At 35.6% G+C, this 141684-nt stretch overlaps 4 protein-coding genes across 4 annotated transcripts in view; 2 read left to right on the top strand and 2 right to left on the bottom strand.

Moving 5' to 3' along the window:
• LOC140156308 (methyltransferase-like protein 27) overlaps positions 1 to 7839 on the bottom strand; it is a 22752-nt gene extending 14913 nt beyond the window's left edge. Inside the window, exons 1-3 of the mRNA XM_072179288.1 lie at positions 7644 to 7839; positions 6682 to 6810; positions 5736 to 5871 (exon numbers count right to left, since the gene is read on the bottom strand). Of these exons, the coding sequence (XP_072035389.1) occupies positions 5736 to 5871; positions 6682 to 6810; positions 7644 to 7736 (358 nt within the window). The 5' untranslated portion in view covers positions 7737 to 7839. The remainder of the gene's footprint in view (positions 1 to 5735; positions 5872 to 6681; positions 6811 to 7643) is intronic.
• A 25304-nt stretch (positions 7840 to 33143) lies between these two features.
• Positions 33144 to 40512, bottom strand: LOC140156873 (uncharacterized). The gene is made up of 2 exons (XM_072179884.1): positions 40282 to 40512; positions 33144 to 36611 (listed from the first exon to the last, which is right to left on the bottom strand). Exon 2 carries the CDS (start codon positions 36604 to 36606, stop codon positions 34852 to 34854), a length of 1755 nt encoding a protein of 584 aa, XP_072035985.1. The 5' UTR covers positions 36607 to 36611; positions 40282 to 40512; the 3' UTR covers positions 33144 to 34851.
• Positions 40513 to 43099: 2587 nt separating this feature from the next.
• LOC140156881 (arf-GAP with coiled-coil, ANK repeat and PH domain-containing protein 2-like) lies at positions 43100 to 108787 on the top strand. Its single transcript, XM_072179897.1, is given in 27 exon segments — positions 43100 to 43349; positions 49892 to 49949; positions 50393 to 50451; positions 52501 to 52561; positions 61392 to 61445; positions 67232 to 67290; positions 70573 to 70625; positions 70628 to 70755; positions 73100 to 73144; positions 73675 to 73770; positions 84826 to 84897; positions 88440 to 88540; positions 89398 to 89550; positions 91095 to 91212; positions 93294 to 93352; positions 94837 to 94898; positions 95801 to 95934; positions 96438 to 96532; positions 97012 to 97259; positions 98437 to 98529; positions 98855 to 98958; positions 99927 to 100043; positions 101163 to 101272; positions 101640 to 101700; positions 102100 to 102149; positions 103225 to 103280; positions 104202 to 108787. Coding segments are annotated over 27 exon segments (2409 nt in total). The 5' UTR covers positions 43100 to 43296; the 3' UTR covers positions 104312 to 108787.
• Positions 108788 to 133625: 24838 nt separating this feature from the next.
• LOC140156307 (corticotropin-releasing factor receptor 1-like) lies at positions 133626 to 135127 on the top strand. Its single transcript, XM_072179287.1, has one exon. The coding sequence runs from the start codon at positions 133781 to 133783 to the stop codon at positions 134810 to 134812; it is 1032 nt and encodes a 343-aa protein (XP_072035388.1). The 5' UTR covers positions 133626 to 133780; the 3' UTR covers positions 134813 to 135127.
• Positions 135128 to 141684: the final 6557 nt, after the last annotated feature.

The raw sequence follows: 141684 nt of genomic DNA, 5'->3' as shown, positions 1-141684 counted from the left end.
CTGCTAGTATCATCAACTTCCTCCCCTCACGCCTTGCTCACGATAGTCATGATAGTGTTTACAATCAAAACAAATTCTGGCAACTTTTCATTTTGTCAACCTGCGTGGCAAATGGGGTTGGGTGCGGCAATTACCAAAAATTGATAAGGGGCACAGTATATACAATCACACCCACGTTGACGTAACACCTGTATGTGGGTTTCTGTCCAAATTAACCTCATTTGGTCATTTTTTCATATTTCACCATTTTAGCTTCAATATAGCAAAATGTTCGCGCGCTTCGTGCGCATTTGTACAATAAGCTTATATTATGTCGTCAAAACGTGCGGGATTCGCTATACTTCAAGACATTTTTCCAACCCCGTAGTCGGGGGATATTTGAGGTGAACGTGGAATTGCAGTATAGACTTATCCAATTTCACGCATTCCTACACCTCGATGGCAGCCATAGCTGGGTCCCCTTAGGTCCAATCCCACCTAAAATGTGAAATGATGTGGCCTTTGGCGAGGGATATTAAACTGCATTCCATCACCCGTGTTACACGTAGACAAAAGAATGATGAAAGTTTACAACACAATACAATTCAACATCGATTTTTAAGCGGATTTAATCCACCCATTTGGGCAGTAATAACACCAGTTTGGTGTAGTCGGGACCCAGTAATGGCCGAGTAAATCCTGACCATGACTTGGCTTGTTGGATTCGTCTATAGTTACAATTTTTTGTTGTTTCTGATTCTCTGACGTGACATGTCCTGACATAAAATTGCCAATTTGCCAAAATTGAGAAATTGGTAATTGCTTTCTATTAAGGGTATGATTTTTCGGAGTTTAAGTATACCACATCTACTCCAAGTAGATAATCAAACATCAAATAACATTAAAATGCTTAGGACACTCATTTTAGAGATAAAATTTGGCCAAAAGGACCAGAAATGTAGTAATAGTTCCTTACTAGTTTGTTAGTAATTTGTTTCTGACTCACTGGCGTAGCCTGGTGAACATGATGAAGTTTTGAGCTTTGGATATATTGAGAAATTATCACCTATTACCAAAAACTACTCAAATTGAATTTAAATTGAGAAAATAATAATACAATCATATTGCCTTCAATGTTTTTCTCGTTTCGGTGTCACAATTTACTCTTTGAAGACCAGTCGATAAATGACATTAACATGTTTACAAAATCCTCTTTTGGGGACACCAAAATGTCCAACAATAACCCAAAAGACATAATAGTTAAAAATGTATTTAAAACAGTCATGTAAGATGGTTGTATTTGTTACTTTTTTTCCGGCCTACGCTACTTAAAATATATATCATTCCCAGTAACTAGTAGCCATCAACATTAAACGGCTTATGAGAATAATTTTAGGGCCACAAATTTGTAAAGAAAATCCAAAATGTGTAATCGTTAATTTTGATTTTTAAAAAGGTTATAATCGCTAGTATCGTTGCAATTCCTTTGTTGGTCCTGATCCTCTGACACTGTCTTAGAATGAAATTCTGTACCCTGACTCGCTTGTAATTATTGAGTAATTTCAAAGCCTACCAAACACTGTGAAATGGACGTAACATTTTTAAAATGGAAAAGCAGAAGGCTATGTATTTATTACATAGTTCTTTACAGTTGCAATGTAGTCACCGAGTCGAAATATCTCTAAAATAAGCAAATTTAACCCATATCTCGGCAAATAGATATATTGACAAATCCAACGAGCCATGTGAAGGTCAGAATTCAATCGGCCATTACTGGGTCCCGTCTGCACAAAAACTTGTGTTCTTACTGCCCAATGAGGCGGTATTAAATCCGCTTAAAAATCGATGCTGAATTTTATTACGTGTAACACGGGTGATGGAATGCAGCTTAATATCCCCGCCAAGGCCACATCATTTCACATTTTAGGTGGAATAGACCTAAGGGGGACCCAGCTATGGCTGCCATTGAGGTGTAGGAATGCGTGAAATTGGATTCGTCTCAGTGAGACATTGAGACATAGGTAAAATGTTTTGAAAACGTTCTAAACATATGCTATAAACGCGTTTTGGTTTTGGTCAAAACTTTTTAATAGCATCTAGATGTCTGGTTATGGTCTTAAAAACGATTTTTAAGATGGCTATAAAAATATTCAAGAAAAGCGAAAAAAATTGAAAATAGGCCTATACTCCAATTCCAGGTTCCTGACCAAATCTAATGTTCCCAATCCCCACTATATGGTTTGACATAGTTTAACAATATTTAAGCAGTAAAGCCATTTAGACCATGGTGAATAAACTAAACAATTTTAAAGAAAATAGTGGTGTGAAAAAACAGCCTAACGCCTTGAACCAAGGCTAAAAGTAGGTTACCTGTGGTTTCTTTTCAGGATCTAGATCTTTTGTGCACAAATATGGATTCTTCCGTGATATGACAATGCGTGGTTTGGAAACAAAATAGTGGGGATTATGTTGTCAGTAATAAACAACTCAACAGAAGAAAGTTCTTACTGTTTGAGTGGTCATAAAATTAAATAATTTTTAACTCAATGAATTAAACCAAATTATTGTCTACACTCACCAAAAATAAGTATTAAAATATCGTATGATATGATCAACTTGTAAATCTCGAAGGCGGTATTAAACGACTTCAAGAAAACGCTTTCCAAGTTAATCATGAAAACTTAATAAAAAAAGGCCTTTAAAAAACTCGTGAGCTTGAGACTTCACTCCTTGCCCCAGCAAGGGGCTTTGACGATGGATTCCACCAAAGGATCTAAGGTGGATCCTTGGACCCCACCCGTTTGAGCTAATAACATTGATAACTTGCCAGTAAAAATAGTCCTAAACGCCTTACAAGTGAGAAAAGCGTTTGACTGCAGTATTTTCCCCTCTAAAATTAATATGTTAGACCTTCGGCCAAGTTCCTTTTTTATTCAAATTTTATTCAGACCTATTTTGCACTTTTGTTTGCAGATTAAGTATTGCTATATAATGAGTGTCAAGTGTCCAATCAGGTAAAGTCAAAATGACTAAAATGAATGATTTTTTAAAAATCCAAAGCTGGAGAGGGACCAGCCCTCCACCCCTCCCCGCAAGCTCGTCACAGCTGGTTGATCATCGAGACTTTACATTTGCCAACGTGCAGTGACTTTTTTCTCCTAAAATAGCCCCTGTGTATTAGGCATATATTTTTGTAACCTTGGGTCTTGCATTTTCTGGGTTCAGTCCATGCTAGATCTGAGGTTCCTGGAGGTATAAGAATATACAAATAGCGGGACCAGATTTCTATAAAAACATATATCTATATAATTTATTGGGAATAGTTTTCGCAGGGAGTTTTGGTGAAATTACCCCCTATAAGACCAAGTGCACAAATACGACAATCATTGTACCAGAAATGATTTCTGAAAGTCAAAAGGTCACATTTTCTTTTTATTGTTTATCAAAAATTATTTTAAAAAAGATGCGTGGGCATGGAATCAGAAAATTGAATTGTTTTCCGTTGGAGACTAGAAGAGGTGGATGAGGTGGATTTGATATCCCTAGCGGTACTAAAAGAGGATATAGTGAATTTGATACCCTTCCAAGAGTCCCGGAATAAGGAGCGATTACCGAATAGGGTGCAACTCTACTAGTCTTATTACAAGACTGCCATACCCTAACCCTAAACTCCGTAAACGAGGACTGGACTCAAGTCTAGCAAGTTGCACCCTATTTGGTAATATTGTACTATTTGATTAACTTGGTGGCTGCCATGCATTTTGTGTATTACAACAAGTTGCAATAAACAAAGTGTTACGAACCACTGATCGAAATGATCACAACACAAAGCCTTTGGCATATCAAAATTCGGAACAGGTGTTTGAGTCAAGGCTTAGAGCGCTAACCAATGGTTACTAACGTGCACTACGACAGCGAATAGTGTATTTACTAAGCAAATAACCACTTTCCTTGCTCCACAGTGTATCGGAAACTAAGCCTTTGTTATGCTAAATAGCTTTCCCAATTTTACGTGCTGAAGGCCAAACTCTTCATACCTCAGTAAACATCAAAAGAGGAGCTAGCTGTTTTTCGTGTATGGGAATTTCTTGTATGTCTAGCGCACTTGCGTATAATATTTGTGTATTTGCCAAATGCCAAATATGGGCATTTATGACCAATATTTATGAATATTGCATGGTACCTATAGGAAAAATAGTCGGATGGTGTTTAAATTTGGTTAGAACAGACCTTATCGTCGATAGTATCGAGTGAGTTTGATATTTTTATGAATGGTTGAAATGCTTGGTTGAAATTACATCAGGTACCTGTGTCGGTTTTTTTAATTTTTTTGCATGTACTGTGAAGATAACATATTCAAATCAATATTTATTGTGATATATTGGCCTAAATACATTTGTTTAGCAAGATACGTTGAGTGTGTGATTATTTTATAGTCAATTCACCACACACGGGTGGATGGGAGATGTCCTCTAACTTACTTATGAATTTCAAGAGGTCATAGGTCAAAAACATAGGTCAGAGAAAATGTTGTGATCCAAACATCTATCTCAATATATTTTTCATGACACATAAATTATTTTTCAAAAAATTCCAATATAACAGTTACATTTTGTAGTCAAAACAGGACGAAATTATATATTCATCCATAAATCAAATGTATTAAACGAAGTGATTTTTGTTTATAATATACTGCGCCAAGAAAGTATCCTTACACTTGGAAAAATAATCATAATTTCAAAACTGAACCATATTATGGTAAATGTGTAAATCTAATCCTGCACATTATGACACCACATTGAATCCAATGTGATCTCCAGAAGTAAAGTTACAAGCAATTGAATAGACGGAGGTCCTGTTTTAAAAGTGACAAATTGGCCTATACCAGGCGCAACAAAGAGACTACACAGTTTCTTCAATGAAAGTTTATTTAAAGCAGTATTTATTTCAGTTTTCATAACTTGCATTTTATTTGTCAGCTCTTTTGTTTCAGTTTTCTTTTGTTCCTTTTGTTTTAAATTTAAGGCACACACTAATTAGCAATTTACAACTCTCAAACCAAATGACTAGTCCGTGGAGTTCTGAATAGGCCAGTGTGTCACTTTTAAAACTGGACCATTGTCTAATCAAATGCTTGTAACTTTGCTTCTTGAAGTCACATTGGATTAGATAGTGCATCTATTCAAAAACAAATTTACCCCAATATGGTTCAGTTTTGAAATTGTGATTATTTTTCCAAGTGTAAGGATACTTTCTTGGAGCAGTATATTAAATACCCGGTACACATGTGTCATGTATTCTGCACACCAAATATGAGGTTTCTACTCCTTCAGTTTCAAAAAAATAGCTGGTTACAATGTGACATTTTAGAAGTAAAATATAAGAAAAATCTTTAAATAGCGTGACCCGCTATGGAAACCAAATCCAACGTGCGGGTTACAAATTTGACAACATAGCATAAAAGATTCTCGAGACTCTTCTGAACATTTTGAAATATTGTCCATTTGAAACATCTGTCCAACGGTGCATTGGGTTCTTTGGCTGTGGATTGCGCCTGTAATGCTTTTTAAAAGGTTTTTAAATTTTCAGGAACATTTTGAGGGTTGAGATGTGACGGTTCTCCCAAAAAGACACGTTTGAACCCTTTTGGAACTTTTTAAAGTTCATTCTGTGATATAGAATCAGCCTCTTGGCCCATCCCATCTTACAGGTACCTCCACCAGAGAAAAGAAACCACGATATTAAACTTTGCTTACTATTTGGAATGCTCGATTGTTTTACAGGATCTAACGCTTCCTTGTAGATGTTCTTGTACACGTTTCGCGGCAACTTCTTTAACATTTCCTCAGATGGCTCTAAAGCATCTATATTCTCAAAACCCAATTTGGTGACCTTAAAATAAGAATATTTGAATCAATCAGCAATATATTATTATTATTATTATTATTATTATTATTATTATTATTATTATTATTCATTAACGTTATTCAATGAAGTTCTCATCCAAAAGTCATTGGTCTTACTAGCCCTGCAGGTCTTTTCTAAAATTGGACTTGTATCAACAGCAAGCCTTTACTACAGCCGTTGCTGTCGCTTGTTGCTTGTTGTCAGTATTTTTGATTAAAAAAAAATTTAAAAAAGCGCAGTGATTTATAGTGCGCTACGCACAGGCACAACGCCTAGACGTTGATCCACAAGCCTCAGCACACTTTACAGGTTATCGCTGACCACTATGGCCCCACATCATTCCATAAACCATTAAACAACAATTCAGGGATTTTGCTGCTTCAAGAGCGCACACCCTAGACATTCCACAAATAACCATCGCAACCAGGATCAGCTCCCCGAGTTTCGTACGGGTTACAACGAGACAAATTAGCAGTGAGTTCCTTGTCCAGGGGAATTTCAAGCTAACTCAATTTTTCCACGAGAGCCCGCAACCTCTCGCACCATAGTCGAACGCCTTAACGATTGAGCTAACTTGATAGGCCTCCTATATTAAAAATTTCTCAGCAATTCCTAATCTCTTTTTTTCGTTTTGATTTTATAAAATCCTCTGTAAAAGATAATGGGACATGTAATTGGCTACTGCTCGCCACACCCTTTATGAATAATGCAATAATTTCCTAGATCGCAGCTTCCACTCGAGGCCGTAGGTTTTTCCTACGATATATACAACCATAGACTACCAACTTGCCCTACCTCGATCCCCGTTAGGCCAGTACCTGCTGCAACGTCGAGTATTCGAGCTTGCTTGACCTGGACTTGGCTCTCCATAACCTCCGCGATGATGCGAACGCCAATTATATACAATATGTCTAGATGTTCATACTGCAAAAAAAAAATCCCATCGATTATTAGAAGTATTTTACTATCATGTCTTTACGGATACTAAACAAAATAAGGAGACGGAGTTGACAAAATCACGAGTCTGCATGTAGATTCTTTGGACATCTGGAACCCAATGAAAAGAGAAGTCAAATGCTCAGATTGTGATAAAAAATTACTCTGCATTCTTTAGGGTATTGACCTATCTGCGATTAACAGATACCAGGTTATCAATACAAAGGTCAAAGGTCACCTTTTGAGCTCCACAGCTCCATATTCTTAAGGAATCGGATATTAACGTTTGCACATTATTTTGTGGGAGATGAGAGTACACCCACCAATTCGCGATATAATACACATTTTATGGCAAATGGTTAAAAATTGATATGTTTGATATTTAACAGTACTCAAAGTAAACTTTATAAATCTAATGATATGTACTTAAGGTGCATATTGTAGCTGGGATGATAATGCCTATACCGTAAAAACTCAATAGTTAGCATATGTGCTTACTACCGAGCGCTTTAAAAAATGCAAACATGAAGTGCTCCGTCCACAAAAGTGTAAAGGGTTTGAGCAAATCATCGATACACAATAATATACGAACAAGTAAACCTACAAATGTGTGTTTCAACCCCATTAGCTCAGTTGGTAAAGCGCCGAACCTTGGTACAATTTCATGTTTTCAAAAGTGCTCGATAGTAAGCACATATGCTAACTATCGAGTTTTTACGGTATATAATTGTTGCTCATTTGGTGGTATAATTAGACAAATTTCTGATAAAGCCTTTAAGCTCGATCCTGTCTATTGTTTTGTCCCTGAATAATGCACTTACCTTTTTGTACCAGTCCACCGCCGCCTCATTATTATAATACACCGTAACACTCTTGGAATCCTCATTTTTAGAATGACTTACAGCTTTCAACATTTCGGCTCTTTGTTCCTCTTGGTAATTTACGTAAGTGATAAATTCATTTGCCGATATTCTGGAAACAATTGTGTTTTCTTCCTCCGTAAGATTTACCCGTCTGCTTTGGACAGTAGCCATGCTGTTATTTATACAGTATAAATTCTTATCAACTATTACGTGAACATTCAATGCCCGGGATTCAATGCCGAACTCGATTATTCGCAAGACCAAAATGTTGGTGTATAAAATAAAACGACAGCGACTCAACCATAACATTACCCAAGTTCAGAATAACAATCATACCATAATTCAAGTTTATTAAATATAACGAGCTTTTCAATAAATTCAATATAGTACCAAATAAATATGCAAAGTACCAACTGCTATAGTATATATGTGGTTTTACTTCTATTATGTGTGAACCATAAACGTCTGTTTATGTACTTGCATGCTACACCTGCCTGTAATTTCCAGGCCTGGTAATTTCCAGGTGGTATACATGTATTACTGTCATGGTTGTCGGTCTGTGTCTTTGTTTCGGTGTGTGATTATCATTTGCTAATACCTTTTGCTGCCGTTTTGGTGACTCTTTATTTCCGATTTTTATTACAACTTGACTCTTTTTATCTTTTGTGCATTAAATTAATTTTATTTACTTTTACTTTAATTACATTTTACAAAGTACTTTCGCTCACATTATCCAATTGAACATTCATCGATAAATCTTTTCTATCACTCCACCGGTCCAAAAGGATAGTTGCGATCACGTGTAACACTGGGTTAATGTACGAATTCATAGACAACAGTAAAATCAAAATGGTGTCGAATTCGGCAGGCGTTACAGGACTAGACGTCTTCTGAAACGATATGATCAAAACAATGGCTGCCAACCAGCAGATAACATCAGCCAAAGCTACTGCTGCCTGTTTGTATGTGGACTTCACCTCATTGGCATTGAATTGCTGGGTGGCAGCAGCATCTATTGATATGAAGCTATGGAGATATGTGAAGACGATGAGGATTACACAGGTAATATCGGTCCCCACAAAGGTCACAATGGAGTAATACATTCCTGGCGTCGGTCCTACCTGCGTCCCGACCATGTTAGTATAATTACCTCCGGTGAACAATCCAGACACTAGCTCTCTGGCAAGTGGTAAAGTGATGCATTTTTCTGAGAGATCAAGGGTATTAACTGCTGCAAAGATTACTGGAATTAATCCCATGACTAATGCCAATACCCAGGTGACGATGAGAAGCTTAACGACATCTTTCAAAGATAGCAGATGCTCTTTATTAAACGAATATCGCATTCCAATGTATCTTTCTATACTCATCAATGCTACAGCAAAAAGCGAAGCTTTGTTGGCAATAATGAAAAGGAAACTGCCAAAATGGCACCGAAACTATTTCGCCACTGTTCTGAGTGAAAAGGAAATATGTCTCCAAAATGAGCATCAGCAGATGGAATAAACATCATATAGATTCCCATTAACATATTGGCAAAGATCAAGTTACATATCAACGACAGATGGCCCTGGTTATCTGATGTACGCTTGAAAACCCAAAACAACAGAAAACCATTGCCACCAAAGACACACAAAGAGAAAAACCACACGTAGAAGCGTATTCCACCAGATGGTAGGATTCTGCGGCAGGAAAGAAATACTGAGTGGTTAGTACTGGGAGAATGGCACATGGCTTGGCGAACAAAGCAACATATTATGAAATCATCCACATACACATGTGTGCTTTCTTGAAAACTCTGAAAAGATCTTGCTGCAATACGGCTCAGACCATTACCGGATAGATTCAAGAATAGTAAGGACTTCAAATCGACAAATGTGCCACTTCCTATATTAGTTATTAGATTATCCTGCATGTATAAGTATTGAAGCTTTTCCAATTCGACAAACGTTTTCTTTTGCAATGTTGTCAGTAGATTTTCACTCAGATCTAAAACAGTTAAATTGACTAACCCGGTAAAAACAGAGAAAACAAATGGTTTTATTGTTGCGATCATGTTGCTGCTTAAATCAAGAATGTTTAACATCCTCAACTGTGCAAATGTTTCCTCCTGTAGTGTAGTTAAATTATTGTTAGATAAATTCAATATCTGAAGGAACTCCAAATCATTAAAGCAACCATTTTCAAGCTCAGTAATAAGTTGATTACTAAGATCAAGATTTTGTACCAACTTTAATCCATTGAACGCACCATTTTCTATTATACCTATACGATTGTTCGTAAGGTCAATTACCTTCAGTCTTTGAAGAGCAGAAAATGTATCAAATTGAAGTTCTTGAAGGTCATTGTTTTTGATTGATAAAGATATCAAGCTAGTAAGCCCGTTAAAAGCACCCGTTTCAAGTGATACTAATCCGTGAGAGCTTAAATCTAACTCTTGAATACTTTCTAACCCTTTGAACATATCTATAATGATTTTACTGATATTCAGTTGCCACTTAACGTCTACTAAACGGTTCAATCCTAAGAAACTTTTTCCTTCTATAACGTTTACAATATTTCCGCTCAAATCGAGCATCATCAACAACGGTGCTCCATTAAATGCTTCTTGGTGCAATGTTGTTATTACGTTATGTCTCAGTGATAGAGTCTCTAGTTTAGGCAAGCCATTGAATGTACCAGATAAAATTTCCTTCAGGAAATTATTATCTAATGACAAAATTTGAAGCATATTTAACCCAGTGAATGAATCCGATTCAATTGTTTTCAAATTGATGCCACTAAAATCAAAGGTAACAATACTCTTTAGACCATCGAACGTATTTGCGTGTAATTCCATTAAATGGAGGTCCCATTTTATTTGACTGAGATAATTCAGACCATTGAAACATCCTGGGTGTATCGTTTTCAAATAGGAACCCTTTAGATCAAGGATTTCTAGTGTCGGTAGTTCGTGAAATGCATTTTGTTCCAGTGTATTAAGAAAGTTATATGACAAATTTAAATGTTCTAACATAAGATGTTTACCGAACTCTACACTTGATATGGTATTACGTGTTAAATTTAAAAATCGAATACCTTCCAATCCTTTGAAAACAAATGGTTTAATAAGTGTAAGCTCGTTAAATGAGACATCCAGAATTCCTAAAGATGATAACCCCAGGAAAACATCTTTTTCTATTGTCGAAATGTGATTGTGAGACAGATTAAGGTTGTATAACATAGTGAAACCGGCAAATACTTCCGGGGTCAAATGTGACAGTTTATTATGGGAAAGCAAGAGATATTTCAGTCCCGGTAGAGCGATAAAACTCCAGAATCTATCATTTCTAGACTGTTGTTTGAAAGATCAAGTGCTAGAAGACCAGACAAACCTTTGAAGCATTTTTATGGATACTTCGAATATTACTTCCTGAAAAAGATATTCCAGTTTCCTCGCTATATGAAGGATAAACAATCAAAGTTGAACTCTGATTTGTTGACTCGCATTTAGATATGATCTCTTGCTGACCAATGCTACATGAACAATCTTCTTGACAAGGTTTAGCACACGACATCATTCGGTAGTCTCCAATTTTGGCGAAGTGGTATCCATGGTGATCGGGAATGGGCGAGCAGAATCGAACGCTTTCGTGATTCCTAGTGTGACACCGTTGAGGCTGTGTTTCATATTGGCATACTTCGCCACACGTACATTGATGTAGTTTGGTGCTATTTTTCTCAATTTCGCTCACGACTAACGTAGATTTTGCTGCTCTTAGGTTCAAAGTCATGCTGTTAGTATCAAGGATCAGACGACATGTGTCAGAAGCTCCTCGTAATGACATCAGACGTCTTTGAGTACAAGCAATCTTATCCCTATATGGTTGAAAATCAAGGAACATATATTGCAAATCACGTTCATCGGTATTAAGGACTTCAAGTTGCAGACCATGCTCTTCTGCCGTCTTCATTGATAATTGCAGCTTGCACAAACCATTTATATTGTCGGTAGTTTCATCAATCTGCATATGATGTGACGCAGTTCTCAAATAGGTAGATCCCGTACAAACATTAGACCAATTAATTTCAGTTTGATCACCAGGAACGTTGCCTGAAGTATCAATAGTACAAAACATCGATAAGCCATTAAAGGCATCATGTTCTAAAATTGGCAAGTTGTTATTGGATAGATTCAATATACCTAAGTACCAGAGACCTTCAAAAGCATTGGATTCAATTGTTTCCAGTTCGTTGAAAGACAGGTCAAGTTCGCAGATGAAGATGCTGCAACCTAGACTGAGTGTACCCTGGAATGCACCCGCGGGAACGATTTTCAAGTGATTGTATGATAAATCGAGTATATGAAGATACAATAAACCTTCAAAGGAATCTTCTGTAATGCTTTGCAAGAGATTATAGGATAGATCAAGAATAAAACGTTATCTAATCCGATAAATGTGTACGGTGCAATAACAGCAAATGCATTGTGTGATAGGTTGAATCTTGTCACTTTGCTTCCGGTATCAAATGAATCGGGCATCAACTCTTTGATATTATTATGTGACAAATCTAACGTACAGATGATGCCAATGAAATAAATATTATCGCAGTCAGAATGAAATGAACGGTCAAAAATACCTGGTGTTATAATCGTCAGATAATTATAAGATATGTCTAATTGGAAAAGAAATTGCATTCCTTGGAACGTTTTGGGTTGTAACATCGTTAATTTGTTATGGGATAGGGTCAACTTACTCAAACGAGTAGCATCTTGGTCATGACTTAGTCTTTGGAAAGTGTCCGAAGGAATAGATTGTATATAGTTATGCGACAAATTTATCTCGCAAACTAGAAATTTAACATTGCATTCAGAACTGATAATTCTATCAAATGCGCGAGATTCAATTTCTAGCAGACTATTATTGGCCAGATTCAATTTGGTTAAATTTTGAATACCTTGAAATACATTATTTGGTAATGAAACTAGTTTATTTCCATTCAGATCCAAATGCTCTAAATAGATTTGTCCAGAAAAATCACCAGGTAATAATTGACGCATTGCATTGTAGGATAGATCTAAAATGCTTAGTCTCGACAACCCAATAGTTGCATTATTTATGTAACTCAACTTATTATTCTTAAGAATTAGTCGAACTAGTTTCGACACAGGTTTAAAAGTATCTGAGCTGACAGAAGCTAGATTATTATCAGAGAGATCCAAAACTTCTAAGCTTATAAGATCTTTGAAGGTACTCTCATCTATAAACTGCAATCCGTTGTTTCTTAAGCCTAAATGGACGATTTTTGAAACATTTGGATACACTAACAAAATCGAACTAATGTTATTAAAACCGCAATTGCTAATTATTCTTCCGTAACTAATGCTACAAACACAATCTATGGGGCATGCGAGTGAGCAAGATGTGAACTCCGCGTGTAACCAAGCCGACGAATTTTGGTGAGACTTTGTAGAACAGAACAAAACGTCAGCGTAGATGCTCTGTTCGCATATTGTACGCTTTTCAATAATTGCATGACTTTTAACACATTTTTCTGTTTCATTACAAATAACCGTTTTCACACAGATCGTGTTTGTAGCATTGATTGCACTACCATTTGAACTTTGGTCACTATGATAACTATCGTTACAACTTTCTTGATTAACCCATTTACATATTTGAGATTGGTTACAAGTATGTGTCTTATTACTACATATTTTCATTGTTTCGTTTACACCTGGTGATACAATACGTTGTTCGTCATTATTGCAGGTAACAGAATGATCCTCCTGCAATATCTCCTTAACCGTAAACGTAGCCGTAGCGCGAACATATAAGACAACATCGGATTGATTCAAAATGGCCGTTTGTGGATACGAATTCAAGTCAACATCTAAAGTTGCGAATTTGCCATTCAATGTTTCCGGTAATTTCAAATATTCTACAAATAGATATTTAGATACAGACTTTTCAACATGCAAGAATTCTAGTTCCAGGATTAAATCATTGGATGTTACGATGCGAAGCTCGCAGAACTCAATCCCTTCTGTCGAATGCAATGTACGCGTGTCAAACGTAACTCGCGTAAAATCTAACGTTCGGTTACAATAATTCCGTTGAGAGTCAGTATCCGTTTCGTAAAGTAACGTAGATTTACCGTAAGTGTCATCATTTAAGTAGGAGTCTTCATTTGAGTACAAATCTGAGTATGACTCACTACTCCAATAGTACCATGACGAGTAAGAGAATGAGAAGTCATACCAGGTTGAGGACCATGATGAGGACCAGCTCCCAGGCCAACCACAGGCAATACTCTGTTGTATGAGTATACCACACAAGATGAGAGTAATGAAACTATATTTGGTTGTAACCATTGTGTTTCATCTATATTCAACATACATGTAAAATATTATGTAGGTAGAATGATATAATATGTAGGTACAATAATTTGTTAAAGCATCAAATCGTGGGTATGTATACTCAAAACATTCCTTCTTGTTGAATAAATTCGAATTGAATGATGATCTCTTTTGCATTAGTAGTCTTATATTTAGCAAAACATCACAATTTTCTTAGCATTGCAATGTCTCATCATATGTTTTCATGACAGGTTTTTACAATGTTTAGTCAAACAAATTATCCTAATGTAAGTTTATTTCCGTTTCCAAATCAGATAATTAATCAACATTATTCAAAGCAGCATGGTTTACAACGTAAATGCCATTTTGTACTTCAGAAAGTTTTGATACTTCAACCAAAAAACGTTTCAGGTTGGTAACTGTTTTAAGCTTGAAATTTGATCGCTCACAGCATTATGCGAATGGTATAGCTTTGGCAAACATTACTTTGGTTATTTCATAGCTAGCGTGTAGAGGAATTCAAATATCACAGATATAATTTTGTAGGTTCTGTGTGCTAAAACAACATCACCTTTGTGGAACGTACATTACTCAATAACAACAATAAATCCAGCAAGTATGTGATTTGTAGAATGAACTTCTGCGAAACACCAATGTGTTATTTTCAATAGTATATTGATGTAGACAATGAAAATCTATCTTTTTGCTGCCTCGACCAACAATACTTGGTCAACCCTTAAAATTACCCAGTTTTATAAACCACGGTTCAATATTTGCTGGGCGTAGACAAATCCTTGAATGAATCCGAATCCGACGGCATCCCTTTACGTATACTTCCTTACATGAAAGAAGGCGCGCGAGAAGTCTCCCAAGCTGTATTGTCTCTGTGTTTATGTTCGCATCGCTCAAATCTTCTCTATATTATGTACAAGTCCTCTATTATTCTATTATTCAGTAAATATCCACTTTATCGTTGTCTATTTTCTTCCAGTAAATTCTGACATCATTGAACGTAGACTTATACATCGCTGATAATTTTCCAATATAATCTGCTATTACATGGTCAAGGTGCAATCCAACCAAATGATATACTCAGTGGTTTTATTCACTCCGAACAAATCTGTAAAGATGTAAAGACTTATTCAATTTGAAATCCGACGTATTTATCTCTAGCTTTCTCTACTGATTCACTCATCGTTATAGCGCTTCAGATTTAGTCTTTATTTTCTTTCAATGCTATTTTATCGATAAGTATTTATTTTTAGCTATATTTTAACGTTGAAATTTCACCTGTTATTAGCGGATCAATGATTTTCATCACTTACTGGTATCAGTCGATGCAATATGGCAAAATCTGCGCATTTTCCAGGCACTAAGTGCAAAATGGAGTTAAATAAAAGATGAACAAAGTTAATTTATATATTGCTCTTACTCACTGATATTCATAAGTTACTTCTAAAAATTGCTTTGATTTTACAAGCTATTCCTCGGTTAATACACAAAAATTTAGGAAAACAGAATGTAACGTGCGGGTTAGCCGTGGCCGTTTGAACCGGGCGTTTCAAGTGACCCAAATCCGGTTTGCAGTGAATAGTCCATCAGCAAACTAATTTTGATTAAGTAAGAAGATTGACAGGTCAGTTGAAGTATTTTTTTCCCCTATATTATTATACAGGGTGAGTTATTGTCTCTAATAAAGACATTGCTCTAATAAAGAATAGTTGTATCCTAACAGCATGTAAAGACTTGTAACCTAGTTACCGTTCATGGAAATAACGGTAGGTCATCATCTCTTTGTGTGTCAGGTGGTGCTATGTAGTGTGGTGTAGTCTTCACAAGAGTACCCCCATCTCACTCGATCTGATGCCAAGTGCGTTGAACACTGCACTCCTTGGTTAGAAACCAGCTTCACGTCATTAGTCTAAGATGTTGGTGGACGTCTGCTTCCTCGTCGGCCTTCCATATCCCCTTGCAAAATTTGTTTTTCTACACCTCCATGTTGCCTGACAATATGGCCATAGTACTTAGCATTCTCTCCATTATGCCGTTTCTGTCAGATGGTTAGACTTACACCAATCGTGTTGAGTCGAGGATCCAGAAATTTGTTCTCTTGTCTTTCCATGTCACTTACAGAAGCCTCCTGTAACACCACATCTCAAAAGCATCAATTATTGATCCGTAAGTAGCAATGGAAAACACAGTTGCACGAAGAATGTGTACGTACCTTGAGGTCAATGGATAGGACTCGGCTTTTCCATATGCTTGACATGTCCTTGCAATCGCCAGTCTTCAGTTGTGCTGTCACCGATGTTGTTAATCATTGAGCACAGGTATTCAAATTGCTTCACATCCTCAATCTGCTGTCCATCTATCATAAACTCAACACTTTTCCGCTCTCTGACTATGTCTTCTTTGTGTTCAGGAGAAGGTTTTTGCCTTCGCTGGCCTCTTTGATGCGCTTCAAAAGATCAATCAGCTCTACTCTACTCTACTGCTGCAAATAAAAGTGGTATTATCGGCGTACCTCATGTACCTTAGGTTAGTAATCCTTGTACCGCCAAACTTCACTCCACCTTCAAACCCCTCCAAAGCTGTTCTCATAATGTCTTCAGAGTATATTTCAGCTACAAAATCAACAAGCTTCGAAATGGACTTGACGCAAACAGAACATCCTCTATATCTGTGCAACTCAATTAGTCTTGTGATAGTTCACTTAGTGATTTTACCACCGTGTCTGAAGACGGTGTCCTTAAAGCGATCAAATCATCCTCGATCACTTCTTGCCCACTCGATCCATCCCCGACTAGCGTTTTTAGACTATGCCGTGATGACCTTCTCCCTGTGATCACGAGAATTGTAAATGAATCTCTGTCATCTGGTGTATTCCTTGCATCCCTTAAGTGTGGTCGGATCGTTCCTCTCCTGAAAAAGCCAAGTCTAGATCATAATATCTTGTCAAACTATCGCCCGATATCGAATCTTCCTTATTTAGGAAAGGTCATCGAAAGGATCGCTGTTCAGCAGTTGCAATCTTACCTGACAGAAAACCATCTTCATGCTCAAACACAAGCAGCTTATAGACCCTTCCATAGTGTGGAAACGGCGTTACTTAAAGTTCAGAATGACATCCTGACTGCTCTGGATAAACACAAAGAAGCCTTGTTAGTGCTTCTCGATTTCAGTGCAGCGTTTGATACGCTAGATCATCGTCAATTGCTGGACCGTTTTGAAAAGCGCTATGGTCTTCGTGGAAATGTGCTTTTAACCACCATACGATTTGAAAATATTTCGGAAGAAGGGGGTCGGCAAATTTGTTTCATTTGAAGTCCCCCACTACCTTTAGGTATACCAACATCAATGGTGTGTTTCTAGATTATTTTTTACAAAACCTTTGATTTTCGTGAATTTAACGCCTCTGAAACACACTCTTAAAATCAAGAACAAAGACATATGGCACTGCTAACATGTAAAAGTTAATATTTTCACATCCATTTTGTCAGTATATAGCTAACACATTTCTTGTCATATTTCATGAAAAAGAGGATTTCCAGTGTTTCTAGTTTTTAACAGAAAGAACATTATTTTCCTAGTTTTTCCTAATTTTTAGGTCAAAAGTGATATTTCAAATGCCTGCTGTTCTCTGTTGGACAGTCATGCTGGTGTTAGCTTGTATCTTGGTTATTACAAACAGGCATAGCACCTCACAGTTGTAAAATAAAATCGTTGTGTTTTAGGTTTTTTGTTATAGTATTGAGAGAATGGACTGTCAACACTCTCATTATTACAAATTTAATGGTTTTTACACATACGGAGAAAATTAGGCCGCTTCTTTGTATATTAGTATATTATGATAATACAATTGATATGTATATCAACATGATGAGAAATAATTGGACTAAAAATACACAAAAAAATAATTTAGATCAATTTCACAGTACGATCTTAAAATTTGAGCATGACAAACCAATAATGTATTTATTATGCAAATAACCAATTTCTATGGAACGGGAACTAACATTTGTCCCTTCCCAATTTCTCGTGGTACAAGGTCGCACATTATATACACCAATGAACATCAAAAGAGCTCTCCGAGAGCTAATGATGTACTGCTCGTGAAAATACAGACAGATTGATTACCCGTAACCAAACTGGCTGCGGAGGAGACTACTCTTCATATACTGTACGTCATCAGTCTGCTGCATTGGAAATCAATTTCGATTCGAACGGGGTGGACTGTACGAGCCAGCATTTTAGCAACACAATTTCTCTTTTTTCAGGAGAAATACGAATAAACAAATTGCAACGAGTGTCGACTTGTATAATGTTATAATTATTCTCTTCGAATGGAGTTAAACTTGTTTATGCAGTAAATATGCCCTTTAATGTGCAGTCCAAACTACACCATTGAATAGTACAGGGCGCTACATGGGTTTGGGATTTTTTATTCATACATTAGTGGAACCAATGTTTTTTGGCATCCTTAAACCTGAAATGATACAATTTTGATTGGTTGCATTTTTCTATGACCCTGTGGTTCACAGAAGCTTGTGATAAGCATGCACCATTTAAAGAGAAAAAAATTAAAGGGTATCTGCCAGAGTGGATCAATGGAGACTTTTTAAGACTGTGCAAAGATAGGGACTATTATTTTGCAAAGGCACATAAAACAAATAATCAAGAGGATTGGAAACAGGCAAAGTCACTCAGAAATAAAGTCAATAATATGAGGTTTTATCTAAAACAAGAAATGTCTTTAAAAAGACAACGCCATGGATGAAGATCATGTTTCATAATTTTGCATTGCAAGTACTTGGAAAGCTAGTAAATTTTAATGTTTGGCACAACTAACTGGGTGCGAAATATTGGCATTTATTGGTAAATACCACCAATGACATACTAGGAAATACTCAAAATGTTCATGTCGAAAGCTGAATTGGAAAATGTGTGCTAAATTGGTCTAGGCCTACATTTAATTCATACTTGTAACAAACGGCTCAATTGAAATCACATCCTCCGAGTTTTACAACAATCCAACAATCTATATTCAGATAACCTTAAGAATGTTTGCTGCTAAAGAGATTTCATATCAACCAAATTTCATGACAATCCAACTATCTATTATCAGTAACTGTTAACCTTGATATGACCTTGATGGTTTTGACCCTTAGGGCCTAATTGTGATTATATGCACCACGTTTTATGAAAATCAGACTATCGATGCGCTGTTGACATCAAATGCGCTTTTCACCACTTTGAACATTCTGACAATCCAACACAATATATACTTAGTCGACCTCAAATGACCTTTAACAATTTTGGGCAGAATTGTTATCCGCAATCTGACAATCTATACTGAATTCACCTCGGGTGACTTTGACCTGCATGACCTTCAACATTTTCCGCTTACTAACCCACCATGTCCATAACAATCTAACTCCTTCGAATTCCTCTCAAATCTTTTATTCATCTAAACTCCAAATTTCTGTCCTTTATTACCTTTTCTGTGTTTTACTATTTACCAATATTTAGTATAAAATCCATTAAAAGCATGGTAATTAATTTTAGATATATTTATTCACAATGTATAGTTTACTGGTAGTTACAATCACATTATAAGGCCACTAACAGTCAATTTTGAGTTTCCCGTCACATAATTTCTGAAAACAAGTGAGGTAACTTTTTCATTATTCATTATTTTTCTGCCTTTCATTATATGACCAACACGTATGTAAAATGTGTTGTTATTTGCTACTCATTCACTTGAAGATGGATGTTTAGCCCTAATGAGATTCAAAAGTATATTAAAAATAGTCACAATAATGAATTCAAGTGAGGGTCAGAAAATGAGGTGAGGGAGGTGACGGGAAACTCAAAATCGACTTTCATTGGCCTAATCAAAAAGACTGATTACTCAATCCCAGGGATTCCGGTTGCTCTACATGTACCAAAAATGTATCAAACCAAAGCCACTATTATCTACCCCAATTACTGGTACCCCCACCCCCCTCGACGACTAGTGTCACTCCCAGCATCAATTAGTGTTGGTAGTAGGCACCTGCACTATTAGTCCGACGAGTAGGACCTTTTATTTCTAAGTTACCAGACTATACACTTTTCACACTATGATCACTATCTCACATGGCGCAAGAAAGACGAATCGCGAAAGTCCAGTGACCGCGCCCCCCAAGTCCGACGAGTAGGACCTTTTATTTCTAAGTTACCAGACTATACACTTTTCACACTATGATCACTATCTCACATGGCGCAAGAAAGACGAATCGCGAAAGTCCAGTGACCGCGCCCCCCAAAATAAAAGGTCCTACAATATTCGTTGTTGGTGTACCGGAATTCCGGTACAAGTTAACTTGACACCAGTGGTGACATCACAATTTGACGACCAATAGAAAATCCCCAACTTTTTGTTTGACAGGCGACGGTTAAAATCTGAGACAAATTATGCCGAGGGGCTTCCAATTGCGTAACTGGAATTATCAGCCAGACACCTATAGCTGTCCCCGGGTCTCCCTCCGAGGTCAGTCACGATGCACACCCGGGGACACCCCAACCGCAAAACTAGCATGTCCATGGCAATGGACTGACCCTGAAGTTGTACACACAATTTTCAAACAAACACCTTTCCTTGCAATCAATACCACTTTCTGAAACTACAGAATTTTTTAATTCAATAAGCTTAACACCTATTCACCTGACATTCACTGATATTTGGGTCTTAAATCCTCTGAAAATGTTGACTTTGCATGTCGACAGGGATCCTGTAAATGTATTCATGGTATTAAAATAAGACAAAAGTAGCTGCATGATCCCTGATTTGGCAAATTACTTTCAAAGTTCGGCCGCCGGTGAAGCCCAGGTCGCCATTCTGGGTCGCCATTTTCCCTCAAACTACTGGCAATAAATCTATGAAAATATCCAAAATACAGTTTTAACAATTTCTACCTCCAAACTATGCCTGTAGGGATTTTAAATATTTTAGTTTTAATTTTTTTTCACTAGTTTTGCTTGTTTATTTCTGTCCAGGGACCTCTTGTTTAGTTGTTTACTTCTAATTACCATATGAATGGGAAATTGTTTTGGAATGTTACATTAACCTGACGGGGGTGATATATTTTATTATTACCGATAATTCTATAAAAATGGGGAAAATATGCATTTATAATTATATATTTTTAATTAAAGTAATTCCATGATGGTTTTAAAATTATTATGACTAATTACTAGTTCTCATCAAATTAGAATTGTGATGGAAAATGAATGTAAACATACTTTTAAGTATGTTTACATTCATTTTCCATAGTCCTTCAAGGAGGACCACGCTCCATTTAGTACGATAGTCCACGCCGTCAGGCGTGGGTCCTTCTAGATTAGACATATCCTGACCTGGAAAGTCGAGGGAAATCTCAAACTGATTAACCACGCCTACTGATTAGCTACTAATGATATTCAGCCAATCCGATTGACTAAATATCATCAATAGCTGTCAGTAGGTGTGGCTTGCCTACCTGCTACCAGAACACTAGCTTCCAGCTTGAATTGACACCAGTATTGCGTAACAAAATTGATTATTAACCCTCTTCAGTTGCATGTGTTAATCCTGTTATAATACTCGGTTTTCTTCTTACCCTCAGTTCACTGACCTGTAGGTTGCACACAATCAATTCCTTTTGTCATCACTACATTTAATATTGTCCTGGTTAACCTCGATTCCTTACTATTTTTGTATAGAGGTTGTGCTTGAAATTATTGATTGCAGTGCAGTCCATTCAATCAAATGTTGTCATAAACCTATTTGATCGTAGTGCATTTGTTATGTGTGTGAGACGAACTGTCTCGGTAGATTGCAATCATGCTTTTGTTGAATGGATTTGAGTATACCGCCATATTTACGGTATGATACGTCATATGCGCAACCTCTATTAATTGGGATAGTTGACCTATTCGTTTAACATGTTTAAGAAAAATATAGAATTGGAGGACACACGCTTCATAAAAACTTTGGGTTTCACTCATTTATTTACTTTAATTCCTTTTCTTGAAAAAAAAAAGAAGTTCAGCAAGTTCTTTCTTTCTTTCCTTCTTTCTTTCTTTCCTTCTCTCTTTCTTTCTTTCATTATTTAATACGGGCCTATAATTACATTTATTTCATGTATCATCATTTATGTTTTATTATTAATGTGTGTTCATTAATTATTCATTTATTTATTTTATTTTCGTTGATTGATTTATATATTGCCATTGATCAGGCTTCTATAGCTTATATCGTGAAATTATGATTTCTTTCATTTTTGCTTGCTTACTTTTTTGTTTAGAGATTTTTAGATCAAAGACTAATCATATCAGAACCAGAGTATTAATGATTATTGATGCTTAATCAGTCACTAATGAATGATTATCATGCATATGAATTATAAAGGAATGCAATTTGTAATTGAATTATAGAATGAATGATTGGTAGATTGGTTGATTGAGAGACTGATTAATTTGAGATTGATGAAGTTATGAGCGGTCAATAACTATTTGGCTGACTGATTGAGATTGCCAGATCTAACACTATGGACCACAATGGCCTCATCCTAATGACATAGTTCAATAACCTCAATTAAATACTCAATAGTGCAAATTTGACCTCAAGTTTCAGAGTATGAGTAATTGTATCCAAATTTTCAAAGGTCATTCAATGACTATACAAATGCATTGGGGTTAAAGAATTGTGCCCTTATTAATTATAGATGAGCATGTTGTGGATCCTAGTGTAAGACCATGAAGAGACAATTGAGAGACTGATTATAAATTGAGTGGTTGCTTGACTACTCGATTACTTAATTGATTGATATTTTAACACCAAGATACGGTACATTAATTGCGAGACTACAATGTAATTTGTTAATAATTGATCGATTGATCGAACGAATGATTATTGATTGATACTTGATGAGTAGTTCAATAATTGACTGACTATTATCGATATATCAATCTAATAAGTTATTGTGATTCTATTATATTATATTATTATATTGATTGATTGGATGACCATATCAATTAATTGATTAATCAATCAATTCAATAATGATTCTGATTGTTTTCTTGATTGTTTGTTGAATACTTATTGGACGGATCGTTGGTTGAATGAACCAACGATTGAGTGATTAATCAAAGAATCCCTTGAACTTGAAGAACAGTTTGCATCCATTTTTCGAAAATCGGAGCAACTTTTAATTTTTCACCCCTAGCGTGCAAATTGACCTTGGACCTGTCGAACCTCAAAACTCAATATGTCCTACGTGCGCAATAATGTTGCACTTTTGTGATCCTTAGACCCAGACAAATAATTTGACACGTTTTTAGTGAATTTGGAGCATTTTTGCCCCCCATATGACATGAGCATGTAGGGTGTTTGAGGGTCTTTTGGAGGGTCACGGAGTTCCAATATATATATAGCTTGGTAGACCAAAGTTTTGAATTCAGCATACCCGAATTAAACAAAACAATTTGGTTGCCAGCTTTTACGCGAACTTGCCGCTTGATGCTTAAATAAGCACATTTCCAAAATAGAGCCAGACTAAAATAACAACACTGATTTTACAAAATAAATCAATATGATATCACGATTTAGGCCTACACTGGTCGAAACCCAGCTACTTCAAAAGTGTGAAGTGTTTTGATCCATGCAATCTCATAATCAATCGATTGAGATGACTAGCGTACTCGTCCCAGTTACATAACAGATGCGGTTAAATAATGGGCGGGGTTACCAACCATATTTGGAGTTATTACGTTGTCATTAACTGGGTTGGTTCTGGTCACTGCTTATGGTAATTCGATTGCGCTGCTGGGGTAGAGCACCAATCTATAAGGACCAACGCCTGACGGCGTTGATAATAGTGCTACATATTGCGTTGGTCCTGTATGGACTAATTTTCCATCACAATTTAAAAATCTGCAAAACACCCCTGGGAAAGCAGCTACAGTGGTAGAATCAATGGGGTTTCCCAATTTTTAATTACGGTATTGCTCAGGTGCGTGCGGGAAGATGACTTTCAGATGAGGTACATTATTTTGTAATTCCTTTTCACACAATTATAACTTCAAGATTTATTTTGTGTTTTCTAAGAAATTCTCAGGGGTTGGAAATATTCTTCAAACTTATTTTATTGGAAAAAGACTTCCAATATTATTTGCTATTCTGTGCAATGCAGTGATGATTTCCGGGATGATTTGTGTTTTCTTTTCTTCCATGATCATCGTGATCGATCCATTTTTTTTTACTGCCGCGCCCGGATTTCCCACGAGGCATAAATATTTCTCTGGAAGGAGCTTCGCAAATTCATCACTTTTTCCCATCTTTCATGAAGTCATGGTCAAGGCAAAACAGAATTTAGAAAAAAAGCGACGTATTCAAACCATGGAAGAAAGATCTTTTAATATCTCGTACATGTTGATGTTCATTTCTCAAACAAGATAAGAAAATGAAGCGAACAACTCGCAGTAGAAACAAAATTTAAATATTCATTTCAACTTATTTTTATATTCTGACAAAAAGTGAATAGGCCTATATAAAGATCTTATCTCGTACATGTTGATGTTCATTTCTCAAACAAGGTAAGAAAATAATGAAGCAAACAACTCGCAGTAGAAACAACATTTTAAATATTCATTTCAACTTGTTTTTATATCTGACAAATTTAGGTCCCGGGGGGGGGGCACTCCAACTTTGGAGGTGACGCGTATGTAGGGCTGTTAAGACCCCTTTTTCAGCACCGCTGTCACCCAAAGACCCCATATTTTTTTACAAGCGCATGCTCTGTCACCCAAAGACCCCCTATTTTTCCATTTGATCTGTCACCCAAAGACCCTTCCAAGTTCAATCTGAACAGCAACTTTCATTTTTCACTGATTTTGTTACTTATTTTGAAAAAACAATGAAAATTTGAAGCCATTTAGAACTAGAAATTCGATTTTCGAGGTTTTTGTGGCGCTGTTTCGGCTCTCACCCAAAGATTCCATTTAAAAAAAGGTCATGTTCTCACCCAATGACCCCATATTTTTTACATTTTGCTCTCACCGAATGCCAAAAATCATGCTCTCACCCAATGACCCCATATTTTTACATTTTGCTCTCACCGAATGCCCCTTAGTGCGAAAGTGCCAGCCCTACACCTATATCCATTTCATATTGAAGTGCCCCCCCCCCCCGGGATTTAGGTATTATGGTCTCAGCTTTTTGGAAACCAAAAATACCCGCGTCAAATTTTCAAAAATGCCAAAATAATTCATTATTTTCAAAGTAGGCCCTATCGGTGTTTTCACTAGTGAAACATAGGCCTATATTTTTTATTGTAAAACATATATTCATAACTTGGAAGCAAAACCAGGCTCTTTTCTAGTCCTTTACTAGTGACGATAAACTCGGAATTGACTTTCATGGGCCTAAAGATCTTATCTCGTACATGTTGATGTTCATTTCTCAAACAAAGTAAGAAAATAATGAAGCAAACAACTCGCAGTAGAAACCGGGAGTAGAAACAAAATTTTAAATATTCATTTCAACTTGTTTTTATATTCTGACAAAAAGTGAATAGGCCTATATTTTTTTTCTATAGGCCTATATCTTTCATCCGGAGTTCATGACATATTCAAAGGCCATGATATTGTTAAATGGATTTTTTTAAATCGCAATATTATAAATGGTTAAATATAACATAATTAAATCAAATGTTTTAAACACGCATGCAGGCTGAATCCAAAATTGTAAACTTGATCTATATAAAACCTAGATCACACGTGCTGCGCTCCAAGGTTGGTATCAGCATAGACCCTGGAAGACCATCACTGACCGAGATGAGTGATATACACAACAGGTGGTCGCTGCCAAATCCAGTGGGCGTGACTTTTGGAAGGGTTATTCCATATTTGGGGTGATTACATCATGGTTTCATATTGCAAGCAGTGACCAGTTTTCAACCAACGTGGGGGGCAAGCGACGTTTATTGTAGGACCTTTTTTTCGGGAGGATAGTGGACTTTTGTGGTTAATCTTTCTTGAGCGATCAGAGTTAGAGTATAGTTGGTAAACTAAGAAAAAAACAGGTCCTATCGGGAGGATAGTGGACTTTTGTGGTTAATCTTTCTTGAGCGATCAGAGTTAGAGTATAGTTGGTAAACTAAGAAAAAAACAGGTCCTATCGGGAGGATAGTGGACTTTTGTGGTTAATCTTTCTTGAGCGATCAGAGTTAGAGTATAGTTGGTAAACTAAGAAAAAAACAGGTCCTATCGGGAGGATAGTGGACTTTTGTGGTTAATCTTTCTTGAGCGATCAGAGTTAGAGTATAGTTGGTAAACTAAGAAAAAAACAGGTCCTACTCGTCGGACTATGCACTATTTATACCCAGCTCTGGTCAGATCAGGGAATGGTCAGATAATGCTCATTTTTATTGTTTAATTAGTGGTCACTGCTTGTCAATGCTTGTTGACAGCTTATCAGTAGTCGGATCAGCAGGGGTGCAATTGTATCCTTTTTCATAGAGCAAAATTGTTCAAAATGTTTATTGTCGAATGGTTCCAAAAAACCTTATTTCTGAACGGATTTCCGTCGTTAACAAAGCAAAATGTATGTTTAATATATTAATTATTTCATTAATAGCAATTTCCTAAGTTTCCATCCATAAATAACCACAGAGCATTATCTGTTTACAAAATAAGTGTTTATTTTCAATTAGCCATCTTATCAGTAAAACTGATAGGAGGCCAAATTATAGTCAAAAAACAGATTCTTTGTCTGGTAGTCCCGGCAACCCAGTCTGTATGTTGCTCAGTTGTAAACATACACAACAGAAACCGGCTGTGAAGGAGCCTATATGCACGTAAACAACTTTCTAGTACATGTATAATAAAATCCGTTTTTGAGTATAATAAAGAAAGTCATGCATTGGCAACATGAAGGAAATACCTATTGCTAACTTGATAAAATGCATACTCGTAGCCCAATCTTGTACATCATAGCACCCAGTTTGGGGTTGTAGTTTCGAAATGTTGCAATTAAACATTAGTTCTTTCAAATATGAAACGCTAAAACACAAATCTAGAACAAACAATCATTATATTTAGAAAGATATAGCAAACTTTCCATGATAGAGATTGGACCCAAGACAAAGTACACCCAAATTAGGTGACAATTCAGAATTAAGCCATGGCTGGAAAAAAAAGGTTATTGTAATGATGCTATTATTAATAATATGCATGACAGTAAGAACTTATGGAAAGCAATCAAGAAAATTATACCAAACAAGTCTTCAAGTGTGCCAACATCAATTTCCAATAAGCATGATAAGGGCACATGTGTATCAAATGATAAAGTGATTGCCAATGACTTCAATGAGTACTTTACATCTATTGGTAATCAACTTGGCAAAACATTTAATTTAATTTTATGATAATATCAAATGTCCATGTAATAATGTGTGTTCTGGACAAAATTGTAAAGTAAATAAGTTTAAAGTTTAATGAAATTACACCTGAATTTGTTTCTAATCATATTAGTAATATGCAAAATAACAAATCACCAGGATTAGATCAGTTTAATGTAAGGTTGTTGAAATTGGCTGGACCCTTCATTTCAAATAGTCTAGCTCATATCTGCAACCTGTCATTGAATGGATCTACTTTTCCTGATGAATGGAAAAAAGCCAAGGTGACACCAATATTTAAGTCAGGTGATAAAACAGATGTAGGGAACTTTAGGCCCATTTCAGTATTGTCAATTCTATCAAAAATTATGGAAAGGGCCGTACATGATCAATTGTATATGTATTTAACTAATGCAGGCCTACTGTCCCCGGCTACTGTCTAATGCTCAATCAGGTTTTCGTGCAAATCATTCCACTTCCACCACACTCTTGATGTTCAAGATTTCATTCTAAATAATATGGATGATGGATATGCTACAGGTGTAATATTTCTTGATTTAAAGAAAGCGTTTGATACAGTGAGCCATGAAATTCTTATTAACAAACTTCAGAATTATGGCATAGAGAACAGTGAGCTTTTATGGTTTAAATGGTATTTGAGCAAACTCAACACTTTCTGATTTTCAATCTGTCAACATAGGAATTCCTCAAGGCTCTATACTAGGTCCATTATTATTCATAATTTTTGTCAATTGCCTGCCTGATTCTGTTGGTTGTAATTGTAAAACTGTTATGTATGCTGATGACACATCATTAATGTGCAAAGCTAAGACTGTTTCCGATCTTCAAATGCAATTAGAGTCATGTCTAAATAAAGTAGCTGATTGGTTCAAAGCTAACAAACTCACTTTAAATGTTGACAAAACTAAATTTATGATATTTGGCACAAAACGTAAGTTTGAAAGGTTCAATGAAATTCAACTTATCTATAAATAGTAACATTATTGAAAGAGTTAGTGAATTTAAATATCTTGGTGTAAAATTTGACTGTAATTTGTCCTGGTCAGCTCATGTTGATTATATGTGTAAGAATGTTTCCAAAAGAACTGGTATTATACGGCGTGTAAAACATTTTCTTCCATTCCACACCACTGTAATGTTATCAAATGCCCTTGTTCTTCCTCACCTTGACTATGGAAGTACAGTTTGGTCAAATTTTTTCAGTTGAATTTCATAATAATTTGGCCAGAACAATACTTTCTGCAGACATTAGAACGCCAATAAGCGCGCTTCAGACTCCGAGTATTGTACGTACAATATTGTATGTACAATATGTACGTTATTTAATCTATTGCCATTCTATTTCCAGTAATGTTTAAGTTCTAACGAATGTTTGATGACGAAAAATCGATAATATGTTACATACCATATCTAGCAGAAATATATTATCGATTTTTCGTCATCAAACATTCGTTAGAACTTAAACATTACTGGAAATAGAATGGCAATAGATTAAATAACGTACATATTGTACATACAATATTGTACGTACAATAAAAAGTCTGTATACTGCTTCAGTGAATTAATGGAGACACTTCAGTGGATTAAATTAGATAATAGATGGCATAATCAATTATTGCTGCTCATTTTTAAATGCTTAAGGGTAGACGAGGTATTGTTGGTCGAAGCAACCTAAAAATCGATTTTCATTATCTATAGATCAATATGTTATTGAAAAATAACACCTTGATGTTTTGCAAAAGTTCATTCTGCAAATCATATACTTTGCAAACTTGCTTAATTTATTGTTGTTAATGAGTTATGTACGTTTTACAAAAGTGTTGTTGTTTCAGCCCTCTTTACAACGTAACTCAAGAACCGCAGCACCTATAAAAGTATATCTGTGATATTTTAATTCTTCTACACACTCGCTATGAATTGAGCAATACAGTTTTTGCCACAGCTCACTACCATTCGTAAGATGCTGTGAACTACCAAATCACAACAGTTTAAAATAATTAATAACCTTAAGGAACTTAAGTCCATCATACTTATCTTCTCAATTTAACTTTGTACATGATATCCATACCCACCTAACTAGAAATCATAGTACAAATACATTGATTGTGCCAAAATTTAATTCAAATTCAGGACTACGTACATTTCATGTGAGAGCAGCCTATGCATGGAATAATTTATCTCCGGTAGTTAGAACAGAGTTGGAGAATATTTCAATAGGCCAATTCAAATCAGAAGCTTACCATGCTTACTAAGCTCCTGTTTGAAAAGTTTTTATCCTTGTGTACATTGTAATTTTCAATCAATTTCATTATTATCACATAACTTTTTTGTTGTATTTCTAGTTACTTGATGTTACTTTTTTTTTTTTACATCTTGTGTAAATTTTAAATAATTTGATGTTTGTATATAATGTACTTTGTATGAGGGCCTGCTTGGAAAGCAGTGCTTGTCACTGAAGCTGTTTTACCCTCAATAAAGAAAGATTTCTATCTATCTAAACAAAACTGAATTCCCAATTTAAGTGCATTTTTGTATTGTCATGTCCCCCTTCAGAGTTCATGCAGCCATGTCCAACAGAAATATATACAAGCATAACATTTGAACCATAATTTCTTCCGATTCTGAGGTTATGAATTTCTCAAATAAATTATTTTCCTATATGGTTTGCCGAGAGGAGTAATTTATGACAAATTTCGATTGAATCGGTGTATTTTGAAAATTTGGTTTCTGTGCATAAGATAGTTGACATTTGACCTTACTCTATAACTCCTTAACTAAGTACCGTAGTGTAATATGACAATTGACTAATGGTTGATACGACATAATTAATATACAATTAGAATATGTATATGTGTGGGAGTAGGAGATGAACTCACTCTGATTGGCCCAAAGTTATGGTATGCGAACGGTCAAATTGTAACCCCCAAATGGATTTTATTACAATCATGTCGGACTACTTCTATTTCAGATTTGGATACTTTGATTCGCTTCAAAACCATGATAACACGACAAACATAACATTTTTCTGCATTTTGTAATGCGGTTTTTTTGTTGTCATTTTAGAACGTCATTTTTTGCTACCAACCGCAACGTAACCGCCTTACGGGAATTCCACGACTGACCAATTCACAATGGATTTCATCCTTGGCGTTCCCGTATCGTGTTTAAAGGATGACTCCGGCAATCACAACATTATGCCTTATGTTAGAAAAATAATTATCAAGCACGAATCAGATGGTTTTATTTAAAACAAACTCGAGTACTCATATTGACCATAAAAATGAATAAAAACAGCCGGCTCTCAACACGCGATATTCAAAATTCCCGCCGCCTAAATTGTCTAGTGCAATGACGTCATGATTACTTGTGCTCAAATGTTGTCAGCCTTCATTGTATTACTGGGACGTCAGCGCCCGGGAATTTTGAATATCGCGTGTTGAGAGACGGCTGTATTAATTCGTTTTTATGGTCAATATGAGTTGGATGTGATTCGTGTTTGATAATTAATTTTCTATCATATAAGGCATAATGTTGTGATTGCCGGAGACACCCTTTAACGTAAATTTCGCAATTTCTCTAGTGTATCGGTCAGGATATGACGGGGTCTCTGTGTGTGACTACACCACATTTCGCCATAATACATTCTAGAAACGCTTGCTGTTAGAATAAGAAAAATTTTAATGCTAATTTATTGCACATTCTAGGGAAGCGTGGTTACCTTTTTAAAATAACAGAGTGAGAGGGTTTTCAAGAAAATATTTTTCCTGTCAAAACTGAAGCATCCTCTGTATAAAAGAAAATATGAATATTAACTGCACATCATATATAACGATTCGTGATACCCAATTGTGGCACATTTGATGTCGTTTATGAGTTAGAGAATTTTATTTCAATTTTATATACGCCAAAATATTTTTTTTAATTGAGCAAGAATAAGGATAGAAAAAACGTTGAAAATTCTATGTATAAATAACATTAGACCCGGCAAAAGATTACTGTTTCGTTTTTATGGTAATCTAATCTTTTATTTCCTGAAAAAAATACATACTTGATCAAAACATCGAACGTGTATACAAGAAAATGGTAGGTTTTTCTCTATAGTATTTTACTGACCATGGAAATGTACTTAAACACAAGCACGTGTCAAAATCGATATAATGTATTGTCCATATAGACGCCCAGTTATCATGCTTATCGTTGGATTTTTTTGTATAAAACACGCAGTTAACAGCAATTGAGCGCTAATAATACACATAAATGTTTTTATTTGAAATATAATTCCAAAATATGGTACGTTTTCTGCCTTTGCTTGTCACGTGGTAGGCCTATGTTGAAGTTGCGATTATATCTTCAAATAAGTTTCAAATGAATTCCAACAAGACAAGTGGGCGAGTGGTCTAAGGCGCTGGGTTCATAATCATAGTGTGTCCAAAGCAGTCCGCCGCCGTGAGTTCGAACCCTGCCTCCGCCTAACTTTAATGAAGAAAAATTAAAATTAAAATTTTACTTTAAAAAAATTTCATATTGGGGAAATGTGACTGGCAGAATTTATGTATGGCGTGGAGTGGTGTGGTGTGTGACTGTAATGTAAGGCAGTAGCGTAGCCAGTGGGGGATGCGGGGGCAGAATGCCACCCGTGACAAAAACTCAAGAGAAAAGTGCCCCTCCGACAAGAAAATTTATCCCGATCATGGGCCAAAATAGTGTAAAGCCGTTTTGCGCGCAACGCGCCTACATTGTCCCAATTTTGCCCTTTTCACCCAGATCATGGACCAAAATAGTGTAATTCTACCTTTCTTGGAAGCTCAAAGACTTGTAGGCCTACGTTCCCTCTAAAAACGGGATATGCATAATACTCCGATAATACCGTGTACAAATTATGCATTTGTTTCCCCCGAAATTTTTATTCCCCCCCCCAAGAAAGCTGGATACGCACCAGCTGTAAGGTGGGTGTGTGTGGGGTGTGTGAGACCAATGTGAAGATCGTTGTAAACAGGGGTGTGTAGGGGTAAGAGGGGGTGACTGGTGGGGTGTGGGGTGTGAGACCAGCGTGACGATGTCTGTGTGGTAGTGTATGTGGAAGTATGGTGTGCCGGGGTGTGTAGGGGTAGGTGTGGGTGACTGTAAGGTGGGTCAAGTATGGTGTGCCGGGGTGTGTAGGGGTAGATGTGGGTGACTGTAAGTTGGGTGGGTGGGTTTGATTTTGGGTGAGATAAAATGTATCTCTAAATCAATTAAAACGTGTATACATTGTATACATACGTGTGGCTTATTTTTTTTCACGACATATTACAATAAATTTACTAGATCTTATGATGAAGATGTAGTCACTTTGTCATTCAACGTTAATTGTTTTATTTACAATTTTATTTAATCACACTAAAGTCAACAAAATATACAACTATTACCACACAAAAAAGAATACTGCGCTCGATACATAAAGTTACGGCACAATACGCCGTAGAAGTGGCGTAGTTAATCGGATTAACTACCATAGCAATAGATGAATACAATAATTTTGACTATACCGCCCTGCACTACAACGTTCACGCGGTACCGATGCATTGAACCATAGATATCAAAGAAAGGCTGATCACTCGCACTTGTAAGATAAGTATCTTTGAAAAGAGCGGTATTGTATTCAATCTGTTTGCTGACATACACAGGTGATTAGTGCAATCAGCTTGTAGTGCAGGGTGATCTATTCAAAAATTGTATTCATCTATTGCTGTGGTAGTTAATCCGATTATGACGTCACTTCTACGGCGTATAAAGAGGATGGAGGAATACGTATATACATGAATATAAAACAAGGCAATTGTTTTTAAAACTTCTGCAACAACTTGCTTGTATTAAGCAATAAGAGGTGGCTGTTATGGTGTAATTCGGTGGGGTTAGAGTCTGAACTGGTTATGCCCACTTTAATTGGGGTATCTGGATTTGGTCTGTGACATAGATACATGCTGACTTAGGGGCCCCAAATCGACCAATTCAGCGCCCCTTAGATTGATTCTGCGCCCCATCCAAGCGAAATTTCGAGCCAAAACCGTTTCAGATCGAAATTCAACTTGATTAACCAAATAAGTGGCATCACAGATTATAGAAGGAAGGTGGCATTTGTGCACATTTGCACGATTGGGGGCACCCTCCTGTATCCTTGCCGCAGGGTGTCACAACCCCTAGCTACGCCACTAGATTTGGTCTATTTTGGTCTACCAATTTAGCAGATTTTACCATGAACTTAGACATGGTCGATGTGCAAGACATGCTCAACAATTATACCAAGGAGAAGTTAATATTTTTCTGGGATTTTTCACAGAGAACTCCCGGGAGAGAACTAAACTTTCAAACTCAACATAAATTTTGGACATAGCTAATTCTGGTTTTGAGCCCTCGAATTGTAACTTGGAACATGTTGAAGAAACTTATACGACACCTTTTTAGGCCTTTCAAGAAATGTGTAGTGAATGTGCAGTCCTCGTGTCTGTAGTGTTGAAATTAAACTCTGATAGTTTTGAGACGCATAATGGGCTAAGGGACATCCGACGAAAGCTATTGACAATAGCAAGGTGACTGACCTCTGTAGATCTCAGTGAGCCTGGTACGTTATCTGCATTAGACTGCCTCCACCAGTGGTCCAAGTTGCGCTTGTAGCGTGATATGTTTCGTTATCCCGGTTGTTTACGATTGAGGGCAGCTGTCATTTTTTTTCTGTTCTGCACATATAAAATCTGAATTTTTTAAAGTTTTTTGATTTCAAAACGCACGGTTGTTTGTCAATACCCACGATGACGACTATCATGTTCTTTCAACACAGATATTCAAGTGCAAGCCTTAAAATTGCCTTCTTTAGAAAGCAAAAATTATAGGAGATATTCATCATTTTCTACCCCGGTATCCAAAGATTTATCGTCTGAATATCACATCGTATATCACATACACGTGTACGATCCCGGGTATTGATTTAGTTTCCCTGCTGTACAATGTAATTATTTACCAGGCGATGTTGATGTGCGCGAGTACTCATGCTCGTCGGTGAACTTTGAAAACACCTCCTTTTTCAGGATAAAAACACTCCTATTTTCAACGATTTCGCGATTTTTTGCCCTTCAATAATGTCCCTTTTTCGCTGTTAAACGCGAACGACGGAAACGCGTATAGGGTATAATGCATGACACCCGCGGTTGTATGCGTCGTATATTGATGTGATGTGATGTTATGTGCGCCAAAGTGAAAGCTGAAACTAAGACGTGTTTCGCGAAATTTTCGACGAGCATGAGTACCCGTCGATACCCGGAGTACCGGAACTGGGGCAAATTAGCGAAAGATTTGTTGCAATTTTTACATTAATGTGCATGATCTTCGTTGTCTCGTATGGATCTTTTCATGTTGCTTCTTGTGTGTGAATTGGCTGAATGACTTGTTGCAATAGATGGATCTTTTCATGTCGCTTCTTATTACTCAAAGTAGTGAATGATTTGTTGCAATAGCTACATTTGTGATCTTTCTGTCCCATATGAATCCCTTCATGTTGCTTTTTGGCACCCAATTGGCTGAATGATTTGTTGCAATAGCTACATTGATGAGGTTTCTCTCCTGTATGAATCTTTTCATGTTGCTTCTTGTCTCCCAATCGGCTGAATGATTTGTTGCAATAGCTACATTGGTGAGGTTTCTCTCCTGTATGGATCTTTTCATGTTGCTTCTTGTCTCCCAATCGGCTGAATGATTTGTTGCAATAGCTACATTTATGAGGTTTCTCTCCTGTGTGGATCTTTTCATGTTGCTTCTTGTTTTCCAATTCAGTGAATGAGTTGTTGCAATAATTACATTTATGAGGTTTCTCTCCTGTATGAATCATTTCATGGTGTTTTTTGGTTACCGATTCGATGAATGATTTAGTGCAATAGCTACATTTATGAGGTTTCTCTCCTGTATGGATCTTTTCATGTCGCTTCTTGTTTCCCAAATCACTGAATGATTTGTTGCAATAGCTACATTGATGAGGTTTCTCTCCTGTATGGATCTTTTCATGTTGCTTCTTGTGTCCCAATCGGCTGAATGATTTGTTGCAATAGCTACATTTATGAGGTTTCTCTCCTGTGTGGATCTTTTCATGTTGCTTCTTGTTTTCCAATTCAGTGAATGATTTGTTGCAATAATTACATTTATGAGGTTTCTCTCCTGTATGAATCATTTCATGGTGTTTTTTGGTTACCGATTCGATGAATGATTTAGTGCAATAGCTACATTTATGAGGTTTCTCCTCTGTGTGAATCTTTTCATGTCGCTTCTTGTGTCCCAATCTGCTGAATGATTTGTTGCAATAGCTACATTGATGAGATTTCTCTCCTGTATGAATCTTTTCATGTTGCTTCTTGCTTCCCGAATGGCTGAATGATTTGTCACAATAGCTACACTTATGAGGTTTCTCACCTGTATGAATCTTTTCATGTTGCTTCTTGTGTCCTAATTGGCTGAATGATTTGTTGCAATGGCTACATTTGTGAGGTTTCTCTCCTGTATGAATCATTTCATGCTGATTTTTGTCTCCCAATCGGCTGAATGATTTGTTGCAATAACAACATCTATGAGGTTTCTCTCCTGTATGGATCTTTTCATGTTGCTTCTTGTGGCTTAAATGTTTGAATGATTTGTTGCAGTAGCTACACTTGTGATGTTTTTCTCCTGTAGGCCTACAAATGTTCTCGTGTGGGTTATTTTGACTCACAACCCTATGAAGGTCTTCTCCTCTTAAATGTACAAATTCACGTCGCTTCTTATGGCCCAATTGGCTAAATGTTGTGTTGTCATTGCTACATTTAATAGGGTTTTCTCCCATATGAATATTTTCGTGTGAATTTTTGTCTCTTAGTCGGATGAACGATTTGGTACAATAATCACATTTGTAAGATTGCTTTCCATAATAAGCTTTGTCAGACCGATCTTCTTTTCCAGTTCGAAGCCTTTGGATTTGTAGCTTCACACAGCCAGCCTTTGGTTTTAGCTGTGGATTACTGTACCAATAAGGCTTAATACTCAACTCATGGTAGCGAAGATGCGATAGAAATCGAGGTATGTTTCCCACAAATCTTCTTTTACAATACTTGCAGACAGGATCCCATTTCCGTACAATCATCGTATCTGAAAAGATAATGTCAAATTTATTAAAGAAAAATTTGTTGATTAAACTTGTCTATTTTTTCTTGTAATAGCAATCCAAAAAAGAATAGTTTGCACTAACTGTGACATTCTTGTCACCTGGGAAACACAGTTACAACCAATGGGCTGAATGTATTCCTTATTTAAATTGTTATGGCACACGTGTGGTCATGACAAGTCGAACATTTTGAGACCAATTTCATCCAAATCGGAATGATTTTGATTTGACCCGAGTGGATCCCAAATGTTGACAGTAGCTTGTTTGCCTTTTAACCCGGAACGATAAAACAGAGATCAAACTATACCGGTATATTTGCTGAATCTTTGTGACCAAAGGAATGTTTTGGGCAAATTTGAATTTTGACCCCTGTATAAACTTTGACCTCGGAATTCTGGGAATATATACCAATTATGTTGCTTGTATCACCTTGGGATCGATTCATTCACTATAATTCGATACCGAATTAAAAGACTAGTTTGCGTATGACGTCCTGTCAACCAGACCAAAAATGCCGTACTGCGCCTTTGACATGACGTCAGACGCAAACTAGTCATTTTAATTTTGTCTTTGATTGTAATCTGCTGTATTTTTCACCAGACGGTGGTCACTTGTATTTCAAGTTGTAAATATAGCCCGCGTAGAAAAAATTTAAGCAAAAGGGTATTTTTTTTATGGCTGGGCTCCATACGTGAATATCTCGTTAAGGGTATCAAAATTAGCAAATAATTTATGGGGAAAACCTTCGTCGCACAGTTGTTTCTCAAAAAGGGTAGCTAAATTCGGCACCAAGAGGCCAACAGAAATCAGTTGAAAAGAAAGCAAAATTCTGGGAAAATTGTACTAAACAATCCTCAAAACGAGTGCTTTTTATTGGTTTTTTCTTCAGGTCTCTTGACTGATCTCTACCGGCGTTTTTAGCTGTGTTTGTCGCGACTCATAACAGTAAATTACTTGCTTAGGGTAGGAAAACAACCGCATAGTAGCCTACTTGCTTTGAGTCCATTCTACATTTCATTTCTACACTAATGAAAAATGCTTGCTTTGTGTCCTTTTTGAAAGTCTTTGTACGCGGGTGATATACAACTTGAAGTTACATAACGGCATGATGACATAATTTTGTTGTGACCGCATGCAAGTTTTCGTATTTGTATTTATGTTCTTGTTGTGCAAAAGTTTGGAAACTGCCACTTTACGATTATTAAATTTGTATAATTATGTCACTCTTGCATGTGTACTTGTTTTATATTGGGTTCAGACCGTAAATATGCAAGGGGGGTGGCATGCACCCCCAATAATTATGGTGCGGCAAAGTACCCTGCCCCACCCCGATAATTTAAGGTAAAAAATCATAACTTATAATGTAAAAATGTACTTAAAATGAACTTGATGGCTGATTAAAGCATTGTTATGTTATGTTGTTTACAGCTTTATTTCGTGAAGGCCAGCTAAGCAGGCTAGACCGACCTACACTCGTACTCGTGAGTGTAGTGAAGCGAGTGTAGGTCGGCTTTGCCTGTTTGGCTGGCCTTCATGAAACAACGTTGTAAACAGCATGACAATGCTTTAATCAGCCACCAAGTTCATTTTAAATATATTCCAGCTCCCTTCTATGTTGGGCACTTTACTGTGGATGATTTACCTTACTTGGATTTATTTAACGTAAAATTTATGTATTTCAAAAGTTAACCGCGCACCTCCTCTAGCACCCACCCCATCGGAGTTTCGTTCCTCGGATGACCATATGCCCAGATTGTGCAATATCAACAAAGTATATGATACATGCCTCTTTTATCATGATTGAAGGCACACAAAATATTATCAGACGATACTCTTGATAATACAGCATGTCTCAAAAAAATGCAAGTGAAAAGCGCCCTCTGTGGCAACTAGAAAATACCGTTGTGACATAATGCTTACATCAACGGCAAGGGCATAGTCTTAGCTCTCAAATGCCGTTCAGTCTGTTCGATTTGCTTGTTTTAATCTCGAGACAGAGATCTCGAAATATGCTTACTTTACAACGAAAGGGTAAAATCACAATTGTGCCACTTTTACTAGGGAAGAGGACTGTACATGCAAATCAATGTAGCATCAAGTTTATCAAGAGTTCCTTCGTGAAATCAAAAGAATGCATCAATTACACAACAATACAAAATTGTTTTTAATGTTTTATCATGATAAAGGTATAAAGATTCTCCTTTTCCACTTACGACAAATTAAACGATAAATACATATGTTAAAGACAAACAAATATTACACACTTAAAGGTTAATGAACTTTGACAAGTTCATGAAATTTGACAAATTAATGAAATTAGACAAAATATGCATCGCGAGTTGAGTGTTGATGCGTCTAATGCACGAGCCCCGAAGGGGAGTGCATTAGACGCATCAACATCAGCTATCATTGACATGTACAACCCTATTCCCTAGTAAAAGTGGCACAATTGTGATTTTACCCTTTCGTTCTTAACTAAACATATCTCGAGAATCGAGATTAAAAAGAGCAAATTGAACAGAACAAACGGTATTTGAGAGCTAAGACTGTGCTCTTGACGTTGATGTAAGCATCATGTCACAACGGTATTTTCTAATCGCCAAAGAGGGCGCTTTTCACTTGCACAAGTTTTTTTAGACAGGCTGTAAAGATAAACATTCAGTACAAACACTTATGTATGTTCGCAGACATCTGTACAATGTACTTATCAGATATGGGTATGACTACGCGTGTTAGTAAAAAACGCTTGGTTTTAGGACAACTGTTTGCCGCATAATAATACTGACTAATTTATATTGTACAGCAAATCTCACCCAAAACCATAATGATATACGTGTGGAAAACTTTGCTCCTGAGGAAGAAATCAAGTTTGAGCTGAGTTAGGTTAGGGTCAAAATTAGGATTATAATCAGGATTGTGTTTAGGGGTTAGGATTAGGGCTTAGGAGATAGGTTAGGATCGATGAGGGTTAGGGTTTATAACTAACTTATTTAATGAACCAAGTTCAGACTATGGACCTGTAACCACTAAAGCAATTAACGCATTTCCGAAACTTCATAATAGGCCTACTCAATAATTGAGTACCATGTGCCTTAGCCCAGTCCGTGATCTTCGCCGACCTAGCGAGCGCGAAGCGCGATTCGCGAGCCAATTCAAACAGCCTATTTGGCTAAGAATATACCATGTATACCCGTACTCGCCCTGTAAATTATTTTTCCTACAACTGCACAACAAAAATATAAGGTTCAAATTGGGAAGGAGGTCCATCCTGGGAGGTCCATAGTCTGAACTTGGTTCATTTGGCTAAGAATATACCATGTATACCCGTACTCGCCCTGTAAATTATTTTTCCTACAACTGCACAACAAAAATATAAGGTTCAAATTGGGAAGGAAAAATCACGAAGATACAATCATTCCCGAAGTATCATAGTCCCGGTTATAACTTACATTGACATCACCTTTCTCTACATTTATAATTGACTGTATAGTAGGTAAGATTTGGGTACCATGTGATTGTTGGCCAATTCAACTAGTCTATTAATATTATACTAGTAGGCCTACCCTGCTTACCCGGACCCACATGTTTATAGAAGCAAGTTGAAATTGCATTAAACATGAAAAAACAAAATAAAAACAAATACACGAAACTCACCTTTAACAGTTTTTGTTTTCCAAGAAGGATATGAATCAAAATAGATGTTTATAGATTGTATCAGTTCCAGCAGATTTGTTTCGGCCTGTACTTTTACATGAAGCAGTTCGCGGTCTTATCTAACTACAATTTGTATCAAATCTTTTGAAGAAGGTAGTGCGGTGCGGTGCGGTGCGCTCTCTAATGCATCTGAATTCAGCAATAGCTCTAATCAAATGGCATGTATGCATGCACAGTAGGGTCACTCTTTTAAGACTCTTTTAAACAGCTTAAAAGCTGTTTATTTACTCTTAATATTATAATGTGAACTTTGTACTTTGGACCGGATCAAACAACGTGAAGACAATGAACAATTCAATTAGCAGTTTTTACATCATGATGAACGGCGTTATTGTGAAATAAGAAAGCCACTCAAAAACATAACAAAACAAAAACAGTGGGTATTTTAAGCAATGCCGAACGTGAACGACCGATATCATTATTCTGATTGATTTTCAAACCAATTTGATATTATTTATAAAACGTTCTTTATGATTTTATGATGTTATCAGTGATGAGAACTTACAGACTGTAATAGTATATCTAAACTTGTAGGAACTTCTGCACACCTTGAATAAAGTTGTGTATTAAAAGGCTTAAAAATCAAATTGCATTCTGAATACGATGAATGTCCTCCTGATATCAAACAAATTCGGGATATAATTAATACAAATTTTAGAGCAAATTATTAAAAATTTATATTTTTGACAGTTAATAGTCCTCGAAGTAAACTAAATAAACTGGGAGGAAAGGTCGTCCATCATTTGAAACTTTTAACCTTTCGTATTGAAAATATACATTTTTTTTTAATTTCAAAAAAGACCTTTTGGGAAAAATTTAAAAAATGATGGACGGCCTAATACCTCCTAGCTATATACATACCTGCATACACTTTAAGCTATCTTCAGTAGCTAGTAAAAACACGAACTTACCATAACTTTATACCAAAAGAAAATGACGTAGGCCTACATGTTGTAAGACATGCCGTAATTTGCTCGAAATTGAAATATCTCAGATACCGTACGACGCTGGAACAAACTTTGAGATTATTCAGATTAAGCCTTTACATTTCTCTAGACCTATCTGTTTTAAGTGATTTGGTGTTTGCTGAATTCGTGTGGTTTTGCTATTAGTATCAACTGCATAGGCCCTATAGGCCTAGCTCAAATTTAAATGCGTGTTTGTCGTTTTTGTCTGCTGAACGAGATAATGCGATATTTTATAGAATTATGCTACTGGTGTGCGACATTTTGTTTTGGTTTAATTTTAAATTCTTGTGTTTTTTTCTGTCTACTGAATATAGCTGAATTAAAATGCAAGCCTATGTTGTCATAATTTGTCCCCTGAGCGAGATAAAGTGATATTTTAGAATCGAATTAGGCCTACTGGTGCATCAACTGAAAAGCAGAATTTCAAATGTCGCGACATTTTGTTCTCATTTTATTTTAAATTAATGCGTTTTCTTTCTTATCCACAGTCAGACACTCACTTCTTCCCATCTGGTAAGAGTGGCTTTTCAGTCAGTGCTTGAAATTTTATTTTGGATCAGCACCAGGCCTAATTCGATTCTAAAATATCAATCTATCTTGTTCAGGAGACTTAAATGACAACATAGGCCTGCATTTTTATTTCAGCTATCTTCAGTATCTCACTTCCCTGGTCTTACCCAACTACGGAAGCGTTTAAGTGCCACGACTTGGCAAGATAATTATCAAGATTTCAGAGTTTCTGGTGCCAAACTGCTCCCGTCTCCCACTTATTTTCACCCGGCGTGACCTACTCATTTATTTTTGATCCCAATTCGTTCTGACATGTTTGATGAGACATAGTGTTCATTTTGATTAGGTATATTGGGGGCTGTCATTTTCTTCGGAAGGGGGGGGGGGGGGTCATGAATACACTGGGGGTCATAGAATTTTTATACCAAAAATGGAGGGGGTGTAATTCTTTTACACTAAAATTATCAGGGTTATATAACTAGCGACTCAAATCTTTCGCTCGCTGCACGGCTAGTACGTACGTGCACATTTTTTTAACTTGCAATCAAAATGTACGCTTTAGGCCTATTCTATATATAAATGTCATGCCATTCTTTGCTAATTTAACTCGCCATGTCGACATCCATTTTTGGTAAGTCGACTTGGCATGATTATATATCTTGTCATGTTAACTTACATTTTGTTAAGTCAACTTGACGTGACAAATTATCCTGCCATGTCGACATCCATTTTTTACGAATTTGACTTGGCATAGGCCTAATGATTTATTTCGCCAAGACGACATTGATTTTTTTTTTATGTCGACTTCGCATGATAATCTATCTTGCCATGTTGAGTTACATTTTTTTATAGGCCTAAGTATATATCTTAGCAAGATAATTTATATGGTCATGTTGACATAATGCTGATAATAAATCTACATGGCAAGATAATTATCTTGCCAAGATAATTATCTTGCCAAGTCGTGGCACTTAGACGAGCTAGAATTAATAACTAATGCTTCTCATTGACCAAATTCCATGACAAATAAATTTTGAGCTGAAAGGGCAAACAAACCTTTGACAGATTGATTATTATTTTTGCTGAACCTTGAAGCATAGGAAAGGATGTAAGGAATCTAAATACATATTTGGTGTGAAGACAACCATTTTATTTTTCAAACTTTAATTTGCGAAAATCAGCTCAGGTACAGCCAGCTGGCAGTGGCAGGTCGGTCATACGCGCGACGCCCCCTTTTCACTCAGTCGGCAACAGTCAACGGTGTGCAAAGCAACCGGCAACCCATACCAAAACAAAAATGGCAGCCTGCTGTAAGTCGTCAAGAAAGCAGTGACTCATGAACGAGGAACGTAATTTGTATACAATTTGTATCTTATAAGGATTCGTTCTAAATAACAACTTGGGTTTAGGTTCAAAAGGTAAATTTCTCTGGAAATACCAAGTTTCACGGGAAGACATCAACATCTTCGTATAAAAAATGAAGACCAAAGTTGACTTCGAGGAAGCCTTGAAAGATTCGCCACGGTTCAGGTCAGTGTCTTTAATATTTAAACATTTTGTCAAACTTGTTTCATATCATATGATCAAAATTATATCTTGCGGATTCTTGCCTGTCTGGCTTGATATTTAAGTGTACAAACCATTAGTTAGAAGAGCGATTGAAATAATGGTGTAAGTAATGTGAGTTTTGTCATGTGTGTCGCATCTTTCATCTCATCACTCGGAGTGATTCTATGGACTATAAACATGTCAATGTAGGACATCCAGGAAGTGTGTGCGCTCTGCATACTCGTGACTGACAGAGTAAACACAAGCTGGGAAACCCCAAATTACAGTTGATCAAAAATAATTAACAAGAATATTGTAGAATGTAGGGAAATGTGGAATTTGGTATATCCAGCTCTGAATATAGGTCTACAGACTGAACCTTTTATTATTACTAGTATTATTGTCATGTGTCAAACTTGTACGGGCCTTGAAATTGAATGTTGAACTTCATATTGAAAGGTGCAACCAAATACTGAATGTTTACCATGCATGACTCATGGACGGTGTAAACCATGTGGTGACAATACAATAGGTGATGCATTCAACCCGCTCTAACAACAATTGTGTTCCCAACTTCCCATTGTAATTTTCATGTGTACAGCTGTATATTTTGGGTGTACTTGTGTACATATATCTGGTTCCATACAGCAATACACAGTATTGCTGTCTGGTAAGCAGGTACGAATTGAGACGTTGTGAATTGAGACGTCGGAGCCGGTCAAACACAGAGGACTAGCCTACATCCCGTATCCTACTATCACTCAAACAAGCAAATCTCTTCACGAATTCACTCACCTTGCGATCCTACATCATCAGTTGAAACAAACATCTAAGTTTCCAAAAACAACTTTGTCATTCCTCAAAACTACAAGTAACTTCATTAATAAAAAATTGAAATCATACTATTACCCGTTATTGAAAATTTTGTTCGATTTATGTGAACCAAAAGAACGCTCGAGTCGAGTTCAGTTTACCAAAATGGTAGCTCCTGCCTCCTGGTCACCTCAGATATGACGTCAGTATCAAGCTGCTTATTAAACGGTGGATCGGATTGGTTGAAATCAACGCCACGCTTTTGACCTTACAGGGGTCAGAGATATGCATATTCATGTATGAAAACAGCGATGCGGATATAGTATCATCACCGAGAACTGAGAATTGCGACATTTTCGATGTTTGTACCGGGAATTTCAGACACGGAGACTCATGGAGATTTCAAAAATTCGTCCAAAGGTAACCAAAGGGTTGGGGATCGCATTTTTAACTATCACTAAATGTTTCGAATTGAGGTCGGCTAAAAAGTAGACAGTTTCGGGGACTGTAATTGGTGTAGATGTCACATTTTGAACAGTGAGCGATAAGTGACCAATTTCATGCTCAGCACAAGTGACTATCTTTACACAGGGTATTGTGTACATACATGTATGTTGTTCAGGCAGTCAAGTGATTTACTATCTTGCTACATTTTGATTTTACATCTATTTTATACATTATTTAGCAGTCAAGTTACAGGGTTTTTTTTGTTGTCTTTCAATGTTTATTGGATTTGTATAGTTATATTTATATCTTGCTACATTTTACGTACATACCGGTACATTACTTTTTATGTGAATAAAATTTAAATGTAGGTTTGAAAATTGAAAATATTATTGATTTCAAGAGTTGCTATTGAAATATGATGTATGTTGTAGCGATTTATGTCATGTACATTGTAGACCTATGAACTGTTCAACTGGGTAAGTAGGCCTATATTGCTCAGTTTAAGATCCAGAAAGTATGTACTTATGTGTGCCCTAGTGCCAGTACTAAAACCCTCAGGGTACTAACTTCAGTCGATATACCATGGATTACCGGTACATCAAGTGGTGAAAAGCCCGAGGGGGGGGGTACTCAGTACAAATGACCATACGGGGACGTGCCGCAAACATGGGTAGCATTTTCAGCCTTCTGGTATATCAATGACCTCCTTTTCAAAGCCTATTTTTTCAAAATTTTCTCAATTTTTTCGCAAAACAGCCCAATTTTTCCTTAATCTAGCCAAATTTTTCAAAATTTTCCCAAAATGTGTCAAATTTTGGTTAAATTCGGCCGAAAATTTCGACTTTTGGTATATCAATGGGTCCAAATTTCTTGAAAAATTGGTATATTTATGGGTCCACTTCCAAAATCTCAGCGGCACGTCCCTACCAAAACCAAACTTGAGTACCCCCCCCCCCCCCGGGTGAAAAGTGCAAAGAAGAAATAATGGAACACATTTTGTATCTTGCACACAATATGCTATATGAAGAGAGGCTCAGTAAAAAACTGTTAAATATTTTACAATGCACTGTCAGACAGTATTTGCCCAACCCGGATTCCAACCAGGGTTCGCAGGTTTTTGCCGCAGGTGGAAAAAAACACGGTTTTAACCGCGGTTTTAACCACTTGGCAAAAACAAAATTGAAGCTCTTTTGAAAACGTGAGGCAAAACATGCTAAAAGAATTTTATTTAACAGTTGACAAAATATTTTGTCAAAATTGTTTGCCCAAATATAACGTTTTAAAAACGTATTCATGATCTTTTTGTTATTAAAAAGTTTTGTATTATAAACGTTTTAAGAACATTTTTGTGTTTGCTGGATTTACTGTCCTACACTCATATCAGCGAAGAAAAAAACGCATTTTATGCCTTGCTTCATCTAGTAGTTTTAGAGCAAGAACTGATTGAACGCCGATGGTTAATTTGTAGTAAGGTCAAATCTGGCAAAAAGGTCATGTTTACCTCGACTGTTACCTCTAGTGCAATCCACACGTGCATCTACCTCGACTGCTCGGTCGGGTTAAGGATTTACCTCTGACTTTTTCAGAGGTAAATCAGTCGGGTTAAGGTCGGGATAAGCTGCCCGACTCCTGTCCAGACGGGCACAAACTCGACCTTTATCACGAGCTTACCCGACTGGGCACTTTACTCGAGGTAAATACCCCTTTACTCGAGTTAAATACCCTACGTCTGAACACGGCTATAATGTCATGGCATCAATGAGTCTGTATGACCTAAAGGGGTCCCCAGGCCTGCACCTGTTGAATAAAGGTCCTAAATTGGATGCAAAATGTCCATATGTAAGCAGATATATATGCAAATTTTTGTAGACCTACCCAAAATATTGACTTATCAATGATGAATGTTGGAATCAGGGTTCGGTTTTTGCCGGCAAAAACCTGTTTTTGCCGGCAAAGTGGCAAAACCTGGCAAAAACTGTTTTTGCCAGTTTTTTGCCTGGTTTAAACCGCAAAACTGGCAAAAACTGGCAAAACTCGCATATAGTCACTCAAATATTAAAAAGTGACACAGAAAGCTCATAAACAGTAACACACAACTTTTATAATCATTCAACACATTTTTTGTCTCACCAAGTCCTTAAAATGAAAAAGTTTTGAATTTGATACATGCCACATTTCGATTAATTGCACTTGAGCAATGAAAACGCATGCCTTTAATGTCTTAATAATATTACTTATAATTACAAAATCTGGCCTTGTTACGTTCGATTTTTTTTGTAACTTAATGAGATGAAAAAACTGAACTATAAATCACTTTTTTTACTTAATTTTAGTTTTTGCCAGTTTTTTCAGACGTAGGGTATTTAACTCGAGTAAAGGGGTATTTACCTCGAGTAAAGTGCCCAGTCGGGTAAGCTCGTGATAAAGGTCGAGTTTGTGCCCGTCTGGACAGGAGTCGGGCAGCTTATCCCGACCTTAACCCGACTGATTTACCTCTGAAAAAGTCAGAGGTAAATCCTTAACCCGACCGAGCAGTCGAGGTAGATGCACGTGTGGATTGCACTAGAGGTAACAGTCGAGGTAAACATGACCTTGTTGACAGATTTGACCTTACTACAAATTAACCATCGGCGGTCAATCAGTCCTTGCTCTAAAACTACTAGATGAAGCAAGGCATAAAATGCGTTTTTTCTTCGCTGATATGAGTGTAGGACAGTAAATCCAGCAAACACAAAAATGTTCTTAAAACGCTTATAATACAAAACTTTTAATAACAAAAGATCATGAATACGCTTTTAAAACGTTATATTTGGGCAAACAATTTTGACAAAATATTTTGTCAACTGTTAAATAAAATTCTTTTAGCATGTTTTGCCTCACGCTTTTCAAAAGAGCTTCAATTTTACATCCATTTTCCGCTATGATTTTTACTCAAATGAAATTGGGTTACAATCGGACTGCATATTTACTTTTAGAACCTGCATGCAACTTCCGGAAATTATCCCTGGGTACAAAATGGTCGTGGTAAATTCACGTCAGCGTAGTCGTGCTTAAGGTCGGGTAAGCTACGATGGACAATCAGTCGAGTTAACGAAAATATTTGTGGTATCTTATCACGGGTTGTAAAAAATTTAACTCGAGTAATAATTCAGGTCTGAACGTGCCTTATATTGAACCCTAAGTGATACCAAGCATGACTCATGAGTCACCCTCAATCAGTTTACAATAGGTGACTCATCTGAACAGCAGCTGTGCTAGGGGGAGTTTCCAAGTTCCCATGTACAGTATTGTGTTTTTGTTTGTATAGTTTGGGTGTATGCATCCCTTGTTACTTTAGTCAATGTGACTAAAGATTAAATTGCAAGTTGTAAAAATTGTATGTATTAATTTTGAATGCAAGTTGCAGCACCGAAAGTAAAATGTTGGACATTTACTTTTGGAATTACTTTGGAATGTTCACACTAGTTCTTTTTTGAATTTTAATTCTATAAAATTTGATACAATTGATTATAAATATTGTCACAAATTAAAAGAACTAGATGTTATATCCAATAACGTACCCAGTAGTTGATGTTCTAAGATTGCGAAAATGTGCCAAAATAAACTGCATTGAATTGGGTTTTTTATTATAATAATTTGTTTATTACATACTTATTTTATTTATTTACTTATGTGTTTTTTTTCCTATTTAATTATTTACTCCAATTCTATCCAATAGTATCTATCATGTGGTACAAAATATTTAAAATCAGCTAAAATTATGTCAAAGATGATTATTATTTAAATACCGTAGTAAATACTAAATTCCACCAGAAAATACAAAGGTATGTGGCAGCAACATTTTTTGTTATTTTTATATTTATTTTTTATGCCTCCACCGCGAGGCATACTGTTTTTGCAATGTCCGAGCTTCAGTGCTTCCGTCCGGATGCTGTATCTCGGGCATGGATGGGCGGATTGACTTCAGATTTTCAGGATAGGTGGGTCATGGTCAAAAACTCTGGATACTTTTTTGGGGTGAGGTTCAAGGTCATATAATATACTGAGGTCAAAGGTCATTTGAAGTCAAATTACTCTGTCGTATGGGCATGAAACTTGGTGGATACAGTCAACATTTAAAGTCAAATTTTTGGAAGGTCATTTCAGGGTCATCTGGGGTCACCCAAGGGTCATCTAAGGTCAAATTACTAAATATTGTCTTATGGCATGAAACTTGGTGGGTACAATCAACATTTAGAGTCGATTTTTGGAAGGTCATGTTGGGGTCATCCGGGGTCACGCAGGTGTCATCTAAGGTCAAATTGATAAAATTGGTCGTATGGGCATGAAACTTGGTACATTCAACATTTAGAGCCACATTTTTGGAAGGTCATTTCAGGGTCATCTGAGGTCACCCAGGGGTCATCTACGGTCAAATAAATAAAATTGATCGTATGGGCATGAAACTTGGTGGGTACAGTCAACATTTGGAGCCAAATTTGTGGAAGGTCATTTTAGGGTCATCCAAGGGGTCATCTGAGTTCAAATTACTAAAAATTGTCATATGGGCATGAAACTTGGTAGGTACATTCAACATTTAGAGCCAAATTTTTGGATGGTCACCCAGGGGTCATCTAAGGTCAAATTAATAAAATTGGTCGTATGGGTATGAAACTTGGTGGGTACAGCCACCGTTTAGAGCCAAATTCTTGGCATGTCATTTTGGGGTCATCCAGGGTCACCCAAGGGTCATCTGAGGTCAAATTACTAAAATGGATTTGTACACATTTAAATCGCCCCATGGTGGAGGCATCCCATTTGACGCTTTGCGTCGAAAACCGTGACGTTTCTAGTTTATTATATATTTATTTATTCTATTTATTTATTTATTTATTTATAAAGTTGTGTTTCTTCTTTAATTAAAAAGAGTGCTCGATCCTGTGAAGGAGAGCGTGTACATAACATTAAAAGAAACAAATTTATTCCATGTTCACTACGATTCGCTTCGCCCAAATGAATCGTAGTGAATATGGAATAAATTTGTTTTTTAATGTTTTATTTATTTATTTATTTATTTATTTATTTATTTATTTATTTATTTATTTATTTATTTATTCCTTTTGATTGATTTATGCCCATTGATTTATTTCAAACAAAAATCTGAGTTGAAAACTATTTTACAAATCTCATTTCATTTAATGGTATGACACACATGTACATTGTAAGCTTACATCAAAAGATAAATCCAGTAAAAAGACGTTTTGCAAATTTGTTTTGTTTTATAGGGCATCACTAGAAGAGGCAGAGCACAACATACATAACTTGGAAACAAAGCTAGAGAAGGTATGTATGGTAATATTTGACTTTATGAAGTTCATGCAAACTGATTGAGAGAACAGAAAAAAATCATGACTTGGCAAGGTTTGAACCCAGGACCTCACAAATAAGCCTGCACACATGTCTAAGTTGACCTACATAAAGTACATAGTTCAGCACACTAATTTGTTTCATAAACAAGACAAAAAACTTGGTGATAGTTGTTTAGTGAAACTTTAAAAATGTGCAAGTTTCACAAAAAAGCTTCAGAAAAACATTTTTTTTTTCAACCCAGCCCAATACTCATTGCTGGTACCTTGTAAATGTCCTTGTTTTTGTGGTTTTAAGTTAGCATACTCTCTGTGTCTTTTCCATCCCAATTTGTTTGTTTGTCTTAATAATTTGTCAACAACTATTGATCTGCAATTCACAGTCAATGTTACAAACAGTTTTGATGTTTGTTTTTTCAGTTGGTCAAACTATGCAATGTTATGGTGGAAGCAGGGAAAACATACAACTCAGCATTTGGGTAAGTCACAATTATGTATACATGTATGAATTACCATAATTTGACCTCCATGTACACAGTAATTAAGGCCTGTATTTGTAATTCATAAAGTGCCAGTGTGTAGCAGTTTTTAGCATGAATTGACAGCAAAAATGTCATTTGAATCACAGCAAAAAGTTGTAGTTGGTTTTTTTTTTCGTAAAAATTTTACGAGAATTCATGCAAAGCTATTTAGGAATTAGGAGAATCTCTGCAAGATTGAATTCTTGGATTCTTACCAAACCTGACAGAGTTTGTGTAAGGGATTCAAGGGAATGAATTATGGGATCTGCTAATGATGGTGCATATGTGCATTACTCCTATTGCAACATTCAAGTCGTTGGATTATTAAGTAATGCATCGTGATGCTTGATAGCCAAATTACATTGTACATGTAGGCCTTGTTTGTACAACATGCCAACAATTTTATCACAAGTTTTATCCATTCTTATCACATAGTGATATGTCCTACAACATGTAAGTTTCAATCAGAACACTCTCATGTCTCATTTATGAACAATGTAAATTCTTTATTGAAATTGTAAAATTTGCACAAAAGCTTAAATGCAAATTTATACAGAGTTTGTTATTATTAATTAGGACGATGCTAAACAATTACAATTTTGTCTAGTGAGCACATAATACACCTACATGCTTTGCAAGCAACAAGCACATGTATTTATACAGTGTATTGTCATAAAATATTTGTTGTTCTAAAAAAAATGGCACAATAACTTGTTTCATCCCAAATTAAAACCAGATAAGAACCAAAAAAATCTTATGTTGTGTGATAAAAAAAAAGAGTTTACTTATTTTCCCTTAAAAAAAGAAAAATAGATAAAAAATCTAACTCTCAACATTCATTCCTCAACAAACTTTAAAAATATTCTCAACATATTTTGTACAAGTTTATGAATATATTAAATCATTGTTTGTCTGTTGTGGATTATAATCACCTCGAAGCAGTCCAAAAATGAGGCATACTTAGCATTTCAATGTGTATCACACATCCTCATTAGAGGTGTGATGCAGTGATGTTGTACCAGGATTGATGAGCAGCTCCTTGATGTCACCTCAAGTGACTTCATGTTGGAAATTATTACCCCATAGTACCTAACTTTGAAATATTATCCTCCTCTTTATTGATGTTTTGAATTTGGAATATACTTGATGATGCGGTGAGATGTCACGGATGATCAGTTTCTGGATGCGGAGAATTATGCAGTTTTGAGAAACTTCAGAAATATGATAGCAGACTTAGCAGTACTTATCATAGTACCCAAAATATCATGATAATGTTGCATATATGGAGAATTGCACTACATTGGTTGGGTCAGAGTCACAAATTGCACAGTGACCAGTGACAGTATTAAACCTAGATGTTTTCTGTTACCTTGCAAATTTAACTTTTCATTTTTGTGGTCTTTGTAAGATGAATTGAATATCATAAGCATCAACACAGAATTTCTTTCTGAAAATTACAAATCTACAAGTTCTATCATTTATAATAATTTTGTGCTGGAGTATTATGATTGGCCAGTGAGTTACACATACCGATACCTCAAACTTTGAATTAGTGACTTTTTATGAATCTTTAAAATTCAAATTTTACTTCACATTTGTGTTGGATTTTGCCTTCAATGACCTACCAATGACTTTAATATACTCCAAATATACCTACAGCATTTTGAATTGTAATATCCAGGGATCTTCAACATTGTGTAGACGTGAATTTTATGTGCTGAAGTGTGTTTTCAGTGTAAGTAATACTTATAACTTTGTATGGATCTACTAAATGAAGTGTACAGTTGACCACTTTTGAGCAGATGCAATAATTTTATTCCGGATTTTTGGATTTATATATGACTACCTTTGATTTGAAGGTATATTTTGAACTTTTACATGTAATTTGTACATATAATTGCTCTTTTTTTATCTGCCATAGACAAGACATGCAGCTCCACCTACATATACGTAAATGATCTGATAGTGACTATAATATGCCAAATTTCTTGTTCTCATCTGTTACAGGTCGTTTATCACTGGTATTAAGGATTTAAATCGGTACTTTAAGGATGACAAACTGGTGCAGGTAGGTTTCATTCAAATATTTGTTCATAATTTGTGTATAATTCATAAAACTCTGGTAAGGCTAAGCATTTGGATGTCTTGAAGGCCTACATTTATTCAACAAAGGGACTGCAATAATTATGGACCCTGCTCAGACCATGGGAGAGGGTTTGTCTGATATTGTATCACTCATACAGGAGTACGGTATTACTCACAGGTAATCAGTGTCTGTGCAAAATATTTTGACCCATGTAAGTGTTCTACAAAATTGAAAATTTATTTTGATTTTCTGAGACCGCACTTCAAATTGCGCTGCATCAGGTGAAATTACACCATATAAACTTTCAAAATGGGAAGTAAAAAAAAAATTAACTCAAAACACTGTAATTGCATGCTTCTAATGCATTGTGGACACCTGAAGCTGAAACCGTGACCTAACCGTATCACCGGAAACAAGACTCATACATTTTTACCTTGAACAAATACATTATTTTCCTCTTTTTTCAAAAATTTGTCACCCCCTTTTCAGCTCTGTGGGGTCACCACTGCATACGTCACAGTTACACACAAACAAATAACCATACAAACAAATAATTTCCCTCCAGCGTTGCCAGGAGGTAGATTTTCCATTATTATAAGCATCAGGAATCATAGCCATGCCGATGCCTGAGAGAAAATTGAGTGGAGTATGCTGATTTAATAGATGTCATATGTAAAATAACTTACCCATCTTAAAATGTGACATTGGAATTCCCTGGCTAGCGAGGGTATCACTGGGTATGACAGTGACAGAGTATAGAGTGATGAATTGAGAAGCTAATGTTGGCTATGTAGTTGTCACTATGGACCATGAGAGCCTCATCTCAATGGCATAGTCCAATAACCTCAATTACATAATCAAAGGGCAAAATTTGACCTCAAGTTGCAAGGTATGAGTTTTTGTACCCAAATCTTCAAAGGTCATTCAATGAATGTACAAATGTATTTGGGTTAAAGAACTGTGCCTTGACATATGCTTGCATGTTGTGGATCCTAGTGTGTTATCTCACTACTCAAAAAAGTACAAGACTAGAATTTATTTATTTCATTTTCATCTTGTGTCACTTTTAAAATGAAAGCTTTTTGTTGTTGAAATATTGCTATAATACTATCACGATTCTAGTGGTCAAGTCTGTGCAACAGTGAGTAGGTTTATTGGTTCTGTTTCATGCAGGACCATATATATGCAGGATTTTTTTGGGGGGTGCTGATTTTGATAAAGTGGACCTTTTTTCCAGGGGGCAATTCAATTTGGTGAAAAGTGGACTTTCTTCCCAATATGTGGGCTTTTTTGACCAAAAAAAGCGTAAAAAAAACCAGATTTTTTTGCTCGCTACGCACACAAATTGTTATTTTTGGGGGATTTTTTTATACCTTTGCAATTTTTTTTGCGTCTCATAGATAATAACAGTAAAAGCATTTTTCCCTTGACTTTAAATACATGTATTCATCATTGCATATTATGTATGAGAAGTCCCCATAGTTTACATTCATGGAGTTGCCAAGAAGTCCAATAGATTTTGAATACTATTATGACTGGCAGTGACAAATGTATGGCTTTACCAAGCCCTAGATGTGAAGATGATCTCTATGACACTAGGATCCACAACATGCTCACCCATCAGGGCACAGTTCTTTAATCCAATACATTTGTACATTCATTGAATGACCTTTGAAAATTTGGGGACAAAAACTCATACTCTGTAACTTGAGGTCAAATTTTGCACTATGGTTGTTTAATTGAGGTTATTGAACTATGCCATTGGGATGAGGCCATTGTGGTCCATAGTGTGAGGGCCAGAGTAAACTTGTCATAATTTTGACATCATATTATTGACATAGCTATCACCAGATTCTAAATAGGTTTTGACAATAAACACCATTTGCAGGTGACAATTTAATATGTCCAATATTAATGTAATAAGTTTGATGCCTAGTTTATTGAAGTTTTCGTTGAAATGGTTATTTTCTTCCAAGAAAAGTTGGTCGCCTTATAATTATTAAAAGAAATATATTAAATGAATGATGCAAAAATTACAACACGTTCTAAGTGTCTGCAGTCAAAAACTGTTGGAAGAAGAAAAAGAAAAAACTGATGAGCTACGATTACCCATTACTTTTTGCTTTGATACAGTGGGTCCCAAAGGTTTTTTACAAGTGACCCAATTTTTACCTGACTATTTTATCGCGACTCACATACTATTATGACATCGGACATGACATGACATAAATATAAAAGCAAAAAAAACATTAAAAAAACAAAATTGTATCCAAAATGGGCATAGTTGTCATTGTGTTCAGTCCGTACTCTAAAAAAAAAGTATTTAAATTGCTCAACTTTCTCGCACTCATATAAATGTGTGGTCATACTATCATACTCCTGGATCATACTATGACACATTGTCATTTGAAGTCACTGGCCCTCCGCAGATTGTTTCCAGACTTTGACCAAGTTAATGTAGATCATTGGCATTTATCTTCCTCCCAACTTCAATATGACAATCAGTGACATGGATGTCCATTTCTTTGAAGCCATCTGGTTTTACTATGAGACTTCCCATTGTCATTTTCTTGGAATAAGTTTGAACCCTACTTGTCATACACAATGATCACCTACAATTGGTAGGGAAACTTGTGGTTAAATTTTGCACATCCCCTTTGGTATTCAACATTGTTATCATTATGATTGTTTACAGTTGCACATTTTAAAGTTTAAATGTAATTGCATTTGCAGGGCAGTAGGCCTATACATGTATTTTGATTCCGCTGCTAGAACTGTATTTTGGTGTCATATTCTTGGAAAGGTATTATGAAGGGATGCAATTGGAGCTTCATCATGGTGATGTTTTGCACATTCACTATACCAAGTTTGCAAAACAAATTTTTGTTATCTCTGACATTGTAGCACAAGCACACTTGTGTTATTTCCTAATGTTGATACCAGGTTTTGATAAAAACTTGTTTTCAACATGTAATATGCAGGGACTGTCTTTTGGATTTTGCAGGAGAGAATTAAATAGCTCTTCTGGAGCCATCAAGGAGAGCTGTTCAGAGCATTTACAATAGAATGTAAGGAGAGAATGGTCAACTAAGGAGAACTAAAAATCACTCTCCTATATCAGATTTAAAGAGAGCAGTAGAGATTGATTGCTCTTGCTCTCCTCAAATGGCAGTCCCTGAATATGACATCATAGCGGTTATCCGTGTTCTGTAAGCTGCATATCCTATCAGCGACTGCTATACCTTGTTTATGACTTTCAAAAGAAGTACCTGCATGTGCAACCATGACTGTTTCAAAATAACCCGCCAAAGTCATGCAGGTAACTCCGAGGTCGTGCATTGAATTGGTTTGAACAGAGAAGATGTAAAGAAAGGAGATAGATCCAGCTATCCTCAAACAAAATATGTGTGTTGCCGCTCATTCAAAAGCAATCAAGCTATTTTGGTTTAACAATAAAATACAACAAAAGGGTTCGAACCCATGACGGGTGTGATACACAAGTTGCTGCTTACTAGTTTTAGGGAAAGGTCCATAGAAGTTAGAAGTCACACATGAGTGAAGTGGATAACCTTTATTGTAGTCTAGACTGACCTAGCCTAGAACTGGCTCAGTGCCTCTCAAGGCTCCCGCTAGCCTTCAAAATCTCTGCTCCGATCGGGCACACAACTGTAAAACCTGGTCGGGAAATGCGTGTCCCACAAAAGGTACCAAAAATATAAAATAATGAAGCAATAAGAAGTAAAAATGCAGAAATTGATTCTAAAATTTCACGTGCTTAACTGATCCTTTCTCTTTTCATTCTATAATAATAGTCCTCTTCTGTTTTGGTTATTGTAATACTTGCATAAAATAATACATTAGTCATCTTTCCTGTATCCTCCTCTGTCAAATGTAACTGGTCACAAAAATATTTGCTTAATTTTAATGATTTGCCTCTGGTGCATATCTGTCATCTTCCTGGCACAGCACATAACTTCCACATTCATATCAGGATTCAGTTACTACCTCCAGGCCTAGGAAAAATCACTACAAGCTAATTATCTCATGTTCATTCCCAAAGTTCACTGACCTACTTCTTCATCTTTGATCTTGATGTTGACCTTGAGTTGTAGGGTATGAGGTTTAGTTCCTTGGAGCATGACATCAACATTTATTCCTCTTTAGTAAGTTATTGGCAGGAGGAGGATTACAAGATGAGCATCAATACATCAGTCAAAGTTCATTTACCTACCATGTATCTCATGCTCATTGCCAAAGTTCACTGACCGATCTTTAATCTTGATCTTGATCTTGACCTTGAGATGTAGGGTATGAGGTTTAGTTCCTTGGATCATGACTCAACATTTATTCCTCTTGGTAAATTATTGTCAGAGGAAGGATTATAAGATGAGCATCAATACATCAGTCAAACTTCATTTACCGACCATGTAAGCCAGTATTTTTGCGTACATGTATTTTTGCGATATACATGTATAGCAAAAGAAATGGTTGCATAATTCTGGCCCATAGGTGCAATACATTACTTAAAATGTTACATGCTTCTAATTTAACTGTCATGGCTGGATTCGCAAAATTTGTACTTGGTACAGTACATTGTCTCTTGTATTTTGACCTGAAGTTGGATGTTTATCGAAAGTGTTCCACATTTCTTTACATTCATGACACTTTTTAGGTAAACACCCCTTTCACATCTCTTTTATTGTAAAAAGTGTGCAAAACAACCTTTCTGTGGAACCCAAGGATGATCAACATAACCCAATTGCCTCCCACATCGATGTGCACTTATGGGACCTTTGCAGATGATATTTTGATTTTTGATACCTTTCTGTAGATTTTTCTCCAGATTTTCAATTTCTTACATGCCTGTGATGACATTTGTCCAAGGAATGCAGTTGATATGGATCTTGGTGGTAGGCCTACTGGTAGTCCTTTTTATGCTGGTATTGCTGCATTTTGTACCCAGATTTTGTATGACCGAGCATGGGATCCTGATCAAAATCCGAGTGGAGTTACTCAAGTTTGGTTTGTGTAGGGATGTGCTACTGAGAATTTGAACCCATCCATATACCAATTTTTAGAGAAATTTGAACCTATTGCTATATACCAGAAGTAAAAAAGAGTGACTGAAGGTTTTAAACCTACAAATATGTTCCTGAAATGTTCTGGCAAATGTGGCTATTTTTTGGGAAAAGTGAATTCTGATAAAAATGACCCATCCATATACCAAAATTGGCCAAGAAAAAGATGTATAAAATGGCCGAAATTGTGACCCATATTGCCGCACATTCCCATATAACCATTTGTACCGAGTACCCAGTACCCTCCTCCCCATCAAAATCCAGGAACCAAGTGAATAGATTGTGCAAATGTTCAAAATTGTAGACAAATTTGTTTGTAGCAAAAAACAAGTAATGAAATTAATATATTCCGCTCCCCTAGGCTGTACATAATGAGCGATTAATGCTTCTTGCGTGGGATGATTGCGGTGATAGTAGGTGAAAAGGTCATAAATGTTTATTTTGTTAAAAGAAAACAATATTTGGTTCAGTTAGATTGCCCACCTTTAACATTTGGGTGTTGATTTGAAACATTTTGATGATAGCAATAATAAATTTAAATGCAATTTTGATTTTGGTACTCAAGTTGAATGAAGATTGTACTTGAGTGCAAATTATCATTTAACAAAACTCATAGGCCTAAAGAATGCAAGAACAGCAAAACTGAATGAAAAATAAGGATGAAAAACACTGCATTCTCTTGTTTTAGATTACACATTGCTAAAGTACAGAAAAATCCATAAGTACTGGAATTAACAGCCCAACCCTAGTTCCTCACATTATGTACGTAATTACGTATTTTATGCACGCCACATTATGTAAGTTATGTTATGTAAGCACATGTGCCATTTTGCGAAAGCCCATTCATGCATAGCATGGCAAGAATTTTTATTTGAAAATCAATTTTGTTTGTTCATTCATTCATTATTTTCCATTTCTTTATATTTCTTTATTTATTTGTTTCTTTATTATTTATTTATTTATTTATTTATTTATTTATTTATTTATACATGTATTTATTTTGTAAATATTTATTTATTTATTTATTTATTTACCAAAGTTAGTCACCTGAAATTTAATACTTGTTATATTTATTTATTCATATATATATATGTAGGCCCCCCTATTTATTTTGTAAATATTTATTTATAAATTTATTTATTTATGTAGCTATTTACAGGTTTTATCAATATGAAACACCACATTGTGCATACCCGATATAATAAAGAGTTCATGTTAGAGCCTAGATGTATAGAGGTGTCAACTCTGAGCAGTTTATCTCTAATCAGGGCTAATCAATACCAGCAACAGGATTTTGTGTCTGATCACAGGAAGGATGGCAACTGGACCTGATGGTTTACATTGTATTCATTAATAACCTGAAGTCTCTATTGTTTTAATCCCGGTTTTAATGAGGAAGTAGAAAATCTTATGTTACCAGTAAAAGCTTTTAACTACAAAAAAAGGTCACTACTTTTCGTTATCAGAGATTTAATGTACAAAATATTTGGTCTATAAACTTTTATTTTAGTCCACCAAATGATCACCTACAATGTATAGGCCAATTTGATCAAACATACATTAACCATGGTTGCCGAATTCGGCAGCCTTACTTGTGTGGCAATAAAAGTATGGAAGTGCATTTTAATTTAAATCTTCATTTTGGTATCTGATTTTGTCTTTATTAGATTTCATGTTTGCTTTTTGTCCACTTCATAATTAGCACACAATTTATGCTTGTTCCAAAAATGCAAAAATTTGAATTTACCGCATTTTATGAAAGTCATATTTCAACTTTTTTCCAGAGAAAAGAAGCATAAATTAATTCTATTTGTGGATATTCATACTCAGATGATTCTAATTAATTATTTAGAAAAGATGATTATACATCTAACCATTTCAATTTGATACACAAAATTGGCCATGATGATGTGCGTATTATAATTTACATTTAAGTAAATAAAGATGGACAAGTACATAAATGTTTAATACAAAATGGTTGTCACATAAAGATAAAAAATATTGAATCTCTTGACTCTTGTACACTATACATGTAGGCCTATAGTTTTATAGATACAGTAGGCATAATGTTCTGTCTTAATTGATTACCAGATATCTATATTGTTTGATGCAAGACATTAATTTTACGGTTCGGTAGAGCGAGACCATTTCATAACATCTGACTTTGTTCTATGTTTACTATAATTGTATCAGCCCTGATAATACTGTTCATTAGTTCCCTGTATATTGCCTTGTCAATATCTTTTTACCTTGGCCCTGAGCGCCTTGTTTTTAATATCCTCATGCATGAATGATGGGAAATTGAAATTCAACCCTTAAAGTTACATTGACACACGTGATAAAACATTCATGTTCAGTGGCGGCACCAGAAATTATTTTTTGTTGATAAACAATTACTGTTTATCCAAATTGAATGGTTTGTTCAAAATTGATGTACACATGTACATTGCTCTAGCAAAAGCAATGGGTTTAGTTGGAATTTATGAATCTGCATGTTTTTCATTTGAAGTGTCATCATCAGGCCTGTCAAAACAAATTTTAAAGTGCTGCGGCCGAACGTTGGGGTCTGGGGGTGAAACCTCCAGCAGGCTTTGAGGGGGCAGAACCCCTCATGTCTAAGGGGGAAATGAATGTACAATTTTAAGGGTACCGTAAGTTAATAGAACTAAACTGGAAAAAGAAATCAGATTTTTTGTGTCAATTTGTTTATTTTGTTTATTTTTTCAAGTTGAAAAGTGGTGCGGCCATGGCCGCACCTGCCGCATTTTGGGCATTTAAAATTTGCAGATAAAAAATTAGTTTCTTTTTGCTATTTCAGTTTGAATATTTGACACATAGATTATTTTAATCATCTCATAAGGCCAAAAAAAAAAAATGTGTGTGTTTGTCCGTAGAGGCTTATGAAAAAGTTGGGTCGGTAGGTCTGATTTTTTTTTTTTTTTTTAATTTGAAGACTGGTAAATAAGTCAAAACACACAGCACTTTACTGGTTTAACTCTTGAGATGGTTCTGCATGTTATACTGTTCATTTTCTTTACATTTTCTTTCTTTAAATTTATACTAACCACTGTTTTATACGATGTCCCATCGATGCCAAAAAAAAAAAAAAATCCAAAATCCCCCCACCCCAAAAAAAAAAATCCACAAAAAATTATAAAAAAAAAAAAAAAAAAAAGACTGTTGGGACCAGGGTACACGGTCGGTCGGACGTGGACAAACAAACAAGTTTTTTTTTTTTGGCCTAATGAAGGGGGTAATACTAATAACTTCATAAGTACTTTATGTGATGTGCTTATTACCATTGACATTGCATTTTGTAAAAGAAACGCATTGAGAACAGTCTTGGCAAGTTTGACAACGTTTCTCACTTGAAGCTCATAACATTCTTCATTTTATATGTGCAAGCAGCTGCGATATTTAATACGTTTATTGACAAGAGAAAGTCACAAGTAATTAGAATGCATTTACAGAGATGACAGTTATCGCTGTTCTAATAATGGCATAACATGTTATCATATTAAATTCATCCAATAACAATTACAAAACTGAAACCTTTGTGAATAAAATTGTGTGCAAATTTAGTTTTTCCAGTTGGAAGGTACATTTGCATTATTTAGTTATGTGGATATGTGGTTATAGTTATAGGCATCTATGTAATTTATGCATTTGTTATGTTGCATACTTTTATTATTTAAATTTAAAAATAAATAAATAATTTTATTTTCTCTTTACAGGGTCACCTAGTTAAATTCATCCATGCCTTAACAGAACTACAGAATTATCGAGCAGTAAGTATGAAAGTGTTCCTTCAGTAAATAATCATATTTTGTACCTTTAATTATTTTTTTGTAATGGACACGTTTCAGTTGACAAAATCATGTTTTATTGCAGTGATCTGGTTTCATAGATGGTTTAAACAATCAGTATGCACACTGAAAATAGCATGTGGGGAAGTTACTGCGAAATGAATTTCTCAAACAAATTATTCTTTCCTTGATCACATCTTTGTCTGTAGGTAATTTAGGAGTTTGGTCCTGTATGTTCACCAAGACAATGTTTTCATTTTCCTAATGGAAGAAAAAATAAAAGTTTAAAAACAAATTTAAAAATTTCAGAACTGTAAATTTTCATGACCATATTTGGAATTGGCATGAAAAATGCATTGAAATGAGTACAAGCAAGCTCTTGATAATTTATCTCAAAACTTGGACTTTTTATGTGGAAGACAATGGCCAGCACGCAGAACATTAAGTTGTGCTTTGTGCGCACTGGTTTATCAATTAGGGAAATTCATTTGGTGCTAAAATTGAAACATCGGGAAAAAATGTGCATGACCCCACATACATTTTATGCTTCCGCCGCCACTGTATATTGTTACTTGCAATTTGATATAATTAGGCCTATAAACACACACAGTAGAATTGAACCAGGGAGGAATCCAAGAAATTAGGGCAGCAATTGAAACACTACCCATAAAGCCCCAATAGCATAAAGACAAATTATATGAGTTATGGAGATACTCGAGACACAGCTACAACCCCATCAGATCACCTCTTTAAGGTGATATTATTGTGTAAGTTGTCTGTATGGTCAACTTATTTCCATTCTCATGACAAATGTGACACGCCTAATTTATGCTTGGGCCACTTTGTACTTCAAAGTCAGATGTATACATCTGATTTGGGACTCTTTTGGACTAAAATATGCACATACTTTGTAGAGTTGGGCTTTTGGTCCAAGTGGATTTGATGGGTACTCTATTTTGTATGGTAAAAATTGTTTTATTGAGTGCAACAACATTGAGTGCAACAAGATGTGGGTTAAAAACAAAACAATTAATATTTCAGGAGCTAAACATTCCTTTTACAAGTTTAAATACAGGTAAAAACATTAAGTGAAATGCATCTTGCCACATATGGCTTTAGCCCTTTTCAATTTTTGTAATGGGTTCATGTAGTAATTACCAGGGGGCTATTCCAGTTTGGTGTGGGTAGGGGTATGCCACTAAAAATTTGAAAGTGGACCCATCAATATACATGTACCATTTTTCAAAAAATTTGAACCCATCAATACACCAAACATTAACAATTTTGGCCAACTTAAATATCAACTTTTCTATAAATTTTTGAAAATTTTAGCTACAGCAAGTTCAGTTTTTTTCTAAAAAAATGAGAAAATTGTGAAAAAATGACCCATTACCAAAATTGGTCTTAAAAAAGCCAAATTTGTCCTGAGTTCTCCGGAGTATTTACCAGTATACAGTAAATTAAATTCCTGCTCATTCAGGAAATTCACACTACTTTAAGAACAAGTGTGGTGTTGTCACCTTAATCCTGTCATGAATGTGAAAGTCACATTAATGTTAACAGACAGAGCATGAATGTTTATAGCTAGTCTGCTGCTAGATTGAATGCTTCAGATGCTCGTCATTTGTCTCTTGGCAGATGGATGTTAATTACATCTGAGTTTTATCAAAACTTGTTGAAATATCAAAATGATAAAATTATATTGCAGACTGTATTTGTGAAAAAATGTATGTGTTAATTGTCTTTTTCTTTTTTCTTGAGATTGATTGAGATTATGTTTCAGTGGATTATTTGCAATATTAAATTTTATCAAAATAGTTTTAATTTCTTTCTGAATATTAATTAATTTCTTTCTTTCTTCAAAATATTATCAAAATAGTTTTAATTTCTTTCTGATTCATGGAAATGTGAAATCAGAATGAAACTCAAATTGTGACATGATCAAGGGGAATGAGTCACATGTCGACCCTGGTCGAAAATGAGTTTTACAGAGGTTTCCAAAAAGGACATTTAGAGTTTTCAGAAATGGAAAACCCCATGTTGATATGACTTTTCTTTGCGAAGTTACATCAATTAATCAATCGCTGAAAACTTTAACACTTTCAAAATCAATATTAGCGACATCCGACTCATTTCCCTTGATCGTGTCACAATTTAGAATGGAATCATCCTTGGGCTTATGTGTGAATACATCATTGACATAAGTTTTTATTGAAACTGCCACTTGATGTCATTTCTGTCAGGCCAAAAATTAATGTTTTGGTTCTTGTCACCTCCTGCCTCAATTTCTGAATTTGATTAGATTTTTCAATATATGTAAGTCTTTGGAATGCTTTAGGAAAACTTTATGCACATAAAGTTTATTAGAGAACAAAGAGCACTTTCAAGTCTTTTTGTGATACTCTAGGGGGCTTATCTCTCAGAATCTCACATTTGAAAAAAAGAAAGAAAATGCGCCTTCTCCTTTCTTGGAGCACTGTTGGAAAAGACCAAAAACAACTATAATTCCAACTATAACTACAACTACAACTATAACTACAACTATAAACTACAACTACAACTATAAACTATAAAATGTTAACACTCCATTAACATTATGCTAATTTTACATTTAAAAAAAATCCTTCCTCATCAGTTTTTGAACATAGGATATATAGGTGATTATTGTCCACCCGTTTTTGGTGAAGCTCTGAAGAACCAAAATATTAATTTTATATGGCCTTACACTCACACATATTATAGGCCTAATCAGCGAAAGATAAATAGAATGCATCTTTTGGTTTCACAAATGTAATTGTATAATGTACATATAGCTGTGGCATAACTGGCATTACATGCAGATCAGTAGTAAAATAATTGTATTTTTAAAAATATAAAAATGGGGAAAATCTGTTCCAACTGACCAGCAGGGAACTGGAGGATGGATCCTAAAGGGTGCAACTGTATGTGCCACACTAGCAAAGGATAAAAGTGAACACAGGGAAAATGTAACATAACATGGGGATTGGGAATAATTACACAAAAGGTATATTTCTGGTCTCTACATGTTGTATACTGAGATTGGGTCTCTATTTTTTATCACTCATAAAATATTTTTTGTATTTTCTGAAATGTCAGGTTTGTAACTTTGTGTGTGTTATTCTCCAGTTGGATGTTATGTCACATTTTCTCTGTTTATACTTCTGAAAAAATAATATTACCAGATGATTTGGTGAGTATAGTCCCACCCCGCTTTTGAGTGAACATTTTTCAAAATTGGGGGTGGGACTATACTCTCAATTAAAAAAAAAAAAAAAAAAATTTATTTTTTCGGTTTTGTAGTGTCCATGGACCTGGACCTAAATGCTAGGATCATTCATGGTTGACCTAAAAAAAATAATTTTTTTTAAATTTCAAGATGTTTTGTATTTTTAATATGAAAATTAATAATTTGTATTCATGTCATACTCTATTAATGATTTCAAAATGCATTCAAATTCAATGCATTTTTTTTAGGTCAACCATGAATGATCCTAGCATTTAGGTCTACAATCCGTGAAATTAATAGTTGGCACACTTGCACTAAACAATTGAAATGCGTGCCCTATCAAAATTGGAGAGGTGAGTGAAACATACATGCAGTATATGTGAAGTACAGACTACCCCCCCTATATCTCACCCTTCCCCACTCCCCATCTTTCAATGTTGGAGGGTCACACGGGCCTGTTGACAACATGGCTTGGTCCAACATTGAATTGGGGAGCGGGGCAGAGATATACCAAAAGACAGGCAAAGTGTGCCAACCTTTTTTCGTGGATTGTAGGTTCTGGGACACTCCAAAGCCGAAAAAATAAATAACTTGGCGGGTTTTACCCATATTGAATACTGCCCTCCTATTGTGTACGCCATGCTTCGTAAAGGATAATGGGCCTGAACTTGTTTTAGGTCCAAAAATAACAACACCAGGCTACACTTTTTGTCCTGAACCAGGACTTGTCACCATACAGTCTACCCAAGAAATAGGAAATGGTGAACCAAAATGGGGTTTCTATAGCAATGTGAGGTTATAATTGGAGCTATTATTGTTGAAAGTAGACTATTCCATTGGCTATTAGACCATTTTGGCCTACATTATGACTGTTACTAAAACAAAAGTGATTCCTGTTTATAATTAAGTCTTGGTCCCAACAAAATTCAGGTGAACCAGGACTTAACTTTTTCCCAAACTAAGTTCTGGTAGAAAAAGCTCTTACTTTCACCCTTGACTATGATTCAGCAGTATTAAAGAATCAATTTGAGCTCCATGCACAAGTATAGTTCAATATATCTATACGGTACTACTATGATAAAGTTTAATTTAATCTTTCATTATTAGGCCAAGTAAAATAAAGTACAAGTTTCTCGTCCCCCCGCCTCCTTTTTGGCAGCCTCCTTTTTTTTTTACTATTTACTATTCGAAATAAAAAAATAAAAAAATAAAAAATAAAAAATCGATTTAAAAAAAAAATTTTTTTTTTAAAGTTTTTAATTGTTTTTCCTACCCTTCCCCAACTCTAACCCACCCCCAAACCTTACTACATGTATACAAACCCAACTGCCCAACTAGCCAAACACCCTTGCCCCAACCCGGTTAACCCCCAAAAGGGAATTAGGGATAAAATTGATTTCACCCCAAAATCGGACCTCTATTTAGCTTTTAAACTTAGTAAATGCATGAATATATTAATAAAGTTTCAATTACTTTATTTAGCATCATCTCATCAAAATGGCAATTTTTATGGCTAATTATAGGAAGGAAAAACCTTTCACATGATTTTGGAAATTTAAAAAAAAAATTCTAAAATTCTAAAAATACCCAAAAAATACATTCAGTAAAAGCTTTTTCTTCTGGGTAAGAATTTTTTCTTACGTGCAACAGCTTTTTTCTTGCAGGTTAGAAATTTGATAAATAGGGCCATGCATTACACTTTGTATATGATTACCTATTTATCAAATTTCTAACATGCAATAAAAAAAGCTGTTGCATGTAAGAAAAAATTCTTACCCAGAAGAAAAAAGCTTTTATACTCGAAGGTATTTTTTTTGGTATAATTTTTTAGAATTTTAGAAAAAATTTTAAATTTCCAAAATTATGTGAAAGGTTTCTCTTAAATATTTTGTTAGCGATGAAAATAACAATATCGATGAATTGAGGCAAAATAAAGTAATTAAAATGTTAACACATTGATGCATTTTGAAAGGTGAAATCAATTTCTCCCCTAATTCCCTTTTGGGGGTAAGGGCAAGGGTTTTGGATTAGGTTTTAAGGTTAGTTGGGCTTGGGTGGGTGTATATTTGGGGGTGGGTTAGAGTTTGTGTAAGGGTAGGAAAACATTAAAATAATGATAAAAATTTTTTTAAACAACGATCGGCATCGGTTTCTTTATTGATTTCAAACCGATATAAACCAGGAAATTGGGTATATCGAATATGCCTTGTCAAGCTGAACACATTTACATTTTCTGTTTCTGAATTTAGAAACATGCTTAGCAAGTGGACTAAAAATGATACAAATCATTTGTTTTGTCATACATTGCATCAGTATACTAAAATAGCACAAGATCGGTGATTAAATATACATTGAACAGCCATATTTGGCATGGTGGCCATCTTGGAAAAAATAGCAAAAAATTGAAAAATAGTAAATAGTAAACCCCTGCCTCCTCCTTTTTTGAAAAAGTCCGGACGAGAAACTTGTTTCTTTTTTTACTTGGCCTTAATCTTTAAGTATTATCTGTTTTCTTTTGCAGACACTCGATGATCAAGCACAACGATCAGTAGCTAAAGCAGTCAGTACTTTTGTCAGAGAGTAAGTACACAATTGGTATTGTATTTTTAATGACAGAAAGTGCTTCAATGGAGTACCCGAGAGTGATAGTCAGTAACGTTTTATATCAGACACCTTTCATTGGACAAGATGCCTTCTTTAAACAGCTCTTTTCAGTACTTTGAAAGTAGACATGTGAAGCTGCTTGTATATATTATTGGGATATAGGGCAGGCCAAAATGATACTTTGTAGACAAGGAATTGCCTTGGATTTTCACTGAAAAGGCAAGGCAGCACGGCAGTTTGTAATATTTCAAGAGGGCATCATGGCAACTGTTGAAAATTTGAGAAGGGAGAAAACACACACAAACATAGATAGATGATTTTATAATGAAGGGGCAGGGCTGGGGCACCGACAGCAACTTCATTATAGGGCACGGCAAGTGACTGCCTTGGGAAAAGGACATATTTTGAGGGCATTACGGCAGTGGAGATGGGCACCCACGGCAAAATGCCATAGGTGCCGTGGGTTAATTCGAGGGCTGGCACCTACTATAAAATAAAAACTCCTTTAGCTCCCTGAGCACTACCTGCCAATCTAACATTGCTTCTGATTGGTCAATTATCTTCACTTTATAATCACCAATCAGAATGGAGCTTTGCAATTAGTTCACCCCAATGTTTTTGTGTGGTGAAATTATTCTAACAATGTTGCTGATTGGGCCAATTGATAATGAAAACTTCTTTTTGGCCAATTGGTAGGTAGTTCTCATGGGGTTAAGAGTCACCATTTCTCATGTAGATAAGAGGCAATTTACTAATCATAATTGGGCTTGGGGCAACCCAATATGATATACCCTATATACATACAAGGGCTGTCTACATGCAGCATAACCATGAAGAAGACCAAACTAATTCTAACAAAATTAGTAATGTCTGGCCCCCTCTGACCCTTTGATGCTTCAATATAATTGGTATTGTATTTCAGGCCTCAGTCTTGTGACAATATTATTGTGAGTGTGTACATAGGTTGGATAAGTGTCAAGTCATATTTTTGGGACTTCCTTCTCTTTTTCTTACGGTGAAAAACAGTGCAAATTTGAATAGCCACACAGTAAGAATATTAATCAAACAGGAAGTGTAGTTAGTGTGACCAGAAACCAAATGCCTAACTTCAGGTTGATATGAAGTTCCTCATACATGTGTGTGAGAAGATCAGAGGAATGATTCTAATGTAACCATAGACTATAAATACAGTCTATTTTCCAATTGTCCCAGTGCATTGTATGCTGTGAATTGTCGCATATTCATGAGGGCCAATTGTTCGATCGTGATGTGTCTCACAATCGCCCCAGCATTGCGAGCCTTTGGGTATACTCAATAGAGCGGTCTTTGCGAAAGACCGTAAAAATATGTGGTACGTGCGGTGAATTCTCGCATATTCATGAGGGCCAATTGTTTGATAATGCCATGTCTAACAATCACGCCAGCTGTGCGTGTGTTGCATGTTTTTGCGGAAGACCGTAAAAAAAATATGTGGTGCGGCCCTCATCAGGTGATGCTAAGAGTTTAAATGTTTGGAGTTCATCTGTATCTCCTTTAGTCCATGAATGTAACTAATATTGATCTTGAATTATTGGCAACAAAAAAAAATACTCATTCTGTTCAGCAAATGACAAATTTCCAACAACTTGGTACATGTAACTAGAAGTTCAATTTTCATGGTGTTTGCATCAAAATGTAAACGTCGGCTGGTATTTTAATGTAAAAAACTTGAAATTGAATATTTTTGACATTTCCTGTGATCATGTGAAGAAGTTTGGATGTTTACTGGCAAACAAAATGAGCCCAAAATGAGGATTTTGGTAAAAATTGATAGGCCTATGCCAAACCCTAATTCTACAAGTTGGATTAAAATGGCAGCAGGACACATTAAAATTATGCACCACACAGTAACAATGCACCAATTTAAAATACAAATTAGTACTAATTTAAATAGCCATAGAAGCAAACATAATGTGTATCACCTGTGTTCTGGTGAAATCTAACTATAAATAAGTGGATAGAGAGGGGGTTGTTACCATGGTTACCAAGCAACCAATTCACCATCGTTTATTTGGTACATTAGGAGAGATATTCTGAGCTTGTTTCAGCTATTTCACTTAACAATTTGCAGGCAGCCTGCAACATGTTATGGAAAGGCATCTATTTAAAACTATTTTCATTTGGGAAAGCTAACTTTTAGTTTTACCAACACAAAAAACTGGTCCATCAAAAAAAAAATTTGTAGTCATTGCGCTTGACCTGTCAAATGGGCTGTTCCATTTATAATCCACACTACCCCTGTGGAAGATTTATCTAAGGTCTTCCACAGAGGGAGGATGAGTTTCAAATTGAATACACGTTGGGTAACTTCCATTTGAAATACTCACTCCAGTTGTGGAAAAAATAAGTAAACTATAATTAATACAGGGTGAGTATGGGTTTCAAAATAATTATTAAACTCTGACCATTTACATTTGAAAATATCTCCCCTGTGGAAGATATTTCCAAATCTTCCACAGGGGTAGTGTGGATTTTAAATGACAGTTTTGTAAAGAGGTCATATGCAGTCATATTGATAGTTGGCTTGTTTATAAACATTGCTGTCACATTATCTGTAGTTATGAATATTCATCATCACCATTACATAAAAAATTTGAACATTTATAGTTCAGATAGTTGGTTGCGCTTCATGCGTCATTCTTTGAAGCATTGTTCATTTTGGAACCTATATTTTGTTTAAAACAAAACTCGTCATTGTTCAGGTGTCTGCCATTGGTAAATGAATCATGGCTTTTGGTATTATGTCTGGAATCTATGTGTATCTTCAATAACAATAACTCCCTCAAGGGAAATTCCGATGTTGCAGGTTGATTTGGGTTAAAATTGGGGTTGATATTCAAGCATTTGTGCTCTCTTGTAGAATTTGCGTTTTCTTTTATATTTGCAAAGTTGGTGAATGTTTTGATTAGTGGAAGTCAGAAGTGGCAGATATAAACAGGCATGACTAATTGTTGCATGCTTATTTTGTTCATTTGAACTTGAAATGCTGAAAGATAAATCACTTTGATAAAAAGAATTTATCAAGAAAACTTTTGGATGTCCTAATATATAATCCAACACATGGGTACCGTTACATTGAGGTTTGTATCCATAAGCACCTGATAGAGTCGGCCAGCTCAGAGAAGGGTTGTATGTCATCCATGGGTAAGTTACCTCCTACCATCTCTGTTGATGGGGGCACTGTGATGCAATATTCATTATTTTTTTGCTTTGTTACAGAGATGTAAAGAAAGTGAAAGAAACACAACGAGTCTTTGAAAGAATCAGTGGAGACTTGATAACTCTCTTACCAAAAACGCACAAACAGTACGCACAAAGACAGCAGAATGCGAAGAATCACACAATGTACTAACAGCAACAAGGTCTGCTTTTGGACACACAGCATTAGACTATGTCTTTCAAGTAAGTGTCCTTATTAGTAAATGTCAGTGCACCGGACCAAATGAAAAACTTAATGTTTTTCTGCTGACTGTTTCACCAAAATACTTCTGGCTTCCTGAAAGCACCGGTGAATCCATGGTTGCCAATGAAGCCATAGTTGACCTGATTTTTTGTGTGGTTTAGAAAAACACTGTCTATGAGAAAATAGGATACTATCAAATAACATTATTTCCTTGTTTTTATTTCCTGGTAAAAATGTGCCAGTTATAAAAGTACACATCACTTATTGATAGAGCACTCATTTCCAATGAACTTTGACTTTATCAGGATGCCATTATAAAAAATAATCTAAAATATCATGGTAATTTAGCTTCTTGAATTAAGGTGGTACTACACCCCCTGATCAATTTTGTGACTAATTTTGCATTTTTCTCAAAAAATAACTACACACTGGTTACAAAAGTTATGTATATTATAGGAGCAATGAATCCAATTACTTCACATAAATTTCAGTGATTCAAGACAAGTGGTTCATTATATATGTTAAGAAATGAGGTACATTCTAGCGGTACCTCTTTTCTTATCATAAATATAATGTACTGCTTGTCTTGAGTCACTGAAATTCCAGTATAGTCACTGGATTCCTTAACCCTATAATAAACATTGTTACCAGTGTGTTATTATTTTCTGAGAGAAATGCAAAAATAGTCACAAATTTATCAAGGGGTGTAGTACCACCTTTAAGCCATTTGTAAATTTCAATCAGTTGAAATGTTTGCTATTGTCTTTAAGTTGTGGAAGGTACATGTAAGAGCTATATGTCATTCTCTATCTTTCATCTGTTTCTTCCTTTTCTTGCTCTCTCACTCAATATGTCTATTTCTGTCTCAAACTCTACGTCTCGGTCTTCCCATCTTTTCTGTGCCAGTATGTTTGTGTCTTCAATATATCTGTATGTTTCTCTCAAAGAGTTTAGACCCAAAGAGTACCACCTCAAAATTGCCTTGTGTGTAATGCTATAGTTAATCCGCCATTGGTTTGTAGCTCATGGAGGATAAAGAGTGTACCACCGGCGTTTGTCAGCTAATGCCCAAAATGGAACAATAATTTACCTCTTAAGTTTGGTTATTACAAGGGTTTGCACATGGAGCGCTTGGTGCATGTTTTTGGCATAATGCATCATGCAGAATGCAAACAACCAAACATTTTGAATGAAAGTTTATGGTTATAATCTGGAGGAACACTATTTTGTCCTCCATGAACGACACATAATGTGGTGGAGTCACTATGCTTTTCTACCGCATTAGTTTCTCTCTATCTATCTCTGTCTCTCACTCTTACTCTTTCTCTCGTCACTGTTTTAAAAGTGCCTAACTTGATACCAGCTGTATCAAAATGATTGATATCCATTGGTTTTGGTTTTTATGAAAAAGCCCACTTCTTTCAAAATGCAGCATAGGATCCTCTTGGAATGGCCAGAATTTATAATTAATAACTTTTTATCACATTAATCTAACAAAAATTGGTGGATCTGATGTTGCATTTTGATGAGCCAGTCTTATCCATAATCACTGAAAACTGATTGGTACCAGTCATTTTAAAACAGCTTGTATATATTTTCTTTTACTCTGCTAAAAGCTTTTTTATCAATTAAGTTATATTGACAAAATTGCATAGCCTATCAATTGACCTTTTCACATTTATTTTGTAATGTACATGAAGCTTTCTATTTTGAGTTTTCTATTATCAAAACAATAAATCGTTAAAAGGTAATGCCAAGCAGATTTTTACATTTTATTTTGTTGCCATGGATATCTATTTCCAAATTATTGATTTTGTAATGGTATTGAGAAAAAGGTTTGCATGATATCTGAATCGTTAAAAAGAACCTGCTTGATAAATTGCGTATCAGCATTACCGTACCTGCTATTACCTATTGTCTGTATTTTATAACAATGAATAAGTTATCCTTGCTTCAGATTTTAGTTCAAGGCTATTTTGAATGTGGTAATATTTGTACACATTGGATTTTAACCATGACTGGTCACTGTCAATGCAATGTTGACATTGCTTACCGTCACTGACTTGAAATCCTCTAAATTTAGTAGCAACAAAAACAGACAACTTGAAAGTTGTACAAATTGAATACTGCCCTCTTTAGCTGGATGCAAAATATCAGACATGCATGCATATTGAGGGCACTGTTCAAATAAATGAGATACTTTTTCTGTATTACTAATGATCAACATTTTGTTTGTTTGTTTGTTCTGATGGGACCGTGCTCAAGCAAAACGCATTGTATGTTAAATTTGGCTCATTTTTTTTATTAAATTAATTTTATTTTCAATTATCATTTTTCTGCCAGATAAAGGTACTCCAATCAAGAGAAAGGCATGAAGTGCTGAATACAGTAAGTATATTTCATACATACACGCTATATAACAGCGTGCGTGATTGGTCGAGAGCCCGGTATCCCGGATGTGAGATCGCCGGGTAGGGAAAATGAAGGAAAATCATGTTTTTTAATAATGTTACTTGTAGTTTTTGTCATTATTTTGATGAAATAAGAATCACAAAATGTTCTGGTATGTATGAATGGGGCAAGCTGCCCCTCGGGCATAAACAACCGTTTAGTCATGAAAATATATGAATGAACCCCTAAATTATACTTTTACTTTCTGAGGCCAGTTGAAAAATCAACAAAAATTTGTATTCTCAGGCAAATCATGCACAAAGAATCCCTATTATTATTTTATCACATACCCTTCTTTCAATCAGCATATACTTTGTATGTATAGCCTCTCAATGTATTGGGTACAAAAACTCATATTCCGCAAAATAAGTCAATGTTATTTTTTGTCCATCATTATTGAGTGGATGTTATTGAACTGTGCCATATCCAAAAATGTTCCCATTCTGTCACATTTTTCCTGTCATTAGATGCTGTCTTTCATGCACTCTCAGTTCACATTCTTCCATCAAGGGTTTGATTTACACAAGGATCTACAACCTGGCCTGAAGGAACTTGCATTACAGGTAGGTAGTTATCTTGGTGTTGATTATTCATCCAGTAGTTCAAAACATTATTTTGTAAATTAAATCTAATACTGGAACTAAAATTTGCAACTCGCTTTGCTACGTTGCGCCCAAGCTCCAGCGAAGCACAAAACTCTGCTGTTTATAACCACTGTAACAAGAAAACTGAACACTTCTTCAACCCGGAGGAAGCCATTATCTTAGATAAGGAGGAGAGGTGGTTCGAGAGAGGAGTTAGAGAATCCATATGGGAGAGAGTGGAGGAGCCCGCCATTAACAGAAAAGGGGGACTCCGCTTCCAGTTGTCACACGCATGGGACCCGGCGTTACGAGACATTCCTCGCCGTCTGACGTCACAACATCTGACATCATCACAACATCATCAATCAATTGTCTGATCAGTGGTCATGACAACAATACGATTAACCCACCGGTCATCAGCGCTTGGTGGAGACTTCGCCTTACCTACGCTATCAATGATCACTAGCATGTACCTGGAACTCAGAAGAATTGAAATATACTGTAATAGTGGCATATTTGGTAAAATCAGAAATTAGGCACCTTGGTTACAGAACCTGTTACTGCTTCTATGAAGAAATAAAATGTAGTACATGCGTCCTTTAGCATAATGAAAAAGAAGCCATGGAACAACATGTCATACACAAAACGCAACAAATCTCTCACTTTGAACGTAGGGTGCACAGCGTAATAATGTGGAGGTACATTAATTGGCTCCATGAGTGACACACCAACATGGCATAGTCAGTATTCTTAGATTCTACCTCACTGAGGAGATGTGGTGTTACAGGAGGCTTCTACAAGTGACATGGAAAGACAGGAGAACAAATTCCTGGATCCTCGACAAGATTGGTACAAGTCTAACCATCAGAAGCGGCATAATGGAGAGAAAGCTGAAGTACTTTGGCCATATTGTCAGGAAACATGGAGGTGTAGAAAAACAGATTTTGCAAGGGGCTATGGAAGGCAGGAAGAGGACGTCCACCAAGCTGACATGAAGCTGGTTTCTAACCAAGGAATGCAAGGTGCAACGCACTTGGCATCAGATCGAGTGAGATGGCGTACTCTTGTGAAGACCACAGCAGCGCTACACAGCGCCACCTGACACAGAGAGAGGGGGGGGGGAGACATTTACATCTTACACTCCACCGTTTAGGTACTCACCTGCACTTTACTATACAGTTTTCCTCTCCCATGTTAAAACTGAATTCTTCTCGTACAATTTGAAAAAGATATTTTTACCACCAAAGTTGTTGCAAATTGTTACATCTTTGACAAACTGCACTATAATAGATACCAATTCCACCATAGTCATAATAACTATTTTTGGGTCCTGCGTTAGCTCAATGCTTTGGTTACATCTTTGACAAACTGCACTATAATAGATATCAATTCCACCATAGTCATAATAACTATTTTTGGGTCTTGTGTGAGCTCAATGCTTTTGTTACATCTTTGACAAACTGCACTATAATAGATATCAATTCCACCATAGTCATAATAACTATTTTTGGGTCTTGCGTAAGCTCAATGCTTTTGTTTTATCTTTGACAAACTGCACTATAATAGATATCAATTCCACCATAGTCATAATAATTATTTTTGGGTCTTGCTTAAGACCAATGCTTTTGTTACATCTTTGACAAACTGCACTATAGTAGATATCAATTCCACCATAGTCATAATAACTATATTTGGGTCTTGCATAAGCTCAATGCTTTTGTTACATCTTTGACAAACTGCACTATGGTAGATACCAATTCCACCATAGTCATAATAACTATATTTGGGTCTTGTGTAAGCTCAATGCTTTTGTTACATCTTTGACAAACTGCACTATAATAGATATCAATTCCACCATAGTCATAATAACTATTTTTGGGTCTTGCGTAAGCTCAATGCTTTTGTTTTATCTTTGACAAACTGCACTATGGTAGATACCAATTCCACCATAGTCATAATAACTATTTTTGGGTCTTGTGTAAGCTCAATGCTTTTGTTACATCTTTGACAAACTGCACTATGGTAGATACTAATTCCACCATAGTCATAATAACTATTTATGGGTCTTGCGTAAGCTCAATGCTTTTGTTACATCTTTGACAAACTGCACTATGGTAGATACCAATTCCACCATAGTCATAATAACTATATTTTGGTCTTGCGTAAGCTGAATGCTTTTGTTTTATCTTTGACAAACTGCACTATGGTAGATACCAATTCCACCATAGTCATAATAACTATTTTTGGGTTTTGCATAAAAATGATAGTAACAGTCATATGGTACTGCACATCCTGTCAAACTATTTGCCTTATCCACTAAGATAAGATTATGAGTTGATCATGATTATTGTAAACTTTCACTTTGTGTTGAAAACAGAAAATTATTTAAAATTTACTGTGAACGGGTGTCTCCATTTGTAAATGCGGTATACCAATAACAGATCTTATTAACATGAAATCAGCTCAGACTTAATTATACATGAAATGTCTGTTCCTGAGTTACAACTGTCTAGTTCAATTGTTGTATGTTGGTGGTCAGTGTTTTACCCATACCGGTGAATGCCAAGGCTAGGTGAAATTGATAAGTTGAGTTGCTGTCGCTCATAGCATTAAAGCTTATGAGTAGTAAGTAGGCCTACTAAATGATCTACAATCAAAGCATAATGTATCACAAAGATTTTAGTTTGTTTTATTTTTCACAGAAAGAAATTTGTAATGAGCGTTTGTAATTTAGTAATAAAGTAATTTCTGGAATATTCGCCACACGGAGTATAAGCCGCTGATCCAAAAAATCATGAAAATAAGATTCAAACATCAGCGTATAATCTATAGACCACTTGACATCACTGTTTATCAACAAAGGTGAGGGACTCGTCTATCGATATGCTTGAACGAGCCGCTACACTGTTCAATGGCTTTCTTGTACTGTATGAAATGTGGCGGGCGATTTAAAATGCATGCGCGCATATTGCCGGGCAATGACGTCACATGCCAAGTGGTCTTTACAATTGGTACATCTATGTGACTCAATAAATGGTAATAGGCACAACATCAGGAAATTTTAATTTTGAAATATTGGCATTGCAGGAAAAATTGCCTAGTTTTCCTTTAAATGTGGTAGGCCCATGTTTGTTCATGTGCTGTTTTCTACTCCAAAACGTACCTTGGCATTAAAAGATATATTTTGATATATCGAATACTCATCAATTTTACCACTATTGAAGCTATTTTTATGTTGTGGTCTGACTTGACAGTTCATAGTCATGGCCATTTGTACATGTAGTCCAACTGAACAGATTATCAAATGAAATAAAAACCAATTGTAGCTTACATACACAAGACGCCCGTAAGAGCTCTTTCATCAGTGTGTGAATCTCACAGAACTATCAACATTAACATAATGGGTTAACAGTGGTAATTTACCAAGGGGCATTGGAGCACAGAAAGGGCCTAAGAAACAACCCCTATTTCATTTTTAGTACCAATTTAGAGGACTATTTCGGTGTACAACCTATTGATAGTGTTTGTGCCCTTGGTGCATTTCTAATAAATGCCGCATCATCCTCTGTATTTTCTGTCAATCTTACTCTCTTTGCACCTAACCCATGAGCCTCGTTATGCTAGCTCCCTGATGGTCTGGGTTATCAATGTTGCAGGTCCAATTTGTTCATCCTTTGTGGATTTATTTGTGTATAAAGAGATGGGATCTGAATCTTACCAACTGGACTACTGTGGTATAATACTGATGACATCTTTGTAGAGTCTTGGGTTATCAGTGTGCAACAGGTCCAATTCGATCTTTGTTGATTTATTTGTGTAGAAAGAGAACGGCTCTGAGCTTTACCAACTGAACTACCATGGTATAATACTGTAAAGATATCCCTGTAGAGTCTTAGGTTATCAGTATGTACATGTAGCAGGTCCAATTCCTTTATCCTTGGTGTTGAAAAGAGGCTTTGAACCTGACCAGCTGGACTACCATGGTATAATACAGTAGACAGACAACCTGGAAATATTGGGTTCCAATCAAGATTAATATCTCTAGTTTGTTGTCCTATAGTACATAGACTTGGTGTTGTTGTTGAGTGTTAATTTCATAGGAAATCATTTGTCGTGACTGGTTTCCTTTTCTGGATAGGGTGCAATAGGGAAAGACCATACATTAATACATCAGTATAAAATAGCGAAAAGTATAAACAAAAGACTCTAATGTTGTTAACAATGGAGTGTGTGACAGTTACTTTTGACTGTCAATCGGAGACGGTTTGTATTCACGTAGGTATGATATGTAAAGTCTATAGTTATGTAATTTGCGCTTTGGAATATATGTGACATACTTATTGAGTAGGTCTTGTACATTTGTAAATGCTTTATGTAAGATGGGTTGCCTTTATAGAATCATGCTTTGTTGATGTTGACACAGTGTGTTGAGTGAAAAGCACATTATTTTTGCAGTATCTGTAGCGCCTGTTGGAATGCTCAATTGAATGCTGCAGCCAGACCAAGTTGTTTCTGGGCTATTCCAGTTGAAATCCACACTCCCCCTGTGGAAGATTTTGGAAATATCTTCCACAGGGGGAGTATGTTTTTCAAATGTAATTGGTCAGAGTTAATCATTTTGAAACCCATACTCCCTCTGTATTATGGCCTTACCTATATCTTCCACAACTGGAGTGAGTATTTAATAATGGAAGTTACCCACTTGTCTGTTCTATTCAAAACTCATACTCCCTCTGTGGTTGACTTTAGCTAAATCTTCCACAGGGGTAGTGTGGATTTTAAATGGAATAGCCCAATGGCAAGTTGAAGGAAACTTGAAGTTGCCTGCAGTCAACTGATGATGATGGTGATGATGATACGGGAGAATAAGAACTATTGTATAATGCTATGGATAGCGTTTTTATGAGTTCTTACAAGCGAAAGTGGAACTTATTGGGTGTGCAGTAACAGTAAAATAAATTCTTGCATATCACAAACAAAATGGACATGCATCACTCTAGCAGCGCACAAGAGGATGCGAGACCCAAAATTGAGAACAACCAAATAACTTGAGGGGATTGAACCAGCGTACTCAACATTTGTGGTGTGGAGTTCATTCAGCTGCACCACACGGAACCACACCAGTTGCTGGTGAGTCTTGACTAATACTAGTCATGGTCACTTTCTCTCTCAAGTGTCTCAAATGCAACATATAAGTTATTAATTAAGGAGATGGCCTCAACAGCTTACACAAAACAATTACAGGTTACATGGGGAAACGTTTTGAAGGTAAACTGTTTTCACTTCATGTGCATGTGCCTTGCAAACACATAGGAAAACGTGTTGAAGGTAAACGGTTTTACGTCATTTACATGTGGCTTGTAAACGTGACAGAATGTGCCTACAAACACAGCACTAATGGATTTTGCACACAACATGAAGGAACATATATGAAGGAAGTTCTTGTGCCTTCAGTATTCTACCTTTGCAAATTTCACAAATCAGTGACTATGCCAAGTACATGATGAATATTCTTGAACTGAGTTATCCTGTAGTTGGCTTGAGTCCATCCAGTGACATAATCTAGTCAGTAGCCACACCTTGGATGACCCAAACATTATAAATTGTATAAGAATCCCAGCTATTGCAAATTTTTTACAGGAAGAATTCACTCTCAGGTTAATTTAAAATTAAATTAATAAAATAGTGAATTTAATTGATTGTATTGTGTACTTTGAACATTAAACAAAAAGAATTTTACATTAAATTGCATGCATTTTATTTAATACACTACAGGCTGAAGATATGTCCTCTTTTCAAATTCCTCTTTTTTAACAATTTTAAACCCATTGGATTGTATAAAACATATTCTACTGCATTAATTAAAAGCTTGTTAAATCCTTAATTACTAAAGTTTATTAAGAATAACTATTTGGCAATTATAGTTAGAAAGTCAAAAAATAAGATTTATACTGTGCAACTGCATTTTTATTTAGGCACCAAAGTGCATACATTTTATTAATGCACACCAACTTCCCATTGGCTTTACACAGAGCTCCTCCACTTCCGGCTCCTCAGCTTCCGGCAACACCTCTGACTAATTAACTTACTAAGTTCAGCTGTTGTAATCCATTGATACATTTGTTCAATTGTATTAATTCATTAGATATATAATTATTTCTTTTCAATATAAGACCAAAACAATATGTTCATGATGGATTTTAGCAAAAATATAGGAATAAGAAGACAAAATGATTGCAGGTGGTGGCGGATGCGATATTGCCATTTTTGACGTCGCCATTGGATTAACACGTAATCATGAAACCGTCACAAACAATTCTAAATGTATTATGTGGTGTCAAAGCAAAATTATGTTATTCTAAAACCGTTGGGGTTCAATAAAGTACCCCACTGTAAGTATGTTGTTTTTCAATTTATAACTGCTAACCGCCCATTTTGAATGGGCTGTCAGCCTTGTATTTTCGCCATCCTTGTACGTCACATGTCGCGTGACCTATACCGCCTGATGATTGAGCAAATTGTGACAGCACCACCTGTTTTGGGTGCCCATATAAAAAACATGACCATATGTGATGTCACAAATTTGCCATTTCTGATTGTGCAATTTGTCAGGGACATACTTTATGCACCTTATTATTTACTAAATTACTTCATTTTCATATACTACATAAGTGGTAATTTTCGCATACAGTTATTTTTGCAATTTGGAGTAAGAGACACATTTTCACGATTACCCAGTCCTTCCCTAAACTTTATATATTATTGCATATTCGCGAAAATAAAACCCTTGTGAAAATTACCACTTATACAGTTGCTCAACAACAATAAAAGACTGCTTTGCCTAATTTTAAAACACATAGATTCTGTATATATTTCAAATAGACCAAGTGGATACATTTTAAAGTGACAGTCTTTTCAATTGACATGAAAAATTATTAGGTATGAATCATTTTGATATTATTTGTAACCATCTATATACATGAATTGCTAGAAAAGTTCTAAAACTAACTTTTGAGTCATTTTACGTAACAAGTGCCAAGTGTGTCCATGGTTACTAGAGTAAACAAGCTGTGCACATAAACAAAATACACTTCAAATTACGTAATCTGTGAACGACGTAAAGACAGACGTGCGTTTACATCACCCCTCTTACTATTTGTGTCGTCACGATGACCCTGACAAGAAAGTACTGACACTTGTAAAGTCTCCGACAGTAAGTGATTCAGGAAACGTATAACACTGTTAACTTAATTTGCAGTATCCTTAATCATTACTCAATATTGTGATTGTATCTTAGATCAAACAAGAAAAAATCTCAAATTTGATATTAAACTTGTAAAATGTTACATATTTTGTTGTTTGCTTTGAAACAAAACATAAAATGATTGTGATTTTGTCCATAAAAAATATTGTGATTGAAGAGTATCCATATTCCTCTGTTTGTCTAAAAACAATATAAAATGATAGTTTAAAATGTCTAGAAACACTGGAGTGTAATTAGACAAGACTTTAAATGATGTTGAAATTGTGTCAATTTTCCAGGTGGCCCCATGTGTCATACAGCTTCCTTACCATGTAAGTCTAAGTCAAGTCTGGCAAGCATACATGGAAATTGAAAAGAAGCAGGGGATCACCATAAAGTTGTTTCTCTCTAAACAACCCATAACAGTTCCTTTAGATACGCTTCTTGCTACATGTGAGCGTGCTGCTTTTTTAGCATCCTTGACGACAAGCCAAATTCAATAATTAGCCGATTGCAAAGTAGCTGTACTTTATTTAGTTATTATTTAGTGAAAATTTAAAGCTTCGGAGGATGCCACTTTTATTATGGGTAGGTGTTTAAGATACTTTCTGTTTAAAAAAGTGTTGTTACTGTTTGTTACTTCATCTTCTGATGCTGCTCAATTACAGCTGCAGTGGCTGGTGTAAGATGGATGGCTTCTACTTCATGATACTCATGGATGAAGATTTTTTCCAAACGTAGAATTTTCTTGATGCTGAGCTGTGTAAATGCATATGACTTGTCCATTTGCTGGTTAAAAAGGAGAAAGATTATTCTTACCACTGCCATATGGATATTACCACTTTGCAAGTGCTTCTTTGGAAATATTTCTTGATGACACTGCTGTATCCAGCATAGAATTATTTAAGAAGTGAGGATTGGGGACACTTGCAACCTGTTGGACAACTTTTGTGGGCAGCAATATTGCTTATGCTTGGATTGGATTATTATGTTTGGCTTTATAGGAACATATATGGAATAGAAGCAGTGCATCTTGAAAAGCAAAAGCAAAGCATCATGATGAGTGCTTTTATCAGATTTATGTGCAGTAGAAATGTACAGTTTATCTTATCATACATGTAGTCTATGAGATTTGGAATTACATCGTAACTCACTGTAAGTGATTGGACAAATTCCAGGGAAATTCGCATTTTTTCACGGTAACTGAGTGGATAAGAGTTGTCAGTTTCTGATGGGAGAAAGAGCTATTGTGGAATTAAACTTTGCAAATATATCATGTAACATGAATTGTGCATATAATGTTCATAGTGGATTTATCAATGGTACACAGATAGATAAATAAAAGTATTAATATCTTGTCAAATTCAAAAACAAAGTGGACTGTTTTATCTTTTGTAACTGGATATAACATCCTTATAAATGACATAAATGTGCAGGCCTGGAAAAGTTGGGGAATTGTGTGAACCTCATTCTCAAAACTTGATGGCATGGAGGAAAAGTTTGGTTTTAAAAATAAAGAAATACTGTAGGAAATTGGAGGGACATTTTCAGTTGCATTGTATTCCTAGGAAATTTGTATTTCCAGCCTGGAAAATGTGTGTCTGGTGTTGACTTAAATGAAGAAGTGGAATATGTTGGCCATGAAAAATGTAACTACTGTGCTTTGAAAAAATACAAATTGTGCAATGTTCTTGGATTGTTATTTTGTTGCCAAGTGTAATACAGAGATAACTATAGCAATCAGGACGTTGTTAGACATGAACAATTCAAAGCATGCCTCTTTAAGGAAAAGACACTAATCTTATTGGCATGATGTCAACAATGCCCATTTCCATGGTGTCAAGGAGCCATCAATAAATACTTAATAATATCTTCCTTCTTGATTTTAATTTTCTTCTATATGAAGGTGTGGTCTCCAAAGAGTGTAGCTTACTACATCCTGGAAACTTTGTCAATATAGACAAATGTCATATATAAAGCCATGAAAACTTGACCAGGTAGTTACCCTGACTGACTCGTACATTTCTCCCATTTCAATGGAGCCAGGAAGCCATCAAGTCTTAAACCATGTCTTCCCATCAGATCTTGGTTAAGAATTTCGCGTTGCTTACAGGTGTCTTATGTAGGAACTAGCTTAGACTAGATGTGACCAATTTACCCTTTTCAATGGAGCCAGGAAGCCATCAAGTCTTAAACCATATCTTCCCACCAGATACTGGTTAAGAAATTTCCCTTGTTTGCAGGTGTTCTGTGCAGGAACTAGCTTACATCCTTATGGGATAGTAACCCATTCATTTCTTATATTTCAGCAGTTGAAGTGACCAGTTTCGTATTTCAATGGAGTCAGCACCTGGAAGCCTTCTAATCTTTAAAACCACTTCTTCCCATCAGATACTGGTTAAGAATTCCCCCTTGTGTGCAGGTGTTCTGTATAGGATCTAGCTTACATCTTTAAGAATAGTGATCTATTCATTTCTTGTGTTTTCAGCTGTTGAGGTGACCAGTTTATCATTTTAATTGAACCATGAAGCCTTCAAATCTTAAATCACTTCTTCCCATCAGACACTGGTTAAGAATCCCCCTTGTGCAGGTGTGTAGGAACTAGCTTACATCCTTATGGGATGTTGACCAATTCATTTCTTGTATTTTCAATAGCTGGGCTGATCAGTTTTCCCATTTCAGTTGAGCCAGGAAGCTTTCAAATCTTAAAACATATCTTCCCATCAGATACTGATTAAGATTTCTATTGGTTTACAGGTGTTCTATGTAGGTAAGAACTGTGCCTTACATCCTTATGGATAATGCCATCTAGACATATACAGTCTATACTGACTTGATGTTTGGATTGATACTTCTAACCAATCTACTCTCCCCCACATGGAAAAAAGTGTTACCTGTTTCATCATGACAGTGTTTTCCATGGGAGGGTAGCAATGTCCGTCCAGTTTGCATATTTAGCAGGTGTTATATTCCTATACTGCTTGTTACCTTGCTTGGTAGTGATGTCCTATTGTAACCATTATTATGTTTTGATGAATCCAAGTGTGTGAAAATTTTGGATCCAAAACATAATGATAAAATTGGATGCTTTACGCCCAGTATTTATTGGTCTCGTGATCAAGCAAAATCAGTCAGAACTCGAAATAATAAATTTTCAGTTTTTTATAGGATAGTAAAAACAGTTACAAAGCTGCATTTTGCAGAAAACCCCATTGAAATTGAACAACCAGTTCCAAAGATATGAGCAATTAAAGAGTTTCCAAAACAAAAGGAAACATAAAGAAATATTTCCTTTGTTTGGCTATATCTCAAAATCAACATTCTGAGTTCCGACTGATTTTACTTGATCGCATCACATATACTGAGGGCATTATGATGTCAACTTGTAAATAGGCTGCAAATACAAAATCTGCTCATATGAATTGCAACTAAATTGGAGCCAAATCTGCATTACGGGAACGTTCATGTGATGGTGATGTTCAATGTCATTTGAGGTCAATCGGCTGAAAAGTGTTTCATAAAAATGGAAAAATAATTTTTCACATGAATATTTACTATGTGTGGTGTTCACTACCTATCTCTTTGGACGACCTATCTGGGACCGCCATCCCAAATCTTCCCATGCTTGTTAGCAGCAATTCTAAACCGGGTGTTATTTTAAGTAATGTTTGTCATGGGAAGGATATTGGCCAACCAACAAAGCATTATTTAACATTGTATATGTGTCAATGTTTTGGTGCATGAGGTATTTTGATATTTTTATTAACAAATGTTTTGTGTTACTATTTCAGCTTCAAAGCCTAAATGCTCGAGCCACGGCGGAAAAGAGAGATGGAAGGAGGCATACACTGGTCCAGAAGATGGTAAGAAATAAAATGGACTGCTAATTTTACCCACTGTAACAAATTATTGAAGAAATCCTTGAAAATAAACTGTTATTATTTCCAAGGTTTAAGGGATCAGATAGCAATGTTTGCACAGTATTTTTGTGGGGTACGTCAGACACCTGCATTCTTAATACAAGGAATGTCCTTCTGATATCAAATAATAACTCTTCAATTATAATAACATTAGCAATGGTAAAAAATAAAATAAAAACTTTTGTGACTTTCAGTTTTCTGTGCCAGATTTGTATAGCCTCTACACATTTTACAGATTGACCACTGTAGCCCAAATCATTTGATTAAAACATTAGACAACAACTCAGAGAACTTGCCGCTAAGAAGCGCACACCTACAGACATACCACGAATAAACTTCCGCAACCAGGAATAGCTCCTCGGGCTTTGTACGGGAAGCTGATATAATTTAGCCAAATCAATTTTATCACGTGAGCAAACTAACAAAACTGCAGGGCCCAAACTCGTAGGCCTATACCTCATACACTAGAGTGAAACACCTTATCGATCTAGCTATTTTGACTGCTGCACGGCCCTGATTTGGTAAAACGATCTAACTTGAAATTTGGACATTTTGAGATAAATCCATATCATGGGTAATGTGAGAGCGCTCTTTCCATTGGTGACATCCTAAAATCACCACCATGCCACCAAATAATGAGATTTTTATGTTTTCTAAGACATTAGATCTGTTTAATAATTCATTTTATTCAAAAAGAAAAACGTCAAGTGTTCAAACTTTAAAGCTCTTTTTCTCGAAACAGCAATTTTAATTTAAAGTTAGATCATTTTACCAAATCAGGGCCGTATAAAGGGGCTATCATTTTTTCAGAAGGCGTAAGTAAAATTGCGACCCTCCCCTATTTTGGCAACAAAATGTATGACCCCCACCACCGATACACCTTACCTCCTAAACAGGCTAAAATTGTATTGAAATAAGTATTTTTGAATAAAATAAACACACTATCTGTGGTCATGCCCCCTATTTTTCTTTACAAAAATTTATGACCCCCACCCCGTATATTTGGGACCCCCCTTTCTAAAAAAATGATAGCCCCTAAATGATAATAGTAATAATGATAAATAATGAGGAAGTGATATGCAAGGTTCGATTTATGGACAAAGGGCGATTTGTCCCCCCAAAATGCCAAAAGTACAGGAGAAATTTTAAATAGAAAGTACCAGAGAAGTAGCCCTGAAAGGAAACTGTTTTTTAGGGTTGTGGCTCAAAATAAATGTGTGATTTTTGGTGTTTAGCCTCTGAAATCCTGAAAGTAGCCTCCTGAAGTTAAATTACAGGGGAGATGTTTTTCAAAAGTAATAAAAACAATATTTTTAGGCCTGACTGCGCCTAATATAGTCAACCAGCTGTTTGGCGCTAATTGGACCAGTATTTACAATGATAATTTTGTTATTTTGATTCTCAAAAATAGTATGCTTCTCTGTATTTTATATGCCCCACAAAGAATGAACAAGCAGATTTTATATAGAAATAATCATCCCCTGTTATGATCTTTAATTAATTAATTACTAGCTGTATCCAAAAGATTAAAAGTCATTTATGTGGCTTTTTGGGTGACTCTTGCAGCTAGTATTAGAGTTTATTAAATTACTAATTTCAGGAATAAAACACTGTTTATACTAATTAAAAGGGCATTTTGTGGTCCACAGCCTCTGCCTACATAATGTTTATGTACAAAAAATTTCTTGCAGATTAATCTGTTAACCAAAAATATCGCCATTCAACACAGTGGCCTATGGAGCAGTGTGATACACAGTGTCATGCATAACTCGTAAATGCAAAATCAGAATCAACTGAAATTTTGCGAATAAGCTTTTTTCATGTATATCTATTGAAAAATGTCATAAAAAAAGGATGCTAGGATTACAAAATACTCCTTTAATATGTACAACAATGTGCAAAATTTAGGTTAAAAAAGACAAAACAACCAAAAAATAAAATTATCCCTTTTACAAGGTAAAAAAGCAAAAAGTGCAGTGTTTCTATGACCACAGAATGTTACAGGTGGTGGCCGCATTGCATTCTCTAAATTCAGTAAATTTTCATCGTCAACCGTGTAATTTAATGGGATTCTTTTGAAATTTTAAAACGCTTGAAATATCACAAACAAATAGGCCTATGTTGATAAATAATATAAATACAAGCTAAAACCGTTGAGGTTCGATAATGAACCCCACAAAACTAGCCGACTATATTGGAAAATGCCATACGGCCGGGCGGTTTCACAAGTTGCCGGCTCGATCATGTCATCCGCCACCTGGAATGTTACCAGCAGTGGTTGAGGAATATAATGGACTATTCCAGTTTCATCCATACACCCCCTATGGAAGACATGACTTTGATATCCCACCCAGGGAGCAAATGAAATCACCCATTCAGCTAACCCCATTTGAAATGCACACTCTTTTTATATGGGGTGTATGGACTTCAACTGAAATAGCCCAGTATTGAATCAGTTTGCTACATTCATCTAATGATGACTTCATACATTTGTGTCAGAGTGAGTTGTTCATTACCACATACATATATGTAAGTTTATAGTTAGCACAAAACATGGATTACCTTTGTGTATACTTCTCAAGATGACCAATACTCTGGTTGCACCCTAAGGATACTGTACCTAAGGATCTCCAGCCAGATGTTATTCCTTATGGGTCTTGTGCTGGCACAACTTTGAACTAGTAGACACCAAAAATACACACATAAATATTAGCCATCGTGGAGAATGTATGTCAAACAAACATGACAGTTATTAGGACAGTACCAAGATATTTAACATGAACACCAGGTGGTGTTAAAGAAAGTTAATTGAAACTTTTCATTTCAAATCTACTCCAAATAAATATTTATTTATTAAATTTATTTATTTCCTAATGTTTTAAAATATATGCAAAGATACATACAATAAAAATAGCAGTAACAATGGTAATGAAACAATTGCCAACTATCAAACCAAAGTGAAAACATTTTCATACAAAAAAAACCCACTGTTTCCAGTCCATCTTCAGCAGGAGCAATTATTCATAAGGACCCTTGTTCTCAGCATGAATCTCCCTCACATTACCCCAATCAATGTCTTAAATCAATGCATGTAGTTTTGTTTTGTTGTTGTTTTCTGACACTTCCACTCTATATTTTGTTTTGTTGTTGTTGTTTTTGTTGTTTTCTATCACTTCCTGTCAATCATGTTGACAACCCCTTGACACTTCCTGTCAATCATTTTGACATGTCATTTTAAGAAGCCCTCCCAGTGTTTTTGCATGTTTGGCCTAACATACCAGAAGATGGAATTTATTACAGTATGGAAAGCTTAGCCCTCTGATATGGACTTTCTTTGGGAAAGATAAAATTCTACTCTTACATGTAATTCCCTTCTACATGTACTTCTATGTTCCCATTTAGTTATGGAGCATTTTGAAAAGAGAAGGACGTTTGAGCATGTATGCCTATGTGGAGTGACATTTTATTCAAAATATACATTTCAGGATACCATGTGGAATGCCCCTTTCACACCATCTCCAGGACCTATCACCATGGAGGGATACCTCTTCAAAAGAGCTACAAAAGGATTCAAATCATGGCATAGGTAAGCTAATAACAATATTTAAATGAAGAGTTTGGGTGCAAAAACATTGATAACCGCCACTTTCAAACAAATTGAGATATCATTTCCAACATGTGCTCTGTAATGCTGGACATTGAAAACTTGAATAATCATGAAAATATGATTGAAAGTAGTGCATATTTTCTTTATTATTTTCTTTATATTTGACAATTTCAGTTTGGGGTGCAGTATTAAAATACACAGACTCTTTCAGGGGTGCAGTGAATTCACAGACCCGACTTATTTCAATTTTGAGAGCAAATAAAACGCTTCATAGACGGCACTGTGAATTCAGAGCACCAAAAACCTCAGTTATGTTTGCCAATATCTCAAATTGTGAAAAATGGATGTATCGGCTGTTGAATCTGAACTCTCCAATCTTTGAATGGGGATTTTACTACTTATTGTACTTACAGTAGTTGCATTCAGTATTAGTTTTTGACATTTAACAGTTGTATGTTATCACGACTCTCATTTCCCATAATACTGGGTCATTATCAAAGTGGAAAATATCCACATAAAATCGAGACTACATACATAGACTTTAAAGAATATTTAAGTAAGTGTCATTTGTTTTGTATTGTGTGACTTTGGGGTCATTGCAATTTATCACCTGTTCACTCTGTTCCTGTGCTTTCCTTAATGTCAAAATGTCCTACTCAATTTCATATCCCAATTGATTCAGATACTTTCTTTTTATTAGAAATAAATATCAAACATGTAATAGGTAATTTGTGAGAGTGCTTTAACATAACTGATGGTAACTCTATTATCAATTCTACTCTCTTTCCATGTCAAACTATTTAAATGATTTTCCACACTTTTTCTTTCAATTGTAGACGATGGTTCATAATCAAAAGTAACCAGTTAGTATATCAGAAGAGAATCAAAGGCAGTCTAACCATCCTAGCAGAGGATTTGAGACTGTGCAATGTGAAACCAGTGGATGAGACAGAAAGGAGATTCTGCTTTGAGGTGGTGTCACCAGGAAAGTAAGTGCAATTTATTTTGTATTGTGTAACTTCGGGGTCATGTGTAGTATGGTTCACAGTTAACTATTTTTAGGAACTTGACTGATGGCCTAGACTGGACCAGTTGCCCTGCCTCGCAAGCGGCCTACAAAATGAATCAACTATTTATTTTCATGCCAAAGTCAAAGGACAGTTGCTTTTCTATTAAGAATTTAGTCTAAAAAATAAGATTGTATTACCTTCAAAGCTGCAAAATCAGGGTCGGCTGAGTGCCCTGCAAAATTCAATGATAAACGATTATTTATACAAATTGTCGTGCTCATTTGTGTGCTATGAATTACAAAGAGGAAACATATTTTGCAGATTTTATACCAAAAGTATGGAAATTCCAATATGAGGGAGGGGAATGATTCTGGATTTTTTTATTTTTGTGTGTCGTTCGGAAAAGGAAATGTTTTTCTGGGTGGACAGACTTGCCAACTATGATCGTTCAGTAAATTGTTTTTTCTAGAAGACACTATATGACCCTAAAAACTGAAAAGTTGGATAAATCTGAAATATTTTTGCAAATATATATTGAAAAATTTGAATTAAAAAAAAAAAATTCTGTCCATAAGTGATCAGACTGACCGAATTTAGGCTGGTCATAAACCTATTCTAAATTTAAGTTTTATTTATTACCGTACTTTGAAAAGGGCAAAATTTCCTCCAGGCACCGGAATATGTGTTTAATATAAAAAGTAAAATATTAGATTTATTGCTGTGTAATCCGCAAATTTCTAATGTCCTCAGTTCCAATGGCATAGTTCAAAAACCTCTGTTCAAACACTAGTACTTCAGAATTGACCTTATATTGGGGAGTATTAGTTTCTATAGCCATTGATGTCAAAGGTCATTCTGTGAGTGTAGAGGCATCACAGACTACTACAGACCATTTGCAACCAGTCAAAGTCCCCATGTTTTGTATACTGTGAATTCTCGCTTATTCATGATTTTTCCATCGTGCCGTGTCTAACAATTACGCCTGCGATAGAACTTTGCAATTGCATGTCTTCGCATTTACGTGAAAGACCGTAAAAATACCTGTCGTATTTCATGGAACAATTGGCCCTCATTATTGGGTGATGCTGAGACTTTGACTGTTTGGAAATGGTCTATCCTTCGTCCATGAGAGGCATATTAGGGTTAAAGAATTGTGCCGTAAGAAATTGAAATATTTGAGATCCTTGCATACTGGGCTATTCCAGTTAATATACATACACCCCTATGGAAGATGCGACCTTAATCTCCCACACAGAGGGTGTAGATTTCAAATGGAGTTGCCCATTCAGGTAACCCATTTGAAATTGACACTCCTTGTTTAGAAGACTAAGATCATGTCTTCCATAGGGGGTGTATGGATTTCAACTGGAATAGCCCAATAGTCAGCATGGTTATTACACAACCTAAGGAGAAGGAGTTTTAGTGGTCTGTAATCAGCATGTATTTTATAATTTTCTTGACTTGGAATTTCTTTGAATTACTTCCTGATTGTATTATAATTTAATTCATTTGTCACCTTGCAGACATATCATGCTCCAGGCGGACAATGACAACATAAGACAGGCGTGGATTGACGCATTACAAGCAGGCATTAGCTCAGCTTATAATATGTCTATGTCACTATCAAGGGAACAAATACAGGTAAGTATTGGTGTGTGTGTGTTGGTGGGGAGGGGTGTGTGCACCTGTTTTCCCTATACAGACGGGGATATACAGAATTTTTTACATTAATGGGGATTTAATTTAGCAGGTTGGAAGTAAAAACCAGCTGCTTTGGGCCAAACTGGATTGATTTTGACTGATATTTTTGCAAACAACTTTTTCAAGCTTTGTGATTTTTTAGGGTCATTTAACCTCTTCCAAAAAAAATTTAAAAGGAAGAAAACTCAGAAAATCCACCGCCTGTTTAATAGAATTTTTCCATCGCCTGTGGTAACATTTTATTTATACATCCAGATTTTTTTTGTTGGGGCTTGATGCAGTTTGATGCTTGATTATGGAGTGATCAGCATGCACAGTCATAGAGAATTTGTATTGTTATTTAATTTCATTATATTATCATACAGTTGATTGATCATGACTTTTTTGAAAACTAGGTCGTAAAACAAAAAGGTTGTACAATTCAGGGCACAAAATCAGTGCATTCCTGTTTGGTGTAGGAAATTGACTACATATACTTATAAGTGTAAAACATAGCTTACAGTTGAATGTTACATATTAATGTTTGACTGTGCAGCATTAGTGCTATAAAACAACTTTGAAATGGCTTTTAAACAGCTGTATCCCAAAGACTATCTTTACCCTTGAATTAGTTCTTATTAACATAAGACAAATCCATGGCATCATTTGCATAGCAATTAGTTACTTGTTGACTGTTGGGTGAAGTGTAATAATAAATAGGACGCAGCAGTAAAGCATTATTGTTGGTGACGATGCATCACATGTTTTACTCAAAATTTCACTATAACAATGGTGTTTTTAGCTTCCGTTAGTTAATATTTTTATAGTGACAAATGCAAATACCTTGTATAGCACAATCTAGTCTTCAGACTACCTACATGTAGATAAGGTAAATTTAATGTAACTTGATTAAAGGAGTATTTTGTTATCCTAGCATCCACTTTTTGGGATATTTGGCAATAGATATCCACAAAAAAAGCTTATTCTCAAAATTTCATTTCATTCCGATTTTGCGTTTGCGAGTTCAAGTTTGACAATATTTATGCCAAAAAAATTCACCTGCAAGAAATGTTTTGTACATGTAGCCAAAGGTTTCCCAGTAGTATAAAAATCTCAAATTTTTTAGAGAAAAGTGGGGGATGAGGCTGTAGAACACGAAATGCCCCTTTAAGTGTCATTGTATACATTTCAGTGCAACTTCCAAAATTTGTGGGTGCCACCCCAACCATAATGCTAACCCTTATCCTAAATTCCTAACCTTAGCCATAACCCTAACATTAATCCTAACCCTAAACCTAACTTTGAAGGCTTACCCTAATCCTAAACTTCTGTGGGATATTCCAGTTAAAATACATAACACCCTATGGATGACATCTTGATCTCTCTCACACAGGGGGTGTAGGTTTCAAGTGGAGTCACCCATTTAAGTAACCCTATTTGATATTCACACTGCTTGTGTGGATGATTAAGGTCATGACTTCCCAGGGGGATAAGGATTTCAAGTGGAATAACCCATTTCATCCCACTCATATATCTGTCAAGTTTATGGGTGCAGTAGCAGACAGGATATGACAGGGTGTGTGTTAAAATAAATCTTGTCATCAGTCTTGGCACAAGAATTTCTTAGAAACCTATGATTGACACCAATATCATGTACAACATACACCTCTGCAGGAATTTCCCATCATAATCCATGATGCTTCCTGATGACCTTATGGTGATCAATTGAAAAGATCCGATACAAAATGTGATATCAAACTATGTTTAAAGAGACATAGAATTATATGCCTGAATATCGTTACAAAATTGAAGGTTGGTTAATCAATTGACAATTAACCAATTTAAGAAAGATAGCCATTGATGGGTCAATTAGCAAACAAGATGTGATTGGTGATGACTGTGATGTCTAAGAACATCACTCACATGCCATGGATCCAGGTCAAGAGGGTTTTTAAGGTAGTTTGGAGAAAAATCAAAATGTGTTGCCTTTTGGTTTGTTACATTGGCATTTACATTTGTGTATTTATTGTGTCTTTCTACAGAGTAATTTGAATAATTCACTAGATGCATCAACTCAAATCAAACCAGACAGCAAAGAAAGGTAAGAACCAGTACTAAAAATGAACAGTTTTATGCAACATGAAATGAAGATGCCCAAGGCTTTAAAAAAGTTTTTGCCTTTAGGTGCCAACACTTGGTCAGTTTAATTTTTTTTAATCTCTGCAAAATACGACATGATGTGTAATGCTGCAACTTATTGTCCATTTTCCTATACTAGCTGCCAGTGTGTCTGTAATTGAAGCTTGACCCCTGTGTTGTTGGTATAGGACATTTTCTTTATAACGTCGTGGTGATGTTTTTCATTCTATACCTTAGATACTCAGATCATCATTTGCAGAAATTTGTTGTGATAACTAATATCTTTCAAAAAATAAAATAGCGCATGTTTTCAACATAGTCACAGGGTTTATATGAAACACAAATGCAGAAATCGAGTCAGAATTTGTTTATACCGCAGTTAAACATAAATAAAACAAATATTTTGAAATTATAAACCAAAATATCAAGTCAGCTTTTTTTAAGCATAAGTATAGGTTTTATGAGAACAGGTGATTGAAGTGAAAGAATGAAATAAAACGGAAGTGAAAAAGGTTGTGTGGAATTTCCATTTTACAGTATATACTTCTTGTTATGCTATGGGTATACACCTGTAAAAGCTTCCCAATTGACTGATTGTACAAAACGGGACCTTCCCAAACTTCATTTTGAATTTGAGACTTTCTTAGCACTTCAAACTTACTTTCTGGAAGTTGAAGGTCAGTTGAAGACTTAGTGCAGGGAATTACCATGGATTCCATGTGCGTAAAATTTCCGACTGGATCACCCTATATCTCACCGCAGCTCCAATGTTTTTGAAATCATATTTTGAAAGCTTAGCCAAATCTTTATAACAAGTCAGATCCTGCTCATTCTTGGTAGACAATCTAATATCCAGGCCAAATTAGGACTAATCAGGGCTTAATTGTTTGTTTGTAAACCTTTTTTAATGTTTTCCTCTTAACATGCCACTTTTCCATTTTCTGAAACACTGATCAGGAGATTGTTATTTACAGGATAATTAAAACGAGTGTTTATATTTGCCAGAAGCTGTAATATGGTACAAATTATTCACATATATACTTGTGGGTCTCCAACTGCTTTAATTTAAAAAACAGGGAAAAACAGGTCTCTTATTTTATTCCTTGAAAAAGAAATTTTTTGTCTTTTCGAAATGTCAAAGACTGGGAAAAGGCACACAAACATATGGTTGGCCAAGCAGGTCACAAAGAGGGGAAATCAACAAGAAGAGGGAAAATAGAATATAACCAAACAATCTGATGAAAAGGAGGACCACTGTCCCCACATGAAACAACATAACCTGTCTAGTTTAATTTGTCAGTGTAGGTTCAAATAAGGATTGTGTTTTTTTTTTTTTTTTTGCACCCTGTCATTCCTTTCTAGGTTCTAATATGTCAAAAGAAAAGATGCCCGTTAATTTATAGCTAAACCATTTCAGATGACTGTATTTCTCTTATTTCTTTCCAGTATTAAGACCAGACTCCACACTATCCCAGGAAATGGCAAATGCTGTGATTGCAAAAGTGACAGTAAGTACAGACACTTATTAATGATACATCTTGCTTTATTACAGTAGACTTTTTGGGCTATCCTTGGTATTATCACTGTATTTCTGAAAAACGGTGGCTTTTTTCGACAGGAATAAGCAAACTATGATGAAATTTATAAGTTTCGCCGTCGAGCCACGATTAAAGAAGAAAATATTAAGTGATCCCGTCTGGAAATTAAACCCAGGGTTCAATTCCCGAGCGGGATCACTTTCCTGTAAAGTGTGCTGTGGATCAACGTCTTGGCGTTGTGCCTGTGCGTAGCGCATTATAAATCACTGCGCTTTTTTTTTTTTTCTATTTCCTCCTTTAATCATGGCTCGAAGGCGAAACTGATAAAATTTCATCATAGTACATTGTATTTCTTCTGAAATATTTGTGTATGCTTTAATTATCTTATGTGGATTTTTTTAAATTTATGTACATATAATGATTCTATATGTATTGCATAATTGTAAATGTGAATATGTATTTTAATACCACATGCAATATAATGTTTTTAATCATTTTAAAATGTTGATAATTGCAAACAAATTTTAGTTGTGGTCCTATTATATATGGCATATTGGGTGGCCATGGGGAAAGTCAATCTCAAGGTAAAATTTACACCTATACTCTATTTCACTACCTCCAGTCAGTGGCACTAGCTTTGAAGTTCAGTGTATTCTGCGTTAGCTAAGAGCTGCTTGGTGCGAATACATACTTATACTTGCAGGATCTAAGTGGCGCATATGTACATGACAGAAATAACGCAAAGCTAACGCAGCACAAGCTAACTTCAAACTTGGTGCCGCTGACTGGAGGTAGTGAAATGGAGTATACTTATGGTTACTGTCCATTTCCACCTTTTCAACCTGTGTCTTTAATATTTGTATTGTCCTCAGATCCAACATGGGCGAGCATTAATCTTGGCATTACACTATGTATTGAGTGTTCTGGTATGCATAGAAGTCTTGGTGTTCACTTGTCAAAGGTCAGATCATTGACTTTAGACAGCTGGGAGCCGGAAACATTACGGGTAAAGTATACATGGCTTGTTAATTAAATATACCAAATTTCATCATTCTTTCGAGTTATGAGCCGTGCGTCGACCGTATATGAACGTGAACACAGAAGTTATAAACAATCTCGCCAATGCTGATGAGCAATGATGACAACAAGATGGTTGACCCATTCATTGTCAACGTAGAAGGGGCAGAGATTTTGCCTCTTCTATGTGATCGGTTATCATCTGGAACTTTGAAGAATTAAGAAATTCATTTTAAGTTGTATCATTTTGATAAAATATTTATAGCTTGTATCATAAACATGTAAACACATTAGGTATATAAGTAAATAAGAGTATCGTGTAACATTTCTATCATGTAAATCATTTGTAGCAGTACATTATTGCTTTAAAATTGCATGTGGGCATGTGGTAAATTTAGATACAATACCATGTTCCATTTTGAATAATGGACAGTACTCTTTTTTCACTTCAGCATCCCTCTTTATACTTTATTTCTGTGTTGTTGATTTCAGGCCATGGAAGACCTAGGCAATGCAATAGTGAATAGCATTTATGAAGCTAACATTGATGAAACAGTTGCAGTGCCTGCATCACCAGGATGTACTAAGTAAGTGAAATATACATAATGCATGTAAGAGGGATTTAGGCTTTAAGGCTTGGATGAAAATTCAGGTTCCACTGCATATAGACACATCAAAGATGGGTTAACTTTTAGACATGTTACATGTCCCCACCACCCCCACCCACCCCCTTTGTGGGCAGGTCTCGAGGTGCATATACAGACTAGTCTTGTGTTATATATTATTGTAAAAGTAAGTCAGTAACAGTCTTCTTTTTGCATTTGATGATGAGTAAGCCATACTTATTGTGCAGAAAGTGTCAAGTCATATGATCTGAATTTATTAGCCACTAAGATGCCAATATTTTATATGCAGCCAATCAGGATCTCACCTCATCATTTCAGCCCTACATCATCGTTAATTTTGTCAAATTCAACACCCACATTAATTTTTTAATAGTAAAAGACATAATGCAAGTGTATGTCTTGAATGCATATTTTTTTCTGTTTATTTTCCACATCTATAGAGAAATTCGAGAGAAGTGGATCAAAGCCAAATATGTACACAAGAGCTTTGTGTCCAAGGTGCCTGGTAGTGTCACCATTGTAGAAAGCAGCGGGCTGGGTCTTCCGGTGAGACGGAGAGTTAGAAGGAAAACACGCAAAGTGAAGAAAGAAGGAAGGTATTCATCCTTGAAGGATGATGGCGAGGCAAAGGAGGTTGCTAGTATATCATCGGAAGGAAGTGCAAGCGACCCAGCTGATATTGCAAAAGGTAATTACAGTTCCTCTTCCAAGTGGATGGTCTAATTTTATATGTAATGTTTTTTGTGTCTTATGTGGAAACTTATCACCCATTATCATATTTCGGAAAACTTGGATTGCGCATCAACATACAGGTGTGTTTGAGAGATAAACAACTCATCTCCTCTATTGATGAAACGTGTGATGAACCACGCCTGGAAGGGATTCCCCGATGATTTTGCTTTCACACTAGCAGGTTCTAGCTAGTTCATCAATATTTTCATGGTCTTCTGCAAGTGTTCAGAACACATCAAGACCAAAAAAGTGTTTCTTACAAAGTACAAAGTTCACCCTCAATGGAATACTGTGAGGAGTTCTCAGTGTTTATCTTCCGAGCATGATATTACACAAAATGCACTTTGAACTGAAACTGCGAAAGGGCTAATATTTTGAGTTAATTTACTATTTGGATCTATTATAAGTGCAAATATATAATGGCCCATAAAACATTGCGTGGTTTTGAGGTGGTAAACCATCCTTATACCATGACCCAATCCAGTCCACTAAGTTTTAAGTCATATTTTTTCAAAATCAGGTTTATATGAAGTAAAGCATTTCCTTTTTATCAGTCCAAACACCATATTTATAACTGATTTGGTTGCGAAGTTACAACATTTGTACATGTTCATAGCCTAACTATGACTAATGGTAACCATTATCTATTTCTGGCTATATCTCAATTTTGTATTTGCCAACATTAGCCTGAATGGACTAAATCGGGTCACATATATTGTTCATACCATCTAAATGAAGCAGCTGATGTGTACCATTTTACTAGAGTTATGAGAAATATATGAACTTTCTCCCCATGCTGAAAATGTCATTATTATTTGGATGTCTCTTCTGAAATCATCATTATTTGCCAATGTAGGCAACATTTCTGTAGCAATTAAACTTTGCTTACACCTTTCCTATACTTAGTTCAGCTCATAATAAAACAAGACTTGTATCACCGTGGATTGATATTGAATAGCATACTGCCATATACACAGTTTGTGACAGCACCTATATAGAGTGCTTTTGTGAATTTACGCGAGCGTAAGTTGAGACTTTTTTTTGACACGCGCAGCAGCAACAAAAAACTAATCATTTGTGTTGAACAAAGTGTAACTGTCCAATCAAATTGCGTCTTATTTGCATAATTACAGGAGCAGGCGTATCACATGACAGTGGTCTTGGAGGTAGTACTGATAAAATCCCGTCCTCACCAGATGCTGGACGCAAGAGAGAAGGATTAGAAGGTATAAATCCTTAAATAAAGCACACTGTTTATGGCACACTGCTTTTACTTGTATAATTCACTTGGGACTTCAATACACAAGTTACACCATAGAAATGGATTCAATTAGAACAACTGCATACTTATAGGCATAAGACGCAAAGTTATTGGAAACATTGATGCAGGAATTGGCAGTTATAAATGTTATAATAAAATTTAGTAATAATAAAAAAACCATTAAAATTACAAACTGAAAACTAAAAAAACTGAGCCAATTTTGGATCTGTCGGTGGAAAGTTAGCAAACAAATTTTTTTTTGCCTAATGTCTATTCATGTATTTGTACAGGTGGTTCAATGACAAGCGATAGTGATCTATCAGATGGAGATATCATAGACAAGGAAGATGAGGAGGATATGGAGGAACTAACACCACTGCAATTACTCTTTTCAGTAAGTATCATAAGTAAAATATAACCAAAGACGTTATACCCAAAGAGAACCAGATCTGCCATGTTTGTGTGTCGCTCGCGGAGGGCAAAATAGTGTGTTTCCAGATTTTTTGGCCATGTGCCCAGTAAACATTGATTTGAAGTAGTGCCTGTGTGACTAGTGCATTAATGCAGGTGATGATCATTAAGAGCTATGCGCACAAACCTTTATAACGCTCAAGCTTACAAATGTAAATTACCATTCAATTTTGGGCTTCTGCAGATAAATGCTGGCGACTCACTATTTCGGTCTCCATGGGTGACAACCAATATGGCGGATTCACCATTGCATAATTACGAACAAGGCAATTCTGAGTTGCTTCTCTTTGGGTCAAAACTCTTTGGATATAACAGACCTGATGCAAACTCTGTATCCCTAGTCGCAACATCTCAGCTATGATTAAAGATGATCCAAATTTGTATAATCTCTGCAATGAAAAGTCAGTAATTATGCTTCTGGTTGGCTATTGGATCCAAGGTCAATTGATGTTAGACCTTTAATAATGCAACAGCACAGCATAGTTCTTTCTTCAGTCTGTGAATGCAGCACCTACCTCGCAATTGCGATACATCACAATTATACTTAAATTTCGTGCAGGCCAATAGCCAGGACTTTTTTGCAGGTGGTGCCAAATTATCCAAATATGGATCTTTCTGTTTGAAAAAAGGTGTTGATTTTGTTCTCTTTCTAATTTGGACCTTCTTGGGTACATTTAAAATGGTTACACTGAAAGGTGGACTTTTGGGGTCACACCCCAAACTATGGATCTGATTCCATAGCTCACTATGTTTCAAAGGGCATTTGATAGCATTATTTCAAAACTGGCTAATTTGGACCACGTTCCCAGTTAATCAAAGTAAACATACTGAGATGAGCCACAAAAGTTAACATTTGGTAACATGTGATTCTTGTGTTGTATTGATCCTCAGGGGGCTTCCATGGGTAATTTAGCAATCCTCTCTGATGCAATAGCGCATGGGGCAAAGGTCAACGAGATTGATCCTGATGACAACTCAAAGACGGCACTGCACAAGGCTGTTCTATCGGTAAGTTTTGTCTGCCTAAAATGAAAAGGCATTAAGTTGCAGTCGTGAAAGGTAGCTAGTAATAAGATCCTCAGGAATATAATTTGCTCAGATTTTAACGGATTTTTTGATATTTTGATATTAGATAAAATCAAAATAGTGTCAGTGTACCTCTGATAGCATTACGTGTCGCAATAAAACAACTGGGAAATGAGATTACCGATGCTCGAAAAGGTCACAAAATGCAGGACATAACATCATCGTGACGATGTGGAATGATATTAAATGGCGATCTGATGTTTTCCTGCGTCGATGATACGCAATTTGTCTGGTAGTATTTTCCAAACAAAACATCTGTCCAAAGTGTGACATTTATTTTAATAAAAATCATATGGAATTAAGAGAAGATACATCATGGCTACCATGAATGGTAATTTTGTCGAGCGACGCTCACATTTATGCAAGGAAATATAAGCTTACAATCTGCAATTATTTCCAGTGAAACATGCATGAATCATGGAATGGTAGGTTAATTTTCCAAGTTGTTATGCCCTCCAAATATGCCACAAACCAAAAGCTTCTGGGGCCTTTTCCCCCTGGACCCCACCAAGGGCCCTAGGGTGAGCCCCTCGACCACCTGTCATTGTTTGTATGGTCTCCGGGTAACTTCTGGATTTTTTAGAAATCCTCAATCACATCCCTAGATCTTGTGTTGTTGAACAGAAATTTGGCTTTAAATTAATAGAAAGGCATCACTTTACAGTTTTAAAATCTTTGAATATATATCATTAAATATCCATTAGAAGAACATTGTTTTTTTAAGTACCTTGAGTATATCAGGTCATTTCTGTGCAGTAACCAGATAGGGCTTTAAAAAAAATAAGTTGACTTGCCCTCTCTATGCGAAGCTAATACGCGTCACATCATATTTTGCAGAAAGTGCAAAAAGAAAAAAAAAAAAGAAATATCGATGATCGACCCAGGTGTTGGCACCGAAAGGGCAAGTCATTTTTTTCAGCATAATGGCTACTTTTCTGCCAGTTTTGTTTTCTGCCAATTCCATCGCATTGGATTGTCACTTCCAGATTAATACCTCATAATCAAGGAATAATACATCGACATTGTTTTTGTTGTTAACAGGGGAGTTTACCAGCTCTAGAGTTCTTATTATTAAATGGTGCCAAAGTCAACATGGTAGATGCCAACTCAAGTACAGCATTACATATAGCAACATCAATGGGCAGTACTGGGTAAGTTATCAATATTTCATTTTTCACAAAACAGAACTTCTTCCCTGAGGACATGTTTCAAGGACTCATTGCAACCCAAATGAGTGCAAAATATTGCACCAAACAAAGTGTTGTCAGTGTTGCCAAAACTTTCAGTGTCAAGGCGCTGCACATTGGCTCGTCCGGCTGCGCAACATTGGCATCACTGAGTGTTGTCTATATATCTGGTGATATCATAAAACTGTTTCAATCTTAATGTAAATGGATTGCCAGTTTGCAGGCCAGATGCTTGGGGTGGGTCATTTGCCCTTTAGATTAATCTGCAGTGATCAATAACAATACTCCTTTTAATTATTCTGGTTTTTCTTTTCATGATTGTCTTTTATAGATTGGTGTGCTTGTGTCTGAAACGAGGTGCCAATCAAGATGCCAAAGATAAAGATGGACAGGTGAGTTATCAAAAGGATTAAGGTCCAATAATATCACAATGACTCTATTGTCTTGAAGATGTGTTCCACAAAGGCTTGTGTATAGAGAAATGCAATTTTAACAGTGGTTTGAGCTTTTAATCAGTGTTAAAAAGTGTTTTGGACAGTGTAAAAAATATAGATTGTCATACTGGTTAGTTTTCTTGAGATTAGGTCTCCTTGGACTAGTTGGCAATTCCTGGTATTTGCTGAATTTAAATAAATATCCAATGAAAATTGAAATTCCTTGTATCAGACAATTGCATGGTTATGTGCCACACATTTAATGACTGGATAACAAAGGAAAATATTTATAACAGCTTTAATTTGACCTGATTTTGGTCTCTTCATTTTTGTTTTATATTTTTTTCTTCTCCGCAGGATGCAATATCAATTGCAATTACAATGACAAATGCAGATATTGTAACTTTGTAAGTAGACAATTTTATTATTAATGTATTATAAGACACTGTGTTGTACCTCTTATCTTTTAAGATACAGGGGCTTTTAAAAGTCCCAAAATTGTCAATTTTGTCATAATTTGGATTGTGAGTTTTATTTAATTTTGAGTAGTCATGTTTTTGTCTCTGAGTTTTTCATTTTGTGGGACCACACAGTGTTTTGTTTTACATACATTGAAAACCAGCTATAGTTCGTCTTCAAAACAGTATTTAGATATTGTTTTTTACTGTACCTCTAAAACTAATGATAATAAGTTACAAAAGTATACATGTTCAGAGAGGAAATAATACAAGGAATTCGATTAGCATAACAGATTCCTGCAAAAATTAGCAATTTTTGAGAAAAATGACACAATTTGATTTTACTTTACTGCCTCCAGGAAGGTATAAGGACTATATAAAGTCATGATAAAAGGTATGACAGGATACCATTCTTAGCTCATTATGACAAATTAATTAATTGTTCAGTGTTTTTTCATTTAAGATATTAGTGTAAATAGTGCTAGGTATATAATGTCCTTCGTAGGCTACATTCTTTTCTATCTTAATAGTATACATATACTTGGATAGTTGAGGTATAGTACAAGTCATTGTGCTTTACTACTTTTTCTTACGCTCGTAGCAATCGGAGCAAAGGTTAGGAAAAATATGAGTGTATTAATTGTGTAAAATAAACTGGCGCATATTCCGCATACTGCACACAGTTTTTTTGGACGCGTTCATTTTCCTTGCGGGTTGATGCATTTATATTTGCTTGCATTTTCTTACATTTCTAGCGACAATTTTGTTATTAAAATACCAAAAATCACAGGATTTCTTTCCTTGTGTATGTAAACTGTTAGTAAATGTGCATCACTTGTTGCTCGAGAAATTGTATAAAATAATCTAATTGTACTGAGATGTTGTTGCATCTAATGCACTCCACCATGCGGGTTGGTGCATTAGACTCATCAACATCTCAGTATGCATGCATTATTTTGTACAATTTCATTCCCAACAAGTGGTACGCATTTATTAACCTATGAATATTTCTTTTTATTTGTAGATTACGCTTGTCCAGATTAAACGAAGAAATGAGAGAGACGGAAGGCGCCGGGACAGGTAAGATCATATGTGAATTAGGACATAAACACATTCCCTTACTGCAATTCACTGCTGTAGCAGTATTGTGAGTCAATTCACCCTTCGCACAGATCTGTCATCTTGCTACCAAAACGAGGTTATCCTTGCAAACGCATGCGCAAAATTTGCATTGTTGTTTCTCTTGCTTTTCAAGCAACTGGCCAGAAGGCTTTTGCAAAGCTTACATGGTAATTAAGGCATACATATACACAGCACGCACTTTGGGGGTATAACCTTGTTTTGAGATGACTGTGTGATCGACGCATATAGTGATAACTCAACAATTTTCTTTTTATGGCCTAATATGTTTATTTGCTTTATCAAAAAGTAAGCATTATATTATCTCACCAGCTACTGTGTTTTATATATGGTGTATTTCACCTAAACATAATTAAATTTAAATATTTAAATTTGGGTATTTATATTGTATGATGCCAATCCACAGGCCTCTTACAAATCTTTTAATTGATTGTGTAGAGTAAATTTGTATTTTCATAGGTCTGGCCTAGTTGGTTGGAAGTGCTTTATCAAGCTGACATAGTATGGAGGTGGTGTTTATCACTGCTGGCCCCACCTTGAGGGAGTCTTGATTATAAGAGGGCCCAAACTCCCCAAGACAAGTGCAATCAACTGATGATCCCGCTGGTGAAAGCACAAGACAATTTCAATCTGTGGTCTTTGTGTATATTTAACCTGTACAGTCACATAAATGTGCCAAAGCATAGCAACAAAAGACAGTATTAATATCACTGAATGTATTCTATAATAAAAGTGTTACTTTCAAAATATAATTTTATAAAAAATTAAATTAAAAAAACATCAAACCTTTTAATCTTGATTATTTTATGTTCATATTGTTTAAATTTCATTCTTCTAATGGCGTCTTTCTTTTTATTTCAGGAGATGAAACCTTCCAAGATGTGTTCAGAGACTTTAGCAATCTTGCTTCGAACAATCCAGAAAAACTCAACAGGAACTTTCTTCAAGGTCAAGAAAATGATGATGCATAGTCAGTCCCCCTACTCCTATAAGCAGTAATCAGAAATATGCACCTGTAGCTTGTTGTCTACTTGTTAGTGGCTTAACAGAACCAGCATACACGTGCTCAAATGCATTGGAATGTCTCACAAAATGACAGAGTCCTATGGAAAAATATGGGCCTTAGCGATGATTTCTTTGCAACCTGCAGAAGCTGTTCTGGGTGTACCAGAGGCAAATGAGCAATTGAAGAAACAAAAGGTGAAGAACTAGCAAACAGTTGACCAGACCAATATTCAATGCATTTATCCATGTTTTTACAAGATGTTGAGGAAATGAGTACATATCTTAATGTTGAGAGCTTGAGGCTTATAATGTTAAGATTTGGTATAAGAAGCTGCACAAACATTCAACTTGTTCTGTTATGGAAATTGAGAGTGCTCCAGTCTCATGGTGTGATCAACAAAGAACATAATAGGATCAAGCATTGTTTTGTGCTATATATTCTTCAGTCTGCTCTTTTATGGAAGTCAAGTCTCAGTCTCAAAATGTGCACACAATTAAAAACATAGGATCAAGAATATTATTACTTTTTTGTTTTATTCTTTTTGTGAGGAAAAGAAACTTGATAAAAGGAGGTTGAGGTGTGTTCAATCAAAAAACTTCAATGTGATGGAGGAGAAACAGGAAAATAGTGGAAATGATTTACAACTTCTTTATGGAATTTGAAGACCTTGAGGAAAAATGGCATACAGGATACAGGTTATATAACATTGGTACTCGGTATTGTCATTTGGACAGTTAAATAGGTTCAATGGGCTATTTCATTTAAAATCCACACTACCATGTGGAAGATTTTAGAAATATCTTGCAGGGGGAGTATGTTTTTCAAATGTAATTGGTCAGAGCAAATCATTTTGAAACCTGTACTCCCTCTGTATTATGGCTTTTCCTATATCTTCCACAACTGGAGTGAGTATTTCAAATGTAAGTTACCCAATTGTCTATTCTATTCAAAATTTTTACTCCCTCTGTGAAAGACTTCAGCTAAATCTTCCACAGGGGTAGTGTGGATTTTAAATGGAAGGGCCCGATATGTGTGTGGATTCTTGTGCACCATATGGACATATTTATCATCTCTAGAATCTAATACCCAGTTGAAAGTGGACCAGGTACTATAATTATTATACATTTTGTCACACTCAGTTGTTTGGCATTAATTTGGTACTCTTAGTTGTTGTTTTTTCTCATGATGTAGGTACATTTATGTGATAATTATTTATAGTAAGTACTTTTAAGAAATTAGAAATTAGATAAGTATTTTGTGTAGGTATTTCTGTAGGAGTACAGATAGTATCAGAATGTACGGTATATCAGTTGGACAACCTCAAAGAATTGAGGGAGTGTGGATTATTTACAATATGTAGTCAAATGCTATTGTAGAACTGCTGTTAAAATGCCTTGTATAGCTAAAGAGTGGCTGGGACTCACAGGAATTGGTCTGCTACTGTATGGGCTATTCCAGTTGAAATCCATGCACCCCATTTGGAAGGAAACCTACTTAAGGCAGCAGAAAATCCTGACATCACATGCCCTTTTGCTGGTTCGGGTATACAATTCTGTGCAAGAAAATAAACAGGGTCAATATTGCCAATTATGAATTGGTGACGTCAGGTTTTCCGCTGCCTTTAGACACGACCTTAATCTTCTACACAGGGCGTGTAAATTCCAAATAGGGTTACCTGAATGGGTGACTCCATTTGAAATCTACACCCCCTGTGTAGGCGATTAAGGTCATGTCTTCCATAGGGGTGTATAGATTTCAAGTGGAATAGCTCAATGGTTGCTTTTACAGAATAAACACACTTCATTCTGGTGCCATCTATCCATATGAGGATCTCTTTCCTTTTTCTTAACGAATGGTAAAAAGTAATGAACACAAAGAATATTGTGCTTTTGTTAACTTACGCAAAAAAAGCTCAAAACCGACTGTAAATATTTTGTGATAATTATGCATAAATATGAAGTGAAGACAACTCATCTAATTGCAGATAAATTATCAGGAAGTTAGAGGAACAGAATAGATATGATGTGGATAGAATTATCAGTTTAAAATTAGTTTTGATTAACTTTGTTTCGTAAGCGTCAATTTCTTTTTGAAATTTTCAATTGCATAGACACTTGCAAAATAAAAATTTAACAAAAATAGTAATTTAAGTTTCAGTTAAGATTAGGCAAAAATATGTCTGCAATCATATGGTGCACTCTAATATATAATTGAAAATATATATACCATAATCTGTAATATAAAAACCTAGTGTTATATGGGGACCAGATATCTAATGCCCCCCTCCTGTGTGAATAAAGTCAAAAGTATTATGTATATTATATTCTGATGTTCAAAATTCCCTCCCTACAAGTAATAAAAAATATTAGACCAATTAAAAACCTTGAAAAAACTTGCAAATGTATACTGCACAATTCCAAAATGTACACAGTTACCGGTAATAGTGGCCCAAGTTACTCTATATAATACATAATATTTGAAGAACTTTTTCTCGCTAGCCAATTGGATTTCATCCACTCAAGTGACTTTTTGTGATTTTGTTGGTGGTAGTTTTTCCCGCGAATATGGAACATGTTGGAATTATTACTGTAGGCAGTCTACTAAATTGAGAATTTCAAATTAGCTTATTATTTTGTTTTCATATATTGGAATTTGCATAACAATCAAGCATTTACTTTACTGGGCCAATTACCTAATTGTTTTATATTACAAATAACCATGAAATACATTTCCCTGTCACGCCTTTGGTTGTATTATCACTGATTCAATTCAATGCAGGGTGTCCCAAAAAAGGTCCGTTCATACTACCACCGCATTTGCGATGCGTTGCGTTACCGCACTGCATCGTACTGCAAACTACTGCATTACGATATCGTAATGAAGTTAAATACATTTTAACTTGGAAATGCGACGAGTTGCGTTGAGTTGCGGCGAAAAGTTATTCAATATATCGGCATCGCAAATGCGGTGGTAGTATGAACGGACCTCAAATGGTTGTAACAAATTTGCCTTAGCAAGGTGTATAATGCCTTTAGGCTCAGTACTATAATCCCTGTTGCAAACCATTCTCAGTTGAGTATGTTAGTGTCCTGGTTATCATTTGTAAGAGCCGAGGCTGAAGATATGAGTTATTCTGAGGGAGGGGGATTCTTCATGGAAATGAGGGTACAGGGATATGCAGCAGATTTGGGGTGCATTTTCAGCTACTTTGTTTTATTGATGGCCCTCAATTTCATGAAAATTTAATTTAAGAATGGGTGTTTATTCAAAATTTTCTTGAAAGGTGCAAAATTTTCCTTGCTTTTAGCAAAACTTGTGGAAATTTGCCAAAAATTGGTATAATTTTGTGTCTGTTTTTAGTTAAATGTGGTTTAAAGTCGGTTAATTTTTAAGAATCCCAGTCGCGCATCCCTACCCAAACCAAAGTGAATCCCTGGAACCCGGTCTTGTAGTTATTTGGTCAAGTAATGAATGATCTTGTTTCATTCAGGCAGAGAGGACACAACTTTCATGGACACATGCCTGCTCTATGATCAAAGTAACACAAACAAAAATTATGATGTCAACTTTGTATAATAACAGTGCTCAAAGTAATTGAAATACATGCTCAAAACAAAATGGCCTGCTATCTCTCACCAATTTGTGAGACATCAAATTAACCTAAGTATAATAGTGCCATTCAGCTGTACATATTTTTTGTTTGAATATTATTTTGAATATGTACCCTATCATTTGTTTTTTGTTCAAATTAAAAAGTATGATGATCATTTTTTCCAACCTGCATTGTTTTAAGAAAGTAATAATAAAATGTAAAAAAGTATCAAGCAATGAATTAATTGCACTTTTAAGATAAGTTTAGCAAATGGAGTAATGTAGTTGATAAGGTCATCATCCGGACCAAAGTAGAGTACCTAAACTTTGTCCCCATATTAGTTCAATGCATCCAACTTGCGGCCTTTAAAGGCTGCATGTTGCAACCTTTAAAAAGGTTTGGATAATTTGAAAAACTGGCTTTTTTGATGGGAATAAGCAAACTATGATGAAATTTATCAGTTTTGCCATCAAGCCATTTGGACCTCTCGTAAACCAGAGGTCCTGGGTTCAATTCCTGGGCAAGATCACTTTTCCTATTTTATCCTTTAATAATAGCTCATTATAGTTTTGTTAATTATCTGGGTGATATCCCCATGCTTATGGACAAAAGTAATGACTTCAATACTCTGATCAGCTCATAATAGGTGGATCTCATAACATTGTGGATTGATTTAGAGTACACAGTTGGACAGAGCACCTGTGTGGTATGTATTGCGTGACTGACTCATGCTTTTGTGAATTTACGCGGGCATAAGTTGGGATGTTATTGACTTGAAAAAAACCTAAATAATTCTTGCATATTACGAGCTGATCTAGTATAGTTTGAAAAACATTTTCTGACATGTTACATTGCTGATTAAATTTGAAATTCATACTCCCCCTGTGTTACAATTTTTCAAAATCTTCCACAGGGGGAGTGTGGGTTTTAAATGGAATAGCCTTGTTTCTGTATATCTCATAAATTTGATGTCTGAATCAAATGACATTTTGGAAATAAGTTTTTTTTGGAGGGGGAATCTATTGAACAACACCCCAAGATGATGTTAGTATCACAAAATGGCCCTGTAATTTGAGCAACCTAAAGTGTGTTTTGTTGCAGTGTGACATAAAGTATGTTGCTATACCAATACTAGTGTTATTTGTTGAATGTACTCTGTCTTTATATACAGTACATTTAAAGTACATACCAGATGTACTTTTATTTGAGCTAAAAGTAGTAATGTGTTTGTGCTTCAGAGATGCCACTTTTCCTGATTTATCAGGAATTCCTGATTTTTGCCAATTTTAGACATAAATTAAGGATTTTTTGGCAATGAATAAGTGGCAACGCTGTGCAACTTCCTGATTTTGTTCAACAAGCAAGTGGCATCTCTGGTGTTTGTGCTATTTAGTTTTCAATGCAAAAAGCATGACAAGAAAAAGCAACACAAAAAAAAAGGTCAATTTTTGTGGAAAATGTGGTGGCTCAGGTTTGGAATTGTGTTCATGGGCTGGAAAATCACGTAACCAATGAAATCAAAATTGGTTTACTCTTTAGTATGCAGTGCAGTTGTACTCCTTGGCAATTGTCTTCCTAACAACATGGAAAAAAATGATGATGAAGTATCATTGATATTGCAATGTAAATAATTATAGAGATTATTAATATCAAATTTACTTTAAAGTGGAATCTGAAATGTACTTTTTAAAAAAAAAAATATGAATGTTATATAAAAACCAAAATGTGATGTATGTTCACCTCAATTATTGTTATTGTAAAAAGCTCAGCTCATGTGGCACAAAATAGTAATAATGATATAGGTTTATCATTTCAAAAAATTGTTTCATCTTGTGAATGTGATGTGGTGGGAAACATATAAGGATTAAGTTCATTGTATTATTCATTATGTAAGAGTCATTTACTCAAAATAAGTAATTATATAATATTGGATGGCTTTGAGTGTGATACGAGAATATACCGCACGAGCCATAAAAATTTTCATGGCGAGTGTGGTATATTCTTGTTTCACACAAAAAAAGCCATCCAATATTATTATTATTATATAATATGAAGCTTTTTCGATGCTTTTTGAGTGCCAAAGTATCAAAATAAACATGTTGGTACAATTTGGAAACCAGTTGTTAGTGTTATGGTGTAATCATTTTCATCATGTTTGCCGGTGGTACAGATAAACAAATTGCGTAACTTAATCAATTGCGCCTGCTTTGGTTTCTCCGCGTGCTTATGTATACAGCGTAACACGCTACGAGTTTTGTGCCCCAATTCAAATGTGCGCACCCGTTCAGTACCAGAATATCTCGCATGGTATTACTGTGCAGTATTGAAAATTTGTGGTATAGCTAAAAGCTTCATATTATATAATAATAAGTAATACAGTTTAAGTGATACAAAAGCTTACTATGAGTGGTCTTTATTTCACACTGGTTATGAGAAGATCAGGAGTAAGGTTAACATTTGAAGCTGAAATTGATTACAAATTTATTACCGTACTACTGAATTTTATTTGCTTAAATTGCACAAAAGATTTTTGCATTTAGCTTCTTTGAACGATGAGCTGATAGATCAATAGCTTACTCCTTTTGATAAAGTGACATCACTGTTGAGACTTGAAAGCAATACATTTTGTCACATGACCTGCAAGTGTGATTGCTCTTGAAGCAGTGCTGGCACCACGGGGGCATGGGGGTGCTAATGCTCCCCCCAGTCAGAACTCTTTCCCCTGTTTCCCCCCAGCAGGAACTCAAAAATACGAAAATTTACACTTTTTGCGGCTATTTTGCCCAAAATTGGTTGATTTGGCCCCCTGTAATTCACAATGCCCTCCCCCCAAAAAAAAAAAATTTCTGGTGCCGCCACTGTCTTGAAGACAGGTTGTGTAAATTAAAAAGTGGCAAGTCCTTCATGTTCAATGAGAGACTTGAGAAAGGCATTTTCCAACTTTCATTTATTCAAAATCAATCAAGTGTGAAATTCAGCTTTAATCTTAGGTATCACCAGCACCACCTGGCATGTTGAAATGCAGTTTGGGGAGCCCTCTATAATTATAGTTTTGCCTCACATTAAATGTGTCCGTGAAGTGAATCACATTATGTATATCATCTGTGTTGTATTAAAATAAGTGTTTTGTTTATATTGCCTTCCTTACTTATGTGTGCTGGTAAAGTAATTATTAAGGTTGATTTGTTGTTCATCTACTTTGAAGTGGATTTTTATATAATTTGCAATGTTTTTCATAAGACACGAGGGGTGTCCAATAAGTTCCTGCAACCATTGTGTATCTCCATTCAGGGGGTACTCAAGTAACTTTTATTTCTACAATAATAACAACTATACACCTTTTATCTTTCAAAACACACAATTACTATTACCTTTAAAAAGCCATAATATACGATTGTGGTCAAATTTTGTTATTATTTGCCAAAAATTATGAAAATAATATTAGCAACAACTGTTGCGAAGTAAGATTTTCCACTCATTTTAAGCAGAAATGATGTTAAATGAAAGAAACCCTACTTCCTATCTTGGTTGCTTATGCTTTATTGAATTACATGGGGAGAGTGGTAATTCAAAACTAATGTTAATACAAACACAACACATTTGGCTGATTCCAATTACCGTAAGTGTAAGTTGCACAGAATTAGAGAAGGACAACCAGGACACAAACGCCATCTTCATATACAGGCATATGGAGCAAAAAACTGGGGGTATTTGGTTTCCCTCGGAATGCGCTAGAGGCAATTGTTGTTATGCAAGCGCGACATGGATGATAGGCGCATTTGAGAGACGCATACCCCCAATGGTTTTCTCCCTATAGCTGACAGCGCTATTGTACTATATAGGGAGTCCAGGTTCCACTTCTCTAATTCTGTGGTAATTTGGAACAGGTGTAAACATTACAGATATGCAAAAAAATCAGGCTTGGAAAAATTAATTGCAAAATAATTGTACATTATGGCTTTAAAGTGGAACTTTTCATGTGATTAAAAGTTCTTATGTATGTATGTGACAGAATTAAACAAATGTGTCTGAAAAGAATGCTCAATTCTTTTTGCATTAATGGTTTTCTGTAATATTTTGCAGTAATCCTTTGACGAGAGCGTATTTTAAGCGTACATCACATATTTACTGCGTTGAAATGCACTTGTAGCTGATGACTGCTGAGGCAATCTGCTGTTGCTGAGTGGAAATTTATGACATGCAACATCATGGTAGTATGCGCTTTTCAAAGGTTGACTGCAAAATATTAAAGTACATGTACAATATTTATATTCAGAGAATCGTAAGTCTCAGAATAAAACATAGAATAAAAGATAAGTAACTCATTTTTTTTGGATCAAATTACCTATAATCAAGTATTTTGAAACTTTTTACCTTGGCTCAAAAACATCAGATTATACTAAAACTAGATTTCGCGGTTCTCGGGGTGGGGCGGTTCTCGTGATAGGCCTATTTCTAATGACCCAACACCCGTTACCCATATACCTGCCCTGACCTTTTAAACTACTATGAACAACTCTCTTTGTCTTGTAGCTGTAATGCTTATGCCTACTTAGGTAGTTAGGTAGGCCTACCCATAATCTGGAAACCCATCATTCCCTTCTTCCAAGCCCTGTCACCACATTGGAGGACCCGAAATTAGTATCTGGACGTGGATATAGGCCGTTACTAAAGTGATGAAATCAATCGGGAGAAATAGGCCTATTGATCCGATGAGATGCACCTGTTAGTGTTAATCACACTGTAATGCGCGCACTGTATTCCGCGCCCATACCTGTTAGTGTTAATCACACTGTAATGCGCGCACTGTACTCCGCGCCCATTGATACTCCGCGATAGCACACCGCGAGCACGCGATAGTGCACAGCGCGAACGGGAACCACGCGAACGCGATAGCGCACGGACGGACGGACACGCCATAATTAGTATTAAGATGTGAAAATGATACTGAAGTCCTTGAATAAAATCCTTATGAATGTTCATAGTTGGTTTTATATAAATCCTAGATTTAGAAAATGTTAAAACAAACTATCAAAATCAAGATAAACAAGAGACACAAAGTATTGTTATGAGAAATAATAAATGCATTGCATCAGCTGCAGGACTTGACAGTGATCCTTATATAAATTGGTATCATATGAAAATCAGTTGAAAATCATACACTCCCTATGGAAGGCACAACCTTAATCTTCCACACAGGGAGTGTGAATTTCAAATGGGTTTACCTGATGGACTTCATTTAAATCTACACCTGTGTGGGAGATTAAGGTCATGTCTTCCTTAGGGGGTGTATGTCTTTCAACTGGAATAGCACAATAATGTTTATGTCGTAAGCAAATAGAGATAAGTCCTTTCTGATGGGTCCAAGCAAATCAAGTCGGATGTTGCCCGAAATCAATGTTGACTTTTCTATATTGTTGAAAGTCTGTGTTATAAATGGTTTATTTTACTGAAAGTGCTATCAAAATGGGATCATTTCAAAGATGTGAGCTTTTATGGAGTAACCCTAACAAGAGGGAAAAAATAAAAACTGCAAGCTTGTTTTGCCTGTATCCTAAAAACATTTATAACTCATTTTATTTCATGGCGGACATTTACAAGGTACTTTAATTTTTATATTTGTGTGCACTGAACACACATCTACAGCAAAAATAAAAACAAGCCAATGTGCTCTTTTATGTAAGAAAACCATAAAATCATGAATTTACAAACAAGTTGCTCAAAATTGTCAGAGCATTAAAAATTACACACAAAAAATGACCACTTCTACAGTACTACATTTATTAGTGTAATTGAACCTAAAACATTTTGCCAAAATTAATAAAGATATTGCTAGGTATACTTTTTCATATGTATATATGCATGAAATGGTAAGCTTGTTGCTAGAATAAATGGCTCGCTTATGTAATTTACATAAATATGTCTCTTATACTTTCCATAACATACAACAATCAAGCAGGCTGATCCACAAGTAAAATGACACTGATTACATTAGGTAACAAAAAAGCAGCCAAACCCTATTATGAGCGAAATTTGGACCTGTCAAGTAGACTCGGCTGATCGCCGTTTATTTTTTGTACAAATCATCCTTTGAAAAATCACCAAAATCACTTAAAAATTTGAAAATTTGTTTTCACTCACTTTGTTTGCATTTTTTAGTCAAAAATCAATCCAATTTTGATATAAAATTGATGGTTTGAACTCATGCACAAATTTATTGAGTCGAGAGCTATGAGTTTTAAAATATTGGACGAGACGTAGTCGAGTCCAATATTTTAAAACTCATAGCGAGACCAATAAATTTTGCATTGGGTGAAAAAACCATCCAATTTTATCATTATTATGTTTTCAGAATCTTTTTCAAAAGACAAAATTCAAATTTTTTTCAATTTCTTTTTTTTTCGTGATTTTTTTTGGGGGGGTCAATATCGACTGATCTTACATGCCTAGAGCAAAAAAAAATTTTCCGGCCTGTTTCCGGACTTTTTTGGCCCTACTTCCGGAATTCCATAAGTTTCCGTAACATTTCCGTCAATGGGGATCCATTTCACCAAAATTTATGACGATTCGTAGCGATTCGTAAGTCTCAAAATCCATCGTAGCTTTAGAACGCATTATAAAATACATTTCACTAAAATAATTTACAAATCTGCACTTCCCAGAGACCAGTAGTCGCAGTACCAACACTAGAGGAAAAAAATTGGGAAAAATACCCTGTGTCTCATGAAGTTACGTACTCGTTCCGAGTCTTTCGTAAGTTGCGAAATGATATAATTGAATTATGAGGGTTAAAAATATGAAGTAATAAAGTGTTTATAATGATATTTGATAGGCAATAAACTGATAAAGTAAGCGTAACTTAAGCTGCAAAAACAGAGTGCAAGCCTGCAGCCAGTGCAAGAGCCAAGGCAACAGTGCAGCTATGCAGTTGGGTGGACTATATTTGCCGATTTCATCAGCTTATCTAAAACCCTACCTTGTCTGTGCTAACATCATTCACACCTTGCAGAGTCTCAAATTAGTTCAAAAAGTGATATTTGGCACTTGGCAGGTATAAATCCTCTGGTTTGGTCAGAAGATTTGATAATTTTTGATGTCCGATTGTGTGAGATTGCCGAATTCTGCAGCTTTTACGTAGTGGTTTAGCATCGGTTTTTACTAGTTTTTTGTACTTTCCAAGGATATTTCAATAAACCACATTAATTTCTTCATTTCTTAGCTGAAACATGCATTTAGTACACCACAACGTTGATTTTCAAGCCTAGAATCATGAAATTAAACATCTCTTTCCGCGTCCGTAGAAAATCAAATTCTCCCGGTTTGACAGCAAAATAAACAAAATCGAGTTCATGAATGAATAGTCTCATACAGTGCATTTGTGTTCTCTCTTGACACATACGATCGGTCGATTTACAATACGTTAAAATTGGCGGCAAAATCAGCGATTTTAAAAATCACGGGGATTGGGATCCAGGTGGCGCTAAAATTGGATTCAAATGCATCCAATATGCTATTTTTTGATGTTTTAAACTGTGTGGAGAGGTATAGGAACCAAGATTCTGAAAACATAATAATGCCAAAAAGTGACTGATTTTACATGCATATATAAGAAAATCTGGCCCGGTTGGGCCTCTAGGAAGGATGGTTACAATGTCTCAGTGAAGAACCCTATACCAAGTACATACCCAAGGGAATATTATAAAAATTGCACAATTCCAGTAATCTGTTGCCTGAACACCAAAATGTATCAGGTGGTCTCTTTGTTTTCACATGGATATACGATGTGTTATTAATCTAAATAATCATAAAGCAATTTCTGCACATTTACTGTGACAATGTGAATGTAGGCCATTATTAACATATGGCAAATGTTTTTTAGTGCATGTAGAGGTCATCTGTTGATAAATAGAATAATGGTTGAAATTTAAACCATTTTTATTTTTATGTTAAAATTAATTATGGGCATTATTCAACGTAATTAGCACCCGGGTGCTTAAGGCAGTCACTTTCTGGAGGGGGGGTAGGGTATCTTATTAAAACAATGAAACAAAAGTCAAAATTGGGAATTTAAAGTACAGAATATCTGAAGTCAAATTTATCATAATCCTAAACTGTGAGGTTTAGATAGTAATTTTATTTCAACATTTGACAGAATTTAGTTTACAGGTGGATTGAAAAGGGGCGATGAAAACTTGAAAAATCAGAAATCTAATTAGGAGAGGGCACTAATTACGTTAAATACAGTACTGACTTTGTTTAAAACTTTGTCATGAGCTAATGCAAGTTTGTTTTGTATGAGGGAAGTTAAATTCCATCTGAATGTTAATGTTAAAAATAGTAGGGCTCAACCGATTATCAGATCAGTTATCGAATCGTTAACAGTTTATTAGAAATAAATTTGGAAAAAAGTTACGAAAAATTTACAGTTTGTTATCCTTAATATGCAAACCATTAACTTGTGTTTACCTCTTCATCTATCACATATTATACGTAGATGCATTGGTTTTTCATGCATTTATAAAATGTGATAGATAAAGAGGTAAATATTAGGTAATGGTTTGCATATTGAGGATAAGAAACTATAATTTTTTTTTCAAATATCGGATTGGATTGGATATCGGCCGATATTATAAAATAGGTATCGGATATCGGATCGGTAGACAAATGCCATATCGGTTGAGCCCTAAAAAATAGGTTTTGCATTTTAGTAATGCTCAAGCTGTGCTGCAATGCAATGTGTAGATTCACATTTTGTTTTAGAACTTTCTTTGGTTGTAAAAAGTATTTCAGGATTGGCATATATAGCATGATCGTGTATCATTTTGTAGGACCATGCTGATGCAAATGTGTACAGAATCATTGCTTAAACTAATATGCTGGCCAACAAAAGATATTGGAAACAAAATTGATGATATCAGAACAAAGAATAGTAAAATGATGGAATAAAGAACACTCAAAATGAAGTAAACAAATTAAGTTTCTACTAATGAAATTATATTTGTTTCAACTTCGGTAACATTTGATTGTGTGACATGTTTTGTGAGAATGTTGTAATTTAAGGCAAGTATGATATTCACCTCTCTGTATTAAATGAGATACATTGTTCACCTACACATATTTCACTCATAGATTAATAATAGAAACGGATAGCACACCAATAGACAAAGTCCAATGTGTAGTATGCAATGAGAATTCTCACATAATCATGAGGGTCGATCCTTTTATCGCCTATGTATAACAAATCACATATGGTGCTGTGTCCCTATGTTGCATTTTGAAAAATACATGGTAATGGGTGTAGAGTGGGCATAGCACTTTCGTCTCTTATATTTGTAATGATCGGCACTCAATGGATGATGCTGGACTTTTTCTGTTGGAGCACTATCTGTATGTTTTTAATCTATGATTTCACCATGTATAAATTTATTTCTGTTGCTGTCACAGCTCATGTACATTAAAATAAATAGTATATTAAATATGATGCATTGTAATTTGATCAAATTTTGAGAGCAATTTCAAATATAATTGATATATGTTGGCAGGTACTATGAGTTTATTGGAATTGTACATGGGAAAAGAATGAAATAAATTCAAGCAATGATAAGATGAAAAAGAATTCTTATTCTTTGATTTGTATAATAATTTGTCTTTTGTGATTAAAATTATTTCTGTTTTGTACTGTTTAAAGTTGAAAGGTTACTGTTGAGATGGAAAGTTCAAGAAAGAAAGAATCAAATTGAAGTGGACAAGGGATTGGACTTTTAATCAGATCAAGACTGATCTTCAACAATATCAAGATCAGGGATACAGACTGAAGACCAGCAATAACAAGATCTAAGACCCAAGAAAATAAGTTAATGAAACAAGATCTGATAAAATGCTGAGAGATAACAAAACTAGATCAAGAACCTGAAGTTCAAAGATCATCTAAACAAGACCAGTGGCTTCAGATCTGCAGTGAAGATACAAAACTTTGGAAGTAACCAATGTTTGATATCATCAGACTTTAAGTAGAGTAGAGTCTTTGATCAGATTAATCCCACTAGCCACTACACACCGCAGTGAATCCTGGCTCAAGGTGAATATTGCAACTGACTTAGAGGTATAGGTAAGTGACTTCATCATCATCATTATCAGCCATATTCGGCCCACTACAGGGTGAAAGCATCCCCAAGTTCACCCCAAAGATTCCGGTCATTTGTTTTTGCCATCCACTTGAGCCCTATGAAACTTGATAATTCATTTGTCTGCCTTGGTGTCTTAAGCCTCGCCAAGGATTCCATTCTGTGACATTCTATGTCCATCTATTTGTTTTGCAAGATGTCCAGCAAATGCCATTTCTTATTCTTTATTGTGACTTAATTTGCAGTATTTTAATCAATGTCAAGTAGTTGAATGATTGCTGTGTTTCATTGCATTTTTGGTTTGAAGGTCAACAAAAGACCAGAGACACAAAATCTGAAAGTGAATCATACAGAATCAGAAAGTTTTTAGGATACCCAAACAAAACCCTGGGGGGACCAGAAGATGCAAAATTTTGAAATCACTAAATGTATTGTTATTCTTAAACACTTTAGCCCTAGGTAAATGTAGGATTTAATTTGATTAATATTTGGTATACTTAAGACTAATATTTTTGTGTTTAAGAAAGAGAATAAAGGTATTGTTTTAGCCGCTGTCATACATCTATTGTCTCGTATAATGCGGGATTTTTGACGTAAAACAACTCTGTTTTGCCTCAATGTTCTACTGAAAATAATGATATTCTCTTAATTGTCAGACTGATCAGAAATGGATTACTAGCAAGTATAGCCAGCTGAAGAAGCAGTGGACACAGAAAGACCTGACTGACGTTTGGGTAAGTGTCTTGAATTGTGTTTATAAAAAAAGTCATTAGACTAAAGCTAACATGTGGTGGGATGGTTCTAAGCTATCTTGCATTTTGGCTTTCTAGATTTGGAAAATAAATAGCATAATTACCGAGTCTTTATTGTTTACGTATACATCTTTTTTTCATTGTGTACAATTCAGATTTTTTGTGTAGATGTTTGCTCATACTTTTATCAGACAATGACACCCATTATTCGCGGGCGTAGTACATGTTAGAATATGGTTTCTTTGTTATGAACTACTGATCGAAATGATCACAACACAAAGCCTATGGCATATCAAAAGTATGACCCCAGGCTACTGGCTTAAACCAGTAAGCAATGGTTACTAATGTGCACTACAGCAGTGAATATCCAATCTAAGGCCCCATTTACACAGAGCCTGAAGTTGACTCTAGTCAAATTTAAACTCTATTTGTATGTAAACAGGGTCATTGTGTTTTGAACTCAACTTCAGAAGTCAACTTTAAATGATGACTGGAGCAACTTTTATCAAATTCAAACTTGACTTCAAACTCAACTTTTGCAATGTAAACAAACACCCAATTAGAAGTCGAGTTCATAATGGTTATTTGAATCATTAGCAAGTAATAATTTATGCTAATCTTTGGGCGCAATCCGAATTTGATGTTGCAATTGAAGTTGTCTTAAACAGGGTCTACGAGAAGCAAATATCATGTTTGTTTAGTTACTTTCTCATTGCCAATGTTAACTGGAAAAGAAGTGCCTGTTTGACACCCAATGGGTACTCCTATTTATTGGACAAGCTGACAGAGCTTTGCTGCCTGTGCCTGGTTCTTTTGAGTTGCAGTTGATGTATGTTTGTTTGCTTGTTTCTTTTCACTGTTAGGTTGTTCCATGTACATGCGTTAATTGTCTGGTAAGCCATCTAATAGATGATTGAAAGAGATCATGACATTTGAACAAATTGACAATCTGTGGCATTACAAAGGCCTTATCCTTTTAATAAATTATATCTCATGCCTACTCAACTATTGAAACTATCGAATACGAAAAAGCATCTCACTCCTACTCATTGCAAACACAAAATACCAGGCAGCTGTTTAAGGCATTCCTGCTCTGTATCACAGTATTTCATCTTGTTCCTGCATTGCATGTGTTGGCAGTAGGTACCTCATGTAAGCTGTATCTCATGTAAGAGGATTGATAAAGCACCTTTTGTGTGCGGTACTTTTTGACAATTCTGTAACTGTAATTGTGTCCTATAAGTGCTTTAAGAATTACAAAAAATTATAGTTGTAGTTTATTTGTGTGAGGGCCTTTTTTCATCCCTACAGGGGACATTTTTGTGTTTTATAGCAAACAGGGACTTCATGACAACCAGGGTCGTCCCCAGCTGTTAAACTTCCACAACATATTCCCCTGCATTCCAAGCGGTAAGGTAGAAATCCCTGGTAAATTGACAAAAAATCTGGCAAGAAGTCCTTGGTTAAGTGGGTTAAAAACTTGTACTGTGTCTTTTGTCCCCAGTTGGCCAATATTTGTGTTTGACACACAGTTCTCTTGCTGGTCCCATTGGTCAAACAGCTGCAATCCTTCACACTTCTATATGTATATGGAAGTAACTGGTGTAATCGTCATATGTGACCCCTCGGCACAACTGAGCCTGGATGTCGCCAGTGCCACTATTGAGATATGCTCCATCGAACTTAACAATAAACAATAGGAAACAAAGGATTTATTGACTGTTTTATTGATTTTTCACTACTTAAATGTCAAGTACCATAGACATGATATACATCATTTTAAAGCTACTTTCAAGCAGAATATTTTGGTTGAATATCGATGATTGGCGACTTCAGGGCTCAGTTGTGCCGAGGGGTCACATATAGGATAGCCTTTTGTCAAGGTGTGCAAAACTATATACTGCCCTCTGTGATTGCTGGATTGCTATTGTCCCATCCCATAGCTTTTTTTTTTTTTTTTGTTCACAGCATGAACTATTTCCCTGCTTGAACCCTCATTATGCACATTTTGTCCCTTACATACACTGTCTTAAATAGCTATTGTAGCCCACCAACCTTGTTGTTAAGAGACTAGGAAATAATTCCTAATATCTCATACCCAGGTTTGTATGGCTTTATCTAATCCTGACCCACATGACAAGGACTATCTAGCCTATCAAATCTTGTATTGAAACAGTAGCAGTTAAGAAAATGTTAGCCTTTTTTCTAAACATGGAGTGCCATTGGTTCCAGCCAATCACATTATTATAATAGGCTGTACTGATTATTGAGCAAGGTCAAATCAGCATTACATTTTTTTATTTAACAAATCTGATATTATGTCCGCACCACATAGTTGTGCGAAAGACTCTTTTCATGCTCATTCATCTGTCAAGAAATGTCCTTTAAGCACGTGAAATAGGGAAATAATAAAAAGCAAGTCTCCAAATCTCAGTGTGAAAGCTATGGAGCCATTCTGTAAGTTTATTTGTACTTGTCCACCTGTTATCCTCAGTTCTTGATAAGTGACCTGCCTATCTCCATTTTGTTTCTTTAATCTTCTGCAAGATATCTTTGACTTAGGTTACTTTTCTGATTTCTGTATGTCTGACTCTATCACGCAATTAGAGGTGGAACATTTTCCTTTCCATAGCTCTCTGTGCTGTTATCAATTTCTGTTCGATATCTTTTGTTGTTGACCAAGATAAAAAGTAATATTAGCCTATAAGCCTACTCATTATGAATGCCAGGTCTTTGAATTGTATGACTGCGATTGCATGAATAGAAAAGAATACAATACAATTAATACAATAATTTATACAATACAAATTATTACAATAATAACATTTATACATATGGTGTAACAAATAAAGGTTTCTAAGCATTGCTATTCATCCCTTGTTATCTGTTCTCAATGTAGGTGTCACATTTTACAAACCTTAGATACAGATAAATTCCTCCAACATTAGCCAAAATGTGCCTACATTTCGGCATGTTCAGTTTTGATACTACAGATATGTAAGCACGTCCATCCTCTTTACAAAAATGCAAAAATCTGATTTAGCGAAGCACTAATAGTAGGGGGGCAGTCAGAACCGTTCTCCCCCAGTAAAAACTCAAAATTTTAACGATAATGCACCATTAACATGATTAAGGTCATTGTACCCATCAAACAGGTTGTTGTCTTCTAGTTTCTTTGCTCATACAAATCCTATATCACTAGGATCCACAACATGTTCATCTATCAGAGCACAGTTCTTTAAATAAAATAAATGTTGGTATTTATACAGCGCCTTTTCCTTTAACCCCAATACATTTGTACATTCATTGAATGACCTTTGAAAATTGGGGTACAAAACCTCATACTCTGCAACTTGAGGTCACATTTTGTGCTATGATTGTTGAATTGAGGTTATTGAACTATGTCATTGGGATGAGGCCATTGTGGTCCATAGTGTGTCCAGCAGAAATTTCTAAGATGTAACACGATCACGAGTCTGATATGTTATTTTCAATTTGATTTTTATTGATTATTCAGTTGCACTTCAAAATTGCTAAAGTATGGTCCAAACCCATTAAAATTGGACTTCTGGTACTAAGTTACAAGGAATATCTCTAACTTAAAAAATAAAGTGAAACATAAGAATGAACCACCTGTTTTTATCAATAACTCAAATTCAATATTAGACATTAGACTCATCTCGTTTGATCGTGTCACGTTATATATAACACAATGAATATGAGTGCTTTGACATTTTCAAATTCCAGATAAATTGGAATTACTGTTTCTGAGACACGATTATTTACACGCTTCAGAAATCAATAGAATACTCTAGAAATTGGAAACTTTTTGACCATCCTACAATTAGATTTGATCCAGTAGTACCTCATTTACTGCATCATATTACATGTTTTCATTACATTAACTGTAAAATGATTATCATTTGTAAGGTTCTGTGATATGGAATTTCACAAACAAGCCATAGATCTCTGTTACCATTCGGTCTGTCGCATTTTGATGTATATTAATAAATATTAATTCTAATGGCTTTTTTTATAATTTTGGTAAGATTCCCATGACCTGAATTCTCTCAGTCGGTATGATGTCTCTTGTTCTACAACATGGAAAAAATGTGGGCACACTTTGCCTGTCTTAACCCTAACCCGCCAGGGGCTTTTTGGCAACGGGAAGGGGAGTAAGGAAGGATTAAAGAGAGAAAAGAAAGAAAGAAGTTGTTTGCACTGGGTGGGATTCAAACCCGACCCGAGACCCCTCGCATGCCAAGCACTGGCTCTGCGACACTTTGCCACGGGTCTTGGGCTTCGCTAGCCAGCAAAATCATGCCTATATATCACTTTGGGCGATTGCATCATCACACCATGTGGGATGCACGCACAAACACCGCATATATCAAGTAGTATTTTGTAGTACTCGGGCGTATTAGGGTTAATATATCTATGCCCCTGCTCCCTAATTCAATGCTGTCAACAGGTATGTGAGTCTTCTTCCTCCAACATAGAAAGATGGGGAGTGGGGAAGGGTGAGATACAGGTGGGAGTTTGTGCTTCACATATATGGCATGCATCATACATTTATCACTCGCCTCTCCAATTTTGAAAGGGCACACATTTCAATTAGTACAAGTGTGCCAACTATTTTTTTTCCATGATTATAGATCCCTTAATTGCAGTGGTTGTTTTTGTCTGATCCATTTCATATCCTCTGACATTAAGGGGATGCTTACCATTACACTCATTGGGGGGAAATCACAAAATATGCCATAAAATAAAATAACTGTTTGTGAAACAGTTCCAGAAATTTGGTTTTTATTCATGGGAATCAACTTCCAATGATAAAAAAAAAAGGGCAAATCAGTATTTTAACAGGGAAAATTGACTGGCCCTGAACAAACTAATAGTGATTTGACACGGGTTAGAAAAATAGGTAAGTTTTGAGAAAAGTGGGGATGAGGCTATGGATCACAAATTGCCCCTTTCTAATGCTTTGTGATTGTGGTATAAGGTTGGATAGAGTTTAACAAAGATTTTTTCTTTTAAAGAAAGGTCAGATTTGACAGTGCAATTTTGTTACTTCCCTGTAATAAAGTGACAAAAAAGAAGTACGTAATATTATCTTGTCACTATTGTTGTGATGGGCTCGCTGTTCTGCCTTGCGGCCAAGTTGCTACGATCAGAGGGCACATCATTGTGTTGAATCTGTCACTATATTGTAATGAAAATGGCTGTTACAAAGCTGTTGGACATGCATCGTGATATTGTGTTTGACCTAATTGGTGCTCCAGGCAGTTACGAAAAATAATTGTAAAAAGAGGGCTCTATGTTATGAAAATAAAATTGGATAATAGGCGACAAAAAAACCCTGTTCTGCTGGCCTGACTGACCCAGATTTTTTTTAGCTGTATAAAATTTAAAATTTTTTTGACTGAAGTGAATTAATTTAACAGAAATTTTTTGAAATTTACAAAATATGTTTGCAAAAACATTTCTGATTTTTTTTTTTCAAATTTTTCATAACAGATTGTTAAATTTTTTTGAAATAAAATTCTCGACCCTACTTGGCAAGTTCATCTTCCCGTAGAATGAGGTTTTTTTTTTTTTATAAAAGTCGTACCAATTTGTAATTGAAACATGATAGGAAATCGGGATCATAACTCTGATTGGAATTCTGGCATAACATGAAACCTAAAACTGACCAAATAATGGGCTATTCCAGTTGAAATCAGTGGCGTAGCCAGTGGGGGCTGGTGCCCCCCGCTTATCTTCGGCCGTTGGTAGACGACGGGCATTGGTTAAAAAAATTGGGGGTCTACAGTGTGTACATGGTCGCTCAAATTCTTCAAATCTTGGATATGACTCTTCCGTTTTGGCTGTTTACGTTAGCACATGGAAGGATATTGATATATAAACGTAAAATCGCTAAGAAAAAAATTTGGAAAACTTTGCCCAACTAACCCCCCCAACTCCCCCCCACTTTTTAGAGTTTTGAGGACCGCAGTCACCGCATTGGCCAAAACAAATTGGGGTCAACAATTCACAACTTCCGTCTGCAAAAAATATTTCCGTCGGTACATTTACATGTTGTGCCCCCGTTCCGAAAACCTGCCTACCCCACTGGTTGAAATCCATACCCCCTATGGAAGATATGACCTTTTAAGGTCATATCTTAGATTTAAATCTTTCACACTGGAGGTGTAGACTTCAAATGGAGTCACCCACTCAATTTGAAATAAACTGCTCAAATAAAGAAAGTCCGCAGTCATGTAACTCGTCCTACTTCAAAACCTGACCTTGTTATGGCAATTTGATTGATACGGTCGTGTGCAGGATCTTGTTAGCTCTAATTTGATACCAAATTTACTACCAAACACTCAACAGTAACAAGGATTGATACCAGTTTATAGCATTTGGTGCATTTTCAAAAGTTGCAAATCAAAACGATACACACGGTCGAAATTGCTTAGCGTGGCAATGTGGTCAAGCTTGTTTGCCCACGATGAACCCATAATGTCGACTATCTGAAGTGCGCGCTTTATTCAATTGTTAATTTAAAACGCATGGATTGTTACAGTGCTTTACTGATGAATACTAGGGCACGATGCGATCGATATGACCAAGCGGTTGTTTCGGGCTATGTTAATGGTCGTACTCTGCCATTCACCTACAGATCCGTGTGCTCCGTTTTTAATTTGCAACTTTTGAAAATGCACCAAATTTCATATACAGATATCAATCTCTGTGAATTTAGAGTTTTGGGTACCAAATTTGGTATCAAATTGGAGCTAACAAGATTCTGCACACGACTTTATCAATCAAATTGTCATAACAAAATCAGATTTTGATGTAGAACGGGTTACATGACTGCGTACTTTCTTTATTTGAGCAGTTTACATACTCCTTGTGTGAGAGATTAAAGCTCAAATCTTCCATAGGGGGTGTGTGGATTCCAAGTGGAATAGCCTAATAGTCCTTCTTGAAGTCCCAAAATTGTGGATGTGTTTTTAAAGGGGCATTTTGTGATCCACAGCCTCACCCCCACTTTTCTCAAAAAAAAGTTGAGATTTTTATACCACCAGGAAGCTCTGGCTACTTAATGTCTATGTGCAAAAATTATTCATTCATGTGGCAAAAATACCATCAAATTTGTATTTTGTACCACGGTTGCCTATGGAGCAATGTAATACACATGCATAACTCGTAAACACAAAATCAAAATCAACTGAAATTTTGGGAATGAGCTTTTTTTTGCTTTGAAATTGACACCTAAAATGCCGCACATTGCGCGGCATGTAGGCCGATTGTACAAATTTATATTTTGACAAGTACTCTAATTTCCGCCCAATATTGAGAGCCCAATATATATCCCCCACCTCTCTGCGCCATACATAAATTCGCCTATCGCCATTTCCGAATGTTCAAAAAGGTAATCACGCTTCCTCAGCATGTGCAATAAATTAGCATTAAAATTAATCTTATTCTATAGGGATTCTAGAAACACTAAGCATGTGGCGCCAATGGCGTGGGTCTATCAAGTTCATGAATTATGCATTAGAATATTTTCAAACTCATATGTTGTATAATTGAAGACCGAATTAAAAAAGACTAGCTTGCGATGCCGTCCTGTCAACCAGACCAAAATGCCATACTGCGCAGGTCAGCAACTGATCACGGCGCGCTTTGTCATGACGCCAGACGCAAACTAGTCTTTTTTTTAATTCGGTCTTTAATTATAAGTTGTAGCCTCAGCGCTCATCAATCAGCACAGCTTTATCGTAGAAGACAAGTTGGAAAACCGTTATGCTGTGGCAATGGGAATACACATTAAACAAGGTTTAATTTCATGATTACATGAAACCTGATTATCAATGGAAAAACTTTGGCTGGAGAAGTTGAAGCTGACGTTCATGGCGACACTTTGGATGTGATAATTTGACATCATGGATTGTTTTGTGCAAAATTGAGGTATTTTTGTGCCATGGCGAGTCAGCAGACCGACTGGCATGCAGGGCTAGCTCGACTAGGCCACAATCATGATCATGATGCATTTGAACTGCAATGTATCGCCTTAGCCGCGCTTATGGCCGGCTTCATTGCTGTTCAAATACATGTACATGTACTAAAGTATTGCAATTTTATTGCGTTGATATAATTCGAATAATTCGCTTTTAAAGTATTTGCTTCCCCAATTCCCATGCGTGGTTGGTCATGTTGGTGGTATGTATGTCAGTTTGTTACATTCTACTGAGTACTGTTGCAATATTTTTGCATGCATACCCATGTCCGTTTCAAGACTATAACTGAGAAATTTGCTTTTTGTTTGTTAAGATAAAATAAAAATAAAATGCAAGAATCATCTTTCCCCACACAATACTTCTTACAAACAAGGTGTTGATATTGGCCCTTTCGATGCAAGACAAAGCACAAATGAAGGAAACAAAACAAAACAATAATGTTTTTGATTTTTTTTCAATTACACATACAAAAAAGTAATGGCCTATGAAAAGACCCCCCCCCCTAAATATAATAATAGGCCTATTAATATTATTTTAGTCCTGAATAGAAAACATAATAAACAAGCATAAAAGAATCTGATACGAAAATTTGTTACTCTGAAACGTTACAATCGTAATTTTCAGTCAAAAAATCCACGAGAAATGACTCTTGATACAACCTATATTTAAAAAACAGAAACGGCTGCCTGCATCTGGAACTCTTCATATCTGAAAGTTTGAAGGTCTTATTTCATACATCAGAATTATCTGAAATTACAAGATGGCTTTAGGTGACCGTGGCCCTATTGGCTAATGCACAAATTTAGATTTTCTTTCTATTTAAATAATATGTTAAAGCTTATGCCCTGTAGATTACATTCGGTTCTTGAGATATGGCCTGTCAAAATGGCGCGAAACCAAAACAAAAATTTGGCAACAACTTTCTTTTTATTTTCTATATCTTTGACAAGTCCAGTTGCCAGATGATTTTCTAATTACATGCATGAATTATGCAAAGTAAAGATTTCAGATACAATTAAAAGAGCTATAATGGTACTGAGGCACGGTACATGGGTAGAACACACACTATACTACAAATTTCAATTTGCATAATTAATTAGGGCCACTTATTAGAAAAGTTGATTAGGGCCCTAATTAATTATGCAAATGGAAATTTGCCAAAGGCATCCATGGGCTTTATATCTTATTTTGTAGCCGATCTGAACATTTTACTTTGTATAATTCTTGCATATATAATTAGAAAATAAGGCCTACCTGACAACATTGCATAACAAAAATAAAAGAAATTTGTTGCCAACTTCTTGGTTTCAAGCGCCATTTTGACAGGCCATATTTTGGTAACCGAATATCCGATTAAAATAAAATTTTCAGTCTTGTAATCAGGAGAGAATGGGCTAACATATTTCAATCAGACAAAAATCTATATCCAATAGCGTTACCTTAAAGCTAGCATTATAAGTGTCTCCTTAATAACAAAAGGTGCCCACTGGTATCTTGGAGGCATTGTCTTTTTTAAAGACATTTCTTGTTTGTGGATATCTTCAGAAATATGTCATAAAAAAAGGATAATAGGATCACAAAACACCCTTTAAGAAGTTCCCTGGCAATTTCTTGTTGATATTATTGCTGTCTACGACATAAGGGTGACATTTTTAGTAGACTGCTCATGATCAGAACGAAAAGATATTAGGCCCCTAGTTCTAGAAGCAATCAGTGTTTCCAAATGATGAAATACAAAAAGTGCAAGGATTACAGCCTTGCCACTATGCTGCATGACATATGGGTTATACCATGGTAATTGACATCGTTATCAATTGCTTCATCCGTGACTTGTACATCCACGCAATCACCAAGTCACGTCTTCACCTTCTTATGGGATGGGAATAAGGAGATGCTGCAGATCTCAACAGATAATCAGATATCAAAATATATTCCATAATTCATCACAATATGATATCTGAATTTTATCATTACAAGCACCATGGAGGAGCAGCGGTGTCACCAGGATATCCTTTTCCCGGGTCAGGGGGCATTGTTTTTTTCTAGGGGGTATTGGCAAAGTGAAATCTACTGGGGACAAAAATATAAACATTTGTCCCAGAGTTGAAACTGGCCATTTTTGCCCAAAATAGTGAGATTTTTAGTGACTTTTTGTTCAAACTGAGGGGAGGCAAAGTTTGGGCCAGTGGACAACCCCTTCTTCATGGTGCAGCCACTGTGGAGGAGATGGCCAAGTGGTAATAATTTAGGCCAGAAGTTGCTACCCCTTTCAGCAAGGAAGGCACACCTAATATAAATAACAAAAACTAATTAAGAATGAAAGGAAAACCTTACATAAGGCAAAAAACAATTGTTTGATTAGCGTAACCTGACCAACCTTTTTGGCAAAAAAAAAAATTAATTAATTAATTTTATTAAAGAAGGAAAAAAAGTTCTGAGGCCTTTATCAAACGCAATTCACAGTTTTAGCTTTAAAAGTAAACAGAAATCCCTACCTACCTACCCTAATGCCTACTGTTTTTTGTACAAATGTATTTTTATCAGAATTTTTGATTAAAAACAGTAAATGAAAACGCTTTTAAAACGTTATTGCAAATATTTTGGGCAAAATTGTTCGCAAAAATATTTTTTCAACCCCAAAATAACATTCTGTTTAGAATGTTTTGTATCAAGTTTTCAAGAATGTTTTTGGAATGTTATTAAAACGTTTTATACCCTTTATATAACTCCGACATTTAAACGCTTTTCTGTAAAACGCTTTTGTGTTTGTTGGGCAGTAGATTATCAAAAAATGTTTTTATATGTTATGAAAACATTTTATATACCTTAATATAACCTTTATATAACCCGACATTTAAACATTTTCTGACAATCTTTTGCGAATGATGTCGAAAACGTTTTGTGTTTGCTGGGTAGATACTGCAAATTTAGAATGTCAAATTGTATTGCAGTTCGCAATTTCATGTAAGTGGCATTCAAAAGATTATTGTTGCCTTGTGCCTTTTTGCTGCAGCCACCCGTATTAATTGATGTATGATTGATCTTTTTGAGTATAATTAGAATCATATAATAGATTTGTGTACCAAATTAAATTTTACAATGATCTTGAACAAATGTAAAATAGCATAAATAGGCTACATAGTTTGCTTAAAGATAGATTAAATTTACAAGTATTGTGATCACAGCAGGGGATATAATAGAAATAATGTGAATGGCAATTTGGTCCATTTAAAATGACACAAATTGTTTTTCTACAAAAACCTTTAAATTAGTTAGAGGTAAGGTCTTGCATTTTGATAAAATAATATTAGGGTCAAAATATCTGAATGTCCCTTAAGTAACATTTACAAATTTGGTAATAGACTCATATCTGTAATTTGGTACACAAGTCTATCATTATGAATATGATTCTAAAGGCTTTTATTAGCGGTCCGGCGGCAAAAGCATTACAGTATTTACATTTGTATGAATAGGTTTCCTAATAAGTCTATGGAACTGTCATTACTCCCTGTTCCAGAAAAATACAGCACTAATTTTTTATGGATTAAAAAATATTATCAAGTTTTGGCAAATTGCTTAATCCTACTCCTTTATCTAACTGGCAATGAAATCTGAGCGTACTATAAGAGAGGCGCTACATCGATCGCTAAAGTGAAGACAGTGTGAGCTCGGTACCTGTGTAAGAGTCTGTTCATCACGCCGCAAACCCTGAAAGGTGATTGTGAATATGTAATGATATGAATGAGCTATAATGTGAAAAGGCGCTGTTATTGGATGTATGTGGTTCATTGAGCGGAGCCATTTATATTGTTTCCTATGAGTTTATTGTTGTTGTTGTTTTAAACATTTTTTTTTTGTCTTTTATATGAATGCATCACCAATTTAGGCGTGTGCCGCTGATTCAAAAGCGTCTGTTCAAATAAATAAATAAAATAAATAAAATAAAATATGCCCATATTAGGCTGTTGTTGTGCAGACGTATTGCATGTATTTTCTGGAATCAGGAGTAGGTATCATCTGATTTTTAATGATTTTTTAGATTTTCACTTCAGATTTTGTGAAACCCAGATAGTGCCTTTAAATGTTAAAGACCCATTAAGTGATCCCATCGCAAATGTAAAAAAATTAATATTGTTTATAAATTGCTTAAAAGTGAAGGATAAGTCATTCAAATTGCCATTTGGTAGTTTTGAAATGACAAATTTGGCAAAAAACAAAGAAAACAGCAGCACTGACGGTTGAAGCCCCCATTGAAATACATATGTAGCTAATTTAGATATACTGTCAGTATCTAAATTACAGATTCGTGCAAAAATGTCTTATTTTGTCTTAAATACACAGCTTTCGGCTGAACCACTCACATGCTATGTTAGAACATCTATGACAATGACAAAGGTATCAAAATCTGAATTTTGATGATTTTTACGATCGTCTGGATGAGCAAATCACTGAATGGGCCTTTAAAGGTATCAAATGCCATATGAAAACATTGGAACACCCACATTTAAGGAAATTTATGCACAGAGGCAACATATCAAAGTATTATTTCAACTAATTAAAGGAATCAACTTCGATGGGCATGACTTACCAGTGTTTGCAATCAGACAAATAAAGCTGACACACAAGAGGAATAGTATGGGTTAGATCCCAAGGCTTGATAAGGGGTGTCATTTCTGCCCCATCTCATGTGTATGATTTTTCTTGAGAGGAAGAAAATGCCCAAAACTTTTGTTTTGATATATTATTGGTCTTAACTCAAGAACCGCAAGAACTATGGATATCATGCAATTATTAGCTTCCTTGATTAATTCCCTATAAGGCAATTTAGTTTTTCCAGAAAAAATCGGCGAAAATCCGATTTTTTTTCTCCAAATACCATGAAAAAAGTCGGAAATAACATTTTTTTTTTTTAATCTCATTTCGCATTTGTTTTCAAACCACTCGTGAGCTTTGAGATAAACCATTTTTTTTTTTTTGGCCTAAGATCAATGGGTTAATAAATATTAAGATGTAAACCACAGTTTTTTCGTTAAATGGCTAAAACTGGCAAAATTGGTGACTCCTGCCATCCTGCTCGCCTTAAGTTAGAGACATGGTTCAAATATTATTTCAAACTATGCAACTTCTCGTAGGATATTGATTTCATTTAAAAAATAATTGCATCCAAACAGCAACCCCAATTTAGCTTTAGGGAGAAACATGATCCGTCATGCACAATTCCAGTTAGTATGTAACTGTGGATTCCCCTATTCTCTTATCTGGTATAACATGATGCATAAATATGAAATCTAAGCAAGAAAATAAAGATGTATAGATATGTTAACATGGTTAGCATTCTAATTCAATACCACTGCCCATGCATTGTTAGCTCAAAAATAGACTAAATTTCCACCAATAATACACTCTTCCTATCCTAACATAATGCATAAATATGAAATCTAAACAAGAAAATAAAGTCTAATAAATATGTTAACTATGTTATCACAGTAAGTTAATACCACCACCCTACACCACATTTCGCCATACTGCATTTTAGAAACGCTTGCTGTTAGAATAAGAAAAATTTTAATGCTAATCTATTGCACATTCTAGGGAAGCGTGGTTACCGTTTTGAAATAACCGAGTGAGAGGGTTTTCAAGAAAATATTTTTCCTGTCAAAACTGAAGCATCCTCTGTATAAAAGAAAATATTAATATTTCCTGCACATCATATATAACGATTCGTGATACCCAATTGTGGCACATTTGATGTCGTTTAAGAGGCAGAGAATTTTATTTCAATTTTATATACGCCAAAATATTTTTTTAATTGACCGAGAATGACGATAGAAAAAACCTTGAAAATTCCATGTAAGAATGACATTAGACCCAACCAATGATTACTGTTTTGTTTTTATGGTAATCTAATGTTTTATTTCCTGAAATAAAATTAGGGTCGAATGTGGATTTATTGTATAAATGATGAAAACATCGACGTGTATACAAGAAGCTACAAGAAAAATGGTAGGCCACGCCACACCGACATACTTTTAGTATACGGCGAGCACACGTGCGAGTCAAAATCGATATAATGTATGAAAAAACTATTGTGTGTAGGCTCATTTATTGTATTATAGAACATGCAGTTATCAACAATTGAGCACTATTAATACACATTAATGTTTTTAAACAAATAGAATTCCAAAATATAGTACGTTTTCTGTCTTTGCTTGTCACGTGGTATGTTGAAGTAATGAAGTTTCTATTATATTTTTAAATTTTCATCATAACACCATCAAGCCTTTACGGACAAGCGGTCTAAGGCGCTGGTGTTATGTCAATACTGTATAGTACTGCTCAGTGCAGCGTGGGTTCGAATCCGCTGGCGCCTCTGCAAAAATATATATATATTATATTTTTTTTTTTTAATTTCATATTATGTTAGGGAAATGTGGCTGGGAGAATGTATGTATGGCGAAAGAGTGGTGTGCCACCACTTATGCATTGCAAGCTCAGAAATAGACTAAATTTCCACCAATAACACACTCTTCTCATCCTAGTTCAATGTTTGTATACAGTGATCACTGAGACAACAAATGAAGCGGATTTGTTGCATATTGGTTGAATACACATTATGAAAGATTGAACTTGATTTTTTTCTGTCCAGGTACTTCCTTATATATTTTACTAAGAATAAAAAAAACAAGAAATGGTTATGGATCAGGAGTTTTTATTCACTAACAGGAGAATGGGAACAATATACATACATGAGAGGTATGTAAACTACTATAGTAACTAATAAAATCATGCAAGTTGCGTGAATCTGCTGCTGTGCACTGGCTGCTGAATAGTAATGTTGTGTGTATGTATACAACTCTGACTGGCGGTCGAGTTGTGCATTCTGACTCTTGCACCTGGTAACGGAGCATCACAGAGATTTTTCTAGCATTTTAATCAGTGAGCGTATTGTTGAACACCATGGCTGGATCTGATGTTGGAGAGCTCGATACTTGGACCATATCTGATGACTATGATATTAATTTTCAAACAAATGTATCTAATGCAACTGAAACACAAAAGTGTAAACCATGGATGAATTTGACACATGTTAGTTATATTATCTACATATCTTGTACTGGTGCATCTGTTTTGGCTTGCTTACTTGCAATTCTTGTGTACATTGTTATTCGAAATCGCATCTTTGGACATGGACCCGATACGAAAGATTCTGTACGACATTGGATTAATTGGAACTTCTTGATCTCGTTTATTCTTCGTGATATCTTTATCTTCGTTGTTGTTTATTACATAGTGATCGGTAGACCTCTTCGCCTTCTTCATGCTGTGGTCGTAGTCTTCTACACATTTGTCCTTATTTCAAACTTTTTTTGGATGTTCGCGGAAGGACTTTGGTTATACTTTGGAGTATTTTACGTACATCAGCGACCAAAATGGCGTTATATGAAAATAAAAATGTGCATAATCGGTTGTTTTCTCCCCGGAATTCTCGCTTCGCTGTGGGCTGTAACGGAAGCTGTGAGAGTTTTATTTACTGAAGATTTCACATTACAAAATGTGACGAGGAAAGAATTTTACAACCACACTGATTGGCCAGGATTGCTTTGGATCGTTTCACCGATTTACTTACTTTTAATCATCAACTTAGCAATGATGCTTAAACTCCTGTGGAAATTTCCAGGTTTATTTCAATACAGACCGCGGCGGAGACTAGCTAAAGCTATAATTGCTCTTGCATTCTTACTTGGGGTGCCATATTTGATCCCGATAGTAGTCGTAATGGCCTTGAGTGAGACAGAATACTGCCATGCTTTACAGGGAGTTCATCTTATTAATCAAGCCATGAGTGCTCTGCAAGGATTTTTTGTGGCAATGTTTTGTGTTCTTACTAACAAGCAGGTGAGACTCTATTGTCATCCGTATATTCCCATTTTCACAATATTTACGAGTAGGAGCAAATCTGGGACGAAAGAGAAAGAGTCCAAAGTTTGACTATAACAGTCACTATGAGACAATATACTCTCATTCCCTATTGCAAATTTCATTATCTCCATTTAACACTCATAGCTCAAAATTTGACCTCAAGTTATTGAGTATGATTTTAGTACCCAATATATCAAAGGTCACCATGAATGTACTATCTTATTGGGGTTATCGAAATGTGCGCATCAGATGAGAATATTGGAAATCCTAGTGAGTGCATCAATTTCTGAGGAGATGAAGGATTGGAATAATATTCTTTTGGAGTGTCACTTTTCAACTTGCATCAAGAGAAGAAAAAAGTGCACTTTTACAGAAAGTCTGAACCCCTTTTTGCCCAAGATATCTTTGGTCAAAAAAAAAAAAGTTTATCTCAAAGCTCACAAGTGGTTTGAAAACAAATGCAAAATGTGATTTTTTGTTTTATTATTATTCCCAACTTGGTATTTTTATTGGTGTTTTGAGAAAAAAAATCTGATTTTCGCTGAATTTTTCCGGAAAAAATTAAATTTATTTTTTTTTTTTCAAAATAAAAATATTCTGCATTTCCTTTTTTATGAAAAAAGCTCACAAGTGGTTTGAAAACAAATGCAAAATGTGATTTTTTGTTTTATTATTATTCCCAACTTGGTATTTTTATGGTGTTTTGAGAAAAAAAATCTGATTTTCGCTGAATTTTTCCGGAAAAATTAAATTTATTTATTTTTTTTCAAAATAAAAATATTCTGCATTTCCTTTTTTTTTCGAATTGTGTGATTTTACAAATGCGCACGCGAGCTTTGAGGCAAACCCTTTTTTTGGCCTTATAAACAATTTACATGTAAACACCTCAAAATAAAGAAAGTCAGCACTTATATAACATGTCCTGCACCAAAATCTGATCTTGTTATGACAATTTGATTGATACGGTATGGTCCATGTTGAAATGCATGGATGAATGATGAGAATGAAGGTTTAGCGCATTGAAAGGAACAATGCTAGAAAGCAATTTGTTATGATAACGGGGAAAACCCAGTTGAAAATAAAGTCCGGGTTAAAGTGTAAACAGTCTTACCCATCCAAATTAAAACCATAATATCAGTGACGGCACCATGGGGGAAATGCCCCAGTCAGAACTCTTGTCCCCCTGTTGCCCCCCCCCCCCCATAAAAAACCCAAATTACACAAATTTCCACTTTTTGCGGCAAATTTGTTGATTCCCCCCCCCCTGAAATTCACTTTATCCCTCCCCCCTCCCGAAAAAATTTCTGGTGCCGCCACTGCATAATACCCACGCTCTAGAACTTTTAATATTTTTAACTGGGTATTGACAAGTTGCTTCCTACCATTTAAGACAGCATGGTACATACAATTAAAAAACAGTTAAAAAGATTTGTGGAATCATTTTTCAGATTTTATTAAAACAGTTAAAAACATAATAATGACTCTGCTTCATAAAGATTTTTAAAAAGAGAAGCATTTGAGTCCTGTTGGTTTGTAGCTGTTTGTTAAAATGGTTCACTCAATCTCTTGTATGTCCGCCATTGGTGTTTACCACACAGCGGCAGTAGCGTAGCCAGCGGTGGGGCAGGTGCCCCCCTGACCAAGAAAGCTGGCTACGCCCCTGCACAGCGGCGCCTCATTCTCATCTCTCATCCATGCGTTTCCAATTAACAATTGAATTAACCGCACATTGTACTGGCACTTGGGATAGTCGGCAGGGGCCATTGCAGGCAAGCAAGCTTGACCACGCTTAGCATTTTCAACAACATGTATTGTTTTAATTTGCAACTTTTGAAAACACACCAACTTTCATAATATCAATCTTTGTCAAGTTACAGTGTTTGGTAGCAAATTTGGTAGCAAATTGGAGCAAAGAAGATTCTGCACGTGACCTTATCAATCAAATTGTCATAACAGATCAGGTTTTGGTGTAGGACAGGTTACATAAGTGTGTACTTTCTTTATTTGAGGTATTAAGTATCATCCAGGGATACAGTTCTGGACAAGGCCCCTAGTCAGCCTAATATAATAAGCATCGCAGCCAGCATCAGCTCCCCGAGTTTTCTATGGGTCGAGCGGGACAATTTGCAGTAAGTTCCTTACCCAGAAGAATTTCAAGCTGGCTCAATTTTCCACAAGAACATACAAATAGACATAAGGTCGTGTGCAGAATCTTCTTAGCTCCAATTTGCTACCAAACACTCTAACTTGACAAGGCTTGAACTTCTAAAATGAGGCAATTGTGCACCAGAATCTAGATCTAGCGCCTTTTTAATATCTATTGAGCTATCTGGACAGAACATGGAATGAAGCCAATCAATCCATATTACATACCTTCAGTCTAAAAGACTGACACTTATGACATTTTGATTCAAAGTATAGGCCACTTGACATCATTGTTTATCAACAAAGGTGAAGGGGACTGGTCTATCGATATGCTTGAATGAACCGCTACACTGTTCAATGGCTTTCTTGTACTATGTGAAATGTGGTGCATGGGCGATTTAAAATGCATGTGCCCTGAGCAAACTATGATGCATATACGCACACTGCAGGGCAAAGAACAATGGAAATTGCCATAATTTGTGCACATACTGCTGGGCAGTGACGTCACATGTCAAGTGGTCTATAAAATGAGTATCAATAAAGTCATCAAAACCTCTGTTTTTATAATCCATATTGTAATTATGGAAGGATGATGGTCAAGTAATGGCATTTAGACCAAAAGACCAAACAAAATGGCAAAGAGTCTGTGGAATTTGTGCTGAAATATGGTGAAATTTAAGTAGAATCAGTGTTTAGGTTGTAGGAGTTATATGTAGGCCTATTTAATTCGATAAAAGTTGGATGGTTACCTTGTAAAAACATTCAAACAAACATTCCTCACATGATCGTGGATGTACAAATGGTTGCAGGGTAAATTGTGAATTTTTTTGTTGACTTCAAGATGCACCATCCAGTTTCATTGGGCATGCATAGTTCATCTCTCAATGGAGACATTTTAGAACCTTACATGCAGTAAGTCTGTGGCTCAATTTTTCTCAAAATGCAAACTCTTTTTGTAAAAAGTGAGACATGTATCATAAAGGACATTTTCTGAGAATTTCAAAACTGACATCCTGGAATACCATTTTCTGATGATTTTAAAATAGACACCCTGGACTACCATTTTCTGATTTCAAAATAGACACCCTGGAAAACCCAAATTCCACAGGTGTTACGGTTCTTGAGTTGAAGGGCAAAAAGTCAAAAAATGTAAATTCTCTAGATTTTGGCCAATAACTCAAGACCTAGCAGCCTATCAAAAATTTGAATGCCAGAAATATGATACATATATCATTTGTTACAGAAACAGTCTGATTTTTTAAATTAAATTTTAAAAAGTAGCCTGTGCCCATGCAAAAATTGCAAAATTAGTCCTGTAACCATATTTATATTCAAGATCATATCCTTCAAACTATTTTATCAAATAAACTGTTTTTTGTTTGTTGCTTTGTGCAAACAATAGCTAAAAGATGTGGGTTTTACATAATGCAAACATTGAATAGCTATTTAAAACATATTTTGAGATAGCGTCACATTTATGGGGCCTGTTTATTTTAGGACACCCTGTATAACTTAAAAGTCAAAATCTATAAACAACAAACTACCTCTTGTATAGAGCCTTGTGCAGCCTGTGTGCTCAACCAATTCAGCAAAAACATTTGTAATTATATGTTATTGTTATTATTGTCAAGAAAAGATAAAAATATTTATTTTTAAAATATAATATTCGAAAGAAAAAATAGTTGTAAAAATATGTATATTTGGTGGTATATTGAAATAATTGTGTACACATAAATATATTTTGTGCTTTACATGTGGACTTTGTTCGTAGCATCTTTTTTTGTTGTTGAAAATATGTATACTGGTGGTACATGAAATGATAAATATATATGTATTTTATGCTTTCCTTTTTGTTCCCAGTATCTTATCATCAATATATCGAAGGTGATAATTGGTATATCCCCCCAAAATTGTGTAAAATGATACACTAAATGCATCAATTGGGCTCCAATTTGCAAAATTGTCCAACTTCTGACACCCCTCTGCGTATGGGTAAAACAGTGGCCATTTTAGCTTCTGCTTTGGACATACGGCACTTTATGTTTAATGCAATAATAGTGAAAACATGTCCACAAATGGGTTCAATTGCGCCATTATTTCACAAAATTTGGGCTTTTTCAAACTTAAATTTTACACACTAGTGCCAAAATGGTCCACCAAATGGCTTCAATTAGGTCTTCATTTTCCAAAAGTCTCAGGGGGCACATCCCCCTCAGATGCATTTTTGCCATTCTAGTTTCAATTTTATGCACATTTTAGCTCCCCCGCGGTATCCGCCCCTGATAATACCATATTCCCTTAATACGAAGTATCTTATTGTCAATATATCCAAAGTGATATACCATATTCCCTTAAAGGAGTGTTTTGTGATCATCCTCTTTTTATGGTATTTTTGAAGTAGCTGAAAAAAGTTTATTCCCAACATGTTGGATTATTCCAATTTTGCATTTGTGAGTTATGTATGACTATGAATGACATTGCTTCATAAGCTATTGTGCTGTATTTCATTAACAGAACATAAATACAAATTTGACAATATTTCTGCAAAGTGAATTAATCTGCAAGAAATGTTTTGCCCACAAACATTATGTAGCCAGAGGTTTCAGGTGGTATAAAAATCTTTTTCTTGGAGGCTATGGATCACAAAATGCCCCTTTAAGTCATTCGCCGTTTTGGGAGGGGGATGCTTATCAAATATTTAACTATGCTCATGCTTATTTGTTTCGACCTTTGCATAAATTTGTTGAACCATTGTTTGGAAATTTGATGTCACTTGTGCAAGACATATATCAGATTTTGTCTTTTGTCAGATTGCTGTAAAATTTACCATCGGGCTATTTAAAATCCACACTACCCCTGTGGAAGATCTTGGAAATATCTTCCAAAGGGGGAGTAGGCTTATGTTTTTCAAATGTAATTGGTCAGAGTTAATCAATTTGAAACCCATACTCCCTCTGTATTATGGCTTTACCTATATCTTCCACAACTGTAGCGAGTATTTCAAATGGAAGTTACCCAATTGTCTCTTTTATTCAAAACTCATACTCCCTCTGTGGAAGAATTGAACTATATCTTCCACAGGGGTAGTGTGGACTTAAAATGGAATAGCCCATTTGCAGAGTTTATAAGTACCTTTATGTTCACTCCAAAACTGCAATTAAACATTTGGATAAATTTTAAGGTGTTACACCTCCACCCCCCATACACCCCTTACATGTTTTCACTGACAAACATGGACCAAATTATTAGTTAACAGCATAACCGGCACCTCATACACACTGTCACTATTGAAAGTGTGGCTTTTTGTAGTAAAATATGAAATTTAATTACGAGTGTAGCGTTACAACCATGGATGTCCACAGTTGATGTGGATCTTCACTTTATAGTGAAATATCATAGGTGGGTCCATATTTATCAGTGAACACACCCCCACACATTCCTGTGTATGTTTGCCGCCAACCGAGGACAGTGTGTATTGTTATCTAACCGTGGACATTTGTATCGTGTTTTCATCGCCTAACCGTGGACTAAAATTACGGATTTTTTGTGTGTATGATACGAAACAGAATTTTATCCATCAACTGCTGACTGTAGTTTTTACAGGTATGGTCCGCGGTTTTGAGCAAATCACTATAATGCATTTAGCATGCATTTGAGGTCTTTTGCAGCAGTTTGAGACAGAGGACTGTCCTCAGTTGGAGGTAAGTCCACAGTTTAGGGTGAAAAATCGTGTGTTTGTCCTCGTTTGCCGGCAAGACATACGCATCCCCACATTGTAAAAATAATGACATTCTAAAAACCGAGTTGGCCCTTGACAAAATCCCTGAGTGCTACTTTAATTTCATTTTGGTGCATTGTATGTACTTGTTGCATATTTATGCTGTGATGTCAGTTTACATTTATGTCTATTGTGATGTGTTGGAATGAAATAAAGTTGATGTGTGATATGTTATTGAATTTCTTTTATGGTTATTTTCTTCATGAACTGATGTGTGCATGAATATAGGTGAAAACATCAAGAATATCTGAGGCAGCTTGGTTCCATTTTTGAATGGCACCCTGTTGGATTGATATTAAAGCTTCTAAGCAACTGTGTGTAGGCCTATATATTAAAATATACTCCAGTCATTAATGATAAGCAGAAAATGTTACGATATTTCCTGAAAATGTTACAATTTGTCAAAAAGATTTGACAATTTGTCAAAAGGATTTGAATTTGTAAATTTATCCTGAATTAATATTTCAAAGAAAATTACTTTTGCAATAATTGAACTGTGTCCTTTTGCTTTTGTACTCCATCAATATTTTTTCTATCAAATAATGTCTGAGTAGAAAACACAAAAATACTTTTCAGGAAATGACCCAAATGGTTCAAATGACTTTCTGCACTAACCTGATTAAAATGTTTTCCCATTTTGTTTTAGTAAAGATATGAATGAAATTGAACACTGTGGTATCATTTGCTATCCATATATTGGTGACTCCATTAGGCCAAATGAAAAAATAAACATGTTTCACTTCCTCTCCCGCTTCCTTTTTTGAGGTTTCTTGAATTAAATTTTTATTTTTTGAAATTCAGTCATAACTTTTCAAAAGTTTCAAAAATTTGTCTAGGAAGTTGACATGCTTTCTATACACCAATCCGACTAAGCCATTACTGCGGTGTCCCCGACCCTGCCTGCACGTAAAACTGCGGTGTCCCAAGGTCGGGGGTTCTATCATTTACTTGTTAAGCGCTTCAGACTCCGAGTATTATGCGTACAATATTGTATGTACAATATATGCGTTATTTAATC

Source organism: Amphiura filiformis, chromosome 7 (genome assembly GCF_039555335.1).
Source record: "Amphiura filiformis chromosome 7, Afil_fr2py, whole genome shotgun sequence".
Taxonomy (NCBI): Eukaryota; Metazoa; Echinodermata; class Ophiuroidea; order Amphilepidida; family Amphiuridae; genus Amphiura; species Amphiura filiformis.
This window is presented reverse-complemented; position numbering and strand designations above follow the sequence as displayed.

Excerpts from the sequence above, each read along its gene's own strand:
- LOC140156307 (XM_072179287.1), top strand. The coding sequence starts at position 133,781 with ATGGCTGGATCTGATGTTGGAGAGCTCGATACTTGGACCATATCTGAT.
- LOC140156873 (XM_072179884.1), bottom strand. The coding sequence starts at position 36,606 with ATGATTGTACGGAAATGGGATCCTGTCTGCAAGTATTGTAAAAGAAGA.